Genomic DNA, 144,179 nt, shown 5'->3' with positions numbered 1-144,179 from the left:
AGTCTCAGGAGCCATACGCCAACACCAAAGACTTGTGGGTCAGTGGCAGAGACAAACTGTGGCAGGACTGAACTGAAGGATTAGACTATTGCAGTAGCTTTAAAACTCTAGGATCATCAGGGAGATTTGATTGTTAGGGCCACCCCCCCTCCCCGACTGCCCAGAAACACACCCCACATACAGGGCAGGCAACACCAACTACACACGCAAGCTTGGGACACCAATTGGGCCCCACAAGACTCACTCCCCCACTCACCAAAAAGGCTAAGCAGGGGAGATCTGGCTTGTGGAGAACAGGTGGCTCGTGGACGCCACCTGCTGGTTAGTTAGAGAAAGTGTACTCCACGAAGCTGTAGATCTGATAAATTAGAGATAAGGACTTCAACTGGTCTACAAACCCTAAAAGAACCCTATCAAGGTCAGCAAATGCCACGAGGCCAAAAACAACAGAAAATTATAAAGCATATGAAAAAACCAGACGATATGGATAACCCAAGCCCAAGCACCCAAATCAAAAGACCAGAAGAGACACACCTAGAGCAGCTACTCAAAGAACTAAAGATGAACAATGAGACCCTAGTACGGGATATGAAGGAAATCAAGAAGACCCTAGAAGAGCATAAAGAAGACATTGCAAGACTAAATAAAAAAATGGATGATCTTATGGAAATTAAAGAAACTGTTGACAAAATTAAAAAGATTCTGGACACTCATAGTACAAGACTAGAGGAAGTTGAACAACGAATCAGTGACCTGGAAGATGACAGAATGGAAAATGAAAACATAAAAGAAAGAATGGGGAAAAAAATTGAAAAACTCGAAATGGACCTCAGGGATATGATAGATAATATGAAACGTCCGAATATAAGACTCATTGGTGTCCCAGAAGGGGAAGAAAAGGGTAAAGGTCTAGGAAGAGTATTCAAAGAAATTGTTGGGGAAAACTTCCCAAATCTTCTAAACAACATAAATACACAAATCATAAATGCTCAGCGAACTCCAAATAGAATAAATCCAAAAAAACCCACTCCGAGACATATACTGATCACAATGTCAAACATAGAAGAGAAGGAGCAAGTTCTGAAAGCAGCAAGAGAAAAGCAATTCACCACATACAAAGGAAACAGCATAAGACTAAGTAGTGACTACTCAGCAGCCACCATGGAGGCGAGAAGGCAGTGGCACGATATATTTAAAATTCTGAGTGAGAGGAATTTCCAGCCAAGAATACTTTATCCAGCAAAGCTCTCCTTCAAATTTGAGGGAGAGCTTAAATTTTTCACAGACAAAGAAATGCTGAGAGAATTTGCTAACAAGAGACCTGCCCTACTGGAGATACTAAAGGGAGCCCTACAGACAGAGAAACAAAGACAGGACAGAGAGACTTGGAGAAAGGTTCAGTACTAAAGAGATTCGGTATGGGTACAATAAAGGATATTAATAGAGAGAGGGAAAAATATGGCAAACATAATCCAAAGGATAAGATGGCCGATTCAAGAAATGCCTTCACGGTTTTAACGTTGAATGTAAATGGATTAAACTCCCCAATTAAAAGATATAGATTCGCAGAATGGATCAAAAAAAATGAACCATCAATATGTTGCATACAAGAGACTCATCTTAGACACAGGGACACAAAGAAACTGAAAGTGAAAGGATGGAAAAAAATATTTCATGCAAGCTACAGCCAAAAGAAAGCAGGTGTAGCAATATTAATCTCAGATAAAATAGACTTCAAATGCAGGGATGTTTTGAGAGACAAAGAAGGCCACTACATACTAATAAAAGGGGCAATTCAGCAAGAAGAAATAACAATCGTAAATGTCTATGCACCCAATCAAGGTGCCACAAAATACATGAGAGAAACATTGGCAAAACTAAAGGAAGCAATTGATGTTTCCACAATAATTGTGGGAGACTTCAACACATCACTCTCTCCTATAGATAGATCAACCAGACAGAAGACCAATAAGGAAATTGAAAACCTAAACAATCTGATAAATGAATTAGATTTAACAGACATCTACAGGACATTACATCCCAAATCACCAGGATACACATACTTTTCTAGTGCTCACGGAACTTTCTCCAGAATAGATCATATGCTGGGACATAAAACAAGCCTCAATAAATTTAAAAAGATTGAAATTATTCAAAGCACATTCTCTGACCACAATGGAATACAATTAGAAGTCAATAACCATCAGAGACTTAGAAAATTCACAAATACCTGGAGGTTAAACAACACACTCCTAAACAATCAGTGGGTTAAAGAAGAAATAGCAAGAGAAATTGCTAAATATATAGAGACGAATGAAAATGAGAACACAACATACCAAAACCTATGGGATGCAGCAAAAGCAGTGCTAAGGGGGAAATTTATAGCACTAAACGCATATATTAAAAAGGAAGAAAGAGCCAAAATCAAAGAACTAATGGATCAACTGAAGAAGCTAGAAAATGAACAGCAAACCAATCCTAAACCAAGTACAAGAAAAGAAATAACAAGGATTAAAGCAGAAATAAATGACATAGAGAACAAAAAAACAATAGAAAGGATAAATATCACCAAAAGTTGGTTCTTTGAGAAGATCAACAAGATTGACAAGCCCCTAGCTAGACTGACAAAATCAAAAAGAGAGAAGACCTATATAAACAAAATAATGAATGAAAAAGGTGACATAACTGCAGATCCTGAAGAAATTAAAAAAATTATAAGAGGATATTATGAACAACTGTATGGCAACAAACTGGATAATGTAGAAGAAATGGACAATTTCCTGGAAACATATGAACAACCTAGACTGACCAGAGAAGAAATAGAAGACCTCAACCAACCCATCACAAGCAAAGAGATCCAATCAGTCATCAAAAATCTTCCCACAAATAAATGCCCAGGGCCAGATGGCTTCACAGGGGAATTCTACCAAACTTTCCAGAAAGAACTGACACCAATCTTACTCAAACTCTTTCAAAACATTGAAAAAAATGGAACACTACCTAACTCATTTTATGAAGCTAACATCAATCTAATACCAAAACCAGGCAAAGATGCTACAAAAAAGGAAAACTACCGGCCAATCTCCCTAATGAATATAGATGCAAAAATCCTCAACAAAATACTTGCAAATCGAATCCAAAGACACATTAAAAAAATCATACACCATGACCAAGTGGGGTTCATTCCAGGCATGCAAGGATGGTTCAACATAAGAAAAACAATCAATGTATTACAACACATTAAAAACTCGAAAGGGAAAAATCAATTGATCATCTCAATAGATGCTGAAAAAGCATTTGACAAAATCCAACATCCGTTTTTGATAAAAACACTTCAAAAGGTAGGAATTGAAAGAAACTTCCTCAACATGATAAAGAGCATATATGAAAAACCCACAGCCAGCATAGTACTCAATGGTGAGAGACTGAAAGCCTTCCCTCTAAGATCAGGAACAAGACAAGGATGCCCGCTGTCACCACTGTTATTCAACATTGTGCTGGAAGTGCTAGCCAGGGCAATCCGGCAAGACAAAGAAATAAAAGGCATCCAAATTGGAAAAGAAGAAGTAAAACTGTCATTGTTTGCAGATGATATGATCTTATATCTAGAAAACCCTGAGAAATCAACGATACACCTACTAGAGCTAATAAACAAATTTAGCAAAGTAGCGGGATACAAGATTAATGCACATAAGTCAGTAATGTTTCTATATGCTAGAAATGAACAAACTGAAGAGACACTCAAGAAAAAGATACCATTTTCAATAGCAACTAAAAAAATCAAGTACCTAGGAATAAACTTAACCAAAGATGTAAAAGACCTATACAAAGAAAACTACATAACTCTACTAAAAGAAATAGAAGGGGACCTTAAAAGATGGAAAAATATTCCATGTTCATGGATAGGAAGGCTAAATGTCATTAAGATGTCAATTCTACCCAAACTCATCTACAGATTCAATGCAATCCCAATCAAAATTCCAACAACCTACTTTGCAGACTTGGAAAAGCTAGTTATCAAATTTATTTGGAAAGGGAAGATGCCTCGAATTGCTAAAGACACTCTAAAAAAGAAAAACGAAGTGGGAGGACTTACACTCCCTGACTTTGAAGCTTATTATAAAGCCACAGTTGCCAAAACAGCATGGTACTGGCACAAAGATAGACATATAGATCAATGGAATCGAATTGAGAATTCAGAGATAGACCCTCAGATCTATGGCCGACTGATCTTTGATAAGGCCCCCAAAGTCACCGAACTGAGCCATAATGGTCTTTTCAACAAATGGGGCTGGGAGAGTTGGATATCCATATCCAAAAGAATGAAAGAGGACCCCTACCTCACCCCCTACACAAAAATTAACTCAAAATGGACCAAAGATCTCAATATAAAAGAAAGTACCATTAAACTCCTAGAAGATAATGTAGGAAAACATCTTCAAGACCTTGTATTAGGAGGCCACTTCCTAGACTTTACACCCAAAGCACAAGCAACAAAAGAGAAAATAGATAAATGGGAACTCCTCAAGCTTAGAAGTTTCTGCACCTCAAAGGAATTTCTCAAAAAGGTAAAGAGGCAGCCAACTCAATGGGAAAAAATTTTTGGAAACCATGTATCTGACAAAAGACTGATATCTTGCATATACAAAGAAATCCTACAACTCAATGACAATAGTACAGACAGCCCAATTATAAAATGGGCAAAAGATATGAAAAGACAGTTCTCTGAAGAGGAAATACAAATGGCCAAGAAACACATGAAAAAATGTTCAGCTTCACTAGCTATTAGAGAGATGCAAATTAAGACCACAATGAGATACCATCTAACACCGGTTAGAATGGCTGCCATTAAACAAACAGGAAACTACAAATGCTGGAGGGGATGTGGAGAAATTGGAACTCTTATTCATTGTTGGTGGGACTGTATAATGGTTCAGCCACTCTGGAAGTCAGTCTGGCAGTTCCTTAGAAAACTAGAGATAGAGCTACCATTCGATCCAGCGATTGCACTTCTCGGGATATACCCGGAAGATCGGAAAGCAGTGACACGAACAGATATCTGCACGCCAATGTTCATAGCAGCATTATTCACAATTGCCAAGAGATGGAAACAACCCAAATGTCCATCAACAGATGAGTGGATAAATAAAATGTGGTATATACACACGATGGAATACTACGCGGCAGTAAGAAGGAACGATCTGGTGAAACATATGACAACATGGATGAACCTTGAAGACATAATGCTGAGCGAAATAAGCCAGGCACAAAAAGAGAAATATTATATGCTACCACTAATGTGAACTTTGAAAAATGTAAAACAAATGGTTTATAATGTAGAATGTAGGGGAACTAGCAGTAGAGAGCAATTAAGGAAGGGGGAACAATAATCCAAGAAGAACAGATAAGCTATTTAACGTTCTGGGGATGCCCAGAAATGACTATGGTCTGTTAATTTCTGATGGATGTAGTAGGAACAAGTTCACTGAAATGTTGCTATAGTATGTAACTTTCTTGGGGTAAAGTAGGAACATGTTGGAAGTTAAGCAGTTATCTTAGGTTAGTTGTCTTTTCTTACTCCCTTGCTATGGTCTCTTTGAAATGTTCTTTTATTTTTTGTTTGTTTTCTTTTTAACTTTTTTTTTAATAAAGTTGATTTTAAAAAATATGGTAAATTTAAAAAAAAAAAAAAAAAAATAAAAAAGACAAACAAGGAAAAAAAAAAAAAAAAAAACAAAACGATGTAGTGCCCCCTTGAGGAGCCTGTGGAGAATGCAGGGGTATTCGCCTACCCCACCTCCATGGTTGCTAACATGACCACAGACATAGGGGACTGGTGGTTTGATGGGTTGAGCCCTCTACCATAAGTTTTACCCTTGGGAAGACGGTTGCTGCAAAGGAGAGGCTAGGCCTCCCTGTATTTGTGCCTAAGAGTCTCCTCCTGAATGCCTCTTTGTTGCTCAGATGTGGCCCTCTCTCTCTGGCTAAGCCAACTTGAAAGGTGAAATCACTGCCCTCCCCCCTACGTGGGATCAGACACCCAGGGAAGTGAATCTCCCTGGCAACGTGGAATATGACTCCCGGGGAGGAATGTAGACCCGGCATCGTGGGATGGAGAACATCTTCTTGACCAAAAGGGGGATGTGAAAGGAAATGAAATAAGCTTCAGTGGCAGAGAGATTCCAAAACGAGCCGAGAGATCACTCTGGTGGGCACTCTTACGCACACTTTAGACAACCTTTTTTAGGTTCTAAAGAATTGGGGTAGCTGGTGGTGGATACCTGAAACTATTAAACTACAACCCAGAACCCATGAATCTCGAAGACAGTTGTATAAAAATGTAGCTTATGAGGGGTGACAGTGGGATTGGGAATGCCATAAGGACCAAACTCCACTTTGTCTAGTTTATGGATCGATGTGTAGAAAAGTAGGGGAAGCAAACAAACAGACAAAGGTACCTAGGGTTCTTTTTTACTTCAATTGCTCTTTTTCACTCTAATTATTATTCTTGTTATTTTTGTGTGTGTGCTAATGAAGGTGTCAGGGATTGATTTAGGTGATGAATGTACAACTATGTAATGGTACTGTAAACAATCGAAAGTACAATTTGTTTTGTATGACTGCGTGGTATGTGAATATATCTCAATAAAATGATGATTAAAAAAAAAAAAAAAAAAAAAAAAGAAAAAAAAAAAAAATATGAGTATACATATAAACTATGTAAGTCCCTGATAAGAAGTTTACAATACAAATTTGCCTTGGTGATAGTAGTTATTTACATTCTGAAAGGGGAAGGAGGTCATTTCTAAGAGACAAACTTTCATTAGTTTGAGTATTTGCTTCACAAAACTACATTTTTTATTGCATATTCACCCTATTCTCTTTTCACTAGGAAGGAAAAAGGTCTCTGTAAGTGGAACCAAAAAACCAAATCATTTCTTACACTTCTTAGAAGAAGATAAATCAGACGGAGTCAATGTCAGGTCAAATAAGCAAGGCGAGGAAGGAAAACCATGTATGATTCTTTAGCATCATGATTTAAATCAATGGATGGCTCAGCTTTATGAGAAAGAAATCTAGCTCAAAGTGGACACCTTTTAAACAAACGGACCCCAGCAGCAATCCACCACAGGGCTAGCTCTTCCATTATGAAGCCCGGCAGGCTAGTCCATTGCCATGCTCTCATCAGTTCAAACCCCTGTGCGGAACTCCCCAGGGAGAGCACAGGCACCCCAGCTTTCCACCCACTGAAAAGAGATCCACTTGGCTTTGCAGAAGGAAACTGATTTAGAGGGAACCTGATGTCTGTTGTCTTTTCTGTGCTAATTGCTTTTAGATGCAGTATCAGAGGTCCCAGAGAAGTCCAGAAGTCTCCTACTTCTTGCTCATTAACTTATGGTCACTTGCAGGAAAAGAAATGGACTCAGATGGGTTCAAGTCAGTGCTCCAGGCTTTTCCTGAAGCACTGGAGCTCTAGACTAGGAGCCAGGAAACTGGGGCTCTCATCCTGGCTCTGCCTTAACCAGATGGGTGTTCCTGGTGAGTTCCTTCACTTCTGGAGCCTCGGGCTCCTATCCCTCAGACGGTCCTGCTAGCGACAAAAACAATTTATGAGAAAACATTTCAGGGTGACTTTAGGGTGCCTCCTGGCCATTTATTCATACGTAAGTGCCTTAATCCCTTCTGATTTGCCTCTGTGCCTAGTTTGCCTGGTGAGCAAAGCCACCGTGCTAACTTGTTCCAGTGCCAAAATTAGCTTTAAAATGACCTACTGTATTAACGTGGTGTTTTGCAGTGTTGAAAACAGTTTCAGACACCCCATTTCATTTAACCCACCCAACACCTTTCTGAGATAGGCAGAGCAAGTATTATTTTCTTATTTTAGGGATGTGGTAACTGAAGCTCAAACTCCAGCAGGATTTCCCTCCTTTTGACTCCTCTCAACTGCCCAACTCTTCTTTCTGCTTCCCTGGGGTTCACAGGTCAGTTTTTCAGATCCTTCTCAATTCTCTATGTCTTCTGGATTAGAGCCTAGAAGCTTTGGTCCGTCTTTTCACCCCACCCTCAAAGGCAAATCCTTTCTCCTGCTCCTTTTAATCCTAGCTTTACTGTAAATCTTTCTCTAGCTGGGAGAAACAGGGAAGTACCAGCCCTTCCCTAAGCTTATATTACCTGCTTCTTTATGCTAGGAATTATGCCCATTCCCATCCTTTCCCCTCCCTTTTACTCTCCATCACTATAAAAAGCAGTTTCATCTATTAACATAATTTGAAAGCATTTCATTGATTGATTCATTTGTTTATTCAACAAATATTTCTTTAGTTCCTGCTTTTTTCAGGACACTAGTCAGATATTCAATAGTAGAAGTAGTAGTCACATACGTGAGGAGCTTACAGTCAGCGAGGGCAGTTATTTGAATTTTTAAGTGGTATGTCTGTTTTATGATTGTCCTTGTGTTCATCTACGTTTGTATTTTCAGTCCTGGATTGTAAACTACATGAAGATGGGGCCTTGCATTTTGAGGTCACCTCTATTTGGTACATGTGTAGAAAGACTTTAAAAAGGCGTTTTGATTACCTCATTGATTTCTGCTATATCCAGACTCAGGACTGGTAGAAACATGTAAACAAACCAGTTGTATTTCAAAAGAAAGAGCTGAAGAAATGATGGCAAAACAAAACAAAACAAAACAAAAAAAAAACCAGGGTAATTTAAATTATTGAACTGTATATGTCTTTTAGTCTTCATTTATAAGACTACAGAGATTCTCCTACACACACTGCTGGGTTAATGGAAATTTCCTCCTAAGAATCAACTACATTTATAAATGCTCATTTGTGCATCTGCTACATGGGCCTGTAGTGGAGTGTAAGTTCAAGACCTTCTTAATTCATTAGTTGGTAACTTATTGATTCTGCAAGCTACAGACACTGTGCCTTGTCAGCATTTTCATAAAGCATTCCTTGGGGTAGTGTTCACTGTAAAATATTGTGCTTATTAAGAGATTTTGGGCCTCTGATTAACTTTCACAGCAAAAGCTGTGTTAAGTAAATTAGGTACCAAATAAATCTGAAATGAATGCAGAAAGTCATCAACTTAATTAAGACCCTGACAGCTCACATAACAAGATGTGACGCCATGGTAATTAAGAGAAATAATCACCTTTGCTGCTGAGAGGACAGGTCTGACACCCAGTGAAGTAATTCCCAAGGCTTCTGTTTTCTAAACGGCAAATCATGCTGTTTTGTCGTACTCTGCAAGGGAAAAAGGGGCAGGGCCTCCTTTTCTGGGTTCCAATATTCACCACACACTCTACGGAGAGAGCTGTGTTTGGAGAATAATCTTGTTTGAGGCAGAAGGAGACATTTGAAGAATCACACAAGGTATCTTATAACTCTAGGGCTAGCAGACATTTTGTACTGGCCTCAGTGGCATTCTCTACTCCTTTCTCCCTGCTATCTTCTGATGACGAGACAAGAAAACTAAAAAAACTCACCTTGTTAGACTCTTTCCAGATAAAGGAGTCCTGGTCATGTGGCCCATTCTGGCCAAGGAGATGTGAGTGAGGTGGGGAGGTCATCGGGTATGGCTTCTGGGAAAGCTTTTGTAAAGGGACAGGTGCAACTGGCATGCCCATTCTGCCTTTTGCCCCCTTGCCCTCCTCCTTCCTCTGCTCAGAATGGGACCAGGATGCCTTCCTGAAGGTGCAGCGGCCATTTTGAAGCATGGCAGACCAGGAAGCCAGAAGAATCCTGAGTTGTCTTTCCTGGCTGCTTTCTCACTTGAGAGAAGGACCCCTTTCTGTTTCAGCCATTTTTTCAGCAGGGTTTTATTGTTTGTAGAAAAATACAAGTATAACTTTAGTATTTTCCAGCTCAGAGGATTATTCCTCAGCTGTTCCACTGGGCTTTAACAGAAGTAAAACAACAAAAATTTTGTATCCTTCTGGGTAACAACTTACATTGGTGATTTTCAGACTATGACATGAATTTCTCTAGAAAATGCTCAGGGTCAGTCCATTGAATACAGACCCAACATAAGCACTGTTTTCATTGGGCCCTTCAACCTCCCAATCTGGTGACAATTATCTTCTTCAGACACAACTTTCCATCAATTCCAGTGTGCTAATTTGAGAAGCAGGATTATATCTTCCTTGCTGACTCCTTGGAGGGATGTATTTGTTAGATATCTTGGGGGCTAGCATCTAAACCTCTCCTGCTGCAAGCAATGCATCTAAATGTCAAAAAGAAAAGGGGATTTCCTGGCTGTATCACTTTCAATGATCATATTTCTTTGCTCCTTTCATATAATCTCAGAAAACGAAGCAATGATAACAATGATAAATTCAGACCTAAAGAGAAGGAACAAGGGATATGAGAGGGTGATGAACCTTAGCTCCTAGAGAATATGATCTCCCGGATCATCGTCTGTTTTCCATGCCACTCCATGCCTTGCGTGTTCAAGTAAGAGGACAAAAATATACCTTCTACACTGGTCTACAGTGAAATGAATTCTAATACCTCTGCTTGCTTCCTCCTTGTATTATGTTTCTCCACAAAGAAAATATAGTTGTTTTGAGAGTCTTTCTTTCTCCCTGCCATGGGCCTACTTGAATACATTTCAAGAGATATTTTTGCACTTAATTACCGAGCACACTGGGGATTTGGTTTTATTCCTTCTTGAGATATGATTCATTTCATTCCCTCAACAAGTATTTGTTGAACACTATATTAGTTATCTGTTGGTGCACAACAAATTATCTCAAAATTTAGTGGTCTAAAAAATATATAAGCATTTGTTATTTCACATGGTATCTGTGGGTCAGGAATTCAGGAGCAATTTAACTTGGTGATTCTGATTGCAAGCAAAATATCAGCCAGGGCTGCAGTCATCTGAAGGCTTGACTGAGGCTGGAGGATCCACTTACAAGACAGGTCACTCACATGGCTATTGGTGGGAGACCTTGGTTCTTCACAAGCTGTTAGTAGAAGGCCTAATTGGTCAGTGCTACTTCTTCCCAGAATGATTCCCAATGGCTTTTGGTTCTGCCCTCTGAGTTCTTGGCTTCACCTTCTGAGTCACCTTTCCTTTTCCATAAAAGGTAGCTCGTGTTCAGCTGCATAGTTTTCTCAGCTTTTGCCCTAAGTGTAGAAGTTTGAAGGGTAGGAAGGCCTCTTTCACTTTGGTACTATCTCTTCCCCTTTTAATAGAAGCTGCCTATGTTTTTGACAATACAATTCTCTTAAAAACTTTATGGCTCTTCTGTGAACCCTTATTGGGGTTCACTCCATTAGATGAAACCCACATCTACAAATTGCTTTAAGATAAGCCCTTTGCTACCTTAAGCTTTTCTGAGACTTCTGAGGGAAAACACAATTAAAATTTTTAGGAGCCCTATTGTTTGACTGAATGGTTGTCCCAGGCACAACTCTGGGTCATTCTAAGATCTTAACAAAGGATTTTACAGTAATTTCTTTGGTCTTATCTTTAGACCACATTTTTTTAAGAGTGCCATGGATTCGATCTTTGCTCAGAAGCTGTTTCTTAATTTTAGTATCATCTGCCATCTGAAGAAGTGCATAACTTTAAATTTAACACCTCTCAGTTCCTTTTTATTTACCACTTCTTCCCTTAGCCTATTTCTCTCCTCTTATATTCTACTCTAAGCTGCAAAAAGAAACCAGGAGTCACCTTCAACACTTTGACAGGAAATATCTTTCGGTAGATCATCCAGTTCATCAGGCATGTTTTCTACTTCCTACCAATTTTCCTCTTATTTTCATTAAAATTTTTCTCCCTTCCTTGTAAGCCCTCACCCGCAGCATGCTCAAAGGCTATGAGGCTTCTACTATTAGACCTCCAAGGCTTTTCAGGATTTCACTAACACTTTCCTTCTAACTTCTTCCAAGTTGCAAAGCCACTCCTATATTTTAGCTTTTTATTATAGCAGCACCATTGCACTTTCACCTACCAAGTCTGAATTAGTTACTTATTGTTGTATAACAAATTACTAAAAACTTACCATCCTAAAATAAAAAATAATTATTATCTCACACAGTTTTTGTGGTTCAGGAATTTGACAATGGCTTACTGGGAGGTTCTGGCTCAGGTTCTCTCATAATGTTGCAATCGAGACGTCAACTAGGGCTTCCAGTATGGCACACACATATGGCTGTAGGCAGAAGTCCTCAATCGTAGAGCTTCTTGAATGATCCTATGATAAAGCAGCAGGCTTCTCCTAGAATGAGTGATCTAAGAGAGAGCGAGAGGAAGCCTCAATGTTTTTTATGACCTAGCCTCAGAAGTCACAAACTGTCATTTCTGCAATATCCTGTTGGTTGGCCTAGGTCAGACCCATTCCATATGGGAGGGGATCACACAAGGGCTTGAAGACCAGGAGGCAAGAATCTGAGAGGCTGCCTACCACAAGCCCTTACCATGGGCAAGATTCTATGAAGGGCCCACCTGGGGTGGAGAAGACAAGGTCCCTTCCCTCAAGGACTTTATACTCTAACTTGGATGATTAGACAAATATACAAATAATGTGATAAATATAATAGAGTTGTATAACCAAATTGCTATGGGACTGTAAGGAGGAAGCACTCGCTTGATGCATTTTTGTATTTATTTCTTCTAGGTTGTACGGTCACAGGGCTCACCTCAGGGCTTTTCCAAAGTAGATGGTTAGTAAATATTTCCTGTGTGAACAGAAACCTGCAGCAAGGTAAAACAAAACAAAACAAAACAAACAAACAAAAACAACAACAAAAACAAGCTAAAAACTCAGAATTGGTCGTAAGATTTAATGTTTGAACTTAAATTATTTTAATTCTTGAGAAAAGTGATTTCAGAAGACTGTTGGAATAAAATTGCAATTGCAAGCTGTTTAGGAGGTAGCAAATATAGATTACCTTTTCAGTAAGTTTGGCAGTAAAAGGAAGAGTAGATTAGGAGTTTAGCTTGACAGGAATATATATATATTTATTATAATTATTTTTAAGAGAGAGTTGAGCATTTTTTCTAAGCAAGGGAGGAATCTGAGGGGAAGCAAAAAAAATAAAACTGAAGATGAGAATGCTGATAATCAATGGAGTAATGCCCCAAGAGGGATTCACAAGCACAAATAGAAGACTAGCCTTTGAAAAAATGAGGATTGGTTCTTCCTTTAAAAAAGGATTGAAGATATAGAGATGTTTTAGAGTGAAGAAAAGGGAAGTTTTGTCAGGTTTTGTTGAATGGCCTTGATTTTTTTTTGTATTGAATTCAGGGGCAAGACTAAGGGGATCAAGATGGGAATGGGAGCCTGAAGCCAGGGAATGTGGAATAACTATTGGACAGAATTTGAGAGTGAGTGACCTAAATAAATACTGCTGCATTCTAGTGAGGCGCCAACTGAGGTTATGTCATCTGGGTTTGTAGGAGACCTGGGGCACAGTGGCATGATGTCCTCTAGCATCGCTCAGCAGACTGTGAGCAGGACAGGGGTGGATGGAAAATACCAGCTGCTGACACAAATGACCATACCCGGAATCTTGGGAGACCTGCTTCAACTTGATTTCTACCCTGATTGTTCCAGTTACATGATCTAATATTTTTTCTTTGAAAACTATTACGAACCTTGAGCTGAGAAGACAAGAAATGGCATAACCTATCACTTAAATGTGTGGTCTGTAGTGGGGGAAATATGGAAAGAGTTTTAAATATTTTTAACAATTCCTAGTATAAGCAATATAAAATTTATTTTAAAATTTAGTCACTGATTAACACTGCTTCATCAAGTAAATGATGTCAATGACCTTCTTTATAATTCAGCCCAAGTAGGGGAAATAAACACTTCATTTTCATACTCTTCTGTAAGAACTACATAAAGCCAGCTGCATTTTATGGAAGATATTCTTAAAAGTATAGGAAATAGTCCTGGACTAGAGTTTAGAAGATCTGGGCTCAATCCCAGTACTGTGTACTTGACCCTGGGCAAGAGGAAACTGGATTGGGTGTTCTCTAATCCCTTCCAGCTCAAACATTCCATGGGTCTAATGGCTTCCAGTGCAATGAATCACCTGGATTTTCCTCCGTGAGTCCCACACAAGTTGGACACTAGGGGTCACATTCAGATAACCACTCACAAACACATCTGTCTGAGCCTGGTAAACATGCCCGATTTCCTTCAATAGGGGGCCCTCAGTCACTAGATGATGATTGGCCTAGTTTCTCACTAAAAAAAAGTCCTTAAATAGGTTCATGTTGTTTCCCTTTATGGTTGGCTGAGGATTCTGGAGTGAAGTGGGAAACACTGGTTTTTCTGACTCAGAGCTTGCCCTTTGGGTTAATGCTATTTTCTTTCTTTTACTCAAGAACCCAAATTAGGCCAATCTTTTACTCTTCTACTCAGGCTAGATAACTTCTGCCTAAAGCTTTCAAATTTTCCTCCACCAATTCAGCTTTGGGCTGGGTGAGTGGTGCCCCGCAACACACCATAAAAAATATTAGGGTTGTGTTCATGGAAAACCGTTTTTTGATAGATCCTCTTTGAATCCTAATAGTTCTTCCCCAACCTGTTTTCATGGCATTTTTTGATTTCAGGAGAAGTCAGCTAAAAAGATGGGGTTCCTCTCCAATTTCTTGGCCAGAAATTGATATCTTTCTTTACCATTATTCAATTTGAACATTCCTCTGTCTAGTTGAAGTCCCATTTGCCCTTTCTTAACGCTCAATTTTCAAGGAAGTTGGAAATTTAAATTATCAGTCGTCATGGGAAAGGATAGTCTTATGTCATTTCCATGCTTAATAGTAATATTCCTTTGCATCTCTATTGCTTTACAGTTTTCAAAGTGTTTTTGTACATATTATTTCCTTTGAGTCTCACTCTTGGTGTTCCTTACCACTCTGTATTTTTTTTGCTAAAATATAAAACCCAAGAGGGAAACAGGAAGGACAATACAGCAGAGAAGGCAATCAGCCTAGAGAAGTGGGTGAAACACAAGTCTTGGCAACCTGGACTGCAGTGCTCACTCTGTTTCTTACCAGCTGTGTGTCTTTGGGTGAGCCGTGCCCACTCTCTGAGCCTGGTTGCCCTCATCTGAAAATTGTGGACACAAATGCCCACTCTGCCTATGGTCAGTGGTCTATTGGGAAGATGGTCATTTCTCACTTTTGGGGGGCTCTTAAATCCTTCCTAGCTGCTGCTTTCTTACCACTGAGGGATTCTTTTTTTTAACAAAAATATATGTGTGTGTGTATATTTTTTTTTCATTTTTAGACTTTCTATTGGTTACTTTTCAAATCTGCCCACTCTTTCCTTTAAAATGCCCCATGTTGCCTAATGAGTTCTATTCCTTTTCTCATCTTGATGAACGTTTTAACATATTTATCTTAAAACCACTTTCAGATTGATCCAGTATTTGTAGTTCTTTGGGTAAAATTTCTCCTGTTTCTTCATTAGTTGATTATTTCTGAACAAAACTTGCATTTATTTATTTGTTTTAAGCTCATCTGCATGTAAGCAAACTTGATATTAGGCTTGCCCACCCCTGTGGGTCACAAAATCCCAATTCTCACTCATCACCAAGGGGTCCCTCTTCATTTCTGGCCTTGAGAGCTTTCCCTGTTGATTTTGAACTTAACAAATAAGGTTAAAATATGTATCTAATGTTTCTGTGTGTTTGGGGGTGGGGGCTGCTCCCTTTACATGGGTTCAGGTTCCCGTCCTGGACAGAGTTCCTCCTTTGCGCTCTCTGCATATCACCTTCCATGCTGGGCTTGGGGTACTTTGAGGGTCCCTTCCTGGCCTGGCTGGTATGGAGGGGACCATGGGGTGTGGGATCCTGTGTTTCATCTGAGAAGACCCAGCCATGGGTGGCTTGACTGCAAGGTAAACTTGGACACCCTTTTCTATAACCCCCCAGGCAGAAATCCTCAATGTTCTTAATAAATAAGCACACTTCATTTGGGGGATTTTAAGAACCCTGGGTGGGTATTATATTAGAAGGAGGTAATAGAGTTAATTAATGAATGAATAAAGGCAAACAGGCTCTGATAAGGGGTAGTTTTTCTCTATATCAGAAATTTCTGAATTTCAGTGTTCATAAAAATCACCTAAGGAATTTGTTTGTTAAAATGCAGATTCCAAGACCGTACCTGCAGGACTTCTTATATGCTAGGTCTGTGGTGGGGCCTAGGAACCTGCACAGCTTGATGAGCCCTCCATGTGACTCTAATATAGGTTGTCGGTGGCACACACATTGAGAAACAACTGCCCTGTGGGACTGCAAATCTCTTTGGAATGAGAAGAGAGAAAACATCCCAAGGTAATTAACACAGAACCAAATACTAGGAAGACATTTACCAGGTGTCTGCACCTGGTACACTTCAGCTGTGGGACTTCGTTGCAGCGACAGGAGGTGGGAAGGTTCAGGATAAAGTTAAAAGAACAGAAAACTGATGTTCACGAGTGTCTCATGTCTTCAGGGTTGGCAGCAGCAGAACACCAAACACTCGGAGAAGAGTCGGGCCAACTTAAATATTCTTTCCTGCCTGTACTTGAGGCAAGAACTATGAGAAGAGAAAGGAAGGAGGAAAAAGATACTTAGAAAGCTTCATAATTATAGAAGATGAGCTGGACTAACTGAAGAGTAGGTTAAAATGTTATCACCTTGACAGAAAAAGTCCATAAAGGGATAAGGATGAAGCTATTGGTGGAGGTGGGGACCTGGAGGCAACCTGGGCATCCATTCCTGGAAGAGGGAGAGGTGGAATGCCGTGTGTGGGTGTTTGGAGTGCTCTACAGTCATTGAAAGAAAAGATTAGATGGGAAAAGGGACTTTACAAAATACAGTACTTACTGAAAAAAGTAGGAAACAGATGAGATGTGTAACAACACTACTTATGTAAATTTTAAACAAATGCACCCAAAATAATACACATTTTGCAAGAACATAGTCAAATAAAAAGATACGCATTAAGTTCACTAAAGTGATTGCCTTTTGGTTGACTTGCAGGGACCTTGATGACAGAGATCATGAATTGGGTTGAAAACAACAGCAGCAACTTGTGTGATTGGGGGAGGAGTCTCCTGTACTACCACCCGGCTCTGGAAGGAGCCTTGGAGAGGAGAAGACAGGATCTTGAGGCACACCTTCCTCCAGGCCTTCCTTGGGAGGGAGAAATCACAGAGGATGAGCATGGTAACATTCTTGGTGGATGCCTGAGCATCACAGACTTGGGAATCCCCACCTCCATGAAATAGCGCCTGCCTTGTTTGGGAGAATTCTCCTCTGGCCAACAGAATGTGGAACAAATGAGAGAACAAGGTGGAGATCGGTTGGGGGTGGGGGTGGGGGTAGTTAGCAACCCAAGGAGCAAACTATGGGAGTTGCCCCAGAAGGGGCAGGCGGGGCAGTAGAAACGGCTCAGTGGGGCTATGAACGCAGAGGGGTCTGTTGGCTCCTGAGAAGCAGGAGAAAGAGGAGCAGGCTGGGGACTGACAGGAGACAGAGTCCTGAACTTGACTTAGTGGTGACTGAGAGGGGTGCCCTGCTGGGTAGGCTGTGTCAGAGCCTTCCTGAGTTCTGGACTGAGACCTCTGGAATCTGTGAATTAGTGGGAAAAGGCAAAGCACTTTTGAAAGAGAATTCAAGAGGAGTTAAATTAAAGAAGATAGATACTAAAGAGAAAAGGAGACTCTGACTGAAGACCAGTAGAGAATGGAAGTGCTAACATGACAAAGTTCTAAATGTGACAGAGAGAGAAGCTTTCAGATTTATAAAAGAAAGGAAGCAGTTTGCACAGGTAGTAGATGTTCTCTTGAGAAATGTGACTCTTTCAAAGAGAACCCATATCCTCTTAATGGGAGAGAATTTCTCCCATTGAGTTGAAGGTCATAATTGGTAGATTTGGGGGAACTGGAATGGTTTGCTACGAGTTCTGAAGAAGCCAAACCCAAGGAATGTAGTAATTATTTTCTCTGTTTCCCATTTCTCTAGTCAGAAATAGGCTCAAACTTTGGAAAAGCTTTTGTCTGTGGCTTTTTGGGAGCTGGTGGCTGTGGGGGAATTGGTGAACAGATGGTAAGCAGTAAGGACCCCATTACATTCCAGAATGGTATGAAGTTAGTGTTGATGAATTTATTAGTAAATGTCCTGAGAACCCCTGACAGCATTTGGGAATGTGGAGCCTTTGAGAGACAAGAAGTGAAAGCTGTTTTCAGTGCTGGATTTGGGGGGTGTAACCTGATTCTATGGGTGAAAAATTAGTGCTTCGATTTAGGGAACTATGTAAGTTTGAGGCAAGACTTCTAAGCTGCTGCTGCTGGAGAAGGATCCCACAGTTTGATGGAATAAGCACCCACCTCTCCCCAGCCTAGGAAAAATCAGAATGAGAAAGTAGGGAAAATGTTTTTGGTATGTGTCTCAGAGCTTTATTTTTCTGTTTTAACTCGAGAGGTTTTCTCAGACTAATTCGTTATTGTGGGGGAACTGTTGTGTGCATTGTGTGCATTGTAGGTTGTTTAGCAGCATCTTGGACTTATTCCCACTAGATGCCAGTTGCAGCCCTCCTCCTCCCAGTTATGACCATCAAAAAGTGTTTCCAGACATTGCCAAATGTCCCTGAGGAGGGACTCCCCTGTTGAGATTCTCTGATCAATGAGAACAAGGGATTGTCAGCTTTATCTAATTGGATTAATTAATCAATAAAGATTTACAGGTGCTGAGAGCTTACCATGTAGCAGGCCCTGAGGCACAAAACAAGTTTAAATCCTTGCTTGAAAGTGCACAGCCTAGCAGGGGGATAGATACAGGAACAAACATCGTGATTCTAATACAGTGTCACATAGGTGGAGTGCCTGGAGACAGACCAAGGAAAACCTCAGAGGGGATAGCACTTGGCTGGAATTCACCTGGGTGGGGAGTGGGGTGTGGGGAGTGGGGACATTCCAGAGCCAAATGTTTAAGGTTGAGGAGGTGAGAGAGAGCAGGCTGTGTTCTGGAAATCCCAAATCACCAGCCTTCAGTCGATGCTGATTTGAAAGGGATGCTTTCCTTTGAGAATCCCCAGTTTTGTGGTCACCATTATAATACAGAATTCTCCTCATGAAATTCAGTAAAGTTTTAACCAAAATTTCTGAGCTATCTCTTCATAGCCTTAGTGATTCTATAAATTATGGAACTAAAGTGTAGAGTCTGTGTGGGGAGGTGGTTCAGGGCTCTGGAATCAGACACTCATGAGTTCAAATTCTCTGTCTTTTACTAGTTATGTGACTTTGGTAGTAACTTTAATGCTGTGCCTTTGTGTTCTCAGATGTGAAGTGGGGATAATAGTTCCTACAAAACAGGATTGTGGTGATGACTAAGAGGGATACCTGTGAAGTTCTTAGCACAGCTCCTGGCACAGAGTAAGAGCTCAGTAAGATCCTTGACTTTTCCCTCTCTACTGAACCAATTCCATCACCATATAAATATGCTGTTATGTACCTGATTTTTAAAAAATTGGATGACCCCACCACCCAGCTGCTCTCCTTCCCTTTATAGCAAAACTCTTGGAAATAATTGTCTATAGACTCATTACCAATCCCTTGAGGCCCCTTCAATCAAGCTATTGTTCCCATCACATCACCAAAATGGCTAGTCAAGGTTACCAGTCTTCCAGCTTTAATACTCCTTCGAATATATGCTAAAACTACTAAATTTATATCTCCCATGTAAGCCCCTCCTCTAAACTCCCAATTCATATATCTAACTGCCTAGTCAGCATCTTTACTTGAATGTTGAGCATCCCAAACTTAGGCCCAAAAGAGAACTCCTGATTTTCCCTCCTTCTTTCCCTAAACTGCTTCCCCTTGCAGCCTTCCTCATTTTAGTTGATGGCTACTCCATTCTTCCAGCTGCTCAGGCCAAGCACTTTGGAGTCATCCAGGACTCCTCACACTCTCTCACATCCCACATCCAACCTATTAGCAGATTTCCACCAGCTCAACCTTCAAAATATATCCCAAATGACCACTTCTCATCACCTCCACTGCTTACCAATCTGGTCCAAGCCACTGTTGTTGCTCATCTAGATTATCCTAACTGTCTCCTTATTGGTCTCCATGATTCCATCCTAGTCTCTCTACAACCATTCTTCTCCTTAAATGAAAACCAGCCATGTCACTCCTGTGATCAAAAATAGTCCAATGGCCTCCCATGTCTACCAGAGTAAAACTTGAAGTATTACAATGGTCTACAAGGCACTATGTCATCTGTCCATTCTTTTTCTCCTTCTTCTGTTCTCCCTTTCAAGCTAGTGCATGTTAAAGAGTGTTGTTGTAAGGTTAAAATGGGCAGTGCTATGGACATATGTGGACAATACGAAGGAAGGAAACAAATTATTTGTCAACAGCCTAAGAGGAATCAGAACTGAGAACTGGCACATTGAGGACCAAAGCTACTCTTTCTGTTCCTCAGGGCTTCATGGTCATCTGTGCTCTGTTTCTCTCCCTCTGTGTGTTCTGTCTTCTTCCCCTGCCCCTCTCTGCTTACTTATCTTGCACATGGCCTCCACATGGCTGACTCATTCCCCAAGTCATTCAGTCTTTCAACAAATATTTAATGAGTGCCTAATTTATGTCAGGCACTGACCTAGGCCCTGGGGATAAAGCAGTGAAGAAATAAAAAATTATTGCTTTGCTATGGTGGTCAGAGGGGGGAGGTATAAAATAAAAAGATGAATATGCACACTATATATTATTTCAAATAGAGGGCTTGCAGAAAAATAAAGCAGGGAAAGGGAATAGAGAATATTAGAAGGATGCAATATTGATCAGCAAGATAAGGGAAGGGTTCACTGAGATGATGGTCTATGAGAAAACCCCGTGGAAAGGAAGGAAACAAGTAAGGAGAATGGGGAGACTGGAAGAGAAGATGGAGTGAGGTCAGCTTGCTGAGGGGTGGGGAGCAGATTATGATGGGCCTGCAGCTCATAAAGGTTTTGGTTTTTACTTTGAGATGGGGAATTATTGGAGGATTTTGAGCAGAGGAATCATGATCTGACTGACAATTTAACAGGTTCTGGCTGCCGTGTTGAGACAGACTGTAGGGAGGCCAGGATGGAAGGAGGGAGTCCATTTAAGAGGGAGGTCCAGTAATCCAGGAGAGCAATAAGAATGGCTTGAACCAGGGTGGGGGCAGTGGGAAAGCCTCCAACCAGTTGGGTGTGAGCTGGAATGGATTGTTTGTAAAGGGTTTGTGGAATAGAAACGGCAGCAACCGAAACATGACCAAAGCATTATTAAAGTCCACTTTTAATAGCTCTACAGGAGGTTGCCACACCGTCTGTGAGCAGGGTTACTTTGATCACCAAAGACTCATTCCATCTCCTTGCGGTTTTAGAGAGAGCACTTGTTCTAAATGTGAAATCTAAATTTTAATGAAATTTGTTCATTAAATTATTTAATTAGAAAGGAGTCTTTGCATATTTCACAGGCCTTTATCTCTGTTCTGAAATTAGTTGATTTACTCCTTCTGGGAGACCTGTGGCTGTCCTGTTGATATTAAATAAATCGCAGTGCCCTGATGGGGTGCTGGGGAAAGCGTGTGCTGCAAAATATTAACCTCTCACAGACTTCACCCTTTATCTAGTTGATGCAAAGGGCCCTGAGATAATTTTTAAAACTTTTTTTCCATTTTTTCTTAATAAGATAAATGAAATGAATTGACATGTGGGAAAACGTATTAAGATAGTTTGAGGATTATTATAAGTGGCAAAGTAAGATAACTCCAGGAATCTCACTTTGGGCCATTCATTCATTCACATAACTCAAAGTGCTTCTTTCCTTTGGGCAGGAACAGGTGGAAGGTCAGGGGTGGAGGGATGCTTTCCCTGATACCCAGTGTCTTTGTGGCTCTTAAATGGTGAGAGTGAAGCTGCTATTGCTCAGGGCCTAGAAAGAATCAAAGGGACCCAGCCAAGTCCCAGACTCCAGATGTCCCTGAAGCCTGCACCTGATTCATACAGTGCCCCCCACCAAATGCCTCTGAGCCTAAGAGTTTTGAAGAAGTGGGCAGAGAGCCTGAACAAGGGCCTAGGATCCATGTCAGCTCTAGCTTCATCACTGGAAATAGGCCAGTGATGAGCCACACACAGGGAGAAAAGTCCCGCCCTTCTTCTCCACGCTGTCCACAATCCCACTCGGGGTCAAGGGCCAGAAAGTTGCCTCCATGTCGCTGCTTCTCAGACATATGAATATTAACACTTGGTGCCTGTTCCAGTTTGCTAATGCTGCCAGAATGCAAAACACCAGAGATGGATTGGCTTTTATAAAAAGGGGTTTATTTGGTTACACAGTTACAGTCTTAAGGCATAGAATGTCCAAGGTAATGCAGCAACAATTGGGTACCTTCACTGAAGGATGGCCAATGGTGTCTGGAAAACTTCTGTTAGCTGGGAAGGCATGTGGCTGGCGTCTGCTCCAAAGTTCTGGTTTCAAAATGGCTTTCTCCCAGGACGTTCCTTTCTAGGCTGCAGTTTCTCAAAAACGTCACTCTTAGTTGCACTTGGGGTATTTGTCCTCTCTTAGCTTCTCTGAAGCAAGAGTCTGCTTCCAATGGCCATCTGCAAAATGTCTCTTATCTGCAGAATGTATTATATCCCCCCAAATGCCATTATCTTTGATGTAATCTTATGTAGGCAGACGTATCAATGTTGATTAGATTGTAATTCTTTGAGTGTTTCCATGGAGATGTGACACACCCAATTGTAGGTGATAACTCTGGATAATTTCCATGGAGGTGTGGTCCCACCCATTCATAATGGGCCTTGATTAGTTTACTGGAGCACTGTATAACCTCAGACAGAAGGAGCGAGCTTGCTACAGCCGAGAGGGACACTTTGAATAACGCACAGGAGCTGAGAGAGGAGCTGCAGCTAACATTTTGGAGATGGCCTTTGGAAGCATTCTTTTGCTCCTGAGAATCTAAGAGAGGACAAACGCCCCAAAAGCAACCAAGAGTGACATTTTGGAGAGAAGCTGCAGCCTAGAGAGGAACGTCCTGGGAGAAAGCCATTTTGAAACCAGAACTCTGGAGCAGATGCCAGCCATGTGCCTTCCCAGCTAACAGAGGTTTTCCAGATGCCATTGGCCATCCTCCAGTGAAGGTACCCTTTGTTGATGCCTTACCTTGGACACTTTATGGCCTTCAGACTATAACTGTGTAACCAAATAAACCCCTTTTTATAAAAGCCAATCCATTTCTGGTATTTTGCATTCTGGCAGCATTAGCAAATTGGAACAGTGCCTAAAAGGGCATGACAGATTTTCATTGGTTTTATCCTATTCTTTAATATAAACTAAGTTGAAAGAATATACATTCCTGAGGGAATCAATGAAGCCATACTCATTTTGAATGAAAAAGAATATGAATTGTAAAGTTATATAACTCTCTTGAGTTGACACTTCAGCAAAACACTATTGCTCACCCTGGGACTAAACAAAGGCCGTAATGATCAATAAGAAGGTTCGGGATGCCACGGAGCCCACAGTGGAAAGGCTGCCCTACACTTGCTCTGCCGTCTGTTTTGTGGCAGAGGGGCTGTGTGGGCCCTTCTCTGGTCTAGGCAAAGGGCGGATTGAGATACCAGATTCAGCCTCAATGACAGTGAAATGATGGTCAATAAAATGATGGTCATCTGAGCTGAAGGGAGTCTCAGACTGCAGAGATGTGTCCTACAAGAAGCAATGACAAACTCAAAGGACGAAGGTGACTGTGAAAGGAATATTGGAAACCACTGGGGCAATTTTTACCACAACTGGTGGTAGTCTCCTGGTTTGGGTGAGAAAGACAGAAAGTGGGAGGGAGAACTCCAAGCTGAGTTCAAGCAATGTGGCCCCAACCCCAGCTTCCTCTTTTGGGTTGAATAATCAGGCTGAGCCTAAGAGAAGGAAGAAAGAAGCTTAATTCTCTCCAAAGAGACCTGCAGCGGCTTAGGAGACAGTGGTTTGTGTGGCCGTAATAAGTACTCAGGATGCTCTGGAATTGGTTATAAGACTTGAAATCAAATTGGTCATGCATCTGTCACCCCAAGAGAGAGATTTTCCTTCCCTTGAGGACATGAGATAACTGTGCCTCTTATTCTGAAGGCTGTATCTTAAAAAGTTTCTGGTTTGTCTCATCTGGAAGGGGCTAGAATGTCTCTCTCCTACAGCAGCTGTGGTTCTTGGGGCTTGAAAGGGCATCCTGTCCACGAAAGGACTACGTTTGGACAAGTTCAGATCAAGCAGGCCTGAGATGAATACTAGAGCAATCTAGGGATGTTCCAAAGATTGAGGAGGCAAGAGTGAAATAAGAGTGAGCAGATGCTGGGACCGAGGCAACAAGATGAGGCTCCTGGCCAGGTCTGACATGACTAAGAGCTTGGCTAATTTTGTGGTGCTGTCTGGTTAGACACCAGGGACAAAACAAACACTGGGCTCTTATTCCTGGTGTCAGTGGCTCTTTTCTTTACTCTCACCTCAGGAAAGAGAGGCCAGTGGCATCTTTCTAAAAGTCTGAGAAGTCCTCTCACAATAGCCTGCACGAAAAGAACTCAGGTGGACATGCACTGCACATGCACACATGCAAACACATGCCTACATGCATACGCATGTACTTCTCAGAGGGGAAGAAAAGAGCTTTTATATTTTCAAGCCCTTGAGGAAGTTTACACTGAGCAGTCCCTCTGGGGGGTTGAGGGTGGACTGAGGGTGTATCTTGAAACAACAAGGCATTAGTGTTTGGGCCCACTGCAGAGCTCAGGGAATTCCTGGACACTGAGAAGACAGTGGAGAAGCAGATGAGGGGTTGCAGCATGAGACAGCAGGCAGGATTTCCACTTGATCTCCAGATCCAGCCTGCCTACCTTTCTTTAGGAATTCTTCCACATACCATTCCAGACTAACTCTCTGACTTCTAACTAGCACCCAGTTTCCTGAATTTAGAACTTTGTGAACTAGCCATGATCTCCAGAAAATAGTGTTTTCTACCCATCCCTTTGTCCAGACCATGAAAGATTCTGTTTTCTCATCTAGGTATTATGATCCAAGATCCCCTTTAAAGGGTAGCCATCCATCCTGTGAAATTAAACCTCTTTTAATAGCAGGCTTTTAAACAGAAGACAGATTCCGGGGTTGATACAAAGGATGGCCACAGTAAAGCCAAATCCTCACTGTTTAACATTTCCCGGAGTTCCCTGCCTCTTTTTGCTGCATACTACATACCTGTGTTCACATATCTTCCAGGGATATTCTATATTGTTAAATTATGGATTGTTTGTTTTTAGGAATAATGCAAATGTCTGAAAGATTCTCAAACAACTAGCTTCTACTTTCTCTGTGCTATTCATACATAAAAAGGGAAATTTGCTGATGCTGTTTTGAGTCCTCACCATAAGAGCTGTCATCTGAATTCATTGGCTGAGGTGGGAAACTAAATGTTAGTTTAGAATTCTGAGTTCCCATTGTTCATGTGTTATCATGTGCCATATTGTGAAATTAAACTCAAAAAGAAATCCCTACTCACTGGATTAGCCAGAAGATAATCTGTATCATTATAACACCTAGATATCACTTTTTAAGTCACTAATCTTGAAATATTTATTCCTGTGTTCATTTATTAAGTTTACACCTCTATTTCCAAAAGGATCTGAGGCAGCCTCTTGGAATACCAAAAAATATCTATCTCCATCTCTCAGATAAAACAGTAGCTCACAGTAGTACTGATAAGTCTTTGTTTTAAAAATATATAAATGATTTTATCAAAAGCTGCAAATCATGTATTTTTACATTATTTAAAATAATCATATAATTTTGTATATTATCACTTTCCTAAATAATGTAACCCTATGGGGACTTGAAATTTGCTGTTTTTGAACTTCACATTATCATGAACAAGTTGACTTTTTGGTTCAGCTCTTTCTTATAGCCAACCAGAAAAGCCACTTCTTCCCCTACTGTCTTGCACAAGCAGCAAGTGCCATATGGGTTCTCACTCACCAACCTCAAGTGCTGAGGAAATCTTATCAGTTCTCTTCTCTTCAGCCACCTGGCATAGATTTTACTTTACTTAAAATTCCATCCTTGCATATTCCATAGTCAGCTATCTTTCACATTACTTTTTTTCTTTTGGTAACTTCCTCAGACTTACTCTTAACCTACTATCTTTTTCTATGTGATTATTTCACTCTGAAGTTTTGTCACGGTGTTGCACTGCAGCTTCCAAGGGCATTTGAAATCTGTGTGCTAGTGACAATTACCACTCTGCTATAATGTTAGAGTAAAGGCAGTGTTGGGGATTGAATAATGTCCCCGACAAAAGGCATTCATTTCAGGTCCCAACCCCTGGTCTTGTGGGTGTGCACCCATTGTAAATAAAATCTCTTCAAGATGTTACTTCACTTAAATTGTGGCCCAGCTGAATCAGGGTGGGCTTTAATCTGAATTACTGGAGTCCTTTATAAGCAGAGTGAAAATTAGACGTAAAAAGAAACCAAAGAGGAGCAGCCAGATGCTGGAAGTCAACTGAACCCAGAAGAGAAAGGAGAAGATGCCACCATGTGCAGTGGCGTGTGATGGAAAAGCCAAGGAACCCCAAAGATCACCCGCAGCCAGCTGCAGAACAACACAATCTTCAGGGAGAAAGTATCACCTTTCTGATGCCTGAACTTTGGATTTCTCCTAGCCTCAAAACTGTGAGTCAATAAATTCCCATTGCATGGTATTTATTTTAGCAGCTAGGAAACTAAAGCAGGCAGTAACTGTAATAGATTCTATATGGCTTTTTTTTTTTTTTTTTTTTTTTTGGCTTTTCCCAAACTATGTTTCCTGGAATATAGTTAACATGTTATGAAAAAAGTTCCCATACGTAATATGGTTTCATGATACACATTAGCATTTTAAAGACTCCAAGAAGTCCTACAGTAGAGAAATGTGTTTAATTTGACTTAACTGTGCATTTCCCAAACTTATTTGTCACAGACTCCACCCCATCTGCCCCCCCCCCATTCACAGAAATATTGGGACATAAATATTCATGAATCTTATAGACTACTGGGATAGACAGTTTCCAAATGACACAGGTGAGGATATATTTACAAAGTGAGATAATTACTATTAAGGAAGAAGAGGTGGTTCTAAAAGAACATAACAAACCTGACTTAGGCTAGGAGGGTGAGGGATATTTTCCCAAGGATGTCACTGTTTTTCTGAGACCTGAATGGTGAGTAGGAGCTACTTACCTGCTGATGTGATTGGGATGGAGGTGAGGAAACTTCCTTGGGTCATGCAGTCCACCCCCTGTCTCAGTGGAATGGCTTCCAGGTGACTCAGATGACAGGTATAGGGAAAAGACATATGACTTATGGCTGTCCACTTGAGTCTCTTGGAGAGCGAAAAGGAAAGAACAGAGAAGCCACTGAAGTTTTCTGGGGAAGCAAAACATTCATAGGATCAGGAGACAGCTGGGATGTAGGAGGTGATAGCTGGAGGGTGTGAGGAGAGAGGTGCCAAAGATAACACCCATTTTTATAATAAGACTTGGTTATTTTTACAAATGACTATACAGATTGTTCAACTGTGATCTATGAAATATAGACTGTCACTCATCAGTAGTTGTGGGATACTCTGTAGTAGAAACCTCAATACTTTAGCCTATTTTCCCATTATACGCTTGTTAATTTAATGCTGGAATTATCCACCTTCATCCATGAATGGACTAAACTTAGTGTTTAAAGGATTAAGACCAGGTGTAGAAAGCATTCACAATTACAGATGCAATTAAGGGTTTATTTAAAGACCATTATGTTGATGCTTCTTTCTGATTTTTTTTTCTTTTTTTAGATTTTCAGGGAAGATGATCTGAATATTCTGCTCCTTCTGGCAGAACATCTAGTTTGAAAAATCTGGTATTCAACCTCTTCTAGGCTCTTGTAAATGCAATACAGTAAAGTAAGCCAGACTTTAGGGCATCATGAAACAGATGATGATGGTTTGTCAGGGGTGACATAGCTCTTGATGGTTGACCAGCATAGGTTTACCTTGGCAGGCCCCTCCTGACTTGGGAGGTCAGGTAGAAATCCAGGAATCTAGAGGGGAGTGAGAAAAACAGAGAGAGGAAAGAACTTAGACCTGAGGCTGCAAGTAGGATGGATTAGCATGAAAGGATAGGGTCTCCAATGACTGAAGCTAGAAGAGGGGCAAGAAACCATGAGCACCAGGAAGAGATTGTTTATTGCTTTCAAGCAGTGCCAAGCTTAGGGTAACTTGAGGTTTCAACATGCCTCAATGGTGCAGTCTTGGTGCCATGAGAATTCCTTTTGTAGTGAACACAGTACCACTTGATTGGCCTGAGGGTCCAGGGAGCAGAGTAGGAACAGGACAAAGGGTTCTGGTGCCAGGGGCAGTCCTTAGAAATGAACTCTTCTGGCCTCATTTTTTTTTTGGTAGCATAAGGGTAATTCATGAACAATGAAATCACAGTATGAGAAGTCCTCTCTATGGGGCCCACCTGGGGGTGATGTTATTTCACCACCAGTTTGTAGCTGAATGTCAGAGAAAACTCTCTGGGATATGACTGTCAATATGATGTGGTGTTCAGCGTATGGGTTCTCAAAGCAAACAGACCGTACTTCAAAACCTCACTTGGCCACTTAGTAACTGCTGTATCAGTCAGGTTCCATTTAGGAAAACAGAGCCATTCCACTTAATAGATGGAATTTATTTATTTAATTTCTATAGCTTTATTGAGATATAATTCACATGCCATACAATTTACCCATTTAAAAGGTTTTTAGTAATATTTACAGAGTTGCATGACCAATAGATAGGATTAATATTCTGGAGAAACAATCATAAATGTGTTGAAAGAGCTAGCTGAAAAGCCAAACAGGAGAGAGTGAGACCACCCAAAAGATTAACAAAAGTCAGAGTTTTCATCCCTGGCCATGGAAGGTCAAAGGGAAGACAGACAGGGCTGCCAGGTGGGAGCTGGGAAATGGAAGAAAGGCCTTCCACAGGATCTGGGACTTGGAGAAGATGTAGCCTTTCAGAGATGCTGCCCAAAGCAGGCAGGGAGAAATGTCCTGGCTTCTCCTTTTCTCCTGCTCTTTAATTTCCTATCAGTGCTTTCTCCGGGTAAACCAAAAGCCACATGGCAAAGGAGCCTGGAGAATGTAGTTTGTGGCAATCAGAAAAGCAGAGGAAGCCTGGCAAATGGACGTGAGAGCAACAAGAGTTGTTGTGAGGATTGAATAACCTAACTTATGTTTCAGTTATGTTTTCTTAATTGTAAACGCATAAAGTCTCAGTTAAAGAAACTCAAGTAATTGAGGGGAGAGTGGAGATAGTATAAAGATTTAGGTCAATTATCAAGGACTTATCAATTTATTCTTAGATACTCTTCTGGTTTGCTAATGCTGACATTATACAACATACCAGAAATAGATTAGCTTTTATATATGAAGTTTATTTGGTTACAAAGTTACAGTCTAAGGCCACGATAATGTCCAAATGAAGGTGTCAACACAAGTATCCTTCACCGAAGGAAGGCCTGTGGCATCGGGAAAACTTTTATTAGCTGGGAAGGCACGTGGCTGGCGTCTGCTGATCCCGGGTTGTGTTCCAGGTCCACTCTCAGCTCCTGTGCATTCTTCAAAGTGTCTCTTTTGGCTGCAGCTCCATGGTCCTTCTGTTTGTGAGCTCTTTTATAATACTCCAGTGAATTAATCAAGACCCATGCTGAATGGGTGGGGCCATATTTCCATGGAAACATTCAATCAAGGGGTCACACCCTAATCAAAGGTGTCACTCACAGTTGGGTGTGTCACATCTCCATGGAAACACTCAATCAAAAGGTTCCAACCTAATCAACACCAATACATTTGCTCCCACAAGATTACATCAAAGAACATGGCATTTAGGGGGACATAATACATCCAAACTGGCACAGGTACTTTGTCTAAAGTCAAGGAGTGTTTATCAGGTGGCTGCTTCTATCCCTTTCTGCCAGCTGGATGCAGATGGCAATGAAGGATCCTCAGTATGGAAACTGGTGGGGCCCTGAATTATCACTTGAAGAAGAGCCATCTGACAACAGGAATGACCACCTGCTGATGTATTAGTGAGAAATTACTTCTATTATGTTTGAGTCACTATATATTTTGAGGTCTATTCGTAACTGCAGTCTGACCTTTTAAAAACTTTTAAAAGCCAATAGAGTTAGGGATAATTTAACTGCAAGAGCAGACATCCACTCCAGTTTACTCAACTACATATTTACCAACTGCTGTTTTCAACACTGTTCTTGCATTCTACTCCTTTCTCTCCGGGTTCACTTTGCTCTTGCTGAATATTTTTGTTAAGATATATTTCAGCAAGTGTCTGCAGTGGTAAGTTCTCTGAATGTATTCATTTTTACCTCACCCTAGAATTGTGTTTAAATGGGTATAGACAGCTATTTTCCCTGAAGTTATTATTCCATTGCCCTTTAGCTTCAGCAGTAGAGCCTGCTAACTGTCACTGTTCTCCCCTTCTTCCTCTTTGGTAACAGTACTTACTCAGTTTTAACTGAGCACATGGCCTCCAGGCTAGAGAGGGCATTTTCCAGCTCCCTTGCAGCTAACGTTGGTCATGTGACTAAATTTGGTCCAGTGGAAATAATTGTTTTAAACTTCTGAGTCATGTCCTTAAATGTGCTTAATTCTGGACTCTCTTTTTTCTCCTGTGGCAGCCTTAGAAACCCAGTGTGGGTGATGAGAAAGCCACCCCAGACTGTTCACCCCTAAACAGTTACACAAGAAATAAATCTCTATCTTATTTAAATCACAGCCACTTTTTGTCTCTTTATTATGGAAGCATAGTCAGTACCCTAATATATGTTAGGGTATATTTAGATGTTTATAACAAGAAATCTCCTAATTGTTGATGATACTGCCTCTTTCTTAGGGTTAGTTTTTATCATGTGCTTTAGAATTTTAGTTTGCTTCCTGTGGTGGCTGGGAGTTATATACCCCAGAAAAACATGTTCTTAATCTTAATCCATTCCTTGGGGGTGACCCAATTGTAAATAGGTCCTTTGGATGAGGTCACTTCAGTTAAGGTGTGACCCAACTCAGGATGGGTCTTAATCCTATTACCGGAGGTCTTATAGAGAAAACCACACAGAGATGCTATGGGAGAAGCAAAGAATTTGGAAGTCAAGGGAACAAGAGAAAGGAGAAGATGCCACCATGTGCACTGCGATGTGACAGAAAAGCCAAAGAACCCCAAAGATTGCTGGCCAGCCAGAAGATACTTATTCCAGGAGAAAGCAAGCCTTTTAGCCTCTGAAATAGTGAATCAGTAAATTCCTATTATTAAGCCAACTCCTTGTATAGTATTTGTTTTAGCAGTCTGGAAACTAAAACAATCCCTTATTGGGGAGATTTTTTTTCTCTCTGCAATTGCCGTTATCTGTCCAGTGATTCTGCAGTTGCTTCCATTCTGCTTTTTAGATATTTAGTCCAGAACCAGTTTTTATATGGGTGGCTCCCAGTTCCAGCCCTGCAATAATATTCAAGATTTGCAGATCCTGTCATCAGGATTGCAGGAAGCTTAGCTATGATCCTAGTTTCGAGGCGTCTGCTTCTTCTCATCTTCCAAAACATGAAGCTTTACGTGAGTTGTGGCCCCAGATAGCTTTGCTTCAGACCCATTTCAGAAAGGAGGAAGCCCTGCTCCAGCCCATGGTTCCTTGTAGGGGGGCCCGGCTTCTGTCCTCACCTCCTCTGGGTACTTTGGTTCCCATAATCCCACAGGAGCTAGGACTCTGGGCCTGCTGCTTTATTCCCGCTTCCCTCTTTCTGTTTCTTTTCTGATCATAGTACAAAGAGATATTTATCTTGTTTTGAATATGGGCATGCTTTTTTGGTTTTCCTTTTTCTATCTTATTTATCACTACTTTGCCTTGAGAGCAAAAGAGCCCTCAAATTTTGAATTTACAACACTATCTTGACTGGAATTCACACCAATAATTTATAAAATTTGTGACTAATACAAAGCTGGAAGTTACCAAAATTAAGTTCTTATGAGAACTAGGTGACCAAGTAGAAAAAAGAGGAAAAAGTTGAAGAAAATCTAGCTCATAGATTTGAATGAACATGAAGATGATGATGGAGATGATGATTCCACTAATGGTACCTGGAAAATTAGAGTATTGTGGGGAATATAACTTAGACACAGACAGTTTTAGAGACTGAAGTGAAGGGGGGGACTCCATGTCTTAAAATCAGTTAACACTTCCCCGAAAACAACCACATAACCAACAATAACAATCAGATCAATAAACAACCCCATTATTGGAAAGTGGATAAGTCAGAGTGATGAAAAAGACATTTTTAGAGATTGAGATGAGGGTGAGACCTTTTTTTTTTCTCAAAATCAGCAAACCCTATTTGCTCCCCATCCCTATCCAAAAATAATCTCACACCAACCATAAAAAATTCAGGAATATGGATGTTTAATTCTTTTATTTGCTGTTGTGAAGGGGTTTTTTTTTCCCTTGATTTCCTCTTTGGATTGTTCATTGCTGGTGTGTAGAGACACTGCTGATTGTGTGTTGATCTTTTGTCCCACCACTTTGCTGAATTCATGTATTAGTTCCAGTAGCTTTGTTGTGGATTTTTCAGGATTTTCCATATGTATGTGATGGTTTGAAGCTGTATGTACCCCCAGAAAATTATGTTTTTAAATCTAACCCATTCCTGTGGGTATAAACTCATTGTAAATACAACATTTTGATAAGGCTACTTTAGTTAAGGTGTGACCCACCTCATTCAGGATGGGTCTTAATCCTATTACTGGAGTCCTTCATAAATGGAATAAATAAACACAGAGAGAAAGCCAATGAAGCAAGAAGCTGAAATCAACAAAACGTGGAAGAGGAGGGAGTGACCAGGAGATGTTGCTATGCGCCTTATCATGTGATAGAAGAGGCAAGGATTTCCTGGAGCAGGTCTTTGCGAAGAAAGCATCACCTTTATGATGCCTTGATTTGGGCATTTTCTCACCTCAAAACTGCGAGCTAGTAAATTCCCATTGTTTACACATACACACACACACACAAAACAGGAATAAGCTGGGAGTAGGCAATCTATGAAACCATGTGGAAAAAAATAAACTGTCCACAGGGTATACTTTTAAGTGAATAGAGTTTCTAGAGAGAAAAAGATCATTGCATAGGATTATTAAGTCTCAGTTTCTACAATAGAGGTAGATGGAAAGGAGGAAGAGGCAGAACTACCCACTCAGTTCTGTCCCAGCACTTCACGGTCTGTGTGGGCTCAGGGCAGTGCCTTGGACTGGCTGTTAATGAGTGTATGGTCTTTCCTCAACTCCCCATGACCTGTCAGGACTTATACTTATTGCTTCATTCACCAAAGCATTTATGGGAGCCCCTTTTCTCCCCTTTACTTCTGGGGCAGGGAATAGGGAAAAAAGAGGACTGAGAATGTTCTGGTATTGGCAGTCCTGGGGAGAGAAAAGCAAAGCTTTCTGGGTACCAGGATATACATTGTGGGACTTCCTCTAGCTGCAGCCTGTTTCCACTGCATGTCAGACTTCAGGCATGAACACAGATTGATTCAGGAGTGAAGGAACCGTCTTCAAGGATGGGACACTTCCCTGGTGGAAACATCCTGGCTGGACTTGCTGACTGGAGAAAGGAAGGCTCATTTAGTGCTGCCAGAAAAGAACATTCTTGGCTGACGTCTGTGTGAGCGTTCTTCGCTTCAAATCAGGCAGGATATCGACTAGCTGCTCCTGAATGATTGTACTGGGGCTGAAAACTGATCAGGCCTGGGTGAATCAGGAGCGGGCAAGTCAAGTGTGTTGAATTTAACATGGAGGAGTGGGGGGTGTTCCATCTGCAAGCTGAGAGACCTGGGATGCCACTTTAGTCCTGGCACTCCCACAGTGTGGACTGGACTTCTTTGTCCTCTTCAACAAAGGGAAGGATAGAACAAAATTATTTTCAAAGTCCCTCCAGCTCTAATAGTCATTCATATAGATGGGGTGGGAGTGGACGGGGGCACACAGGGCATAGAGACAATGGTTCAATTGGAAGCTGAAGGAACAATTTTAAGTTTAAATATCAAAAAGGCAAAAATGGTTAAAAAAAAAAAAAAGAAAGAAAGGACCCAATCTCTCTCCTCTCAGAAAGATCAGTAGATTTTGGATCTGATCTCATCAAAATTTTTTCTCTTTCTTCTGTCTCTCTTTCTTTCAAAAAAAATCAGACTGTACTTTATTTTACTCCTAATCTTTTCCAATGACTTCTGACTTTACTAGCCTCTGTGTAGCTACTGGTTTTCACATTTAAGGTGGAAAATCTTTATGTAGTGATCTTAAAAGTGTCAGTGTGAACCTCAGTAATGGCTGCATGTTAGGAAATCAGGAAAGTTGTGACCAGTGTTTTCGTTGCTTTACTGCTCTTTATTCAGATCAATCCTCTTGCCTTTTCTTCCAGATAGAAGAGCCAGAGGAAATGCCCTTTTAAATTCTGGTTTTAGATTCAAGATGTTACATTCATTCACTCTTTTTTTTTAAATTTAATATTGATTTTTAAATTTTTATATGCCATTATCTCTTGCAGAAAGCTACAATACACATATACAATTAGTGGTCCAATTCAGTTATCATTGGTATTTCATATAAAATGGTAAAATATGAATAACCAGAGCAGCAGATAATTCTGCTTACCATATTATGATTGAATTATTAGCTTTACATTTAAAAAAGGTTTCAACTCTCAAAAATTCTAACCTTGGTTGTCAAAAAGCAAAAGCTGAGTACCATGTATATACATGCAAAGCACACACACAGAGAAAACTACACATTCAATACCAGTCTCAAGAAATTCTTTAGATACAAGTGTACATTTAAAATAACATCACAGTTTCTATTACAAATGAATGAGAACACCAACACTTTTTTAAAAACTGTTATTCGTATCATGACCAATTAGCTCTTCTGAAAATAGAGAATCATGTTCTATACATAACCTTTTTTTTTTCCATGCATGTCTTTATTTTATTACTCATCTAAGCATATACTGGATAAAGCAGATGTCAGTCACAAGATTTTTTACAATCACAGGGTCATAAGATAAAAGCCTTATAGTTATACAATCATTATCAAAGATCAAGGCTACTGGGTTACAGTTCAACAATTTCAGGTATTTCCTTCTGGCTATTCTAATACACTGGAAACTAAAAAGAAATACCTATATAATGAGTCAGTAGTTGTAATTATATTTGTCAAATCCTAACTTCTCAGTTAGAACTCCTCCCTCTCATTTGATAATCCTCTCAAACTTCAGGATATCTGGGCAATGACCATCCTAACTTCCTCATGCTGAAAAAGGGTGTTGACATTATGGGGCAGAGGAATGAAACTGGTTGATGTTCTTGGAGAGGCTGGTACCTCTGGTTTCATGGCTTATCTGGCACAGGAACAATCTGGAGGCTGTAAGTTTCTGAAAAAAATAAACTTAATAAATAAAACATTTATAGAATCTTAGATAAAGCCCAGGGTGTTCTTTAGGGTTTTCAGGAATACTGATGGTTGGAGTTTGAAATACTGTGGCAATTTGCAATATCTGTTTGAAGTTTGAAGAAGACTAACCTCCAGAATGACCTTTCAACTCTATTTGAAATCTCTTAGCCACTGAAACGTTATTTTGTTTTGTTTCTTTCCCCCATTTTTGTCAAGAAGGCATTCTCAGCCCCATGATGCCAGGGCCAGCTCATCCCTGGGAGTTGTGTCCCACATTGTCAGGGAGAATTATGGCCCTGGGAGTCATGTCCCATGTAGGGGAGAGGGTAATGAATTTATTTGCAGAGTTTGGCTGAGAGAGACAGAGAAAGAGATTGAGAGAGAGAGGGAGAGAAACCACACCTGAGCAACAAAAGAGGTGGTCTGGGGGTTACTCTCAGGCATAATTATGAGTTCCATAAAGGCAAACCTGAAGATTGATGGCTTAGCGTATTAAATTGGGAGTCCCTAATGCTTGAGAGAATATCAGGAATTCCCCAGGTGGGGAAGTTTAATCTTTCCACATTTTTTCTCTAGTCCCCTAAGGGACTTTGCAAATACTTTTTTATTTTCTGCCACTATTACTCTGGAATGTATCAGTATAACAAGATCTCATTCCCTATTCTAGAATCCATGTAATTAGGTTGTTTATATACACTGACCAGAAAAGTTAAGTTAGATAGTCTGTGTTCTGGTTAGCTAATGCTGCCATTTTGCAAAACACCAGAAATGGATTGGCTTTTATAAAGGGGGTTTATTTGGTTACAAAGTTACAGTTTTAAGGCCATAAAGTGTCCAAGGTAAGGCATCAAGAATAGGGTACCTTCACTGGAGAAAGGCCGTTGACATCCAAAAAACCTGTTAGCTCAGAAGGCATGTGGCAGGTGTCTGCTTGCTCCCAGGTTGTGTTTCAAAATGGTGTTCTCCAAAATGTCAGTGTCAGCTTTCAACAGCTGCCTTCAAAATGTGTCCCTCAGCTGCAGCTCTGAGGTCCTTCTATTTGTGAGCTTTTATAAGACTTCAGTGAAGCAATCAAGGCCCATGTTGAATGGGTGGGGCCACACCTCCATGGAAACAATCCAATCAAAGGTATTACCCACAGTTTGGTGGGTCACATCTCCATGGAAACAACCTAATCCAAAAGGTTCCAATCTAATCAATACTAATACATCTGCCCCCACAATATTGCATTAAAGAACATGGCTTTTTCTAGGGGACATAATATATCCAAACCAGCACAGTGTGCTACAGAAAATTTAAATTTTGGACAAAATAAATATTCCTTCCTTTAGCCTCACATGGAAGTTGAAGTTTTAAAATACAGACAATATCATCCTTTACCCTGAATTCTGATTTGCCTTAGTCCTAAACAGATCAGCTTTGTTTGCATCTCTAATTGAAGTCTAATCTCTTTTTCAGCTTCTTTAACAGTTGCTGTATGGAGTAAGGCCGACTTTCAGAGCTGCAGATCTCTAATTCCGAGTCTCAGGTGTCACACAGATACCTGAAGTTCTAGGGACTGACCAGGGTATGCACAAAGAGCACATCATCTCAGAATTTATAAATAACAGTTAAAACTCAGGAATAGATGTGACTGCTGTAAGAGATTACGATCTCATTCACTGTTCAATTTTTGTTGAGAACTGGCACTGTATATATGCCAGTGATAAAGGAGGGAACAAGACTATTGTGATCCCTCCCTTCCTGGGAGTGTTGTGTGTGTTGTAGTCATGTGTGTGTGCTGTGGGTTTCTTCAGATTGGAAATAGGAAATCAGAAAAATAAGCTAAATATTATTGTGTTAAGAGCTATAAAGTAAACAAAGGGCTGAGATAGAGAAAACGGCAGGGTAAGCGTGAGTGTGGGAGGGGGTGGAGGTGGGAAGCCTTTTGAGATGTAGCCAGTGAAGGTTTCTTTGCAAAGGAGCCATTTAGTCCAAAACATGTGAAGGGCTAGTCTAAGAGTGGAGATGGGATTCCAGGCAGAGGAAAGTGCTGAGTCCTCAGGTCGGCATAAGCAGCTAGTGTGAGGAATTGATGGATTCCCCCGAGTGACTGGGGAGATGAAGGCTTGTCCTCTTCTCTACATGCTAGCATATATGGAGTTCTTATTTTAATCTGTAGGATTTAGTTTAGCTATAGAGGAAAATTTCCCGAGTTCAAATGTGTGACACACTGGCAATGGACCCTTCAGGTGAGTCTGGAACTGACCTTCTTCAGCCCAGGACCCAGCAGAAGTGGGTTCAGTGTGTTGTCTCTTTCAGAGGTGAAAACCAGCCAGTCTGATTTCTTCCTTCAAGCAGTGACAGTTTTTTGCAAAGTTTGGGGATACCAATACAACCCAGAGTAATTTGGGCAGAGAATAAATATGTATTTGCAAAACCCCCTTGAGGGACTGGGGAAAAATGTGGAAATATTAAACTTTCCCATCTGGGGAATTACTGATATTATCACAAGCATTGGGGACTACCAATTTAGAAGGCCAAGCCTTTGATCTTGGGGCTTGCCCTTATGAAGCTTGTTACTGCAAAGGAGAGGCTAAGCCTACTCATAATTGTGCCTAAGAGTGTCCCCCAGAGAACCTCTTTGTTGCTCAGATGTGGCCTCTCTCTCTCTAAGCCTTCTCAGCAGGTAAACTCACTACCCTCCCCCCTAAGTGGGACCTGACTCCCAGGGGTGTTAATTTCCCTGGCAACATGGGACATGACTCCTGGGATGAGCCTGGACCCTGCATCATGTGATTAAGAAAGTCTTCTGGATCAAAGAGGGTAAGAGCAATGAAACAAAATATAGTTTCAGTGGCTGAGAGATTTCAAATGGAGTCGAGAGGTCATTCTGGAGGTAACTCTTATACAGATATCCCTTTTCAGTTTTTAGTTTACTAGAATAGTTAGAAGGAAATATGTGAAACTGTTGAACTGCAATCCAGTATCCTTGATTCTTGAAGGCAAGTGTATAACTATATAGCTTATATGGTGTGACTGTTTAATTGTGAAAACCTTATGGCTCATACTCCCTTTATCCAGTGTATGGACAGATGAGTAAAATGGGGACAAAAATTAAATGAATAATAGGGGGGATGGAAGGATGGGCTGTTTTGGGTGTTCTTTTTTACTTTTATTTTTATTCTTATTTTTAGTTTTTTTTTAGAGTGATGAAAATGTTCAAAAATTGATGGTGGTGATGAATGCATAACTGTATGATGGTACTGTGAACAATTGATTGTACACTTTGGATGAATGTATTGTATATGAATATATCTCAATAAAATTGAATATAAAAATGAAAAAAAGTTTGGGGATAAAAAAAAACTTCATAAAAAAATTCCTTCCATCAATAGGAGACCAAAGAATGGGAAATGGATTCCAATAATAATAATAAACATTAATTGAACCCAATCTGTGCCATGCTCTAAGTGTTTTATATGTTTACTCTAAGGCTCATGTCATCCCTGTGAGGTAGAAATGATTGTTATCCCAATTTTACAGATAAAGATGGTGAGGCACGAAGAAGTCCATGTGCTTGCCCAACGGCCCACAGCTATGGGGGTTCAGAACCCCTGTTCTAACTGTCAGGCAACACTGCTTGGAGGGTCAGTTTACATAAGGACTTCAGATAGCACACCCTGGAGAGGAGGAGGTGGAGTTTCTCTCTCTTTCTGGAGTTCTTTAAGAGGATTGTCAATTTTCCATCAAGAATGAGATTTCTAGACCCCATTATATCCACTAAATCAGAATCTCTGGGGGTGGGACTCAGGAATTTGCATTTTAAAATTGCTACTCAGTTGATACTGAATGCTGTTCCACTAATGTTTGAGAAGCACAGATGAAGGCATTCCCAATATGGAGGCAAGAGACAGGACACTGAAGTCCTTCAATAATGATGATGATGATTGTGATTATGATGACTATGACGATGATGATGATGATGATAACAGAGATAATAACAGTATTTCTGCAGTGCCTTCTCGTCTCTGGGCCAGACATTGTATCAGGTGCTTCCATGTGTGCTTATATTTAATATTGATAACTCTACAAGGAACATATGATTTTACATTTACAAATAAGGGAATCTAAATTCAGTGAGTAACTTACCTAAAGTCTTGCAGACAGTAAGTTGTAGAATGATGGTTCAAACTTAATCTGCCTGTTTGTGTTGCACAACATCATACCTGGTATCTATAATTCTGTGGGGTTGTTTTTAGAATACAGGGGAGCCAGATCAACCTCAAATATCCTTTCTTATCTCATCTTGAAATATAGCCAGATGACCAAATGAAATCTTTCTCGGTATGAAATCTTTGGCAAGTTGTTTAGCCTCTCATTTTCTTAATTGTAGAATGGGGAAAAATGGTGTCTATTTTGTTGTAAGCATTAAATGAGATAATCCATGTAAAGCCTTTAAAAAGTACCTGGCATTTAGTAAGCCCTCAATAAATGTAGCTGCTATTACTATTATCATAAATGAACTGCTCAACTCTTCCTCAAATGGGTTTGTACAATTCTTCCATGATGAGAATTTCTGATGGCAAATATTGATTGCTGGCTTCCTCTTTGCCCTCTGAACAGATAAACCAACAAAGATCAGCCTGCTTCTTAAAAAGCAAAAGCAAGGTGTCCTTGGATGTTGTCTTTGACCATCCCTCAGTGTTGAAAATTCTTTCTCCCAACTGATCTCCAGCAAGATATCCTGGTCATCAGCTGAGTTCTACTTGTGTCTATCTGCAAACTCACCTTCCCATTTGTATTACCTTCCCCTTGTCAGGTAAACAAACTTACACTTTTCCCTGATCACTGATCATTGACATCCTCTCCATTCATCCAATAAATATTTATTAAGGACCTACTATGTGCCAGACACTCACTATTCCAGGCACTGTAGGTGTAGCAGTGAATAAAACAAAGATCCCTGCCGTAACGGAGTTTAAATTCTAGTGGGAGGTGGGGGAGGCAGACAAGAAACAAACAAATAAGTCAAGTATAAAATATATTAGGTGGTGATAAGTTCTATAGAAAGGGAATAAGGAATGCAGGGGATGATGGGGTACAATTTTAAATAACATTGTCAGGGAAGCCCTCACTGAGAAGGGAATATTTCAGCTAAGCCTTGATGGCGGTCATAGAGTCAGTCATGTGGATTTCTGGGGGAAGAACATTCCAGGTAGAATTTCAGCAAGTAAAAAGTCCCTGAGGCAGGTATGTTTGAGTGGCTGCTGCAGACTGAGTGACGAATATGATAATAGGTGATGTATTGGACAGGTAATGATGGGTTAGGACCATGAAGGGCTTTGTAGGCCACTGTAAAAATATTTGGCTTTTATTCTGGGATGGACGCCATTGGAGGGCTTCAAGCTGAGAAATGTTCTGCTATGATTGATGTCTTTATAAGAACACTCTAGCTCCTCCAATAAGAATGGACTCTGGATGGACAAGGATAGAGGTAGAGCAACAATTATATGACTATTGCAATAATATAGGGTAATTTGAAGGGAAAAGAAAAATTTTATTACAGGATATTGGACAACTCAACAAATATTTGAGAGGTCTGAAGGCCAGGTCCATCACAGTGCAGAACTGGTCTGGTGTTGAGCCCATGACTCCCAGCGTTGGGGCCCAGATGTTGCAGCCTGTATCCCCCAAACATCACTGATGCTGGACTCATCTGCTGGAACTACTGCATCTCCTGAGAAATAGGCGCCATCACTTGCCACTTCTGATAGCTTAGCTTCTGATTCTAAGACTGGTGGTATCTGTGACTGGTGGAGCCTAGGTCAGGTAGCCATACCCATGCCCAAATTATAAGGGTGGCAGGCAAAGTGAGTTTGTGACATTCTTAGCTTCTGTAGGGGTAAGAGGATTCTGCCACATAATGTGGGTGATTCCCAACCATAGGACAGGGATTCAGATGCCAACTGACTAAAACAGCATGACAAATGTCCACCACTGGTGGGGACTTTCTGTTCCTTAGTCCCTGCATTTCTGTCTGGCAGTGCACCAAATAGCAATTGGGGGGACAGCCTCCTCATGGTTTTTCAACAATGGCAACAGCAGCAAAACAACATTACTTGTTCTTATCATCATCCTCACCACCACCTCACAATATTGGCAATTCATGCTCATAATGTGAGTCATGTTGAGATACTTCCACATTTTTCCATTGTTCCATAGCATTTTACTGATTCCATCATTGAAGCCTATTGGTTCCCTCCTTCTCCTGCTTTCTTAACAGTATAATCAACAATTCAGAATAGTGAATAGATGGGGAAATGGAAAGATGTGCAAAGCCAGGAAGGAGTAATAAACATCCCGGTATTCTCACAGTGGACAATATTTTTTTTTTACCTCAGTCACTTGGTCATCAGATGACTCATGTTATTGAATGAATCAAATATTTGAAAAAACAAACAAACAAACAGAATTTAGAATCTGCCATTCCTCAAATTATCTCAGACCAGACAACCAGGCATTGTATCACATTCCTTGAAAACACCACCTCCCCATTTTCCATTTAAATTCAATATTAATAGGTAGACAACGATCTAGGAGGAATTCATATGGCTTTCAAATCCAGAAGGTGAAACAGCCCCCAAAGACTAATTCTTAGCCCCTACTTGGGAAATTGTTCATTCAAAAATTAATATTTGTAGATGTTTATTAGAGATTGAGAATATATTATCCTCTTCCACTCTTATTTGATATACTTTAAATTTTCACTCCTTGCTTAAAGCTTTCTATGTTACATGTAAAACCTTGATAAAATAACCTGGGGAGCTGATAAAAATGCCTACACCTGGGCTCACTCAGGACCAATTAAACCAGAATCTGCAAGGCCCATCCCCCATCCCCTTGACTCTAATGTGCAGACAGGGCTGAGAACCATAGATCTAGGTCTTGGCGGTATTTGGGAATTAAATCAAAGAACAGCCAGGTGGTGGCTCAGCTGGAAACATGAACTTAACTCAAACAAGAAATGAAAATTTATCAGGCAGCCTAAACATAGCATTGACTTTAAAACCTGGAGGGACAAGGTACCAACTTGCTGCTGTGAGAGTGTGGAGTTGTGAGATTGCCATGGAAAGCAGGTGCCTCATGCCAAAGTAACACCATTCTATTCTCGAGAGAGAGGTTAAAAGTTGAATTTCACCCTAGGGTAGAATTAGCTTTAAAAACAGGCTGATGACTATGTCCCAAATCGATCAAACAAGTTGGAGCAAAATGGTTTGGAGAGAATGGGTCTTCCCAGGATCAGAGAGACCTGCAGGACTGACAACTGAGGTGGCTATTAGGTTGGGTGGGTCTTGGATTTGGAAGGCAGTGGTGCAATGAAGGTGGGGTCCCGAGAAGTCCAGCTCTCAGAAGCAGTAATGGCAGAAGCCCCAGTGGAAGCATTGTAGGCCTAGGACTAGTGGTGCCAATTGTGCCAGCTGCTGCTGCAGGAAGACATTTAGGGAGCATCTATCTAGTGGTATAATTTGGGAAGGCTTCCTGATTTCATTGCCTCCAAGCCTGATTGTGATTGTGGTCATCCAGCATCCCTTAATAAAATTGCTATCATGCTCTAACCAACAGGAATAAGTTCTATATTTGCAACTCTGAATGATACATGCACATTGTTATTTAATATTCATTCAACTCAGTGGCAGAGAAGATATGATTCCCATTTAACAGAAAAGGAATTGAAAGTCAGAGAAGTTAAGAAACCTGTCCAAGGCTATTCAGTCAAAAAGGGGCAAAACCGGAATCAAATTCACAGGTGAGTGACTCCAAAGCCCATGCTCTTTCCTCTGAACAGCTCCTGGCCAGGGGTCACATCTGCTGTGTAGTGGTTGTTTGACTATCTTTGGCTTTGCATCCTTCTCCTTCATGGTTCAGACTGGGGAAATGACCTGGGGCTCAAGTGGCCTAAAATTTGCTGATAGTTTGCTAAAGCTGCCGAAATGCAAAATACCAGAAAAGGATTGTCTTTTACAACGGGGGTTTATTAGTGCACAAATTTAGTCCTAAGGCCATGAAAATGTCTACATTAAGGCATCAAGAGGTAGATACATTCTCTGAGGAAAAGGCCAATGGTATCTGAAACACCTCTGTCACCTGGGAAGGCACGTGGCTGGCCTCTGTGGGTCCTTTGCTTCCAGGTTGCATTGCTTCAGCTTCTGGTTCCAGTGGCTTTCTTCTGAAGCATCTGTGGGTTCTCAGCTTCTCTGGGGCAAACTCTGGGCTTCTCTTAGCTTAGCATCTCCAAACGTCGGGGTTTGTTTCAGTTCTGATTTCAGCCGCTGTCTCCAAAATATCTCTGGGCATTTTCTCTCTAAGCATCTCTGAGCTCTCTGCAAAATGTCTCTGCCTTTTATTCTCTCATGAAGGATGCCAGTAAACTAATTTAAGACCCACCTTGAATGGGTGTGGTCATATCTGCATGGAAATAATCTAATCAAAAGGATTCAGCCTCAATAGCATGGGTCACATCTCCATGGAAACAACCTAATCAAAATGTCCCACCCACAATAAGTCTACACCCACAAGACTGGGTCAAAAGAACATGACTCTTCTAGGGTACATAATAGATTCAAACCAGCACATTTGCCAACCAATGTCTGCCTTTTATTAGAAATTAAAGTAATTCCCAAGAATGTGGGCACAGACTGGAAGCTTCTATGGTTTTGTGTTTTTGCACTTCAAAACTTCCTAGCAAATATTATTTCTGAAAAATTTCCTCTTTTTCAGGGTTGAACTTACAAGAGAAGGGATTTTTCCTACACCTCAGTCAGTATGCAGAATGCTCACACGTGTGGGGCCCAGGGAACCATTTTAGAAGAACTGGGGCAGGGAGTATGTGTTCAGGGGTGAAGGAACCCGGGTCACTGTTGTCCCTTCTTTCTGCCAGCTGCTATCCACCTAGGACCCCGAGAAATAATGCATTTAGGCTGAAAAATCACTGTTGCCAAGGCAGCTCTTTCCAGTAAACCAACTCTGGTTTTCATTGGAAACTATTTAAAAGCTGGAAAGGACCTTAAAAATCTTATTTTGTCAAAGAGAAAACTGACCTAGAAAGGATTTTCCTGAGCTCACACATTTAGTAGCCAGGCCGGATTACTGCTTTGGATTTAACACAATAGAAACTACAAAGGGACTTTATAATGGGCGTGGAGGGAGGGGGCGAGGAAAAAAAAAGAGCAAAAGGGTCTTTTATGTGTTATACAATTTTACCGGAGAGACATTTAACGTACTGATAGATGAGAGATGGTGTGAATCGTAGAAGGGCGGCAGGGATTCCGGCGGGGTGGGAATCACTGAGAGTCAAAGCATTCCTAAAAGGCTTCTGGCGAAGTGGAGGGGCTGGAGTAGTCCCCATGCGAACGAATCTGAGAGCGTGGCCGCCGCGTGACGGCGAGCAAATGAGCAGAGAGAGCAAGTGGGGCTCCCCTCTCGCCCGGCCTGCAGAAGAGGAGGAGCCCCACTCCCCCACCCAGCCCTGCTCAGGAACCCTGGGTCCTGGAGCAAAACTTGGAAAGGCCGCGAAGATGGCTCTCGGGGTGGCCCCCTCTCGGCGAGGGAAAGCATGCCCACGTGGAGAGGCGCAGAGCTCGCAGGGAGGCCGGGAGGCGGCGGCCGCGCTGCAGGCCCTGCCGCCGCCGCTCTGCTTTCTTCTCGCCCGGGCGCCGTGGTGTTGGTTCCCGGTGTCCTCTCCACCCATTTCCTTTGCCTCCCGCTGCTGCTTTTAGTAGCGACAATACCGTGGAAGACCCCGCACACGCACTTCTTTTCGAGCCTACGAATGGGGCGGGGACATGGAGAGAACTGGCTTCTGCGGCTGCGGCTGCGGCGCTCCCCTCCTTCGCCCTCTCCCCTCCTTCGCCCTCGCCCTCCTCCTCCCGCCCCCTCGCTCTCCTCTCCCTCCCTCCCTCCCCGCTGGCCGCCTCCTCTCCCCTCACCCCTGCCCCGCGCCGTCGCTGGCGGAAGGAGGCCCAAGGATGGCGGCCCTGCTCCGTCCCTGCCTGCCTCGGCTCTCGCAGTCGTGCCTCTTGAGAACAGGATCTTGCAGCTGAAGGTGACGCTTTCAAATCCCAGTTTCATTATGTATTTGTGTTTCCTATCTACCAGATCCCACTAATTGTTATCGCGCTGCAGGGGGAAAAAGATGCATTCAGTCCTTCTTCAGTGTATTTATTCACAGTAGCCATGATGTCCAAAGAACAGGCACACAATACAAAACCTAGGAATAGGGCTGTACAAAGTAGATGAAGCAGGAAAAGATAGGCAGGAAACACAAAGCCTATATTCCAGAAAATGAAAGGAGCATTGCCCTTAAGCAACAGCTTTGATGTCCCCTTCAGGGGAAAAGGACTGGAACCGCCTCTCACCCCCTCCCGGCTTTCTGATTTGCTTGAAAAATAGAGTCGGAGTTAATTATCCAGGTTTTGATTGGTTTTGCCTTTTGGAACCCTGGCTAAGGGCTGCAAGGCCCTTCCAGGATTAACGTAAATCTTTTTCTTCTCAAGTTTTCACCCATTCATCCAACAAACATTTACTGAGTGCCTAATATGTGCCAGGTGTTGTTCTCATGAACAAAACAAACACTTTTGCCTTGCATTCTAATGGGGGAAAGAGAAAATAAAAGAATGAACAATAGATAAGTGAATTACATGTTAGAAGGTGATTAAAAATAATATAGCAAAGTAAGGGGGATCAGAGAGTGGTACATTCCAATTTTAAAATAGTGTGGCCTGGTAGCCCCCAGGAGGACTGCCCCAGTGGAAACCTGCCAGGCAGAAATTGGGAAATTGGGGTCCTCCATGGATTTAGCCCCTTCTTTAGGTTCACAGATTTGCATAGATCCGGAGACCTTTGAAGAGGCTGGCTGTCTTTTACTGCTAGAATTGGATGGGAGGTGGAGCATCAATTATTCATCTTTTAATAGAGCACTAGAGCTTTGACTTCCCCTGTGTCCATTCCTACCCTCAGGAGAGCTGTGAAAATGGTTTTCATTTTTAAAAACAGAAAAGAAGCTTGGAGAGGAAAAAGACCATAAAACACAAGGAACTCTGTGCTCTGGACAGATATAAATGTAGTGAGGCAAGATCCTCAGAAAGCATTAGTGGGAGATGGGTTGGCTTTAGGATGGGAAACATCTATAGATGGAGTGAAGTCAAGGGACATTGTTTTAATAATCCTAAATTAGGTTCTTCAGTTGGGTTGAAACAACAATAACGTAAATAACAACAGTAATGAAAAGAGTAAGCACTTGTTGAGTGCCTGCTGTGTAGCAGCCATTGTGCTAAGTCTTTTACAAGGTAACCCCTTCATCTCTGGCTTTCTTTCAACTAAAAGACCATGTAAGCTCCATGAGAACAGAGACCTGGTTTTATTCGCTGCTGTGCCTGAAACAATGCCTGGCACATAGATGGTGTGGATGAATAAATGAATGAGTGAGTGAATGATGCATCCTGGAGAAGAGGCTCAAGGTGCCCCTGCTCTGGGCCTCACAATGAGATGCTGAGGAGATTTCAGGCCCTTCATGTTCAGCAGATTGCAGCACACCTAATACACACCTCCTTGTCATCACCGTTGACTGCCCTGAGTATGACTTCAGACACTATTAGGCTGGCAGGTTTCTTTTCTTTACTGAGTTTACCACCCTCCTCTCCCCATGGTGGACGGTTGGGTAGAGGAGGAAAAAAGGGGTAGCGGGGGAAAGAAAACCTTTCCTTGCCATTCATCCATTATCTCATTTAATTGTCATAAAAACCCATTTTACAGAAGAGGAAACAGAAATTTAGAGAGGTGAAGTAGTTGCCAAGGCCTTAATCGCAAGTTAATGCTGAGAAGCCTCAGACTTCAGAGCTGCGCTCTGACTGACTCCACTAGCCGGCAGGACAACAAATCCAAGACCACTAAGCTTTGCTGTTGTCCAGTTGACTCCACTGCCAGGGGCAAGGCAATGTTTAGGGCAGGTGCCTTGCTGTTTAAGGGGATATTTAAAAGCATGCCAGATCTTTCAACAATGAATTCAAAGCAAGGAACCACATTATATTATTTCTCGAGACTCCCAGGGAACTGGGTTGAGTTCACTTGGCTCAAGGCTTGAAGAGTATCGGGCCACGAAGATAATTTGGGCACAGGGTATGTTATCACTGTTTGGCTTGCTTAGCTCCTTTGAGGTTGTCAAGGAAGACGTTTTTTTTTTTTAGTGCCTGTTTATATACTCAGTGCTATGTAAGTCGCTAAGAGTGGAGAGGGACAGGAAGGATTAAAATTGCAGCAGAAGCTCTCCTCTCCAGGGTGATTGGTACTATTGGTCTGTGGGCTAATAAAAAAGGCTGCTATTGAGGAGAATAATAAAAATGATACATACCTAAAATGTTTTATTTTAATTTAAAATATATATACATGTAAATTCTTTGTCAATCTTTTGGTGTAAGGCTAACATCTTTTCTTTGATTCTGGATCAGATGACTGGAGTTCTGCCTTGTCTTTCTAGAAGAACTCACACCCATAGTGAATCAGCTACAATTTCCAGTTTTGGTTTTTTTCAAGCTAATCAACAACTTAAAGATCATTTTCAAATAAAAATCAGCGTTATTTCTAGGTTTTTAGGATATTGCCCCCTAGTCTTTTAGAGTTTTCTTTCTCACACCTAATTTGATAGTGAGCTTTCTTTAAAAAAGTGATTCAACTTTATGAATCTCTTCAAAGCATTCAAATTAGTTTTCATAAAAACATTTCTCTTTTTTTGTGTTTATATGTGTTCTAGTTTGCTAATGCTGTCATCGTGCAAAATACCAGAAATGGATTGACTTTTATAAAGAGGATTTATTAGGTTACAAATTTATAGTTCTCAGACCATTAAAGTATCCAAACTAAGGCATCAACAAGAGGATACCTTCACTGGAGAAAGGCCAGTGTTGTCCAGAACACCTCTGCAGCTGGGAAGGCATGTGGCTGGCATCTGTTGGTCTTTTGCTGAGGGTTCTGGTTTCAAAATGGCTTTCTCCAAAATGTCTCTGCACTTTTGTCTCTCTTAGCTGCTTCTTTCTCTCAGCCTCTGTGCATCCGTGCTTGGACTTCTGTCTCTCTTAGCATCTCCCTCTCAGCTCCAGTGCATCTTTGCTTGTTCTCCCATTGCGTTTCTCTCTCAGCATTTGGGGGTCCTCTCTTAGCTTCTCCAGAGCAAACTCTGGGCTTCATCTCTTAGCTTAGCATCTCCAAACATCCTCTGTCTGCATCTCCAAGTATCTCCAAGCATCAGCATCTGTGTCCACTCTTGAGCTCTCTTAAGAACTCCAGTAAACTAATCAAGACCCAACCAGAATGGGCGGGGTCCACACCTCCATGAAAATAATTTAATCAAAGATCTCATCCACAGTTGGGTGAGTCCCATCTCCATGGAAACACTCAATCAAAAGGTTCCACCCAATAAGATTGGATTAAAAGATCATGGCTCTTCTAGGGTCCATAACAGTTTCAAACTGGCACAGTATGTTTTGAGTTTACCTATTAACTACTTAAATTACATAATAATGATAAAAGTACCACTGGCATAAACAGATAAGGGAACAAATATGACTTGTCCTTGGTAAGCTCTCAGCTCAGCTGGTAGGGGAGGAAGTAGATAGAGGAATTTCTCTGTGCCATGTGCATCAGGCAGTAAGTTTTATGGAGTGAATGGAGAGCATAAGTAAATTTGGAGAGTCAGCTAAGTGGAGGTTGATTAAGAGAGCTTTCTATTACATAAGTAAGTTACATTGTCACCATCCAAACCCTCCAGAGCTCACAACCTATTGGGAATATGTCCTAGAGGTACGTGCTACCATGTGCCTTGTCTACAGCCTATAGAGGCCTACTGCCCTAAATCATTATTCATAACCAGAGGTCTTGCCCATCCCCCCCAGACCACTTGAGGTGGACAGTGGACACTTGGCCCACAGATAGCTGCCCATGCCTTGTAGACTTTCTGAAAAAGAGAAGCCAACTCATTTAGATTTCTCTAGCAAAGAATTTTCACTTTGGGACAAAGAAACTCAACAAATTGTTGGCAGGCCCTTGAGTGAAAGAGTATGAAGTCAAGCTTGGGCAGCTATTGTGGGGCCACTGAGATTTTGAATTAATGGAAATATAGATGGAACAGGCTAGAAGGAGAGAAAAGAGCAGTCACACACAGAATTAGGGAAGTCATAAGACAGCAAGTAGAAATGAGTAGCGGCTGGTCCCCAAGCCTCCTTGGTTTCTTCCTTCTGAATCTTATTTGTTGTTTAGTATTTCCTGAATTCCTCTGAGACCTCTCTATATTCTTACAGTTAACAACCTTTTAAACTTGAGTTAGTTTGAGTATGTTTCTGCTCCTTGCAATCAAAGGAGCCCCAACTAGATTAGGAGACAAGGTAAAAATAAGCAAGGGCTAAATAGTATGTTACTGCCTGCTAAGAACTGGCAAGACTTCAGAGGAGAGAGAGATCAGTTGCAACCTTGATTTTATGCCCTTCTATTCCTCTAACTTTTGAAGATGGGTTCACCCATCCTCCTTCCTATTGATCCCACTCTAATTTTTATTCCAGACCACTATCTAGGTCTCTGCCCTGTCCCTAGTGCCCGCTGATTTTGGTGTCCTGGAACTGAGATTTGCCTTTCCTCTCTCTTTAGTACTTCCTAGACAGTTCCTACTGCTGCAGCTGTTCCTGTGGACAGTCCTAGCTACTAGCTGAGTCCCCGCCTGATGCTGACTGTCCTCCTTCCTATAGTCCCTCTTATTTCCTACTCTTTCCTCTCCTTGTTATTCCAACCATTATTATCCCAGGAATTTCACCAGGCAAGGTAGGACTTGAGTAGATTTGGAAGGAGTAAGTAGATTTGGCTTGACAGAAGATGAAGAGAAAGGCACCCCCATTAGGAAAATTGCTAATGGTTTATATCAGCTTAGTTCTCATTGGTTTTTAGATTGTAGTCATGTTTTTAGTAAGAATATGATATATTACTGTGGAGGTGAAGAGCCATCCATTTACTAGTTTGCCTAGGAACCAATGAATATGTTTGTTTAGTTATTACGTGAGAATCTTTAAAGTCAGTACTCAGACTTGGTGTCAAAACTGCATCCCATGAAAGGCCCAAGAGAGGCATGGCCTCATGTTTCCTGTTGTTGTGAGAAGTGGGTTAAATGGCTTAAGGAGCATCCATAGAACGCTCTTAACCATTCAAGTTGAAAAAGGTAGCTATATTCCATAGAGTATTGACTGAATGAAACATTACAATAGTCCCTTTAATCCCCCCACGTTAAAGAAAAACTATTACAAACCCTCTGTATCATCTGAGAGAGAATATCTAGTAACCCCTCAGTTACCTGGTATTCAAAATAAGTGAACATTTTAGATGATCGAAAGTAATCCTTTAAGAGGCAAAATCTTCATTAAAAATGATGTCAGATTTCCCTGCTTTTATTAAACGGAGCACATTGAACTGAGTCTAACCATTTCTAGATGATTCAGGGACTCACTAGACATGTTTCATAATGCCAGCTTACCACAACTTCTCCCAATGGGCAGACTAGGGCAGCCACATTTGGAATCATGTGCCTCTCCCGGACTGAGTTACAGTTGATTGGCTCAGAATGGTCACATTCATAAAGGTAGCCGGCCTGCAATTTGGACAGTGACCTTTGATCTGTAGTCTGACTTAAAAAGTTGAATTGGATAAATATGATGCTCTTCAATTTAAGTCAATAATGGAAAGAATTAGAGATTTTTAATGGGAGGCAAAATAAAACATCTGTGACATAAAAGTTGGGGCTGAAGAACCCATGATGGTCTGTAAGTCAGCGAAGTTATGAACAAGCAGTAACTGTGATGAAGCAGATAAAGAGAGCTGATTGAGGGAAGACAAAGAAAGCTCTATGCAGAGAGAAGCAGAGTCACGGGGGAGCCTGTGACCGCTACAAAGAGAAGGTGTGCCTTCTCTAGGGCCTTCTAGGGCCAGGTGTGCCTACACTGAATGTCTCCAGCCTGTTCTGCTCTTTGGGTAGTTGTAACTTTTACTTTGTTGTCTTCTCCATTACCCTAGGTCTCTTCTTTTCACGTTTGAGACATCTATTTCTAGGCTTCTCTTTTCTCTGTCTTCTCTTTTTGCCACTGGCTTCTTTCTTCTCATTACTTTCTTTTCTTTTTTTTGCTCCATCTTCTGTTTTTCCCCCCTTCTCCTGGGCCTCTGGGTTTTGACACTCTTGCTGGCTGGCTTTTATAGCTTTCAGAGGTCGTGCTCTCCTTGGTGTGTGCTGTTGTGTGGTGAAAGAACCAGTTGCTTGGTGTCTTCTGTAACCTTCAAGGTTTGGATCTTCCTAGAACCGTTGCTTTCTTCCAGAGGCCTGTGGGAGTATTTTCAGGTTTGCAGCTATTCGGGAAAATGAGGAGTACCAGATGTCAGAGAGATAGCAATTGGCTCCTAATGCATTATGTTATTTTTATTTACTTATATATTTTTTGGCAGCAAAACCTTGCCTTTCAAGTCCCTTGCTAATTTTAAAATTAGTTTGCATGCCATGAGCTCAAACCAGTTGAGCTGGAGGATGAGGGTAGGAGGGGCGGGGAGGTAGGCAAATGAGCCAAGATGTTTGTTGTGCTAAATTTCAGGAAAAAGTCAACCCAAATTAAAAATTTTGACCTCAGGCAATGAACAAAATAGATATTGTTAGATAATTAAGAATGGATGATAGAGCTGATTCTAATACTATCTAGAAAACCCAGAGCACAGTATAAACAAGCAAAATAGAACAGTCACTCAAAGGGAGAATTTTAGACTTTTCAAATGCCAGGTAAGCAAACATCTTAGTCAGGCAATCAATTACTATCCATTTTCTTGAGACAAATTGGAAAACCTAGCCTCTGTCTAGTTTCTGAATCCCCATAAAGAGGTCTCTTACATCTCACACAAAGATGGAACTCAGTGCCATAGCTTGGCCTAAAAGCAAGAGAAGATAAACTGACCCAACATTTTAAAAACACTGATCACTTTCTCCTCCATGTAATTTTAAAAAGAAAGCATGGAGCAAATTGATTCAGAGCAGCTTCCTATCCACACCCCCCGCCCCCTTCCCTTACTTTAGAAAAGAAGAGGAATATGCACCTTACCCATCCTGGATCTTCCTGTGGAGCGTTATTCCCTGGGGTGGGTAAGCCTTCTGGGCACCTGTCAAAGGCGCACTTCAGGATTGCATCCTTCTGAGGGGATGCACGCGGAAGCAAAGCAAAGAAAGCTTTGGGAGGAAATACTGAAGGCGTGGCTTTCTTTGTTTCATTCAGGTGAAAAACTCTGCCAGGATTCATGCCTCTATCCGGCATCTAGCCAGCTATGTAGCTTAGAATTAGAATTTAGAATATGTTTGCCAAGGTATGTATGTATATGAACATGTTTATTTGAAATGATAAAATATAATAGAAAGTCATGTCTCAATGACAGTGTCTGATTTTGCTGATTAATTTGACAACAAGGACAATTTTTCCCACTTGTGTAATTGGGAGGACATTTTCTGTAAATTGCGTGAGCTAAACATGCGGTTCCAAGGTTTTTGAAAAAATATTTCAAGTAGTAAACTGCTTGAAATGTCGCTATTTGCATTTACTTAAACCAACGATAAAAATTTTAGATGCCAGCTTAAAAATGTGTGAAGGGGTAGAGAGTTTTCCAAATTTTTTTTTTTACCCTGGGGGTACTAGAGCACAAAATGTTTGAGTACTGTTGCTATAAGACATTATTAGAGGAGCTATGGTATTTTGCTTAGAGGAAATGAAGAGAGGTGGAGATTGTGGATGGGGGTGTTCTCAAACAGTTTGATTCAATTAAACACTTGCTTTGTGTAGGGCACTAGATGAGGTGCTGCGGGCACATAGACATGAGTAAAATGCTGACAAATTTACATGCAGTTGAAGGACTTCATAAAGAGGGTAGAGGAAAAGTCTGGGTAGATTTAGAGGGTAAAATTACGGTTAATGGGTGGAAACGATAGGGAGATAGCTTCTGATTAACCTAAAGAAAAACATTCTAAAATTAGAGTTTCTCAGCAGTAAAATTGGCTGACTTGACTTCCAGCTTCCAGGAATGGCAGAATAGCATGTGTATAAAGCCCAGACAACATTCTAAAGAAAACAATTGTTTGAAGGTGCTGGAGTGCATCCAACAATGAGCTGAAAATGGAGGGAACTTGATGTTTGGAACAAGGGACTTGATGCTAGGAATAGTCCCACGGGGTGGGATCCACATTTTTATAGTTTTTCCCAGAGGGGAGGCCCCAGTCCACCCTCTGGGCTATAGGTAGAGCTTTCTGAGGTGTTGAAAATGTTCAGTATCTTGTTGTGTAGTGGTTACACAGGTGTATGCATGTGTCAGAACTCATATTATCACGTAAAATTTGTGTATTTTATTTTACATAAATTAAACCTCAATAAAAAATATGTCAATGAAGAATGACTCAGAGTAGCAGGAACTAGAATCTTCAGTTGCTACAAGAAGTGAAAAGAATTGTGATTTTCAGCTTGTTTCCAGGCTCCTCAGATAACTCTGCCAGTAACTGTAAAAAAATTGCCATGTCCTCCAACCAGATTAATTTCTATATAAAAAAAATCTATGCCATACATTATTTGGGGAGGAAGTAGATGCCTTAATGAAATAAAGACAGTATCACACATCTGAAATTGTTGTGAATCTGGGAATGAACCAGATTCATTGAAAGAGGCTTAGAACAAGGACTGGGCATCAAACCTTTAAAATGTGGTCTGGTATATATAAAATGTGGCCCCAAACCAGACCAATTCAAATGTCCACCTTCAGTAAAATGATCTTGCAAATGTGTAGATTTAAGCATCAGAATATGTTATAACAACACGAAAGTAAGAATGAACAAACTACAGCTACCCACTACAACATGCATGAATCTCACAAGCCTAATGTTGAAAATAAAACATGAAAGACATAAAAGTGAATAAACCGTATGATTCCATTTTTTATACACATTCAAAAATGGGCAAAACTAAAATCATCATGGTGGGAAGATAGGGTCATGGTTTTGCCTGAGGAGGCGGTGGCTGAAAAGGGGCTTAAGCGGCTTCTGGGGGCTGATGATGTTGCGTGTCTGGATCTGGATGATGGACATGGCTGTGGTCACTTTGTGGAAATTTTTGGTAGAGCTGAATTTTATGATTTGTGCTTTTTAATGTATGTGTGTTACACTTCAATAAAATGTACAAAAATGAAAAGGAAAACAACACAAAACAGTGGTCTGGTGATATATTATCCTGGTCTGCTGGTCTGGATGATTGGAAGCCGATGTCAGGCTAATGCTGCCTCTGAAGTGGGAAGCCATTTTGAATGGAATTCAGAATTTTGTGGTGCATGGTGGGAGTTCTGCTGCCACTGCTTCTACCCCAGCAATTACAAACCATGCGTCTTCCCTCCCTCTCCCCACCCCATCACAAAGGTTTTTAGATCCCTGGCTCTATTCAAAGTTGAAATAGCACAAAATTTCTAACTTTCCTGCAGGGTTGGAGGCAAGGGCACGATTCTACACAATTTCTACACAATCTCTACCCATGCTTTTCCTCAGTGTCTGCAGTACAAATATCCATTCCCTTCGCTTTCAGTCAGGATCCAGATAAACATGGGCTAGCTGGAGAGTAAGCTTGCCAGGTTGGGGGATCTAATTAGAAATCTCTCTTGTAAAATCTGATGGAAGGGACTTGGGAATTCCCGCTTCTGGACGCCCCGATGGATGATCTCTCAGGTATTAGAGGATTGTTTTTCATGTGATTGGCAGTGCAGGGAATGAGAGAAAAGCCTTTCCTATGCTCTCACAGGCAGGGCTAGAGGAATGAAATAGCTTGGCTCATGGCAGGTTGAGAACTCCCTGGCTTGCTCTGTGGATGTCGCCAGACCCCGAGGGGATGCGGCTCCATTAAATCAAAGCTGTGCGGGGTGGGCTGAGACAAGTCCCCATCAAGGCTGTCTCTGGGCAGGTCAGCTGGGTCGGAGAAAACAAGAGGCCTCAACGTGACAGTCCCCACATGCTGCAGACTTAAAAGGGAAATCCTTTGGATTCTGACGGGACTCCTGGGGCTCAGCCCTGGCCTTGCCCTGAGGCTGCAAAGAGGAATAAAAATATGAAAAAGGCTGTAGGTAGCCGTGATGGATTCTTCAGATGATCAAAGACATTTTCATTCCTGCAAGGATTTTGCAGCCAGAGCTTGTTTGTTCCTCAAATCCCCTCGTTTTTTTCCATGGATTGGCACACAGAAACGCTGTCCATGCACTCCCAATTTCTCCTCACTCACCTGACCTCACCCCCACTTATTTCCACTTTTTATTCTAAATTTCTGGAGTGCTTTTACCCTCACAATCGCTCAAAGGTTTCCCCTAATATTACTGACCCTTAAAAAGAGTCAGTTCTACTGTTTCCCCACTATATTCTCTCATGGTCTTCCCTTGCTTTCTTACATTTTAATTTTAATATTCTTTCTCATTCCTACAAAGGCAGGCTCCAGAGGAAGGGCACGGAGAGCAAAGAGCACTAGACTGGAATCAGAAGAAGTATGAACATTTTGTTGTTTGCCACTGACGTGTGTGATCGTGGGCAACTGATAGAGGCTCTGCCTCTGGGTGTCAGTTTTCTTTAGATGGGTGAGTCACCCACTCTCTAAATCCAGTGCCATGTGTTGTGCTGGTATTTGTGCCATGGTGAATGCAGAGACTAAGCCTCTATCTTGGCTTTTACAAACCTCCTGAACAACAGTATATCTGTGTCTTCTCTGAAACACACACACACACACACACACACACACACACACACATTCACATCCAAGTATGTGTGAGTATAGATTGATACAAAGAGAGTTTATGAGTGGATGAGAGACCCATGCCAAACAATAACAGAGAGTAACTGTAAGTTGGTTCCATGGTGAATGCAAAGTGTAAGGTGCTATCTTGACTCTCAGAAAGTCCACAAGTCTGGTGAATAACAGTATCTCCAGGTTTCCTCGACTATCTATGTATACCACCTATAGGAATTTGCTAAATGTGTAAGAGAAATGTTAAATAAAGGCATGATCTTAAAGACTACAGTACCCCAAGACGAGCCATACCTAGAAACTAAATCAGAATTTTCTTATCTTGACGCTAACAGCTCCTTCTTGCCAGGGGTAACTTCTGATCTCATCTTATTTTTCAAAATTTTGTTAAATAAAGGCATTAACTCAAGGCTGATTTTTATTTTGCGGCCACAATGTTTACATAATTACTGGATCCTCTTATTGGTGGAAAATGCCCTGTTGTTCCTATCTCAAGGCAGGCAAAGGACATGGCGGCCAGATCCAGACAGTTGGAATAAGGCAAAGCAAAACAGAGATTTGCAGAGCTGGGTCTGGTAGAGCTGTAATTAGAATTACAGTGGGGCTAAGGAAGAGCATGGGATTAAATCTGAATTTTTGAAGGAAACGCTTAACCCTCTTCCTTCCTGGTCCTTTCTACTAGCTCTGCTCAAAGGGACAGTCTTCTTCTGCTTAACCAAATACAAATTCTTCCCGTATTTGCACCAGAGACCCTGATATGATGTGACTATGTTTTGATTAACCCTAAACATCAAGGATTAATTAGAGTAAATATTTCTTGCTTTCAGAACAATTCACATGGAGGTAGAATTTTGTTTGGGAGTAGGGACAGAATGTGAATTGAGAATATCTGTGTGAATACTAAAAACCCAACTGAAAAAAAATCTCATGTTTATTCTGGACTCAAGACTGTAATATGAGCTAAGTGTTAACTTTCTGTAAAAATATGAAATCTGTTGCTCTCTATTAGGAAAGAGAAGAAAATAAATATATCTTAGTTCCTACTATGTGCTAGGCACTTTATGTTTATTTGTTCCTAATCATCAACCTCTGAGGAGATGTTTCATTCCCCTTTTAAACATGAGGAAAATTGAGGATATGTAGCAGCTATAGAAAAAGAGCCAGAATTGTAACACACACTCTAAAGCCACTATACCATGTGGCTTTACCAAGACCACATCTCCACCATCATTTCTTTTACTAAATTTAATTTAGTTTAATTTGTTTTGTTCCTGGTTCTGTGCTAGTGGTGTGGCTGGTCTGAAAGAATAAGATGACCCCTCTCTTTGAAGAGCTTACTGATTAGAGAGACGTTAGATCCACGTACATGAAACAATTAGAGCATATTTTGTATATAACCAACATGAGGAAGATGTTGAGTTCAAGAGTAAGTAAATTTCGACTTAGTGCAAATAGATAGATGTCAGGTGAGATCTATAGGGGAATCCTTGCTAGAACAGCTGGAGATGTTTTCATGGAAGAGGTGGCACTAGGCTCTGAATTATGAAAGTAAGAAAGGAACTGTGGACTGGCTGGGTTTTGGTGAGAAATCCAACCTTTTGACCCCAATGCCCTGATTTCCATTTTATTTGGTGTCTTACTCTGTCTGTGCTGCTATAACAAATACCACACAGTGGGTGGCTTAAGCAACAGCGATTTGTCTCATGGTTCTGGAGGCTTGAAGTCCAATGTAAAGGTATAGTCAGAGCTTGCTTTCTCCCAGAGTCTGGGAGTAGTGTTCTGGCAATCCAACCGTCACGTGGCAGTCTCTCTTTCTGCTTTCTCCTGCTTCTGGTTTCTACTTTTGTGGCCAATTTCCATTGCTTATAAGGATTTCAGCCATATGGATTAAGGCTCACCCTGATTCTGTTTAGCCTCATCTAAATCAGATCTCTGAAGATCCTATTCACAAATGAGTTCATACCTTAACTAATAATTACATCTTCAAAGATCCTATTTATAAATGGACTCATAGCCACAGGACTGGGAGTTAGGAGTTGAACACGTCTTGTGGGGAACATGATTCAGTCTCCAAAACTTAGTAATGAAGAGATTTAAAACTTTTGATTGAACTTGATAAGAAGATACTATTTAAAATTTCTTCTTTCTTATTGTTATTTTCCATATCCTTTTTAAATGTGCCCTTTCCTATAAAAGGTATTTCTTCTATTTTTATGTTCATGGAAAACTAAGCAAAGAGGGGCTACCCTACAGAAACCCTGCTCCCTCCTGTTTTTGGAATTGCTTGTTTTATCACTCTAAGTCTCAGCTCCATTTTCCTTCTTAAGTGTTCATTTGGAAATTGTGCCAGCATTGATAAAAGGCATTGCTTTTGAACCTAGAAAATCTTTCTTAGGTAGATTTGTTTTTATACAAATGCCACCTATATTCAGCGTTATGTGGAATATAAGCTTTTAATGATAGCCCTGGGAACTGGAAGGAATTGGGGGCTTATCTGCTTTTAGTTGTATGCCATTTACTAAGCCATTTTCTCTCAGCACCAAACCTGCCCTTTTATACTCTGCTTTATGGTGCAGTGGCTGGGACTCTGCCATCCCCATTTCTGCATTGTCAGCTGGCTCTATATTAACCCTGCCTATAGGGGGCACTAGAGGAAGGCTGGAAAGCAGAAGAGGAAGAAGGGACATGCTCCTTCCTGTTTGTCTTCTTGGTGGTGTTTCTTTCCTGTTTGCTTCCTGTTCCTGTGAACATCACTTTAGCATCACTACTTCTCCTTGGCAGCAGCAGTTCCTTCCCCTAGCCAGAGCTGAATCCAGTTTGCAATTTTCCAACACTAAGACAAATAGATTGCCTTTTCTCTTGAGTATGAGTCACATGTTTCTTTGTGTGACTAGGGAACATGGCCATTCTGATACCTTGATTTGATACTTCTAGCCTCCATATCTGTGAGAGAATAAAATTCTTTTGTTTTAAGCCACCCGGTTTGTAGTACTTTGTTACAGTAGCCCTAGGAAACTAATGTAATCATCAATAAAAAATTAGAGCATACATCCCTAAAGTATCTATTTTTTCTGTTAGTCTGTTTACTAATTATACACACAATCAACCATATTAGTTTGTTATAAAACGTACAAAAAGTTTTTTAGCAAAATGGAAAAAATATGTAATAACTGTTAATAACAATGATTCCCTTCTATCATTAGCTGATATTAGTAGTTTTTTTAATGGTAGAGGATAAATCCATATTTCAAAACAGCCTCTGTGGTAGATTGAATTTAGGTACTCCCTCAGAAGACATTCATATATCTTAATCTGCATTCTTGTGTGTGTGAACCCATTCTAAATAGGATCTTTTGAAGATGTTATTTTTATTTGAGGTGTGGGTCTTAATCCATATTACTGGAAGCTCAGAGAAAGCCACAAGAGGAGCCCAGAGCTGAAACTCAGTGGAAACCAGAAGAGCAGATACAAGGAATGATGGAGAGGCAAGCCAGTGAACCCCAAGGACTGTGTGAGGCCAGCACCAGAATGTTACAGACTTGGGGGAGAAAGCATTTCCTTGCCAAAGCCTTGACTTGGACTTCTAGCCTCAAAAACTGTAAGCCAATAAACCCTATTGTTAAGCCAACCCACTGTATGGTATTTGCCATAGCAATCTGGCAAACTAAGCAAGTTTTTGGTACTGAGAGTAGGGTGCTGCTATGACAAATACCTAAAAATGTGGAAGCAGCTTTGAAATTGGGTAATGGGTAGAAGCTGAAAGAATTGTGAGGTGCTTGATAGAAAACACCTAGACTGCTTTGAAGAGACTGTTGGTAGAGATGTAGACATTAAAGGCATTTCTGGTGAGGGTTCAGAAATAAGTGAGTACTGTAGAGAAAGTTTCTATTTTCTTAGAAAATACGTAATTTGCCATGAGCCTAATATTGGTAGTAATATGGATGTTAAAGGTACTTCTGGTGAGGCCTTAGAAAGAAATAATGAAGGTGTTATTGGAAACTGATGGAAAGGCAATCCTAGTTATAAAGTAGCAGAGATTTTGGAATGAAATTATGTTCTGATGTCAGATGGAAGGCTAAACTTGTAAGTGATAAACTTGGATATTTACCTGAGATTTCCAAGCTAAGTGTGGAAGGAGCAACCTAATTTCTCCTTGCTGCTTATAGTAAAATGGGAAAGAAAAGAGATAAACTAAGGATGGAACTATTAAGCACAAAGGAAAAAGCAATTTGGAAATTTCTCAGCCTATCCAAATAGCGTGCTCTGAGACTAGGGTCAGAAGCAGCTCTTTTGGGGCCCTCTCTGAGCTCCTGGAAGGTGAATTCCCAGAGAATGGGGCTCCATGTGACGATTTAGTTGAACCACTCTTTGCTAAGAAGATTAGGCTATGACTCATGGATCTAATCAGCCATCTCAGAGGAAGTCAGATTTGGAAATGCAGTTATCCAAGAAGGATCTATGGAAGATCCTTTTGTCTGATGGTTTGGACCCCCTTGAGCCAAATGGAAAGCCAACTAGGATTTTGAGAATTTCACATGAACAGAAGCACTGACAGCCTGGACTGAAAAGGACAGAAACAGATAAAATGAAAGAAAAATAGTATCAAGGGCAAAACCATGGAAGCAGAGGTCTGGACCAAAGAGATCTCCTTGGCTCAGGAGAGAGAGACCTCCACCCAAGCCTTGCATAGCGTGAAATTTCTGCCCCAGTGCTTGGACGGGGCAGGCCCGCTGCTTGATGTTGGGGAGAGTGTAGCCATCACCCCAATTCTTGGAGAGGGTAGGGTCTTCACCCCAGTTTTTGGGCAGAGCATGTCCGCCATTCCAGCTCTCTTTGAGGGTGGAGCCTACTCCATAGCATTTAGGGAGAACATGGCCACTGCCCGACCACTTGGAAAGGGTGAGCTGCTGCTCCAGTATTGATCCATAGATTACTCACAGACCTTGAAATCTAATGGAGTTGGCCCTGCTGGTTTTGGACTTGCTTGAGACCCATGACCCCTGTTTTCCTCCCAATTTCTGCCTTCTGGAATGGGAATATCTATCATATGCCTGTTTCACTATTAATTTTGGAAGCAGATAACATGTTTTCTAGATTTCACAGACAGGAATTTTGCCCTGGTATGGGCCATACACATAACTGATTTTGATGACACTTCTTGATAATGTTCAGTGTTTTTGACAAGCTTTTTTGCACATCTGATTAGATTATCATTGTTTTTTGTTTGTAATATGGTTGAAGTAATAGGAGAAATATCAGCTTTGCTATATTCTTCTTTGCTTTGAGTTTGCATGATTAATTTTCTCTTCAATTTGTAATTTTTTTTTGGCAAGCATCTTTTTTTAAAATTCAATTTTATTGAAATATATTCACATAGCATACAATCATCCAAAGTATACAATCAGTTATTCACAGTACCATCATATAGTTGTGCATTCATCACCTCAATCTATTTTTTGAACATTTTCCTTGTACCAGAAAAAGTGAAAATAAGAATAAAAAATAAAAGTAAAAAAGAACACCCAAATCCCCCCACCACCCTATTTTTCATTTAGTTTTTTGTCCCCATTTTTCTACTCATCTATCCATACACTGGATAAAGGGAGTGTGATCCACAAGGCTTTCACAATCACACTATCATCTCTTGTAAGCTACATTGCTATACAATTGTCTTCAAGAGTCAAGGCTACTGGGTTGCAGTTTGATAGTTTCAGGTATTTACTTCTAGCTATTCCAGTGCATTAAAATGTAAAAAAGGGTTGTCTATATAGTGCATAAGAATGCCCACTAGAGTGACCTGTTGACTCCATTTGGAATCTCTCAGCTGCTGAAACTTTATTCGTTTCATTTCACAACCCCCTTTTTGGTCAAGAAGATGTTCTCAATCCCACGATGTTGGGTCCAGATTTGTCCCTGGGAGTCATATTTCACATTGCCAGGGAGATTTACACCCCTGGGAGTCAGATCCTGCAAAGAGGGGAGGGCAGTGAGTTCATCTGCAGAATTGGCTTAGCTAGAGAGAGAGGGCCACATCGAGCAACAAAGAGGTACTCAGGGGGAGACTCTTAGGCACAATTATAAGCAGGTTTAGCCTCTCCTTTGCAGTAATGAGCTTCATAAGGGCAAGTCCCATGATAGAGGGCTCGGCACATCAAACTGCCAGTCCTCAGTGTTTGTGAGAACATCAGCAACAATCCAGGTAGGGAAGCCCAACACTTCTGCATTTTCCCCAGCTCCTCAGGGGGGGGCCCTGCATATATATTTTTATTCTCTGTCCAAATTACTTTGGGATGTGTCGATATTTCACAGTAACCTATGCAAACCTACCAGGTCTCACTTCCTATTAAAAGTTCCATGTAATTATGGTATTTGAATAAACTGTGCAAGTTAAATTGTTTAGGAAATATAGATCTTGGCAAGGATCTTTTTAAGCCAATTTTCCAAATTGTTAATTTGCAATGTATAAGCTGTATTATGTCATGATACTCTGTAAGTCAGTGAAGGAATGAAGTGGTCAACTGCTCCACAGTGTGGAATTCCCACTTTTCCCTCAGGATAACTCAAGTTCTGTTTGTGACATGTTGCCATCTTACATATGGACACAGTGGGAGTGCCGATGTTATTGGGTATCCTCAATATTGGTAAATCTAAATTTCTTCTGGGGGAGGATGGATATAAATAGCTCAGAAAGTTCTGCATGCCCTTTAGAAACCAATGAGTTGGACTGTTGGGTTTTTTCTTGCTAACTCAAGTGAAACTCACTTGCTAACGCAATGTTTGAGATTCGAGCATCATTATGAACCATCATTTAAAGGGGTATTTATGCTACTTTTAACCCCCACCCCCACCCCATCACCTCAGATATTTTGCTCAACAGAGGCTTAAGAGAATTCAATTTTATCTCAGCAGAGGGCGTCCTCTCCTTCTATGAATATGAGACTATTTTAAGATCTGATGTATATCAATGGAGGTCACTGAGAGCAGTCTCTAAGTCTACAAGGACTGAATGAAGCTTACACATTATCCAATCCAGTATCCTCAATTCTTTGGTAAACTGAAGTCTGAGAATTGCTGAGAACTCTATGACTATTTGATGACTAAACCAGGACTAGAACTAAGATATTTTACTCTCAGCCTAGTACCCTCTTTAATATTCCCCTTATTCCTCTAATGTGCATTTATTAAGCAATGGTGTTAAGATTAGTCCATTTACATTTAATGTAATTATTGATCTATTTGGGGCTTAATCTGTCATTTTATTTCATGATTTTGATATCTCCTACTTCCATGATTCTTTTTTGCTTATTTCCTGACTTCTTTTGGATTGACTAAGATTTTTTCATCATCATTTTTCCCCTTTACTATTTTGGAATATTTACACTAATTTTCTGTTCTAGTGGTTAGAATAAAAATTATACTTTGTGTTGTTAATTTATCAAAGTCTAATGTAAATACCTATTTTATCCTTGTCCTGTGTAATTCAGAAACATTAGAATACTTTAATGCCATTTACCCACATCACAATTCATTTGCTATTGTTGCCACAATTTAAAATATTATATAATTTTAAAATCCCATATGATATTTTTATTTTTATTTATTTTTTGCTCTTCATTTCTTCCTGCATCTCAATCTCAGACTTTCTATCTGGATCATTTCACTTCTTCCTGAAGTACATCTTTCAGAATTGCCAAAACTCTTTTTTTTTTTTTTTGGTTTCTTAAACATCTTTATTTATCTCTATTATTGATGTATATTTTTGCTGGGAATAAAATTCCAAGTGTGCAATTATTTTTATTCAGCCTGTTGACAATATCATTTCACTGTCTTCTGACTTCTGTTATTGATTTATTGATTTTAAAAAGTCAACTGTCAATTTAACTTCACTTCTTTGAAGAAGGTAATATGTCCTTTACTCTGTGACTGCTTTTCATATATAGACAGTGTTTGGGTTCCTGTATATGTCTGGGAGTTCTTTCTTTAAATTTATGCTGTGTAGAATCTATTGGGATTCTTTAATCTGTAGATTGATATCTTTCATTTTTCCAGATATTCTAAACTATTATATCTTAAAATAATGTCTTTAACTCATTCTTTCTCCCTTCTCCTTCAAACATAGAGAGGTTGTTTTATAGCTTGTGACTAATAATTCTAACAAACCTTATCTCTGTGTTCATGGGCCTATTTGTGTTGCCAGTTTTTCTGCTGGTTCTTGCTCAGTGTGTTTGGTTTCCATGTGTGCCTGGTGATTTTTGCTAGTTTATTGGACATGGTATTTTAAAATTATTTGTAAGAATAATTTGAGGCTTAGTATGATAGTATCTTCTTTCAAAGAGGATTTGCATTTGTCTCTGCCAGACATCAGAGATGCTACTAGTCTGGGGCAATTTCAAATCAAGTTCCAGACTTTGAGGTTCACTGGACTGCCCAGATGATGTAAAGCCAGATAGTAATTCCATGTAGGGACTGCTTTACTCATGGATCACCTTACCTGAGGCTGCAGCTCCTTGGGATCCCAGCTTAAAGTGGGGGTGGTTTATTAGAATCCCTTCCTCTGTCAGGTTGTGGACCTGGCCTTTGCTCTTGGTCCCAGGAGTTTGTCAGAAGTACAGCTCAGTTTTGCAGCTGTTTTTTCATGATTGGCAAATGCCCTTCGGACAAAATCAGAGTTGGCTGTTGGGTTCTTTTCTTCAGGACATTGGCTTTGTAATTCCTTATTACCTTGTTAAGCACTTTGATGCTTGTAAGAAGATTTTTTTTGAAAAATATATTTGGTCTAGTTTCTTAGGTTTCCTTAGTGGGAAATTTGTTCCAAATTTCCTAGTCATTCATCAGTGGGAATAGAAGTTACAGTTTATGTATTCATCAGCGGAAAGACAAATTTTAATAGTTTTTATTTCTACTGTATCGTGTTATAAAATAATCACTATAAGCACTTTATATATGCCAAGGATGTAATATATGCTAAAAATAAAATTATTATGTAGTACTCATCAAGCCTTTTCAAAGGACCCAATCTGAAATGAAATAATTTACATGGCAATTTTAAGTCATGACTACTTCTGGCTGTTGGGATTCAGTAGGATAAACTTGTACACCACCAACTCATGAAAATATAATGGAAGATCCAATGATCCATATAACATATATGGTATCACTTACTTTTCCTTCTGACTGAAAGTCTCTGCCCACCCCTCATGTATTTCAGATTTTTCTCAAATCTTAACTATTTAAGAGGCCTTCCCTAACCATCCTGTTTAAAATGTTCAACTCTCCTTCACCAACATGCTTTTCTTTTCTCTATCATCCCCTGCTACCTTATATTCTCTATATTTTGTATATTGGCTCTGTTTATCACTGTCTTTCAATTCCTCAGTTTCCCTATATATGAAATAGGAATAAGAAAATTATCCCACCCTTCTTCATATGGATGTTTCACATATGAGTGTGGTGTAACATGTGTTACATTTGAATAAGACTGTTACCATTATTATTACACCATAATATTTTTATAATAGTGTAATCGGTTACAAGAAATGGCTACAAATTCTTCCTGTACTCATATGCACGTACCTTTGCAATATAACTTTGCCTCTCCTCACATTGAAAGGTGGAGTCTGTTCTCCATTTCCTTAAATCTAGTCTGACTTCATGACCTGCTTTGAGCAGTAGAATGTGGTAAAAGTGACACTGTGTATGTTTCAAGCATAGGCCTTGTAGATTCCACTCTTACCCTCTTGGAACTCTGAGATATCCATATAGAGAAGCCTGCGGTAGCCTCTTTGAAGATGTAAAACAACATTATATATATATATATATTTACATACATATATATATATATATATATATATATATAGAGAGAGAGAGAGAGAGAGAGAGAGAGAGAGAGAGAGAAGTGTCAACCAACTGCCTGCAGAAACTGCAAGTGAGTGGGAACATCTTAGCTCATATAGCCCCAGCCGAGCCCCAGATGGCTGCAATCACATGTATAACTCAAGCAAGACCAGCAGAAGAACTGCCCGGATGATCCCAGCCCAAATTGCCAACCTACAGAACCATGGACAATTAAAACAGTTATGTTTTAAGCCACAAAATTTTGGGGTGGAGTAGAAAACTGAGGCCAAAACTATTTGCTGAAGAGAACTGGCAATATCTTAGAAAACATTTTAATAGTTATTTATTCAAGAACCAAAAGAATAGGAGTTCTACTTTCTATCATGGCCTAATAAGCTCATATCAGACCAAATCTCCTGCAGGTAATAACTAAAAACTTTGGACAAAATATGAAAAAAAAAACAAAAAACAACAACAACAAAAAACCCACCAGTTACTTGGAGGTACTAGAATGTAAATGAAAGAAGGCAGATACCAGAGCAGAGTCTACACTTGAAGAAAGAAATGCTGTGAGGTGAATTTTATGTTTTTTATGGCTTTTATCTTGAGGGGAGGTTGCACCCATTGTCACATAGGGCGACTAAAACTCATGTAGAAACCAGAGGTCAGAGTTCAGGGCCATCACAACTTCTTGAAAGTGAAGGAGAGATCACACAAAGAAGTCAGAGAGAGGGAGACCAAATCCAGCCTTTTGACTCTCTAAATCTCTTTCTAAACCTGGAATCTCATATGTGTGGGCAGACTTCAAGATCCCAGCTAAGGCTAAAAGAGCTGAACTTGGTTTTAAGATTCTGCTTACCTCAGGGCAGACAGAGTCTGCAGTTTGAATTCAGCCTAGTTAACTGCTTGCCTAGAAAAAAATTCTTCAGAAGAGCATAACAGAATACAGATTCTCCACAATGTATCATTCATAATGGCCAGGAGACAATCCAAAATTACTCTACCTAAGAAGAAATGGAAAAATATGACTCAGTCTCAAGAGAAAAGACAGTTAATGGAGACCAAACTGGAGATGATCCAGATGATAGAGGTAGCAGAAAAGATTTAAAAATGGATTTTATAAGTATGGTCAAGGGCATGAAGGAAACATGTTCTTGATAAATGAAAAGATTGGAAACTTCAGTAAAAAGAAAAAAAAATAGAACCTATAGAAAGAAGAATCAAATGGAAATTCTAGAACTGAAAATTGCAATATCTAAAATCAGAATTCACTGGATGGGCTTATGTGTAAAATGTAGATGAGAAAAATTACTGAACTTAAAAATATTTCAATGGAAATTACCTAATGTGAAGAAAAGATAGATTTTTTAAATGAGCAGAATCTCAGGGACCGGTGGGATAGTATCAAAAAGTCTGACAGGTATAATTGGAGTCACTGAAGGAGAAGAGAAGAAGAAATGAGGCAGAAAAATATTTGAAAAAGGAATAGATGAAAATTTCCATAATTTGGAGAAAGACATAAATTTACACATTCAGTAAGGAGAACTAATTCCAAGTTGAAATAATTTAAACACATATTTATGTGAAGGCACATCAGAGTCTACTGCTGAAAACAAAAGTTAAGGAGAAAAATATTGCAAGAACTCAAAGGATCTTGAGGTACAAGTGTTATGCACCAAGTGGAGTACTGCAGCCAGAGTTTAGTGAATTGTTTTTGGAGAAAATTTGGGGAAATTGTTTTGGTAGAGGTGAAGTTGCTGCTTTTCATGACATAGGAAAATCCTGTATGTGAGAAGCTCATCCACACTGAACATGAGGTAAGATGGGAGTTGGTAGATGGAGAGAAGAATAGCAATGCTTTATTCCCATTTTGGTTGGAGAAGGGCTTCTGGAGGAGAGAGGATGCTGTGAGCATTCAGAAACACTGAAAGATTTCGATGCAACGATCTAAAATAATTATGTGAAGGAGAGAAGTGAAAACCTCACAGAAATTTGAGAATGACCTGAACAGAAAGTCTAGTGCTTCTTAGAGGCAGGGGAATTTTTGAAGTGGAATTAGAGGAAAGAAATTTGGGGGAAATGGGGGAGGCCCAGAGGATTTCAATTATTTAACATCATCTGTTTCCTCAGCACTATTTCCCTCCTTTTCCCCACAATTTAGTATACCACTTCTCCGAGTGGGTAGGCTTCATGAATAAATGCTTTGAAAAGTAAGAAGGCAGATTCTTCTCCTTCCCTTTCATAAATAAATCACAGAGTTCTGGAGTTAGCTTGCAAAAAGAATGGATTTTCCTACGCCGAATAGTAGCCCTATTTTGGCAAATACGGCCTCTTAGTTCATGGAGGATGATTTTAAGGAAAACAGATAAACTAACAAAACCCCCAAATATAAACCCAACATTTTCTGCCCTTTCTAATTATATTTTCCATATAATATATGACCAGAAATAAGGTAATATAGGCCTCTTTACCTCTTTTCTCCCCCTTCGTTGCCCACCCACCTTTAAACCCCTCCCTGTAGTTGCGCTTCAGGGGCATTATACCCATGGGAAGGGAGGAGTAGGTATCATCCAAGAAATAGCTGAAGGCTGGTTGTCCGATGTCTAGGCAAAGAGCCTGGTGTCGGTGCCAAAGCTGAACACCAAATGGGGAAAGGAACAACTCAAGCTGCCTCATGTCAAGTCTTCCAGGCCCGTCTGCAGCTCTTCCTGAAACCAGAAGCCTTTTCCTGTGTTTGAACTCACCACCAATGGCTGTCCTACCAAAGGTAAACAGCAGCAGTATAAGCAAACTACTCTTTTTCCAAAAGAAATCTTTTAACTTTTCTTTTGGAAGAGGGAGGAGGGGTTTGTTTGAGGACTGGGTGGAGGAGGAGAGGGAGGGGGTAGAACAGAGGAAACACAAGTGACCTCAGAGCCCTGCCTTGCTGTGTTTCTTTCTTTCTTTTCTTTCTTTTTTTTTTTTTCCTTTCACCTCACTCATTATTTTTGGCTGGTCCTTTGTGCAGGCCGCCTTCTATTCACTGACAGCTCCTTTGAACACCAGTGCTAGCAGGTCATCTGCCAAGCTGTGTGCCTCTGGTCACATCGCTCCGAACCTCCGGTTCGTCAGCTTCAAAGAGCCTCACACATGGTGACTTGTCTCCTTGGGGTGGGCGTTAAGAGAAGGGGAAGCCTGGGACAGATTTGTGAGACCTCTGATATTAAGGCTGGAAGCTTTCATCTCATTTTGCAGAAGAAGAAATCAGGACCAAAGAAGAGCAACAAAGCCAACTGCCAGGGCCTTGTAGCCAGGAAGTGGAAAGACAGGGGGCAGAGGCAGATCTGCTGATATGTTTTCTGTAAGTGTTCTTTCCATTCCTTGGATTTAAAACTGTGTTTCTCAGGGAGTCTTAGGCTGCCTCAGAGATGCTTTGGCAATGATGACAATTTTGAGGGTGAGATGGGGAAAGGAAAGAAGCAAAGGGAATTCCCAGTGGATGGAGCACCACCCTCCTCCTCTGAAGGAGCGTCTCCCCTTTGGTTTCATTCATTCTTTCTTTCATTCATTCAAAAACAAATGTTTATTATACAACTTGCATGTGCCAGGTAACTGTAGAAGATGCTAGAGATACAGCAATGAATCATTAAAGTCCAGGTTCCCCACAAAACTTGCATTCTGTTGCCTGTGTTAGATTCCAAGTAAGATTTGGATAGGTGGTAGTGGTGATGACAGGGTTCTGTTAATTTATTTCTTTTAAAGAAAATATCATCTTTCCGACATATAACTTTCAAGTCATTAACTGGTACTGAGTCAGCACCTACAATTTTAAGTGTGTACTTCGTCACTACATAAAGCAAATTAGCTGCTGATTTATTGACCCCTCACAATTTAAAATGTATCAGGAAAAAAACACCTTAAAAGAGAACTGGCCCCAGACAGCATCAACCAATCAACCATCACTCACTGAAAAATGTAAGGAAAAAAAAGTCCTACAAACTATTATATTCATTCCAGGAGTCACTATTAAATTCTCCCCTCTGATATTCCAAATGTGGCAAAATGATTGAAAAATGTTGAATACTTTAAAGTAGATCCCCTTGATTGGTGGTGGGGTAGAAGTGGGCACAGTAGTTAGCAGCTTGTTTGAATTTCAGAAATAAACTCTCAGAGCTACCTAAGTATCTCCATCTGGATACTGGTTTGAAAGGTTAAGGCCCAAAGTTGCAAATTACCAGCACCTCCCAATGCTGGGTGAATTCATTACCTTTTCTGGCATAGAAGATTACTCCAAAACGTAATGGCTTTTAAAAAAATAAACATTTATTATCTTACAGTTTTTTTGGATCCAGAGAAACTGTAAGATAATAAATAGTGGTTTGGGCTTAATGTCTCTCATAAGGTTGCATTCAGGGTGCTGGCAGGGGCTGCTGTCATCTCCAGGCTTGACTGGGCTGGATGGTTCATTTCCAAGATGGCACACCCACAGGGCTGTTAGTAGGAGGACTTTTCCATACATGACTTGAGTTTCCTCATGACACAGCAGCTGATTTCCACTAAAGCAAAGATATTTGAGAAAGAGTGAACAAGGAGGAAGTCTCATTGTGTTTTATGACTTAGTCTCCCCAGTCACTCACTGCCACTTCTGCCTATCCTATTTGTTATAAACAAATCACTAAATCCAGCCCACACTCAAAAAAAGGGAAATTAGACTCTAGTTCTTGAAGAAAGGAATATCAAAAAATTTGTGGACATATTTTCAAACCATCACACTAAGGTTCCCTTTACCTATACAATTTATTTTGTCTCTGGGAGAATTAAAAAACAAATCACAAACATAATATCATTTCATCTGTGAATACTTCACTATATATATATATATATATATATATATATATATATATATATACACCACCATATCATTATCATATCCAACAAAATTATTAATCATTCCTTAATAAAACCAGTCGGTTTCAAATTCTAAAATTTTAAAATCAGGAGATTCCATATAAAAATTCAGACTTGTATCTTATTTTTTAAAAGTTATAAGATTGGGACATAGGCTCTTCATTTCACCATACTCCCCACCACTCCCTATTGCTTTACACATGGGTTGCTTACCTGTTTGGTTCACTTGGTATTTGAGTTTACCACTGGACTAGCTCCAATGAGGCTTCAAGGTGTGGCAATGGAGTCAAAGAAGGGAGAAGCATGTCTCTTGGTAAGAGTTGGATCCCAGCAGATTGGGAAGTGGGACAGCCTTTGTATGTTCTTAAAGCATAGTCTTCACCTATGCAGGGATGCAGAGATGATGGGTAATTGTGGAGATCTGGGAATTAGTCATTATGGTTTCAGAAGATTTCCTGTGGCAGAACTTGGCTCCAAGGGAATACAGCCGCGAGGAAAACCACCGTTTTAAAGGGACCATGAGTCACCTATGGGCCAATGATCAGTCTGTTTTCCCTCAGACTGTGTAAGTCCTGGGTTCTAGGACAACCTAAGGAAGGGTGTGAGATACATGAAAAATAGTGATATTGAACTGTTAGTACACTTAATCAAGTCATGGACTTTATTAATATTTAATTTATCATATAGAAATAAAGTTTTTTTGTCCCTTATGTGCCACAGAGACATAACATCCTAGGGTCCTTGGAGAGAGCTTGTAAGTAAATGAAAAAGCCTTTACAATCACTCTTGAGGAATTCTTTAAAAAGTTAAGCTCTACTGAATTATGAAAGTAAATACTGGAGGAGAGTGCCTACTCACCTCTGCCCTGATAATAAAGCCATAGTGGGTTTTTTGTACAACTGCTGCCATTCCCCAACTTAAAAATCCTTATTTGTTTACACCATATATTTGGAGCTCAGAATGCATTTTCCAATAGAAACCACATGCTACTGGGTGACTCAGTCTACTGGCCAGACCTTAAGACCCATAATGTGTTGTAAACTAAATTATAACAGTATTAATTTACAACATGTAACAGAGCTTCCTTAGAAAATTTTAGCCTGAGTTCTAACATGGAATGCCTAGTGTACATTTTTCCCAGTCCAAGTAATTAAAACACTGAGTTCTACTCCATCCCTCAAACTCACAACTCCTGGACCAGCTGAGGATGATGCTAACTTTTTGGTCACAGCACTGGGTGTGTGCTAAAGGAAAGGGAACTCTCTGTTGTGTGGGTGTTGAGAAATTTAGGGATAGGGATACACCTTGGGACAGTGACCACAAGGGAAGTAGACTGGGGATGGAAGCAAAGGCAGGTTCTAAGCTGGTTGGGGCTTTGGAGATTGGGGTCATGGATGGGGCCATACTAGAATGTGTGACTGTTCAAAAGTATGGATTGTTCATAAGTCAGCTATTTGTATGCCAGTAGTTATTCTCCAACAGACTCTATTCCATATATAAGTGGAGCTCTCAAACTTTGTCATCCCATGATCTCTCTAGGCATGAATTTGTCCACCTGTGTCTTTTGATAGTTCTTACTGCACATCAGTTTCAGACTAGACTCTACAACTGCTCAGCTGCTTCCACTCTTGCCCCTCCATAGTCCCCTCTTTACACAGTGACCTAAGAGTCTTCCTAAAATGCAAATCTGATCATATCACTCTCCTATATAAACTCTTTTAATAGTTTCCCATCCATCTTAGGATCAATTTCAGAATCTGAACTCAGACCTACCAGGCTTGCCCTTCCCTGAGCTGCCCCTCCCCATCTTTGCATGGCTCATGCCCATTCATTCTTCTCAAATCTCAGCTGAAATTCTATTTTCTCAGGAAGACCTTTCCTGACCTTCCTGTCCAGATTTGGTACCCTACTATTTGGTCTGCTAACTCCCAGACTTCCTCTTCGGAGCACTGACTGCACTGTAATTGTTTAGGTACTCAGGTATGATTTGTTTAACTTGTCCCTCCTCCACCAGGCAGTAAAATCCGGAAACATATCACCCATGCCTAGCATGGGGCACATGCTCATTAAGTGGTTGCTGAATAAGCTCTGTTTCATATAATTTGCTTTTTATATTATGAAACATGTTGTTCCCCAATTTTAGGTACCATCCATTGAGTTTTACTATGTGACAGGCAGTGTCTTATTTAGAGGGCAAGGCAAGTTGGCTTAGTGGTTAAAAACTAGGGTGCTGTATTGGTCAGTGTTCTCCAGGGAAACAGAAGTAACAGGAGGAAGGTTTCAACAAGTACCCCAGGAGAAGCTGGCTGGCTGAAGTAGAGATAGAAATTCTTCTTTCTGACTGCTGAAATTATCAGTTCTCCCTTTAAGACCTCCAGATGATTAAATGAGACTTTTCTCATTGCTGAGGGCAAACTCCTTTGTTGGTTGTAGATGTAATCAGCTATATATGCAGTCAACTGATTGATGATTTAAATCCACAAAATGCCTTCACAGTAACCGGAAGGCCAGTGCTTGCTTGACCAAGCAACTGGACACGATAACCAAGCTAAACTGACATGTGAACTTAGCCATCACAGGCTTGGTGCCAGAATTCTCTGATTTTGAATACTTGTTAGTTGTGATATTGGGAAAGTAGAATAACTTCTCCAGGCCTCAGTTTCCTCATCTATTAAAGGGGAGGACAGTGATAGTACCTACTTCATAGGACTATTCTCAGAATTAAATAAGCCATTACATGTGAAATATTTAGAACACTGCTTGGCACATGCTAGATATGTGAAAAATATTAACTATTCTTCTTTACTCCAAATACAATACATGATAGATGTTATGTTCCGCACTTATCAAAGGAGGAGACTGTGTGCATACAGCAGACTTTCTATAACTTGTTTAAATGAATCCTTCACATCTGTTTATGCTTAAAAAAAAAAAAAAAAAAAAAAAAAAAAGGAAGAAAGAAATGAATATTCTCCATACTCAAGAGTTGGGATTTGAAGGAAATTGGGTCTTGGCGAAATGAAGGGAATACATCAAAGGAACAAAGGAGGTTGCCAGGCAGTTTCAGGCTTCAGACTTGGCCGTGCCTTCTGCACCTTAACATAACGAAGCAGCACGTCCCAGAGGAGGGAGGAGCAACGCACTTTCCGCAGAGTCTGTGAGGGAGATGGGGAACCACGGTGGTGCGGTGGTGCGTGACCCAGAGCCCCAGGAACCCGCGTCTCCAGGTCGCTGCGGGAAATGAGAACAGGCTTTCCAAGGCACCGCCATTCCTCAAACCAAATTTATCTGAATTTAACAACAACAACAAAAAACTATGCCATGCGTCCCACGTGGGAAGAAGTAGATGCCAAAGGAAATCAAACAAAAAGGTTGTGAATCACGGAAGCGGGCAGTCTTCCTGGGAAGGGGTTCAGTCTGTCATCAGGCTTTTAAAAACGAACCTGACATGTACAGGAATATTCCTAACAGCCCGTTCATCATGGCCCCAAACTGGAAATGACCGAGATGTCCATCTTCAGTAGAACAATGATAAATTGTGTTAAATTCGCCGAATGAGCGTGAATGAACTACAACTACGTTCAACAGTGGGGATGCATCTCACAAATATAAGGCAAAGAAATGAGAAACAAAAAAAGCACAGACTGATGCCGTTTTAAAATATAAGCTCAAAGCAGATAAGACACATCTGTGGTGTTAGATGTCAGATTAGTGTCACCCCTGTGGGGTGGGTGGGTGGTTCTTACGTTCTGTTTCTTGATCTGAGTGCTGGTTACTCAGATGTGTGCACTTTGTGGACACTCATTGACCTGAACGGATGATCCTAGGGCTCTGGATAATTGGAAGCTGGAGAATTACAAATAAGGATGCCTCTGGGGTGGGAAGCCATTTTGAGTAGAGCTTGTATTTCTGTGGTGTTAATCCTCAGTGCTGGGGTCCCTGCTTTGGCCTCACTGAATTTCACATCTTGGTTTCCCCTTGCTCCCCTGTCCAGTGGCAGGGGTTTGCAGACCTTTGTGCCTACTCAAATCATCTCTATAATATGCCACACCATTTGGAACTTACCTGAGGGGAGAGCAGCAAGGGCTTATTCCGTTTCTACCCATGCTTTCTCTCTGTTGTCTGTAGTAAAAATATCCATTCCCTTCACTTTCAGTCAGGATCCAGATAAACATGGGCTAGCTGGAGAGTAAGCTTGCCAGCTTGTGTGACCTAATTAGAAATCTCTTCTGTGAAAGCTTATGGGAGGGACTTAGAAATTCCCACTTCTGGACGCCCCGTTGGATGATTTCTCAGGTATTAGAGGATTGTTTTTCATGTGATTGGCAGTGCAGGGAATGAGAGAAAAGCCTTTCCTATGCATCGCACAGGCAGGGCTAGAGGAATGAAATAGCTTGGCTTGCAGCAGGTTGAGAACCCCCTGGCGTGCTCTGTGGATGTCGCCAGACCCCGAGGGGATGCGGCTCCATTAAATCAAAGCTGTGCGGGGTGGGCTGAGACAAGTCCCCATCAAGGCTGTCTCTGGGCAGGTCAGCTGGGTCGGAGAAAACAAGAGGCCTCAACGTGACAGTCCCCACATGCTGCAGACTTAAAAGGGAAATCCTTTGGATTCTGACGGGACTCCTGGGGCTCAGTCCTGGCCTTGCCCTGAGGCTGCAAAGAGGAATAAAAATATGAAAAAGGCTGTAGGTAGCTGTGATGGATTTTTCAGATGATCAGAGACATTTTCATTCCTGCAAGGATTTTGCAGCCAGAGCTTGTTTGTTCCTCAAATCCCCTCGTTTTTTCCATGGATTGGCACACAGAAACCCAGCCCATGCACTCCGTATTTCTCTTCACTCACCTGACCTCACCCCCACTTATTTCCACTTTTTATTCTAAATTTCTGGAGCGCTTTTGAGCCTCACAACTGTTCAAAGATTTCCCCCAATATTACTGACTCTTAAAAAGAGTCAGTTCTACTGTTTCCCCACTATATTCTCTCATGGTCTTCCCTTGCTTTCTTACATTTTAATTTTAATATTCTTTCTCATTTCTACAAAGGCAGGCTCCAGAGGAAGGGCACAGAGAGCAAAGAGCACTAGACTGAAATCAGAAGATGCATGAACATTTTGTTGTTTGCCACTGATGTGTGTGACCTTGGGCAACCGATAGAGGCTCTGCCTCTGGGTGTCAGTTTTCTGTAGACGGGTGAGTCACCCACTCTCTAAATCCAGTGCCTTGTGTTGTGCTGGTATTGGTGCCATGGCGAATGCAAAGAATAAGACCCGATCTTGGCTCTTACAAACCTATGGAACAACAATATCTTTATGTCCTGTCTGATAGACATACATGCGTACTAGATAGATAGATAGACAGATGGTTAATTAATGGAGGAAGACAACTGTTGGCCTCAAGGAATTATCTTATAAACCATATGACCCAATCACAACCTTACGTAGAGACTGAATCAGAATCATTCTTTCCCTGAACTCACTTTCATAGCTCTTTGCAATCAGGTGTAATGCTCTACCCCATTTTTTCACAATTTGGTGAAATAAAGGAAGTAGCTTAAGTCTGGTTTTTCTTTTGCTGCCACAAAGGTCCACATAACTGCTGGTTCCTGTTTATGGTGAAAACTGTCTTAACCAGATGAATGAAATACACAAGACACACAAAACAAATCAGAGAATTTTAAACCACGCTTATTCCTAAGTGCAGCTGACTCTAAACAGAGCTCACACCTGCATGCTGAGCTCCCAAGTGCTCGAACTTGGTGAAGGATATGCCCTCCCTCCAACTCTCCTTCCCCCCTTTTCACTGCTCCTTCTACTCAGCCTCCCATCCCTTTTCAAAAACTGTGGCTGATTTATCTAAGATCTAAGATCTATGCTTCTTCAGTGTATTTTGAAAACAAATTAGAAATCACCTGCCGGTTTTTCCAGAGGTGACTAAATCCAAGGAGCTTTAGGAATGCAAAGGATAGGACAGTATAAACAGCATTTCTGAGATAGCTATGTCTGACTGAAATGTGGTGAGTCTTCTTTCTTTCTTTCTTTCTCTTTTTTTTTTTTTTTTTTTTTTGTCTTTTGCACCAGCCAAGATGGAAGCTGAATTTGGTTCATTGCATAAAGCTCGATGACCAATGTATACATCTTTGATGCTAGAAGAACTCTAAGAATCTAAAGTCAGGCTGAGGAATTGCAGCAATGCAATTCCTGGATTCCGGTGTTTCAGAGGGCCTAGGAAAAGCCTGAAGTCCTGGCTGCCCAGTCTTACAGGCTGCAGGTTGCCTCAGTTAGCATAACAGACCAAACCTTCCCTTGCTCAGAGCTGAGATGACACGATTTGTTCCCTTTTGGCCATGTTAGTTCTGCAAACCAGAGACCAGTGGCTGCAAACTCAGGAGATCCTGCCCTTCTGGAATGCCATTTGTTTGGACAGGATAGGCCACTAAGGCATTTTCATCTCTTTAAAGCTCCCAGAGCAAAGAGCATACTTGAGGAATTCCTTTTTTTCTTTTTCTTTTTTTTTTTTTTTTTTTTTTTTGCTCCTTCCAACATTTTGTTTAAGAGAAAATGAGATGTCTATCTTCTGTTTCCTTATTTTTTTTCAGGAAAGCAAAGGGTTGTTGACTTCCTCCCTCTCCCCTCCCTTCCTTCCTTCTTCCCGAAGGTACTCATCTGAGAAAAAGAGAACGAAGTATTGTTCCTGTTCTCTTTCTTAAGTCATTTGAAACACTGTCCCTGTGCGTTTTTAAGTTCCCTGCAATCTGTACACAAGAGAAAGAGGGAGAGAGAGAGGGAGACAGAGAGAGCAAGGGATCAGGTAAAGCAGTTGGGGCTGCTGCAGCCATTCAGACCTCAGGAGCTGGTAAGTTACCCATGCAATTGCTTCTGCTTCCATTTCAATATCCCTGGGATGGATACTGCTGTGGGCAACTTCAACAGAAAATGTCTTACTGGGTATAGTCCTTAATCAAGCGGTATGACTGATGGATGGCCCAGAATTTAAGCTTATACTTTTTTTTTTTTTTTTTTTTTTAAGAGAATACGGATGCTTTCCAGAGCTGAATCTGGCAGAATAGTCTGGAAATAGAATTGCATTGGGGAGAAGGAGGACACTGTGTTAAAACTGAATTTTGGCACAGATAACACGGTTGGGTTAACCAGGAGGCACCGAAGTGTGTGATGTGTCTCGCTTTGAGAACTCACCTCTCAGTGCTGTGTCCTGGGAACCTTACGTATCAGGGTGTCTGCTAAGGATTGTTGTTTGCTCTGGGCTTTTGCTACATGTTGTCTGAATTTAGGTGCCATTCTCTTGCTCTTTTCTTTACATTCAGCACCCCCCCCTAAAAAGGAATGTTTAATTCGTGACTGTTATTCTGCATCACTGAAGTAGGAGGGAAAAAAAAGAAGGGATTGTCACTTTGAATTATACGTGCATGGGGGGTTACATGTTTAAGTTCCACACCTGGGAACTTATTTATTATTCACTGACAATGTAAGATGTCATCTGCCACACAAAAGAAGGCAAAGATTTTGAGGCATATCGCTTTAGTTTTGGAAAACAGCATGTGGCCAGAATAGGATTAAGATTGATCGCTCATGTCAGGAAGAGTGAAAAACTAAGCTATAGACTCAGTTGAAAAACATTCACCCAGTGCCTGGTTTTCTAAACACCAAATAGAACACAGCAAGCTAGTCAAGCTTACACTCACAACTAGTTTTTTGAAAGTCTAACTTGCTTCAATTAAATTCATCAGGAATGATTTTGTTACCAAGAACTCATCAGGGCAAGCCATGGAGGAGCTAAGATCGTGTCATCAAAAATAGGTCAGCCAGGTCCTTCTGAAAGGCTGTGTGTATTTACTAATTTTAATAAGTTATTTCGTAGAGGCATCAGATGGGTGAAAGGCAAAGGCTACAGATCCTTTTTTTAATATTCATTTCTATGAAATTTACTGGTTGAAGTCACCTGGGATGTGAAGAATGTGATAAATATAGCCAGTCTCTCATTAATAAATTAAGTCAGCCAGATTATGCCTTAACCACAATCAAGTAATTAATCTTTATTCTAAACTGAGCCATCATCTTAATAGGATGAGAAACTCTGATAGACCTGGATAGTTATGTGGGTTTTGTGCCATTAGTTAGACTTCTTTTTCCAAGCGACTTTGCTTAAGAGCACCGTAAAATGAGCAGCGTAAAAAAGTCGTGACCAGCATTTGCCTGCTTGAGGGTGCAAAATTATTCTGATAACAATTGAAAATGGTTTCCAGTCCCACTCCACCCACCCTAGACACTCTTTTTCATAGATATTTGGGTCAAAGGTAGCCGGGATTGATTGACTTGGGCATTTTGTATCTTCTATCAGCAGTAGAATCACAATTGGGCTGCTATCTTGACCTGCTTCTTTCAGTTTCATTTCTCCTTGATAATGTATTTAATTTTGTGCCAAATTAAAACAACAATACAGAATGTCCTCAAGTTTTGGTTATTGAATAAAACCATCAGATGCAGCATAATATCAAGAAAGACAAAAGATGACAGCAGAGTCACATTGGCTAAGGATGAGCAAGAGTTAGACAAAAGGTAGATATGGCAACCGTTTGGAAAACGGCCGCACTTCTACATGCATCTTCACTGTGGCCCGAGATTAAGGAGCTCGGGATAGATTATTTATTTTCTTTAAAAGTAAAAAGTATACAATCAATATTTCCATTGAAGTTGTTACGTCATTGCCTTGAGACTATTTGTTGGATTCTGGAAAAATAATATTTCAGCCTCCCAAAGAAAGAAACCATTGGCTAGCTTAGTCTATTCGATATCTCTCAAGCTGTCTTTGCTGAACTCCAAGGAGTGAGCTGGCATTTGTGGAAACTTCCAGTGGGTGATTCTTCTTTGGGGTCATCAGAGGTTCTTTTGTGATATCATTAGGGGAACTCCGGCTTGGAATTGTCAAGAATTTGACATACACATTAATTAATTTCTGCCCAAAGTGTACAAACAATGAAATTACCAATTAATCACATGAATTTTAAATCATGTTAGGATATGCTTCTTATAAGTTTGTGTGCTGGCATGTAAAGGAAATTAGAACAAATAGAGCATCAAAACATAGGCTTTGTTGTTAGACAAATTTGGGTTTGAATTCCAGCTTGGTCACTTATTGGCTGCGGGCCTTAGGTCAGGTGCTCAATCTCAGAAAAGCCTCAGTTTCTCCAGATATAAATTTGCATCAACATAGTAGAACTATTGTGAGGATTAAATATGATTATTTATGTAAAGCAGTTGGCACAATGCTAGGCTGGTAGCAGGAGTCAATAGATGTCAGTTGTAATTTCTTAACAGAGTCGTATAATAGCACTTCAGAGTACTATATTTTTTGAATGTAGACAACAGAATGTCTCCTATAATTTTTTGACTCTCCTTGATCAATACTGTGCCAAGGCTCTATCAGAACAAAAATTACTATTCAGCTTTAGAGTTAGGTACGCATTCAGTGAAGATATTCTGAATCCCAAATGCTTGTAAAATAAGGGCAGATAGAGTTTAACATATTGATGTTCACCTCTGCTAATGGCAGAAATGCCAGATTCAGGCTGATCAAAATGCCGGCTGTGTCCAGTAGAGCTCAATGCAGGGGAAAGATGGCCTAGGGATAAAAATTTTCAACTTAGATACATGTACAAAGAGATTGCAATTACATTTTAGATGTTTCATTCTCCCCTTTCACCCACTTCCCTAAACTCTCAAGCTCCGTGTCTTTGGTGACCTTTTCCCTGGCCGCGGAGGGCTGTAGACGTTTTTTGGAGGCCATCGTGGCTGTTCTATGACTCAGCTAGAGAGAAAAAGAATTGAAGCAACGCCCTCCTCTCCCCCAACATCATCCCCACCCAGGGCTGAGCACACTCAGAGATCCCTCTCTCCTTGAGCATTTTAGCAGTGATAAACAGAACCCCATCACCACCACACTGTGTGTGTGTGGCGGAGGGGAGGGGGGCGGTGTGGTTGGTCCAACTTCTGTTTTTCTCTTACTCGAGACTTTAAAACCTACATGCTGGTTAGTTTGTCAAGTTATAATGATACTTTAGCTTAGATCCTAGCTAAACTTCCCTCTACTTTCCAAAAGCAAAACACACAACAGTAACAACTTAAAAATTCAACAACAACCAAAATTTCTGGGGCTGTTTTGTTAGAATAAGAGGCTCTGACAAATAACCGAAACTTGTTTGGACACTTGACCTAAGGAGAGCATATTGGTGATGACTTGTTCTACACTAAAGTGCAAAAAGTGCCTTCCCTTCTGACTTAGTGCAGTACAAATAAGACCAGATGGGGAGTCAGAATGCTTCGGTTCTGGTCCAACCTCAGCCACTCCCTATGTGTGTGACTTGTCAGGTTTCTTTGCTTTCTTGGGCCTCTATTTTCTTGTCTGTAAAATGATGGGGTTGGAGGAAATTTATTCTCTAGGTGGTCTGTACTTGTGAGTGTGCATCAGAATTCACCTGGGGGGCTTGTTTACACTCTTCGCTCCTGCCCACTGCACTAGATGATCCAGGAGGTTTTGATGCTAACATTCTCTGACTCTCTGAAATGGATCGTTAGTGTCTTACTCCATCTTCTTCAGGATTGCATTGGCATTAAATATAAATGCACAGCCTAAGAATCATGCTTTTAAATGGAATACCTATTCAGCATTGGATGTTCTCTTTAGAAATTAGTTCTGAATGTATCGATTGTTATTCCAGATGCTATTAGTATTATGGACTAAGGAATGTGCTAGCCAGTCAAGCAATCTGATGAGATGATCAGTGTTCTGAAACCGTATATAAACTATAAAAATATTGGTTGCTTTGATCTGTACATATTGTAATTCTGTCTTTTAATATCTGTGTTTTTCTTGGTTAAAGAAAAATGCATACTCACCATAAGGTACATAAATGCATTTCTATATTACTGGTATCTTATAGTGAGCATGCATTCTCACATGATATTAAAATTTTCTATTCACTTATTTTAAATACCTGTAGATTTGATTTCAGAGTTTTCTTTTTACAATGTGTGCTGTGCTGAGCCTGTTTTAGACATTAAATCCTTGTCCCTAAGATAATGGGGACATGAAAAGACAAATGATTGTCAATGTTATTTAAAAAAAAAAACAGTACTTTCATATCATGTTAAATATACTTTTATAAGAAAAATGCAAAGCTTATAGAAAAAGTTTTTCTGATTTTCCTGTTTTTGTTTATACTTAAATCACTCAATTTTTTTCTTATTTGTTTATATGGCTAATGAAATAAAGCAGCAATTGACACAGGTCTCCATCTGACTGAAACACAGGGACAACAGATGTTTTAATATGCACTCTCAGAAACAGCTAGCTAAATGATTGCTGTTCTTTTTTTGACTATCGAAGTACGAAATACATTAAAAAAAAATGTTATTTAGATAAAAGAACAAGAACATTTTGTTACCATAAATTATATGTTATATATAAGCTCACTAGAAAGTAAGCACCATGAGGACAGTGACTTTGCTTTGTTCTCTGCTGTATGCCCAGGGTCTAGAATAACACCCAGCATATAATAGGTTCACAGTATTTGTTGAGTAGATTAATTAATGAATAAGTTGGCTTGAGAGTGAAATTTGCTATCCTTATATGATGCCAAATAAAGTAGCATAAACATAGAGGAGTGTGTCAAACTTTTGGGTGGTTTCTACAATGCCAATCTGCCAGTTTGACCGACTTTTTTCCCTACCTGAATCGCCTGAAATGATGGGCTCGTTCCACTGCTATGTGCATGGGGCTGCTGTATGTCTATTAAAATGCCATCTTGGCAAGGACCCTCACCCATTTGCTCATGGAATATAAGCATTTATCAGATACCCAGAAAAGACTGTCGTTGCCTTTTATTTTCATTTGTTTTCTGGGTAGATGATGGGTTAGCAAATCGTTTTTGGCGAGAGAGTGAGTGGTCATTTGTTTCCTTGACTAAAAGAGCTGTGATCCAGATGCCACTTTGTAGGAAATGCTCCAAGCCCTCTGGTTTTGTGTAGGCAGTGCTATAAACTCAAGCAAAAGGGATGCCACTTGGGCTGAGTTTACACAAACACTATGGGGTGAGTTCAGGGAGGGAAACATGATATCCTTGTTGAGCGTAATACCCTTTCCTTTATTTAATTGGGTGACAGAAACAGCCAAAATGAACAAATACTGGATTGAGGACATTTTGCATTTATTTGGCAGATTTCAGGAGGTAAATATAAATGCTTAATAACAAGCTGGAATTTTGGATGGTGTTTATTAAGTTTAACATTGGGGTCCAAGGTTCTGTTATTTGTGGTAGAAACTGAAAATCCCTCTCTATTCATATTGAAAACACTGTCAGTGTCAAGTGCCAGGGACACATAAAAGCAATTCTGATCCAGTCTCCTATTTTCCTTCCATATGTTAAGGCCCCAGTTTCACGTCATTTTATGATGGCCATTTATACTATGGGAGAATGTTATAACAACAGCACTATCACCACCAACAATTTTTATGGAGTCGTTACTAGGTTTGGGGTCTGCTAAGAACGTATATACATTATTTTACTTAACCCTTCCATTCTAAGGACTAAGTGTTCTATTCTCCCCATTTTAGATATTAGAAAAGGCAATTACCTTGTTTAACAGATAGAGAGAATAAGTGAAATGCTTAAGGTCATTAAATTTATGTTGCTTGTTTCCAGGTTTCTCATTAAAGAGGAAGTAACATCTGTAGCACATATGGATATTTATTTATTTAATTAAGTATCTCTTAAGATAGCGCTTCTCAAAGTGTGGTCCCAAGACCTGGGAGCTTGTTAGAAATGCAGAATCTCAGGTCCCCAGACCTACTGAATCAGAATCAGTATTTTAACAAGATCCCAACCAATTCAGGTGCACATTCAACTTTGAGCTCCATCGCCTTCTGATTTGGACCTCTTGTACAGATTGATCTCTGTATGCAGGTCCCTATTCCAAGGAGTTACAAAGCCATCTTAACTTTGACCTTGTCCAAGACATCATTCCCTATTAGATAGTAGTATTATTGATAAGTCTTGGTTCTGTTCAGCTCTGAGCAAATTAGACACAATTTTTGTAGGTCTACCCAACAAGTTAACTCAATTTCAAGGGATCCTCCCATCTCGGAGAGGAAAGGTTTCGGCATTGTTTTCAAAGTGTGTTTGCAGCACCAATCATCAGAATCACCTGGGGCAGATTCCTAGGTCTCCTCAACAGACAGTCTGAGTCTGGGGTGAGGCCCAAGTTTCTACCTATTACCTAGGCTATTGGTTTAGGGTAAGGAAGTCCCCCAGGGTATTTGGGGGTCTTTGCCCCCAAAAGTTATGTAGCTCTTTCAACAGTTTGGAAAGAGATTTGAAATGCTAGGGGGAGCATCACAGAGCACTGCCAGGAAGAACAGGTAGTCCACCTGGCTTTTTCCTTTGAATGCTCAAGAATAGGGGCAAGAAACGGGCCTCTTGCCTTGCAAAAGAGGGAAGGGGCCCCCAGTTCTCCAGCATCATAGCCGAGGGGGATTTGCCAGCACATACACCTCACCCTTCCCAACCAGAAAGCTCTGCGGAAAGAATCCTTGGAGTTTCCTTTGCACTGGGGACTCACCGTTCTCTCTTGGAACAGAAATCAAGAGGGGACTATTGTTGGAGGGGGTGGAGAAAGGAAACATGGCCGGAAGAGAGTGAGGGAGAGGACTGGAATAGCCTCTGGTTTGCTTCAGCCTGGGTAAAACCTGGCCTCTGCCTGGAGGGAGATGGTGGGTTCTCCTTCATTTAGACCCCCTGATCTTCCTCCTTGGGAACTGCAGGGAGACGGAAGAACTTCACGTTTTCAGTGCTGTTTATTGAACACCTCCTACAATATGCCACCACTGATTCTTTTCATTTCAGGTGGCTTTCCTCCCCACAGCCCAGTGGAAACCCGTCTCTCCCCATGCCCTCCCCCAGAGAACTTTTTCAGTTAAAAAACAAAAAAAGACAAAGAGTGGTCTTCCAGCCTTTTCCTTTAAAAAAAAAAAAAGAGTATGTATTTAGCACTTTTAAGGTGCTAGGGAGCATCACACTAAAATGTATCAAGATGGGGTCCCAGAACTACTAGAACTTGAGTTCTTAGTGTGGCAGGAGGAACATGCAAAAAAGTTCTATAAGGTTCCTATTAGTATATTCAGAATCCCACTTTCTATCTGGTTTTCTTGAAGAGCTGGGCAAGGGGGAATATTCTGGGCATTGGCTGTCTCGACACTCAGGAGATATCCAGTAATGTCCCCTCTGACATGGTTTGTAGCTGCCCGGCATCCCCAGCACGTTTGCCAGGCAATCGCCTGTCCCCTGGCTCTGACAGCTGCAAGAACACACGTCCCCAGGTGGAGAGTTCTTATATCCTGGCTGATGCTTAAGCCCCAGGTCTGAACGGGGATGTTGGAGAAGAAGCAAAGAGCTCAGTTTTTGCAAAAGAAGGTGCAGACCAATAACACATCATTTTAAAGAAGGCAGCTCCATTTGGTATGTCTTCACAACCTCTACATGTACTGTTTGGCATGCCTTACATTCCTTTGTGCTCCTTCTAGGCCTAGCAGGAGAAGAATTTCAGTGTCACGTGTTTAATGCTACAGTTCAGGAGGACATTAAAAAGTGAACAAATTCCATCCCAGAAGGATTTGGGCATAAAGTATCAAATTTCTTTGCTCTTCAATCAATATGGGAATTTTGGGAGTTGGGGATTGATTTACTTAATGACATACTTTCCTATGTAAATACCATGTGTGCCATGCACACCAGTATCTAAACAAACATATAGCTGCTCAAAACCATTGCCTCTTATAGAAGGAAACAAATGGATTAGCTCTAAATGGTTTACTTGGCTCAAAAATGTAGTGTCTGATTCTGAGTCCCCTGTGCCTTCAAGCAGATTTACTTTCTTAGTACATTTTTTTTAGAGATATTAAAAAAGTTTGAATTTTGCTAAACCTAAGTTATTGGGGGAGGTAAGACAGCATTTAGGTGTTATTGCAAGCAATTCATAAAGTGCTCTATTTATTCATTGTGTGCCATTTTGAGAATATAAGTAATTCAGGCGGGAAGACTAGATGTGGAGTCAGAGAATAGAGGTTTGATAGTGGATACTGACACACAAATAGATAGCAGGTTGGTGTACTCAAATGCAGAGAGGAATTTAGTATATGATAAAATAGCATTGCATATCAGGGGAGGAAAGTTGGATTTTGCAATTAATGATGTTGGGCCAACTGGGTAGCTATTTGGGAAAAAATAAACTTGTATCCTCACTTCATTTATTACATTAAAATAAATTCCAAACAGACCAAAGATTTTAAATGTTAAATATAAAAATGCAAAAATACTAGGGAAAGACAGGGAATTAAAAAAAATTAAAATCTCAGAACAGGGAAGGCCTTTCTAAGTTTCACAGAAACCCAGAAGGCTTAAATTTTCTGATAAATTTCATTACGATACAATAAAAAGATTCTGCAGGACCAAACTCAATAAACAAGGTCAAAAGACAAAAAACTGGGGAAGGCAATTGCAATGTATATCACAAAGAGCTTAATATGATCAAAAACATGGGCAAATAACATGAAACAGACATTTCACAGAAAATGACATATGGTTGGCTCTTAAACATGTAAAAAGTTGAAGATACTCATCCTCATTCATAATTAGAAAATGCAATTTAAAGCTAAGATGTCATTATTTTACATTTGAGCAGCAAAGATGAAAACATTTAATAGGATACTCATTTCAGGGGATCTGGAGAATGTTCTCATACATTGCCGGTATAACTGTAAATTAGTAAAACTTCTATAGAGATTAATTTTTCAGTATCTATCAAAATGTAAAATTGATTTATTTTAGAATTTATTCTACAAATATAAATATACTTAGAACAGACAAAGAGACACAACTACAATGTAATATATTTGCTGCAGCATTATTTGGAACAGAAAAGAAATGATTGAAAATAGCACAATCAATAAAAGACTGATTAAATTATGTATAGTACATCCATACAATGGAATATTATGCAGCCCTAAAAAATGAGGGAACAAAAAAGAATCCAAAAATAGAACTGTTCATATAAGCTCAATTGGATTTTAACAAAATGCTAAGATAATGCAATAAGGGAAAGGATAGTCTTTTCAAGTACTGGTACTAGAACAACTGGATATCTATATGCAAAAGACAGAGAACAAAAAAAGGAACTCAGACCTTTTCTTCACTTCATATGCATAAACTAACTTGGAGTAGGTCAAAGATCTAAATATAAGAGGTAGAATATAAAATTTTTAGAAGGAAACATAGGAGAAAATCTTTGTAATCGTTGATCAGGCATAATTGATAAACTGGACTTCATTAAAATTTAGCTCTTCAAAGGGACACTATTATAAAAAATTGAAAATATGAGTTATAAACTAGGAGAAGTTATTTCCAAAACATACATCTGATAAAAGACTTGTTTGCAAAATATAGAAAGAACACTTACAGCTCAATAATGAGAAGACAACTCATTTAAAGAAGGGGTAAGAAGACAACTCATTTAAAGAAGGGGTAAAAGATTTGAATTGGCACTTAACCAAAGAGGATATACAAATGGCAAATGAGCACATGAAAACATACAAAATACCATTAGATTAGGAAAAGGCGAATTAAAACTATGTTGAGATACCACTACACCCCCACTAGGATGTCTAAATGACTGAAAATATCAAGTGTGGGTGAGAATGTGGAGAAACTGGAGTTCTTATACGTTGCTGATGGGAATGTCTAAGGGTACTGCTACTTCAGAAAACAGTTTGGCAATTTCTTAAATATTTAAATATATGCTTACAATATAGTCCAGCAATTTGATTTCTGGGTAACTACCAAGAAAAATGAAGTAATATGTCCACACAGTGACTTGTACACAAATGTTCACAGCAGAATTATTCATAATGGTCCCAAACTGTAAACAATCCAAAGGTCCATTAATTGGTGAGTGGCTAAACAAAATGTGGTATATCCATGTAATGGAGTACCACTCATCAATAAAAAGGAACTACTGATACATCTAACATTGTGAATGACTCTCAAAAGCATCATGTTAAATTAAAGAAGCCAGACACAAAAGACTACATATTGAATGATTTCTTTATATGAAATTTCTAGAAGCAGTAAGAAAGCAGGTTAGCTATTGCTGGGGCTAGGGATGAGAGCAGGAATTAACTGCAAATAAGCATTATGGAACTTTTGGGGATGATGGTAGTATTCCAGAATTGGTTGTTGGTGATGTTGCACAACTGTCTACATTTATTTTCTAAAACTCATCACACTGTACTCTTAAAAATGTGTGAATTTCATAATTTGTAAATGATACTTCAATAAGTCTGTTTTAAGAAGTTGGGAAAAAAAAAAAAAGAGGCAGTTCTATATGTTTTGATATTGAAACAGTCACCAACCCATATAGTTAAGTAAACCAAGTGAGGCACTGCCTGTGTGAAGAATGCTATTGTTTCTATTTTAAAAAGTGTATTTTTTGATACACATAGAATATCTCTAGAAGGATATATAGAACCTCTGATAGAAGTTGCCTCTGGGCAGGGAATTAGGATGGCTAAGGGATGAACTGTAAGGGAAAAGTTTTCACTATATATCCATTTGTACTGAGTCGAATGATAATGAGTGCAGAGAGTTTTGAATCTTACATCAGCCTCATGAACTCAGGACTTGTACACAAATGTTTCCTTCCCTGTAAACTGAAGGTAGATCTCTAAGAACCCTTCTGACTGTAAGTTGGGTGCTCTGAGACTTTCTTTAAGGATGATTATCATGCATCTGTCTGCATTCCTCTTGTCCTTTCCCTGCCAGTGTGTCACCAAAAGCCACATATAAAGCCACATGTAAAGCCTGGTCTCACTCATTACCTCTCAATTTATTGGGTCCCCATCTTCTTGGCAACATGTAAAATATGGGTGTCAACCAGGGTGGGATGAGGAGCCCGGAGAGCCAGGGAGAAAAGGGTCAAGGCAGCCAAGTGGAGCAGTTACGACCCATGTCCTAGGGGCAGCTGCTTGAGATCAAATCCTAATCCTGCTCTTGCCAGCAGCATGGCCGCGGGTGGTTCGCCTCTCTAGTTTTTTTATCTGGATGACAGCCTCTTAGGGTTTGTGCAGGCATTCACAGTGATAATTCAAGAAAAGTGCTTAGCACAATGCCTACCTTACAGTAATATTCAGTAAATGTTATTTTTCTTTTAATTATTCATCTGGGCTCCCCCTGTTGATGGGACCTGGAGCTTTCCTGGGGGTGGATGGTAGAGGCGATCTGAATTATCAAGCTGCACGCTCATTCACACCATGCGCCAGGAGACCTGGGAGGGGTAGAATGGTTTGTTTTTCGATCCAACTACCCGCAGGAAAAGGCAGGAGTAAATTCTGCTGCTCCCAAGCCAGTATCACTGAAGGGAACTTCTTTCCCCAGGATTCCATCCCCTGGGGTCAATTATATCCTAAAAACAGGCTGAATGCAGAGTGTAAAATTGTGAAATTGTGTCATTATGCAGGGGAGTTGAGCTAGTTAAATTAAATGTAGAGAGTTTCAATTTGCATGATAAGTGTGCTTTATATTACACTTGGATCAAAATACCATTAAATATGAATATTAGGACTATTGTACAATCTCCTTTCTGTGGTAGTTGCTCAATATATATAAGTTGCAACTTCAAACCAAACCAAACCAAAAATCTTTCATCGCCATAATGTAGACAGTACCCTCGTTTCCCAACTTGAGTGTTAGCGCAGCATGGTAAGGGATGTGTCTAAACCCAGACAATTCTGTGGGTTCTTGTAACTAAAGTCTCTAAGTGGTAGATAGCAGCCTCTCCAAAAAGAAAAAAAAAAGATCTCTGACAGCTTTTAAGTGTGTATAAGGTGACAATGAAACCCTTTTGCATAATCTTTTTGCTCTATGCATTATCCACTCACCTTCTACAACTAGCTCCTAGAAAGTTCAGTTTAGTTCAGTGGTTTGCCCTGCTTACTAATCCTTTCATGTGTGTCTGTTCTCCCTAATTACGTTAGAACTGTATTTGTCAGGGACTGTGTTTTAAACTATTTTAACTATTTTTGTATTTTTGCAAAACCCTCCAAATTCTTGCTGATCTCGTATTGATTCTCACCTAAATCCCTTTTATTATCCCCCAAACTGAGGCTCAGAAAGGATAAGAAATTGAGCTGAAGTCACACAGCTCTATGGGTCTTCGGGGGTCTGTGGAGTTATTGCAGAAACATTATTTAGATGTCAAGTGTTTAATGTTTGTAGACCATCTAAATAATGTTTTAGAAGCATATATACCTCTGTTTTTCAAATCTGGTTATATTACAGCAATTCATAAAATATGACAATTTAAGGATGTTACTGAATTCACAGTGGCTCTTGGTTATTTTGCATTTTTTTCTAACTTGTTGGGGCTTTGAAAAATGGGTTTATTTTTTAGTTACAAAGGGATCCTCATACTGAAAAGTCTAGGAACCACTCAGCAGACCAAAGCTGGGGTTCACTAATCAATTGCAGGGAGTGTTTTGAATAACTTACATCCTCTGGTGGCAACAAGCTTTTCAATTCTTAAATAACTACCTATAATAAGTTTGTATACTTGATAGAAGTCTTGAAAGTGTCTGAAATATTCATCATTTTTGTTTAAATTCTTCCTTCATCTAAGAAATATTTCCAACAAAACTCCCAGTTCCTTCCTTTATTATCTGTGTGATCTTGAGCTATTTGCCTAACCTATCTGTGTCAGTGGGGAAAAGAGTAGAACCTACCACATAGGATGCTGTGACAGTCACTTGAGTTAATGCATGTGATGTCTTTAGCATACTCTTGTCACATACTAAACATTTGGCACATCTCATTGTGATTGTTAGGCACCACTTGCCACTGTTTTGGTAGGGGCTCTTGTAGACATTTTTGTAATGGGTTAATAAATCAATTAAAATATGGAATAGGAATAAAGGAAAATTTTAGATATATAATTCTTCATCTTCATTTCCTTTGTCACAGCCTGCAGTCAAAAGTAGCCAGCCAGGATATCTGCTTTTATGCAGATGCAATGTTTGGGTGTCTTCGCTTCAAGGTGGAGAGATGATGATGCTTCTATATCATCTGGTCAGCAGATTTGACAAGTCTACCAGCATGATGTGTTAGATGCATCAAGATATGCATTCAAGGAATCAGGCAGAAGGAGTTTAGGCTTGCAGCTGATGTGAATTACAGGCTTTATTCCTCATTAAAGTCCGTAAGAGGAACCAAGACTGTTAGATGGTTGAAAAAGGAGGAGAGAAGCAATGCCATCTTGCCACAAAACAAAATGCTGAGGACCACAGTTATAAGAGGGTCAAAGGAAGTTAGAATGACCTTTCATAGCAGGCTTAGAATGACCTTTCATAGCTTAAAATTTGGCTTCCAGATCATCCCATGGATTGTTATTTAGCTTTATTGCCTAAACAGTCTTCCAGCCCGAGAGAACAAGTCTGTATGTGTGTGTGTTTTAGTGTTTGCAGAGTAAGGGGTTGAAAATAGGAGAAAAGAGCCTGTTGCTAGACTGTGAAAGATGAGGCTACCCTGAGTTTCTGTGCTGGCTGACCCCCACCACTACCACCCCCCCCGCCTTTTTTTTTTTAAGCAAAGGTCTCCAGGCAAGTGAGCCGGTGAACAGATAATCAGCTTTTCAGAATCGACTGCTTTTTCCAAAACCAGGCAGTATTAATCATAGCAGCTTCCTCTCCTTGGCTGTCCTATGTTAGCTGGACTCTGTGCTGGTGCTATAGACACCAAAGTGAATAAGATCCAGTGTGAGCCTTCTAGAAGTTTCCAATAAATTAATGTTTATACTGAATGAAGATGAATATACTTCCCTGCCTCTATCCAATGACCTTGTTTCTGTCCACTGGAATTATGCAAAATAAATCCAGTCCTTCCAAGTATCAGCTATTTTAAGTACTGTATTTAAACATAAACTACCAAGTCCCCAGACCCTCAGTACACCTCTGTCTTAACATGCCACGTCACTTCAGCCATCTCAATAAGGTATGATTTTATGTCTCCTCACCAGCAGGTCCCGCTTCTGTGCATATCCTCTAATTTGTCCCTATCCTTAATGTATTATCCAGAATACTCCAATTCCCCATGCTGATGAGTTTGGCCAGTGCAGAATAGAGCTGGGCTCTCTGAAGCAACTGCTGGGATACTCCCTCAAAAGGCCCAGATGAAGGGGCCTGGATTAAAAAAAACAAGGAACTGGGAACAAAAATTATTGATTTGTCTTATTTTCTGGATCTGCAGGCTAGCCTTGTCTTAGTCTTCCTCCTTGCTCTGTACAATCATGAGAATAATATCTTTGTGCCAGTGTTAGGAAAACTAAGTACTGGTATAGTTACTAGTTACTGAGTGCCTTATTTTTTGGACCAGGTACTTTATATTTCATATTTTATGAAAGCTCACAATAACCCTGCAAGGTGGGTATTACTAATCCCATTTTCCTTATGAGGAAACTGAGGCTCAGAGATTAAGTAACTTACTTCAGTTGGAAAGTAGAAGACCTAGAATGCAAACCCTGGGCTGTCTGACTCCCAAGTTTATATCCTCTGTGTTATAAAATACCTGAATATACTTAGTGCTTTGCCAGTGATACCAGGTGCCCAATAAATGTTAGTTTCTCTTTTCTTGTTGTTCTTCCCCCAAATAATCACATGCAAGCTGAAAATGAGGAAGAGAGTGCAGAGTTGCCAGAAGTATGTGCCACACCCCCAAGATGGTCATGCAACAGGAATTCAGACACGATGTGCCTTAAGTCATCTCAGCTGCTTCTTTGGGGCTATGGCTCAGCTCTATAGAGTCCCTGTTGACATCTACTATGATAACTAGTCTATCAAGGGAAGTCTGAGGGTTCTTTTTAATCAACACCATCCCTTATAGCTTCCTCCTCTTTCTTCAAATAATTCCATGCACTTCCCAAGTCATCCAACTAAATTCAGTGTCTGTTGAGAGCCCCATGACACCTCTGACCTGCTCCTGCCTCCTTTGGACCTCCAAGTACACGGGTTGGGCAAGGTATAGACAGCAAGTGCCATCACAAGGAGAGGAAAGGGGGGTGGGGATCAGGCCGGCTGCTCTGTGGCTCCTCTCCCCCCCTGGGTTCCTTTAAGCCTGTCTGAGAACTCTTACCTATCCCAACACCTTCAGCGACTCTCCTGTTCAAGTTCAGCAGTTCTCAATTGGGGGCAGCCCAGTCTCCCAGGGAGGCATTTGGAAATGGGGAGGGTGCTTTTTGGTTCTCACAATGACTAGGGGCCCTATTTCCATCTAGTGAGTACAGGGACAAGGATTTTAAAGTTCTGCAATGCACACAGTGGTCTGGCCTGACAAAAACAAAGAATGAAGCCCCACAAAATATCAGTAGTGTCCACTCCCCTTGAGAAGGACCACTGTCCCTCCATGCGGAGCACAGTACCTCTCCCTTCGCAGATGCTTCCTGCATATCTTTTGAATGAAAGTTCTCCTTTGTTGGATTTTCTATGTTTCTGCATGGCTCCTCTCCCATTGGAGGTTTGGAAAGAGGGCTGCCCTGCTTGCCTCTACTTTCTGGAACCAACTTCGTTGAAGGAGGCCTTACTCGGCTCTATCTTCTGTGTATTCCAGTCCTCTTTCCTTCCTCTCTTCCCCAATTTTTCAACAATTTAGAAACCCACAAATCTAGTGAATGTCTTCAATTATGATTGAGCCTTTGAATAAAGCTCAGAAACGTGACTTTCTAGAGTAATTTTATCTGGAAACATTTTTCCTCCAGAGTGAATTTAAATGCTCTAAAAAGTTTGTAGGTGATTAAGCCTAAGTGATTTCACCAAAGCAGGAGTGGTGACCCTGTCAGCTTCCCCTCTCAGCCCCACAAAGCTACAGCCCAGCACCGGGTGGAGGCAGAGAGAGACCTCTTGAGGAAAAAGCTAAAGTGTGGGGTCTGAGCATCTTTGTGATTCTGGCCAAAATTTCAGGAAAGCTGATACCAAGGATTCCAGCATCCTCCAGGATGGATTTACTACCTGTTAGAGAAGAGTCAGAATCATAGCCCCCATGCATGAGGAGCCTGGGACCTGGACCCAGCTCAGTGTCAGCTTCATGGTGCCGCAGTGGGCAGCACTCTCTGTGGTTGGAATTTTCAGAGTTCACTGGTTTTACTTTCTGGCTGATTCCCTCGAGAAGACCCTTAGCTCCTTTCCCTTTTGTAAATTTCAGAAAGATTTTCTTCCCATCATGGGAATTCCCAACTCTGTTTCACTAAGGGGCTCTCCCATTTTCTTAAAGAATATTAGGGAATACTTTTTAAAGTCTTAAAAAAAAAGTTCATTTTCATTCTTCTCAAATTGAAAACAGTTCTCTGAAGGGTAGCATAGCTCAGGCCTGGAAAGGAAGGGCTAGAAAGGATGATGAAACAGAGAAACTTGGTAGTGGAAGAAAGAACTAGCAGTTATTGAGCACTTGATTTGTGCCATGCACATTACCTATTAAACATCTCATGTTAATATTTTTCCAAATCCATGAAGAAGTATATTAGTCAGGATAGAGTAGCGTAGGCTTGTTATCCAATAACAAACAGCCTCCAAAACTCCAAGGCTTGGGGGAAAAAAAAGAAAGATAATAAGGATTTTTATCTTAATCCCATTACATGGCCATTGCATGGATCAGCTGTGGCTTTAACCCATATCATCATTAAGTACCAGGCTGACAGACAGTTCTCATCTGCAGTATTTTGGATTGCTATGGCAGATGGAAAGAAAATTATATAGAATTGTGCAGTAGTTCTTAAAGATTCTACAAGGAAATGATGCATATCGTTTCTGCTCAGATTTTATTGGCCAAAGCAAGTCACATGACCGTATCGACTTCCAAAGGTCATAGGGAAATACAAGTCTCCCACATGCCCAGAAAAAGAACTAGAAATATTATTATCCTTGTGTTATAGCTGATGGAACTGAGGCTTATTGAAGTCAGTAAGTGGTAGAACTGGTATTAAAAGCCAGATTTTATGACTCCATCTCCTGAGTTCTTGGCACTTCTGTTGTGGGTACATTATGCAAACATGTTACATACATGATGTTATATCTTCTCTCCAAATGCCATCCTTGGCTAAAGTGTCCTTGGGACTTAAGGGGATATGCACAAGCACCTGGAGGTGGACAGGCTAAAATCAAACCAAAATTATTGTGACTCAGACATTTTTCAATTTTGCCTATATTTATTCTCTTGAAAGAGCTTTAACATATTCAGCATGAAGTCATCATACAACAGAAGTTTTAACTTTGTACACATGCCAGATTTTTCTTTTTAATCACTTTTTCAAGTGCCATAGTTTTTCTTGTTTATTGCTTTTATTTACTGAATAATGAATGAAAGACTACATCATGCCTGTAGTTTGTAAGGCTGCTGTCTGGTAGATGTTGAAAGATCCAGGGGAAAGGATAACCGAAATTCTCATCACTTTCTGCCAAGATAGTCTCCAGAAAAAAAAAATCCTTACTGAAAGGAATAATAAAATAACCGGAGTCATTCCACCAGCCCTTAAAAATCAATCCCAATATTTCATTTCCCTTGAGCCCAGAAGAAGTGCCATGCTGTCAATTCTTCTCAAATTTTTCTATTCCAAGTACCCCTAGTGGGAAAGAGAAATCTGGAGATGAAATCCTAAGTGGTCTGCCACAGGGTTGGATATCAGACTTGAACTTGAGCTTTCCTCAACCATTAACTGACAATATGTATATCATCTGAAACTGGGTCCCTGAGGGAGAGGGATAAGAGTTACTTATCCCTCAGGTTGGGGGTGTGCTGGAGACCCCCTGGCAACTAGAGTACCCAAAAACCTGTAGAAGATATAGGCGAGAAAGAGAAGGAGCAGAAGGGAGAGTGGAGAAGAGGGAGAGGGGGAAGGCGAAATGGTATCACGAGGTGGGAGAGCCAGCATGGCCAACGAAGAACTCCAAGTATGGCTACAAAAAGCACAGAAAGAGCTGGAAACTAAGTTACTATTAGCTCAGTTGTTAAAGAACCACTGTTTTTATTTGTTATAGTTTACTTATCCATTAAAAAAGACAAAGCTAGTTGTAGCCTGAGACAAATTGTTTAATCTTGCTTGTATCCTAGGCATAAGCATGAATTCAAGTGCTGCTCAGCCTAACAGAAAAAAGTTTGCAAAAGTCTTTGAAGGCAGAGAGTGCAACTAAAGTATTATTATTAAACAAAACACCTCTGTAGGAAGGGAACTCTCATTAATACTATATGTGCCTTAGCTAGTAGTCAATACGTGGTAGAAATGGTTGTCAGAGTTTCATTACAGAAGGGACCCAGTTATTGATCACTTGACACAGAAAAAAAAAAAAAAAAAAAAAAGAACAAAGGGACAATCCCAGGCAGTAACAAATGACAAACACCATAAAGACATTGGCTGGACTCAGAGAGAGAGATCCCTGAACTAAAGAAGGCATCATTTACTGGAATGAAAAAATATAGGGCCAGGAAATTGCTCAGAGGCCTCCCGTCTTTTCCTGTGCACATGGAGATGCACTGTATTGGCTACTGTTTTGGATCAGAATCTCAGTTTTAGAAATAGCCTGAATTGCGTCCTTGGAAGGAAAGGGGGTTGTGTGAAGTAGTTGTGTGTGGTGGGAGTGGTAGTGCGGGAGCGGGGGAGGATACTGGGAGGAGCCATTTAGGCGCTATGGAATGAAGTACTCACTGGAATCTGACTGCTTCCTCACACCTTAACAGACAGTTATCAGAATTGAGCTGGGGAACCGTGTGGCTGATCTTGGCTTAGGGACCCTTCAAGTGTCCTGAACTAGATCGAGGTGGAGCCAAGTCTGCCCCACTGGCAATACAAGCCAATTCTGCATGTTCAAGCTGAATGTCTGGTTTCAAGCCCGCCTGTTTTTCAGGTGCCTGGTCTTTCATTCAACAAATATTTCTTGGGCAACAACCTCATGCCAGATGCTGTTTTATACAGTAGGGATATATCATGGAGCTTGCATTCTTGTAGAGAGAAATGGATGATGAATAATATAAATAAGTAAATTATATAGTATTTTGATGATATGGAAAAAATTAAAAAAGAGAAGAATAGAGAGTGCTGGGTGGGGGGTGGTCAGGATTTACAATCGTAAATAGGACTGAAAATGTGATATTGAACAAAAACCTGAAGGCAGTGGTGGAGAGAGCCATGTAGATGTATGGGGGAAGAGCTGTCCGGGCAGAAAGAGCAACAGGTGCAAAGGCCCTGAGGTGGGAGCCAGCTGGTGTGTAAGAAACAACCAGAGGTCAGTGGGGCTGGAGCAGATTCATCGAGGTAGGGTGCGGTAGGGTACAAGGTCAGAGGGATAGGAGGAGACTGTCTCATGCAGAGCCTTGTCGGCCGTTTATGTGGACTTGGGAAAGCTGCTGGAGGATTTTGAGCAGAGAAGTGGCAAGCTCTGACTTACATTTTAATAGGATCAGTCTGACTGTTGTGTTCAGGAGACTAAAGATGGGGAAAGCAAAATAAGATTTAGGAGACTATTATAATGATCCATGAAGGAGGTTGTAGTGGCTTGGACCAGGGTAGGGGAAGTGGAAGAGGTGAGAAGTGGTTGGATTCTGGATAGACACTGAAAATAGAGTCTACACAGTTTGCTAATCCATATACTAGGGTACTCAGGTGATCTGTCCAAGAGTTCATTAGTGAACACTGAGGGAATGGTGATAAGGGGTGTTCTTTCTCCACTTAAGAGGTTAAAAAAGGAAGAAGAGACATAGCTAAAGCTGGCAAGATTCTTGTTGGTACAACCAATTTGTCTTTCTTTCTTTGATCTTTCCTGATATCAAGGGCCTACTATGTGTCAGGCACTGGGCTGGGATACGTCAGTGAATGTGAACTAACAGGATCTTTCCCCTCCTGGACCAGATAGCCTATAGGGGGAGTCAGGCATTAAGTGAATAGTCACACAAATAAATGTCCAATGACTATTCTGATACGCATTATGAGTGTCAAAATTGGCACATTTGCCTTGGTCAGGAGGTCCTGAGGAAGGGATGCTTGAGTTGGGATCTGAATAAATATGTGTTAACCATGCAAAGGGAGGGTGAGTGTGGGGATAGTGTTCCAGGCAATGGGGATGGCATGTGCAAAGGTTCTGAAGGATGGGAGAGCATCGCATGTTTGAGGAACTGAGAAGACCAAAATGAGTCAAGTGCACAGAGCTTGGGGAACATGGGCAAGACACAGTTGGAGAAATGGATGGCAGTCAGACTGTAAAGTCTTATAGGTCATATATGGATTTTGAACTTTATCCTAAGATCAATGGGAAGCTGCTGGAGACCTTCAAGAGGGGGAATGACATGGGGCATATTTGCCTGTTGAGAACATCCACATGGCTGCTGCATGGAGAGTGGATTACAGGAATGGAATGTGAGTAATGTGGGGGACACCAATGGGCAATTGAAGCAGTTCAGGTGAGATGGTGGCTGCTTGGACCAGGGAGTTTTGTTGTGGATCATGATGAGGATAAATGCAGAGGTTTTAGATATATTTAGAAAGTAGAACTTGGTTTTGGATTGGTCAGGAAGGTTGATGGAGAGGGACAGTTCAAGTTTAATTTCTATTGTTTTTAAAATATAATTGGACAACCGAATATGACTCTCCTACTTCTAGAATTCACCTATTTACATTAGACCAAGCTACAGGGAAATTTATAAAATGCATTTTTCTACAAATCTTTAAAAAATAAGATTTACTGTAAGATGGTTTAGTGTCCAGCCTTACCTAGACAAGGGGTGGGACAGACGACCTCATCCAGCCCTCTTCAGCCCCAGGGCCTGGTTGTATAATGAATTAATGGACCCCTGAATCTAAAATATAATCTTTAAGCCACTGCTATCCATAATATAATATAATGCAAGATATACACAAATGTAATTTTATATATTTTAGAAGCCATATAAAACATAATATAATGCAAGACACACACAAATGTAATTTTATGTATTTAAGAAGCCATATAAAATATAAAAAGAAACAGGCAAATTAATTTGAATAATCTATTTTATTTAACCCAATAAATTCTACATGTATTCAATTGAATAATTATCGAGATATTTTATTCTCTTCTTTTGCCCTAAGTCCTTGACATCAGTGTCCATTTTACATGCGCAGTATATCTCAATTCAGGCTAGCAACATTTCATGTGCTCAGAAGTCACATGTGGCCAGTGACTACTGATTTGGACAGTACAGCTCTCAACCATCAAAACAGATACATGGGCCATAATTCCATGCACAAAGCACTGGAAATATATGTCCTTCTATAGTAATTAAGAAAATAAGTAATACCTTAAATAGAGCCTCTTCAATTTTAAAATTGAATATTTGGTCATTACTGATTGAATAACGATTAAGGAAACATTATTGATATTTTAAGTATAATATAGTATTGTGGCTATGTTTTAAGAAACAGTCCTTATGCTTAACAGATATATCCTGAAATATTTACAGATGAAATAATATGATGTACATTTACTTCAAACCAATCCTTACAGTAAGGTAGTAGAATGGGTGGGGTAGAGATGAAACAAGATTGGCTCTGAACTGAGATTGGCGTGTAATATGATTCATTACATTGCAATCTCTATTTTTATGTAGTTTGAATTTTTCCATAATATAAAGTATATTTTTAAGGTGGATTTTCATACTTTCTTGCTTCCTGCTACTGATAGAATTTTCAAGCATTCCCCTTACATACTGTGTATTCTTCACGGTACAGATGAAAAACTCTGCTTGAGTGTCAGGAACATGTGATTGATATTTAATACTGAAACCTTGGACACAATCCGCCCCTGCAGGATCCCCATCTAAAAATTCCCATCATCCTTTAGTTAATTCCCATCATCTAAAGTTAATTAATTGACATTGCCCTCTCATCCTTCCCTTGGAACAAGTTGAGGAATCAATATTTGCAAGAGAAAGTCTGGGTCCCTTTGATCCAAGGAGAGCCTCAGATGTCCCCAGAGTCACACAAGTGCACAGGGAGCATGACAATGGTTCATTGATTTAGACAAAGCACTTTGTTTTTTTTTTTTTTTTTTTTTTAACTTTTTTTATCATCATTTTATTGAGATATATTCACATACCACGCAGTCATACAAAACAAATTGTACTTTCGATTGTTTACAGTACCATTACATAGTTGTACATTCATCACCTAAATCAATCCCTGACACCTTCATTAGCACACACACAAAAATAACAAGAATAATAATTAGAGTGAAAAAGAGCAATTGAAGTAAAAAAGAACACTGGGTACCTTTGTCTGTTTGTTTCCTTCCCCTACTTTTCTACACATCCATCCATAAACTAGACAAAGTGGAGTTTGGTCCTTATGGCATTCCCAATCCCATTGTCACCCCTCATAAGCTACATTTTTATACAACTGTCTTCGAGATTCATGGGTTCTGGGTTGTAGTTTGATAGTTTCAGGTATCCACCACCAGCTACCCCAATTCTTTAGAACCTAAAAAGGATTGTCTAAAGTGTGCGTAAGAGTGCCCACCAGAGTGACCTCTCGGCTCCTTTTGGAATCTCTCTGCCACTGAAGCTTATTTCATTTCCTTTCACATCCCCCTTTTGGTCAAGAAGATGTTCTCCGTCCCACGATGCCGGGTCTACATTCCTCCCCGGGAGTCATATTCCATGTTGCCAGGGAGATTCACTCCCCTGGGTGTCTGATCCCACGTAGGGGGGAGGGCAGTGATTTCACCTTTCAAGTTGGCTTAGCCAGAGAGAGAGGGCCACATCTGAGCAACAAAGAGGCATTCAGGAGGAGACTCTTAGGCACAAATATAGGGAGGCCTAGCCTCTCCTTTGCAGCAACCTAGACAAAGCACTTTGGAAACACGTAATTCAATTCTCTGGCACACTGGTAGAAAGGAGTGCAGGTGTTTGGCCCACAGGCATCAAGAATGTTACTTCTTCATATTATAGAGGCTATATGCTATGAAGTTAGGTAGGTGCAGAGGAAGGAACTCAAAGAGAATGTGACCTCAAAAGCCAGAAGGCCCAGCATCTGGACCCACAAAGGGGGATGTGTGAATAGATGTCACTTGTCATCCCAGGTTGTCTGGGCATTGTCTAAATTTCTGGCATGTTGCCCTCTAAATTCAGTGAGAGATTTCTACCCCCTCCTGTCCACTGCTCCCTCAAATGTCATGATGGTGTTGAGGAGGCTGCACTCAACTCAAAGTTGTTGCCCCGGGCATTGTGAGGAGTTGAAGTGCAAATTGAGAAGACAGGACAATCCTGCAGGGGCTGATGCCTTCAGGCATCCTTGCCTGACACACGCTGCTCTGTTGGCCTTCAATGAATGTTTGATCTTTCACCAAGAATTAAAGAGTAGGCACTCGTTTTAACTCCCAAAGGTAGAGTATTTGTTAATGACTTTTTAAAACATTGTCTACAAAGAGAGTGAACAGGGCTTAGTCTGAGAATGTTTTCCTTTTGCATTTTCATCAGCTAAAGGAGTATTGAGTTTGGGGCACCAACATACGGCATAAATGCTAATTTTAAGGAAAATTTGGCACATTCAATGTGCTAAATTGTGCTACTTTCTACACATGTGATACTTGGCTACAGTGATAGTAATACAGTGCCAAATTTTCTTAAATGTCAGGCATTTTAAGAAGTGATTTCTGAGAATTCAAAGTTATACAAAAAAATAAATGGGAATGCTACTGGGATGTTACCAAATAAAAGAAACTTGACCCCTGGGGAAGACAAGGCAACAGCCAACCAGGAGGCTATGGAAAAGCACTGGGTGAATGTCAAACATCAGCAGAGTGCTCTTTTAACTCCTAAGCCAAATATCAAAATTCCACAGCACATTAACCAGACTATAGTCTGCAGCACCAAGGGAATGTCCAAATCTTTGGGGTGGAAGAAACCTTGATGGTTTTCTTTGAGGACTCCCCTGTCTGTTGGTAGACTCACTTACGCTGTCAGTTGGACAGGTAAGGATTATTCCAGAGAAAAAGATTCCCCATCCATCTCAGCAAATTCCAGCATTTAGTAATTCTTTTGGTCAGAACAATCTGGTACAGAAATATGTTGAGCCTGGAGCCCTACACTTGTTCTTGCTATATTTCCCTTGACTACTTCAGTTCATCATGTTCACCCCACATTTTTGTCTGACTGTCTCCATTGCTCATTATCATCCACACACCCTTGAGGTATCCTTTGCTTGGCCATCATCTACATCATGGATAAAATTTTGAGATTACTTGGCCTCTGTATATGAGTCTGAGTCCAGAATTTTAACTAGTTGCATGCCCCTGTAACAGAGGGAAAGATCTAACTGTTTGATAAGACAGCGAAAGGGAAGGAGGAAATTGGGAACAATACAAAGCTTTACAAGAACTTTGGGAACAACACAAAACTTTACAAGGTGATGCAATCTCAGAATGAACTGAGATTCCAGAAACTTGCGTTCTAGAACTTTAAAATCCTTGTATCCTCCTTGTAGCTCTGTTAGATGGAAACATAAATAAAACCTGAACTAGATGATATCCGAAACCCTTCTCCATGCTCTAAACATTCTACAATTGATTCTCTTCATCTTAGGGTCCTTGTGAGGGCCAAATGTGATAATGGGTATGAAATTGTTTTGAAAAAGTTATCTCAGTGTAACTTGCCACAAAATCATAAAAAAAATTCTCTCAGTAAAAGTGGGAATTTTTTTTTAAATTTTTATTACACTGTGGGATCAAGTTTAGATGCTTGATTAAGTAATGTCAGGAGGAAAAATGAAAGGAGCCATAGAAGGTAAAAGGTACATTTAGCGAAATGAATAATTTAAGTATAAATTAGGTTGACCTTTCTGGAAAACAATTTAGCCATATGTATTAAGACTTGAAAATTCATATCCTTTGACTCAGTATTTCTATTTCAAGAGAATCTAATCTAAGGAAATCAGAGACTCAAACAAAGGTTTTATGTACAAGATTGTCTACCTCTGTATTATTTGTATATTACATAGAAATATATGGTAAATGATGATGTTGTAAAAGAAAACACATTTATGCTTAGTAAGAGACTTAAAGGAAATAATCCAAAATATTAACACAGTTACTCTTGGTGGTGAGCTTATTACTTTAATTCTCTTCTTCAAACCTTTCAGTAATTAAATTTTACAATGAGGGGGGATGAATATCTATTATTTAAAGGTCATTAAAAATGCCATGTGTAATTGTTCCTTTCATCTAATTCTAATGCCAACTCACATTGTTTTTATATACACCTTGATCTAATGGCTAGGTTATCTCAACTGGTTTTATGACTTTCTTCTTGTTTTTCCTGCAAACCGAGATGCTGAGTTGTTTTTATATCAAGCCTGTCATTTGCCAGTGGCCCTCATGGCACCCAGAGGCTGAGCTACCAGTCGGTTTTAGGATGCCCATATAAGGTGCACATCCTCACATGACGTTCACAAGATGTGAATTGGCTCAGGACTCATTTCTTCTGGGATAGCATATACCAAGGGACATTCTTAAAGTGTGGCTTGCTTGGTTGTCCCTAAGAAGTTCTAAGACAGGAGCATTCACTGTGCACACTGAATTTCCCATTCGTTCCTACAGAGTATCTGTTTATTCTGAAAACCCAAAGGTTTTAATACTGAAAGGCAATTCTGTAAACTCTGGATTGAATTTACTCATATTTTATTATCAAATGGATCCAAATGATTTACCTCTTACCAGGTGAGATCCTCAGTAGAAGGGTGTTTTGTTATTTTATTTACTACATTATTTACTCATTCACATTAATTCCATCTTAAGTTAACCTCACTTTTTCTTCTATCAGCACAAATGAGGATGAAAACTTGAAATGACCATTTACCAAATGCCCCATTAAATGATGCTGACAAATGCACCCTCTTTTATAAGAAAGTCTGGAAATGTTAATGATCTCAGAGAATCAACCTGTTTCTGGTAACTGAGAGAGAGGGAGGGAGGGAGGGAGACGGGGGGGTGGGGGTGGCGAGAGAGAGAATCAACTAAAATCAAGTCATTACCAACCATTCAAAGTCAAAAAACTCGAAGGAAGAGAAACTAAATTATGGGAAAGCACTTCAAAGAACTCTTTTGCAAAGTCTTCCAGGGGAACTATTCTTTACCCAGAATCGTCTAGATTCCGTCTTGTAGAATCTAATCTAAGAAAAAAGCTCTCAGATTAGGCCCCTTCGTACTTTAATTAGCTTTCCTTCACCATCTCATCAATTTGCTACACTATTCTTATCCAATTTAGATTCAGTAATTTCTGCATACTTTTACACTGATTTGGAAAATATCTTTCACACTTTTGTTTTAGTATCTACTCATGAATTGTCATCTGCATTAGGATGATTTAGTTTCATGAATGGATTTTTCTTTTGGGTGATTTTGCCTTAGATGAGTTTCAGGCCTTGTATACCTCATTCCAGATATTGTTGCAAATCAATTTTGCAGTTCATGGGACGGCTCCATCTTCTTCCCCTAAATATATCTATTTCTTCCTCCCTTTTCCCAAACTCTTAGAGCTGAAATTTGGTTATATTTGCATATGTTTTCATAAATTTTACATCTGAAATTAGTCCAATCCTTGTCTGCAGTTCTCTAAACTGCTTCAGGCAGGTGCGTATTTGTATACAGAGGGATGACACAAACATGCACACACACACACAGCATGCATATGACAACTATGACCATCTCTTCTTTGTCTAAACATTCTCATTACTGATGATTTCATGAAAATTGGGTGCCTGCTGTTACTTGAAACTAGTCCCCAAATTTTTTATTCATCACTTGTATAGTTTTTGTGAATTATCTTTCAACATTTGCCAATTTTATCCTACAAGTAGTCATTTTCTTGATTGATTTTAAGAAGCTATTAAATATTAGGGAGCACAAATTCTTTCTCTCATGTTGCAAATAATTTTCCAGTTTGCCATTTCCTTTTTAATTTTATGTGATTTTTGAGATACAGGAAAATTTTTTCTTATGTAATCAAGCTGTCCATCTTTTCTAGTTTCTAACTTTTAGCAAAAAGGGTTTAAAAGGTCACAGATGTAAGGCAAAGACACACTAAAGCCCTTTCCACCCAGGAGTTGGAGCTGGGAATTTGAACTAAGTGGGGTACAAGGTCCCCTGCCGTGTCAGTGAAACAATTGGTCAGGACTTGGGTCTGAGAGAAGGGGTTGGATTCACACTCATCCCAAGATGAAGAGCCCATTTCGAAACTAGAGGAATAGAAGTAAAAGGAAGGCTCTGTATAGAGTGATGGTGATGAAACTTAGGATGTGTTTTTGAGTCATGTATGTGACCAGAAATTAGATGACTATTCTGTAACCTTTTCCAAGTTCCTGAGATTTGGCCTGGTTTCAGGGGATTTTGGGCAATCTGAATTATTCAGTGGCTAGGGTTCCCTGGGTGTGGGGCAGCCCTTTTGGGTGAACAGCAGAGTGGTGAGGAGGTGGAAGGGACTGCATCACTGCCACAATGGCCAGTTCCCTGACAGTTGCAACCACTGTGCATTTGCAGAGTGTTTCCATACTTTGCAAAGATCTTTTACATATTCTACCTTGTTTGATTTTATAGCAACCATGTAAAGTAAGTAGGGTACCCCAATGATTCTTATTCTCTCTCTCTTTTTTTTTTTTTTTTTTGGAGTAGAAATAAACAGAATCTTAAAATTAGCTGACTGCCAAACTCATGTAGTGATTGATTTATGAGTCAAGACTGGGATCCCAGGCTCCTCGGCTATGGCGAAGTGCACAGTCTCCTGCAGAGGGGCAGGGCAGTGTAGCAGGTGATGTGCAGGGGAAGGAATCAGGCATATCTGCAGTGAGATACCAGCATCACCACTTACTTGCTCTCTGGTCTCAGGCAAAGTAACTTCCCCTCTGACCTTCTAATTCTCATCTAGAAAATGGGAATGATGGTACCCATCTTTTGCAGGGCTGATGTGGGGATTCCATTTCCTTCAATTATGATATCTCTTTGGTGTTGGGTGTTTTATAAGCCAGCTTGATACTCATGTGGAAGGAGTGGAATATGAAGACACTGAGGAAATGGGAGCGAGTGAAGGGCCTCTGTACAGGCGCAGAGCAGAGGCCACACGAAGGCCAGTCCCCTTCCCCTGTGCCAGCTTACAGACCCCTGAGAGCAAAGATGCGCTTGGAGGCTTCCACTGCGGGGTCCTCATGAGGTTTAATAATCCCACTCATCCAAATGCCCTTTGCCATCATAACATTTAGAGTGTTGCTGGCACTGAGGAATAGGACTCATTAAAAAACAAACAAACAAACAAAAAAAACAAACAAAAAAAAAATGCAAAACCCTCAGTTATTTAACCAGTAGGCCACTGTAAAATTGGGCTTGATGAGTGTTTGTCATAGCTCATATGTAGATGTAAAAGAACCTGGAAAAGGGTTATGGAAATTAAAAGATTCCAGCAAGAGGCTTCAAGAGAGAGAGATTAGTCATGGCTAAGAACAGGAATCAGCAAACTACAGCAACCAGACCAAATCCAGCTTGCCGCCTCTTTTTGTAAATAAAGTTTTATTGGAACACAGCCGCTCCCATTGGCTGCTTTCATTACAGCAGCAAAATTGAGTAGTTGCAGCAGAGACTGTATGCTGCACACAGCTAAAAATATTTCTCTCTGGCCCTTTATAGTAAAAGTTTGCCAACCCCTGGCAAAGAGATGCTACTTCCAGACCATGTGATCTTAGATGAGTCACTTAAATGCACTATGCCTCAAATTTCTTATCTGTAAATAGGTTATAACAATAGCAGTGATTAAATGAGATAATTCGTATAAAAGCCTTGCATATGGTAAGTCCTCTATTATTAACTATCATTATTATTGCTACTATTATTGATTTATAGAAAATGTCTTTGGGTAAAACACCCACCCTGACCCAAGAACAAAAACTTATTTGTTCAATCCCAGTTTTAAAGGTCCATCCTCGAGGATATCAATACCAGCTAAAATAGTCACCTTTTTCTGATCACGGTTTTCTTAGAATCAGCCATTTCAGTGGCATTAGCTCAGCTTCCAGGATATTAAAAGCATACTGTATCTTTCCTCCACACTTAATGTAGACATTTAGATCAACGCAATTGAATATTTTCCAATAGACTGCGTATCCTATTTGGGAGAGGGGGAATTGAATGAGGCATTTTGTTGGAATTAAATGTCAAGAGTACCAGCTGCTTTTTTCTAAAAATATGAGCTACATATTCTAAAAAGGTGTGAACCATCAATCAAAGCACAAGGGAAGATTTTTGCATTTACTTGTTTGTTGTTAAGAAACAATTTTTTAAAAAAGAAAACCAATTTTTTGACAAATGGCATGGAAAACCATTAAGGCAACTGACAAAGCAGCAGCTCTACTTTGCCTCCTAAATATGGTGGGAAATGCTTCTCAATGCAAAGAAGAAGTCTTGCCCTAGAACCCAATCAGCCATGAAGGTGATTTCCAAGAGAGAAGTGAAAAAACAAAAATCCCACAGCCCAACCTTTCAAAAGTATCATAGTCATGCAGAGAAAAGACATTCTTCTGCCCTCTTCCTCATTGTCAGTCTTTGCAGGTTAGTAGAGCCATCCCTCTGGGTGGCTGGGCAAGGCCTTGGGCTGGGGGGATGGCCAAGGAGGAGTAAAGGTGCGGGGAGGGTTCTCCAGCCCAAGATTCATATGAACACAAATGGTGGGCTTGTGACCCCACCACAACCAGGATACAGCAGGACCTGCTCAGGATCCTTCCCTTTGTGGATCTGACATTAACCGGGACTAAAACACCAAATAAAGGAGTCATTGCAATTCCCAGACTAAGGATCATTATTCAATAGAGCAGATTTCTAATTCCACCTGATCCCCAAAATGGCCATTGCCATATGGACTGTTCTTCATCAAGTCAACCTTGACCTAGAGAAGAATCTTCTCTTTAACATCATGTGGCATCACTGGTAGCCTGGGTGGGTGGTGGAAGGGGAGGGATGACTGAGGGTCACAGGGCTTCTTCCATCGGAATCCCTCCTCCACCTCCCTGTGACCCCCTCCACTTCCCTCTCTGTATGGGGTCTGTCACTGACATTTACCCAGGCTGACAACACCTCCCTAAACTCAACCTTGGTTACACATGAAAATCACCTGCAGAGCTCTTAAAACGGACCCATGTCGGCCTCCACGCCCAAAGATCCTAATGTAATTGAAGTCTGGGGAAGAGCCTAGGCATTGCATTTTTTTTCGAGGGGGGCAGTTTAAAACCTCCCCAGGTGAGTCTCATGTGCTGACCTTATGTGCCAGGCACTCTCCTAAGTGGTTACAGCAGTGAACACATGGTCTCATGGAGTTTACACTCTAGTGGGGCAAGACAGATAACAAGCAATTGGATAGCCAAGATATTTTCTGATCTTACTACGGAAAATAAAAGTTGGGGCTGTAAAAGAGAGGATTGGGGGCTGGGAGAGTTCACAGCCTTAAATAGAATGATCAGGGCCTCACGGTCTTGGGGTCAAATTCTGCTCCTTTGTTTGTGGTAGACTCTGTTAGAGCTCAGGGCTAGGGACAGGCTAAATGTCTGCTCCTTGCTCAGGCCAGTTAGTGTCTCTCTGTTTCCTGAGCACAAGTTCTACAGACTGATGGAGACCCTGATGGTACAGGTCAGCCCAGCCCAGACCCACCATGTCACGGGAAGCCACCTAAAAGGGCAGCCTTGCCCTCAGTGCTTTAGTTCCAGATGCCCCTGCCCTCTTCCCCTTTGACCTATTAAATAAAATACCAAATACGGCCAATCCTGAACAATCCCGTGGTTTTAAATTTTTGTTCCCCTGTGCCTCCTTCATTAATGAAGACTTCCCTGACCGCCCCACTCTGAAGTGATCTCCTACCGCCAGCATCATTTATCGAACACAATTTGTTGACTTGTAATAATGATAACACTAAAAGCAGGTTGAATTAACCTTATTACGTGCAGGCGCTCTGCAAGATTCATGCATTACCTCATTTAACCCCAGGGCTGCCCCCGAGGTAGGTATTATTAGTCTTGTTTCATAAATAGGAAACCATGACTCTGAAGGATTAAGGGAATGTGACCTTTTGATGTCTTGCTAGGTTCCCAACTAGATGGCAAGTTCACTTGTCTTACATAGGAGACTCCTTCTCCCCACACCTCATGGGCCTTGCTTGTTGTGGCAAGAAATACATCACAGGGTTCAGACTGTGATGACAGTATAATGGTCACCCCTGAGCCCCTGAGGCCTGCACTGAGGAATGCACTGAGGCAGGAGGCTTCAGGGTCGCTGCTCATAAACCTTATGTCAGAGCAAAAGATGACAGCTATGTCCTTTCTCCTCATGACTTCCAGATGGAGTCCTCACCGAGCAATATGGAGACTCCTCAACATATGTCCAAGGGGCCCCCAGCATGGCACACAGGCATTTATAACCTGGTTCTATGGGTGTTTGGCCCAAATTCTGTCGCCTGGAGAGAAAAATCCAAGAGAAACAATTATTTTCCTTTTTATTATTATTGTTATTTTGCCAATTGTTTTTTTTTTTTTAAATAGAGATTAAAACACCAAATAAAGAAGTCATTGCAATTCCTAGACTAGGGATTGTTATTCAACAAGGCAGACTTCAAATTCCAAGTGAGTGGACTCTGTTTTAAAAAGCAGATACAGCAATGCATAGTAACAGTCAAGCAACAACTATGTATTGAGTACTTACTTGGTGCAATGAGAGATAAAAGAGTATGAATCGCAGGTCACTGTGAGCTTATGCTTTGGTTGGGAAAACAAAACCTAGCCGTGAAATAACCAGAGTGCGGTACAGGGAAACTGTATTTCAACCAGGGGTCACTGGGGGTGATGTCATAGGATTTCAAAGAAGGGAGAGAGAATTGGACATAAGAGTAAGAGAAAAGGCATCTAGGAAGTAGACAAACTTAAGTTCAATCTGGAAGAAAGGAATGGTTCAACGGAAAGAATCCTGAATGGTGGACCAGTCTGAACAAAGACAAAAAGGTAGGAATTAGGTTGTCCCATGTAGAGAGTAGTGAAAGCCTGGTCTGACCTGGGTTGAGAGGATTTTAGAGAGAAGGGGAGTAGAGTTGGACCTGATTACAAAATCCTTGAACATCAGGTGGAGGAGTTTACATTTGATCTGCTGCATGTTTCAGTTAGGGATTGTGTTTAGCTGCAAGCCACAGAACTCTGCTTAATGAACAAAGGATTCACTTTCTCAAGTAATAAAAAGACCAACACCAAGTGTGTATAGACGTTCTGCACTGACACTTTCCATCTTCCTCTCTACCATACTTAGTGGGAGGCATTGCTGTTAAGCTTGTTGCTTCATGGTTCCAATATGACTGCCAACTCCAGTCTCACATCCACTTTCCAGGCAGAAAGAAGAAAAATAGGAAAGGAGAAAGGGGTGGTTTTTGCACTAGGAAAGTAAAAGCTTTCACAGAAATCCCTCGCAGTCTTCTGTGTGTATCTCGCTGGCCAGAACTGCGTCACAAGGTGCCCCTAACTGAAAGAATGTCTGGGAAGGCTAGTGTTTTTGCTGGGCACATTGTCACCCCAAGCAGAATAAAGATTCTGTGTTTTTAAGGAAGAAAGGGGAAATGGACACTGGAGCAGACATTAACAATCTCTACACCAGTCTGTACACATCACTGTTGTAGGTTCCAGAGAGTTGTTTTAGAAAAAGTGATGACTTTCTGGAAGACGGTTTTGTAGTTAGTATGCAAGGGTTTTGGAAGAAATGAGAAGAATGATCAGGGAGGGTGGATAGAAACTATTGTAAATAAACCATGGGTGAAGTGATGGGCACTTGGACCAGGGTCCTAGATATGGGGGTGGAAAGTAGAGAAGCTAATAATGGTCATTGCCAAGGAACAATGGATGAGATTTTGTGATGGCCGCCTAGCAATGTATGGCAAAGGGGGAGGGTATTGTCAAACCAACTTACTAGTCCTTTGTTGTTGTCAGCATCGTCGTTGTTGTTTTGGTCTATTCATGAAGTTAACTTTTGGGGTGGAGGGGAGAGAACTTACGAGAAAGGAGAAACTTAATAAAGAAAAAATCACAGAATCAAAGAGAGATTAAGGCCATAATAAATCTTGAAATATTAATACATTTTATAATATAAAGCACCTAAGGCATAGAAAAAGGGATAAGTTAGGTTCCAAGTTAGGGGATTCTGGTACAACTGAGCTTGCTTTCTGGTCATGTGAACATTGCTTTCCAAGGACATTCTCTAAAACAGCACATAGAGGGCCATTAGAGTAACCTCTAAAATATAGCCGTGCTTAAAAAGCAAAATGACCTATATCTGAAAGGAACTTATTGTCCTTTGGATAACTAATTCTAAACATAAAAATGTGTTCCACCAATTTGTTATGAGAGCAGAAGAAAGGCAAGAATAAAAAGGAAGGAGGTTCATGGAATTTGGGGGGTGGTTTTATCTACTAGTTTTATCTACTAATAAAAGAACAGAATAAAATTCTCTGAAGAATAGAAAATTTTTGCACTTTGAAAGTTCATCACTTAAAGATGTTATTAAGTACCAGTCCTTGCAGTGAACATGTGGAAAGGTTTAGTAAATGGTCCCTGACTTTAAGGACATAACAGTGTTGTGGGAGAAGCAGACTATTGCAATACCCAGTGAGGAAGCCACATCAAACGTGTGGGCACAGGCTGTGGGAGCTGAGCAGAGGGAGGGACTGATTGTGCCTGAGGGTTGGGACAGGCTTTGTGCTTGGACATTTTATGGTTCTACAGTGGCATAAATGGGATAAAACGCTTACTTTAGTCTGCAAGGAACTCTTAAGCAACTTGCTACCTTAGGGTCCTGGGGATGGACCTGATCTTGCCAAAACCCTAGTGGCTCATCCTCTGTATCCCAGCGCTGGAGAAGCCAAAGAGAAACCCAGGATGGTTAGAATGGGGAAACGGAATTAGTCACATTTGCAGTGTGTGATTCTGTAATTACCCTGAATCTTCACACAAGGCTTATTTTCATCTGAACTTCCAAAGTCAAATGTAGTTGTTTTAATTTTATTTTAAAATACAAACCTGGGCTTTCTGAATGCACGTCAAAGGTCAGCTCTACTTTGCAACTCATGCAAGTCTGCCTCTGTTCTACAGAAGATACTGTTAGTGAAGGTTGGAGCGGTGGTTGGGGGGCAGGGAGGTTTTTCTTGTTTCCCTCACAACCACAGATATTTCTTCACCCTTTCATATTATTCTAACTGAAGTTTTAAAGATAGGGAAAAAAAAAGGAGAATATCTTGAAAGGGAATAGTTTCTGTTAGTCAAAAAAATATATATAGTTCTGCTTCTTGTCCTCTCAGTTTTAGTAAATCTACCTACCAGTTTGAGATTCCTCTAATGCAGCTCTTATAACATTTTGCTCTACACCCATTTATCAGTTTCTTCCTCCAGATGGTAAGTTCCTTGAAGCTAGTGTCTGGCTTATTAAACATCATCTTCCTGGTATCCAGCATGGGGCAGGCACAGAGGAGGCACCTGAAGCAGTTTGCTGAATGAATACTCTGGGGAGGCTCCTTGCAGGCTGAGCCTTTGGTTTTGCTCATACTCATTTCCCCGGGGATATAAGTCCAGGTCAAGCCACATGCCCAAAATATAAACTAAGAGAAGTCTCTCAGGGGCATCAACAGACTTTGGGCAGAGTGGTCAGAAATATCTAGGTATCAGAGGAAATGTTTCAAGGGAATTCTTCAGGGCTCAAAGGGAAGGGGACCCCAAGTCTAATTTCACCTGAATGTTTCCTGTTTGAAAGCCAATATGAAGCTTTGTTTTTTTAATGTAAGTGTTTGAATAGCTAAGCCATTCACAGTGTAACAAAGTATAAATCAAAAAGATATACAATCTAAAGTCTTCTTTATATCCAGAGAACTGCACAATGGCAGAGGCACCGCTTGCAGACTGTGATGGGACTGGTACCTCCTGAAGTTGGGTAACTGGGCTGCTGTACTCTCATCCTCTTCCCCAGCCCTGCAGACCTCCTCCCCAGAGGCAACCAGTATCACCAGATCCTTGTATTTCCTTCCCAAGATAGCCTGTGTGTTCATGAGCAGATCGGTGTATGTATATTTTCCAAAAATGTTTTTAATGAACAGAATTGATAGCAAAAATCAATATGAAGCAGGTGAATGAAAAGACCCTGAACCAAAGAGTATAAGGCTGGCAGGGAGAGGGTGGGGAAACAGAATGAAAAGTGATCACTCATCAGAAGGCAGAACTAAAGCAGGAATTCCATCCACATAAAAATAAAAGAAAGGATGGGATCACATATCCACCTGCCTATTAGGATGGGCATTTCCACTTAACTAATGGGCATGTGCATGGAGAGCCATGGGGGAGTCTGCAGTTGTTACGTGAGGGAAATTGTAATCACCTGTCTTGCCCTGTAGAACATGCTGGAACCTGAGCATGTCCCTTGTCTACTTTGTGGTGACATGCTCCCTCAGAGGCTCAGTGGCATTTGAACCCTGCATTTTGTGCATTTCCAGAGCCCTCCCACATTCATTCATATCAGGTCAATGAAACAAGACATTCCATCTTTCAAGTCAAAGGAATATGGCACACACTGGCCAAGGATCCTGAGTCAGGATGAAGCAGGGTCCATGCCTTCAAAGACGCTCTAACCCAGACACTACTAAACCACCTTGCTCACTGGAGATGTTCTGGGCAGCTTATTTATTTGAGGTTGGCTTGGGGTGGACTGGGATAGGCCAGCTATTCCTTCCATCAGGTGACACCAAAATTCTCCTTGAGATCAGGGAGCAAAAGATAGAACATGGTATTTGTCAAATAAATTCCTAATTATTGGATTCCAGCAGTATATAAAGCACCAGGCAATTTCTGACTTTATAACCAGATTAGGTTACAAATATGATACCCTCCCACACAGAAAGTCAACCAGGAGCATAAGACAATGTCAATGAGTGGAACATCAAATTAATGTGACAAAATTCAGAGAAGAGAGGAATTCACTTTGGAAGATTGCCTTTCTGCATCTCCATAAAGTCTCTCCTGGGTGAGTTTTTCTCCACTTCCTACCCTTCAGAATCTTGGGTAGCTAACTGATATATCCAATGAGAGGTATCAAAGAAAGAAGGCAGCTGGCTACTCAGATAGATTTCGTGGGATAGCAATGCCTGGTGGGGCCACCACTACTCAGGATTTGGTCTGCAGGTTTGGAGATTCATAACCTAACTCCATTTTGTAAGAGTACTTAGCTAATCAGGCTTAGGGGAAATGATTCACAAGACTGATCTATGGACCTGAATGTGAATACCGATCTGTTGATTTACAAGGGGTATATGGGTATATTTTCTAATGATCATAATGCTTTTATCTACTGATGGTAGACTGCATTTCAAAGAACATTGGCGCAATTATACAAGATTGTTTTCTGAGCATGCAGTCAGGGCCAAGGAGTTAGAAGTCCTTGAAAGATAACTTAATGCATCATCCCTGCCCTGTAATATTCCTGCTGAAATAGAGTACACACACACACACAAAAACGGTATCTGCCATATTTAGCCTCCCTTTTGGAGAAAGCAGGAATTAATATCAACAAATTCTTATAATCTTTAATAAACTCTTTTTATATCATCTGCATATTATTAGACATGTTCCACAAATTTGAATTGATTAGATTAAGAGGATTGAGTCTGATCACTTTGTCTGTTGTTGGATATTTCCCAAATATCCTGTTGCTCTTTTTATAATAAGATGTAGAATAGCATTTTTCATGTGCTCCTTTTATATTTTTAAACTTATTTTTAATTTACAGACAGTGAAATTTTCTCTTTGAGTTCTATGAGTTTTGACACACTTGCATAGCCACCATCACAATCAAGATGGATCATATTTCCCTCACTTCCCCCAAAATATTCCTCATACTACCCCCGGAGTTACACTTTTAAAATAGGTTCCTTCCACAGATGGCTACCTTCATCTGTTATGTGTCAATTCTTACTACTTATGCTTACAGAGGGTCATATTTTCTAGCTCTATCTACCAATTCGGAGACCCATCAGAATGAATATGCTGTCATTCCCAGAGGAGCAAAATGAAGCTTTCTAACGTGTATGTGTGTATTTGCATATCTAGGAGTGGGTATATCAAGTTTACTTGATCTATGAATCAAAAACAATCAACATTTATCAAAGGTCATTTTCTCCAAAGGAAGTTGGAGAAAAATTCTAACATTCTAGTTAGAGCTCCATCCACAAGAAAGATATTAGCTCTGAGAGCTGGGGAGGAGAACTGCTAAGTCACAGCTCCGATTCATTTCCTTCCTTTAAATGGGTCACAAGGACAGAGATAACCCCAACACCCTCACAGCTGTTCCAGCACTCAAGTAACTATATTCAGTCTTGCTTTCCAGAAACTAGACCTAGGTATGAAGTGCTTCAAAGAAAAACTTAACTTTTCTGAATTAAACTTGCATCCATTTTAACTTATGCAAGTTAGTAGTTGAATTTATTATTTTAAAAATAGAGAAAAATGGTGTATTCTCACACTCATTATGAACCATTTAAAAATGCAAGACTACACTTGACTTTATGTTATGTCCTAATGGCACTTAGGAATTAAAAAATAATAATAAATTATGTGAGTTCGACGGACTATTTCCCATGTGAACAGTTCTCATCACCAGTTAATATTTTCTGACTACCTAGAGGACTCAGCCCATGCTATGAACAGACAGATTACTTTTATAATGAATGGGAGGAATTTGGGTTTATAAATTAAATGGGGGGCAGAAATACATTCTGAAAGGACCCTGATATATGGGGTCTGGCTATAACCAGGCATCTGGTCACCCCTTCTTGGCTCTACCATTGACCCAGGGAGTGACAAGGCACTGTTGAGAACATATGTTGAGAACATATTGACCTATCTGTCAGATGCATTGAGTTCCTTCTATTCCTGCTGACCTTAGGAATGCAAGAATAAGTTATTACTTGCCAAATACCTTCAGATGAAGAACTCAGCAGTTCAACTACATATACATTAAGACACTTTTGTTGAATCACTAGAACATTTAATTCTAAGACTCAGAGTTTCTAGCTGTTAACACAAATTCGGAAAGAACCAGGTGATCCAATAAAATCCTGTGACGAGAGGAACCTTATAACAAGATTGTTTTTACAAACAGAGAGAAGATAACAGTCAGTCTGTATTTATCCTACCCTGCCTGCCTGTTATCCCTTCCCAACTCTCCACCCTTTTGCCTCTCTTACCATTGCTTATTCTCATACTTTTCTTCCACTATTTTCTCCTCCCTGCTCCTATCTCTAGGAGCAGAGCACCAGGGCAGGCCATGTAAGTAAATTGCCACTCTCGCAAATTAAAAAGGAAGCCAATAGTAAAATGTAACGTTTTCCACTGAAACACTGGAAAGCTTCAAGGAATAAAGAATATGTTTTCTCTTTTTCATGTGAGACTGAATATTCTTTCATGAATTTCAAGATGAACAGAAATCAGTGTTGTGGAGAAGAGATAAATAGATTTGCCCCTGGAGTGCTGACTCACTGTGGCTCTTCTAATAGCATTTACTGGAATGACCTTCAATTCAAATGAGAACCACAAAATACCAGTAATTTTATCTGGGGAATATTTATATTTTGGTGCAGTAGGTGAATTCCCAATAAAAGGGCAGTAATAGAAGCATTTTTTTTTTTCCACACTAAATTTTAATGGTTTCATCTTGGTTAGAGACCTCGCATTTCTAATTGGCCTTAGGGTTCAAAGAGAAATTTTTTGTTTTTGTTTTTGAAATCAATTCCTTCCACATTTCCTCATAACTAACTCCCTTGGCTAATACCTGTTAAGGAAAATGCCCTGCAGTCCAAAATTCCTTTAATACAGATCAACCCAACATTTTCTCCCTCAAATTATTAACTTCCTAGTTTATAGCCTATTGAGTCTGGTGATTGAGTATACATTGTAGAAAGCTAAGGACCTTAGAACGTTCTCTGACCATAGCATTGAAGATTCATGATTTTTCTAAAGCCTCTTCACCGTCATTGGTACAGTTAGCAGCAGTTAGTAGCAGTTAGTAGACTGCTACTAACTTCTCAAAAATTTCCTTCTGGTGGAAGAATGAAGGGTGATCACCCACTCTTAGATTACATTTCACCTTCTCAATCCAGAGGTCTCTCTTTCTACCCTCTGGACTTTTCAGGTGTCTGTTTGCTGACTGGTTTGCATAACCTTATGGCACTTTGAAGATGGCTTGCTAGCCTTAGTGTAATTAGGATTTAAAGATTCACCATAATCTGAAGGTTATTTTAGGGAAAGGCACCCTCAGAAACTCAGGAGGGTAAACACAGTGTGTGTATTGAGTTCATTCTACAATAACTGCCTGGAGAATTTTTTAGTGTGCTGCTGATCTGATTAGGGATGTCCCCCAAAGTCACCAAGTAGCCCACAGTCTAAATAATGTAAGATTAAAGGATTAATTTCAAAGTTCAATATGGAGACTTTTTAAAACAAGAACCATTCATTCATTCTCGGATCCCCACAGCATTTAATTGAGCATCTACTTTGTGCTAAGCGCCATGTTGGGCACTGGAGATACAGCAGTGAAAAAAAGCAAACCCAGTCCCTGCTCTCACTGTCTAGCAGGAAAGCAAAGAGCCAGTTTGTCAGTGTTGCTCCAGCACTGTTCCAGGGTCTGTGACTTAGGGTCCAACAGACAAGTCTTCCTGTTTCTAGGAAGGTAACCTGTGTTATCAGAACAGGGACAGTTCTTTACCTTCCCATAGAGTGGCTGAAATATCTCATGAGACCACCTACCCAAGTTCCACTCACCTAAGTCTTCTATTATTAATACAGGCTGGCAGACAGCTCAGTTACAGGGAAGAGAACCATAGAGAAAGAATGGGAAGGGAATATTCTTAAACCAGAAGGTTTGTCTCCACCCTGAAAGAACCAACCTTTCCTGGCCTTACCCATCAACCCCTTTGAGTTTGGTTCACATTCACTGCTGTGATATGACCAATTCAGGGTAAATGGATAAAGTCTTCATTTTGAACTTGCAAAGCAGAGGCCCAGGTGCCAGTAAGGGTGACCAAGAGCTTCAGCTTGAAAATGCCAGCCAGCCTCAATCCACTGATCCAAACATGAGTCCTTCACTGCTGTCCATTCTTTCTTACCCCTCAATGGCACCACACTTGCTTAGGTTTAATACACTTGCACACACATACTCTATTTGAAGTCTCCAAAAACCCTATGGGGATATCCCAACCCCCCCATTTAGTGGATGAGAAAATTAAACCTCAAAATGAACTTGCTCAATTTCCCACAGCTGCTAACACAAAGTCAGAACTCAAACCCAGATTCTCGAGTTCCAAGCCAATGCTCTTTCCACTATCCCATAGGCTGTCTACATTTTAAATTTCAGTTCTTCTTTCATTTTGCATATTTTTTCAAAACATCCTGGCAAGGAACTGTCTCACAACCTGCCTATTTTCTTCAGGGGCTCTGGAAGAGCCACAGTTGACTGACTCAGGCCTGCCCCTGGAGACTGCTTTGCCCAGTCTCGGAGCTCTCCTTCAAATCAGATCACTGCCCCCAAACCCCTCCTGCACGGGACTCCTGTAGCTCTTAAGGATGCCTGCGGATCTATTTTTAGAAATAGAGGAGGAGAGATGGGAGCATGTGGGTAGTGCACACTGAGGTTTTCTAGGAGTCTATAAATATTTTTGCTGAGGCCACCCAGACTTTTAACTTGTCTGGGATCAAAATAAATTGTCTCCCAAGGAAAGGCATCCTTTCCCAGAGCTTCCCTTTAACAACCCCCCCCCATCCCCAATATTTCTTTTTAACCTCCTGGAGCTTCTCTTTATCACCCTGTACTCAAAGACAAGGATATTAATAACCAACAGCAGCCGTGGATGATTTATGTCCCAAGAAAGCCAAGGGGAAAGCAGATCTGGTTCTCCTTGACTTCTGTAGGGATGGGCAGTGCTCCTTAAAATCTTTATGTGGAGGAGGAGTCCAGTTTTAAAAGTCCAGAAGAATCTCCATGGATGAACCCCAATGTTTTCTCAAACCTCCTGGTTTACTGGTTTTTTTTTCCCCCAGAGCAGGCAGTTTACCATTTCAGGGGTGGGAGAATTATCACATATACAAGTCACAAATTGGGGGGAATTAATTAATTATGAAATTAAAGTGGGGGAGAATTAAAATATACCTATGTGCAGTTTCTGTAGCTTTGTCATTTGGGGGACATAATTCTGTTGTTCATGTTAAATGCATATCATCTCTGTCCATCAATGCTGCTTTGCTTTGTTAGATCAATGGTGATAAAATAAAAATGCAAATACTGAAAATAAATATGCTTTTGAAGATAGCATTATATATTATATGTTAAAATGAATCAATATTTAAATTATATCACAACTAAGAACAAAAATATCAAAGATAATAACATACGCAATCCAAAGTACCTTCGGTTTCAAAATTAGTGATAACATTCCTTTCCAAGAAGGTGGCTTTCCAGAATAAGCTACAGCACATGGCATAAAGATACCAGACATCATTAGTCAATATATTTTCAAGCACCTTCTTCATAATAAAATACACAAGAAACTCAGTAAATTCTGCCCATGTTCTAATGTGCTTTTTTTTTCCACTAATTCTCATATCAAGCTCTCTAATGTGAATTAGAATCACTGTGTCCTTTAACCAGATCAGAATAAAACTGAGACTCACTTTGCATTTGGATGGGCTCCATTGTAATTCTGCCATAGGCACTTGTAGCCTGGAACAGTTTTCTCCAGTCTGAGCAGGATTTTTGCAAAAAGGAACTTATTTACAAAGGGGTTATACAACCAACTGTGGCCAAAATGTAATGTTAAAGAAAGGATCTGCCATTTTCTTTCCCTATTTCAAGAGGACACATTAAGCCTTGTCTGAAAGCCAATTATTTTTGCAGATGTAACAAATTCTTGAATCAGGGCCTCACCACTTCTGACTGTGTTAGTCAAGATATCAGGACCTACCGAATTGCAAGCAGAGATGAGGGAGTAAACGTGAAAATCCAGCTTCTGCTGACCCATCCATGCACCTGTCTTTTTCTCTGATAGCAGCAGCTCTGCTCCACTCATTTTGATACTCACCCCACACTCCTCCAGGTCACATAAGATTAGGTATTTCATTCTCCTACTACTCCGATCACTTCCTTCAAGTGGTCCTTGAGGTAGCAGGAGTAGAAAACCCAGCATTTCAGTAAGAATTTTGGGAGGAAGCAGAAGAAGGATGGAACACAGCCACGGACCTCCTGTTTGCTGGAAACATGAGTTCTCGCTCTTCATTACTAAGCCCCAACTCCATGGAAAGACAAGCCAGGGCTATCCCACTCACATAAGAACAAAGCAAATATTAATTGACATTAGTTCTTAGCTCTCTGACAATTGCATATAACAACTCTAAATAATGCTCAAATATTCACCTAATAAGCACATATATTTGTTCCCTCAATTGAATTGTCTGTGTACGGACTTGATAGTCAAATAGAGAGGCTCCCCCGCCTTTTTATTGTGGTGACATACACACATAACATAAAATTAGCCATTTTAACCATTTTAAAGTGTATAATTTAGTGGTGCTAATTTCATTTACAGTTTTGTGCTACCATCACCATCATCCATTATCAAAACTCTTTCATTACCCAAAACAGAAACTCTTCACCCATTACATGTTAACTCTCTATTCTTCCTACCAGCCCCTGGTAACCTCTAATATATTTTTTCTCTATATGAATTTGCTTACTCTAAATATTTCATGTATGTGGAATCACATGATATTTGTCCCTTTGGGTCTGGTTTATTTCACTCAACATGATGTCTTCAAGGTTCATCAATATTGTCACATATTTCAGGAGATCATTGCTTTTTTTTTTTTTTTTTTTCATTTTTATTGAGATTGTTCAGATACCATACAATTATCCAAAGATCCAAAGTGTACAATCACTTGCCCCTGGGTATCCTCATACAGCTGTGCATCCATCACACTTAATTTTTGTTCAATTTTTAGAAACTTTTCATTACTCCAGACAAGAAATAAAGTGAAAGATGAAAAAAGAAAAAAAGAAAAGGAAACTCTAATCCTCCCCTATCCCTAACCAACCCCCCTCAATTGTTAACTCGTAGTATTGGTATAGTACATTTGTTACTGTTTATGACAAAATGCTGAAATACTACTAACTGTAGTATATAGTTTGTAATAGGCATATAGTTCTTCCCTATATGCCCCTCTATTATTAACTTCTAATTGTATTGTCATACATTGTTCTGGTTCATGGAAGCGATTTCTAGTATTTGTACAGTTGATCATGGACATTGCCCACCATAGGATTCAGTTTTATACATTCCCATCTTTTGACCTCCAGCTTTCCTTCTGGTGACATATATGATTTCCACCTCATTCACACACCATTCGGCGCTGTTAGTTATTCTCACATCTTGCTACCAACACCCCTGTTCATTTCCAAACATTTAAGTTCATCCTAATAGATCATTGCTTTTTATGGCTGAATAATATTTCACTTTGTGACTATACACATTTTGTTTATCCATTAATCTGTTGATGGACACTTGATTTATTTCCATAGAAAGGGCCATTTTTGCTTTAATTGTGCTGCAGTTCTCAAACTAAGAACACACATGAAGCTGTTGACCTCTGGCCCCTGAGGTCTTTCCCCTGCCGTGCCCAGCTTGTAGCCATCCCCAGTGACGGGAGCCGTGAATTAGTCCAGGCCTCCATCCCTGCCCTGTCTCCAGCAGCCTTGGGCTGAATGTTACATTGACTTCATGGAAGCCTCCAATGAGCAAAGGGGACCACTCCTATTCAAACTCAGAGGATTTAGGTGGAGTCAGTCACTTGGTTCCTATCACCAGTGTCTATGTGAGGAAGATAAAAAAAAAAAAAATGGCAAGGAGACTTGTGAAAGGAAACAGTCCCTGGTTTAGAATCTGACCCTACACTCTCTCCCACACATGCCCGATGTAGTCACCAGGACACAGTCACTAACTCAGCAAGGGCAGATGAAAGGTCAGACACTGAAGAAATCACCCAAAGGCTGCACTTTACTAATACCTGCATGAAGGGAGAGAACAAGATGCAGCTTTAGAAACTCACAACCTGGGAATTTTTCTCCTGAAGTTGCTTTGGGTTAAGGATTAGAATGCATAAATCATCAGGGTAACTTTATAATTGGGTTGCCCAACATGCTTTCCTTAACCATGTTGAGCTCTTCTGCTCAATATACCTCAACAGCCCACCTTACTCAGAAAGTATTAGATGTGAGTTAGGCATTCAAGTTTCTTCTTCTACATGGACTTGACTATCCCTATCTCCAGGAGCAGTGGCCTGAGTAAAGGATTGGCCATGGAAATCAGTTCCATTATGGAAGATTTGCCCATAAGAGACATGTTTAAATCACCGTTAGGAGATGCAATGATGTCTCAGGTTGAAAAACCACAGCAGAACGTGTCGCAGCTCTCTTTCCTCCACTCGGTAGCTGTGTGACTTGAGCATGTCACTCCATCACTTTGGGCTGTGGTGTCCTCATCTTAAGTGGGGACAATGACCAGATGAGTTCTCAGGTTTCTTGCCAATGAAATCCACCCCCATCTCCCACCCTCCAGCCATAATGCTATGGCTGCAGGTTTATATGGGAAACCAATTTGATTCAGCCCACTGGTCCTACTCCAGGAGGCCAGTGCTTTTCCACATTGGAAACTGGGTTTGTAGAAGTGATATTTTGAAAAGCCCTAGGATAAATGTCCTAAATAAGTATTACTCTTCATAAGTTAGTACTCAGCCCATCTAGAAAACCCTGAAGGGAAAGGAAATTTTTAAACACTTTTTTTTTTTCCTTTTTTAAAGGAAACTTGCCAAGCATGCAGAAGGAAATGAAGATGATCAAAGATGAGGATGTGCGTTTCAGTCTGGGCATGGAGAGGGCTCCCTCTTTTCCCCACTGCCTGCAGCCGGTGGCTTCCCAGGGGAAAACTCCCCAAAGATATTCCTTCCCAGAAGCTCTCCGGGGGCCCTTTTCCCAATTTCGGTATGAACCTCCTTCAGGAGACCTAGACGGATTTCCTGGAGTCTTTGAAGGAGGAGGCTCTCGGAAACGGAAGAGCATGCCTACAAAGATGCCCTGTCACCACCCCGCGCAAGAAGCCGCGCTTGCCCTCCGCCCCGAAGAGAGCAAGAACCCCGGCCCTCCGAACCTCCCTGTACTCTTCCCGCAGCCCCCGCGCCCCAAGTACGACTCCCAGATGATCGACCTGTGCAATGTGGGTTTCCAGTTCTACCGCACCCTGGAACACTTAGGGGCCAAACCCATCAAGCAGGAGCTCGTGAAGCCCAGTGCCCTATGGCCTCAGCCAGCAGCCCCTCCATTCCTGCCCACCCCCTACCCCTACTACCCCAAAGTCCACCCCGGCCTCATGTTCCCCTTCTTCATGCCCCCCTCCTCCCCATTCCCCTTCAGCCGGCACACCTTCCTGCCTAAGCAGCCCCCGGAGCCGCTGCTGCCCCAGAAAGCTGAGCCCCAGGAGAGTCAGGAGACGCAGCAGAAGGTGGAGAGGGTGGACGTGAACGTCCAGATCGATGACAGCTACTACGTGGACGTGGGCGGGTCTCAGAAGCGCTGGCAGTGCCCGACCTGCGACAAGTCCTACACCTCCAAGTACAACCTGGTCACCCACATCCTGGGCCACAGCGGGATCAAGCCCCACGCGTGCACCCGCTGCGGGAAGCTCTTCAAGCAGCTCAGCCACCTGCACACCCACATGCTGACCCACCAGGGCACGCGGCCCCACAAGTGCCAGGTGTGCCACAAGGCCTTCACCCAGACCAGCCACCTGAAGCGCCACATGATGCAGCACAGCGAGGTGAAGCCGCACAACTGCCGCGTGTGCGGCCGGGGCTTCGCCTACCCCAGCGAACTCAAGGCTCACGAGGCCAAGCACGCCAGCGGGCGGGAGAACATCTGCGTGGAGTGTGGCCTCGACTTCTCCACCCTGGCCCAGCTGAAGAGGCACCTCACCACGCACCGGGGCCCCATCCAGTACAACTGCTCTGAGTGTGACAAGACCTTCCAGTACCCGAGCCAGCTGCAGAACCACATGATGAAGCACAAGGACATCCGGCCCTACATCTGCTCTGAGTGCGGCATGGAGTTTGTGCAGCCCCACCACCTCAAGCAGCACTCCCTCACCCACAAGGTAAGGGGGGACCCCACCCCCACCCCCCAGTCACACGCACGTACACCAGGGCAGGGGCTGGCTGGACCTTGGGGAAAACGAAAGAGCACCGGGGACCAGGAACAGGAGACCTGAGCTGCTCTCCCCACCTCTGACACCGAGGAGCGTGTGTCCCTGCGTAAGAGGCTCACCTGTAAGAGGAGGAGAATGATGCGGTCATCTCTGAAGTCCTGTCCCCTTCTAGCTTCTTAGAGTCTGAGGTTAGCCTGTGATCTGTGGCCTAGAAATAAATAGTGCAGACATTTTGGCACCAAGGGAACAGCTGGTTATTGTGTTTTTGCTTCCCAGCCCCTTAGAATGCCTAGACTTCTTTTCTGGAAACTTCATCCAGGGCACTAGCATGCGGGAAATTTCCCTGCCAGGAGAACGTGTGTCATCAGACTCAGTGTAGCCAAGACTGGCTCTGTGCCTGAGATACACCACTCAGAGCCTTCTTCTAGGGAATTCTCTTTGTCTTTTGCTGCTGAGGCACTGGCTAGTTTTTGGTTTGTTTTCTCTCTCGGCTGTGAGACCTTTATGTGCTTCATGAGCAGGTGGCTCCGAGGGGAGCAGAGACCTGGCCTGAACCCAAGTAGGTCCTGTGCTTTTTCCAAGTTGGGTGCAGTGCCCTGTGGTTTGTATTGTAGGAGGCATAAGAAAGCGTCCTCCTCTGTTCGGTTTGGTTTGATCTTCCCTCAGCTCAGCTCCTCGAGGAGAGATACAGGCCCAAGGGTCTAAGTTCCACCTGGGTTAGAGCCAAAGCCCTGGAGGCTTTCAGGCTGAACCAAAACAAGGCCCTCATGGTGTCCTGGAAATCCCACCCCAGCTAAGTTGTTTTGGGGCTGCGTTGAGCTTCCAAGAGGGCAGTTCTGCTCCACTGGACTCTGTCCTCAAAACTTGACCTCAAGTGGTTTTCTTGGCAAGAGAGACTTCTAGCAAGCGAGAGTTTCTAAAGCATTCTTTAATTCTGAAAGGTCAGCGGAGGACATTGCCCAGCCAAGATAACATTTCTGCTCTGCTATAGTGGGTTTCATTTGTTAGGTTAAGACAAAACACAGGGCATTTTCTGGCTCTGTGGCAGAGATGAAATGTGTGGCTGCCTTGTGGGCTCCGCACAAACGGCTCCTGCCCTATATTTACAAAAAGCACCTGCAGATACCATCCGGAGGGGAGTCACTCTGCCAAGTCCAGGAGCTGTCAACAAAGAGCATAGACTGACATTCAGCCACACAGAGGACTATTAGCTTATTAGCTCCTGCATATGCTGAAAAGGAATCAAAGGTACATTTTAGAACATATGAAAATTCTGTGAGACAGTAGAAAATGAAGTAAAAACTGGGAGAAACAGCCTGGTATCCAAAATAAGCCTCATTTGAGTTAGGCAACAAAATACATTTTAATTAGAGGGGTTAGCAAGTAATGAAAGATAGTATTTATTGAATACTTGCTATATGCCTGGCACTTTACATCACATTTAATCCTCTCCAACACCTCTGAGTGAGAGTTACAATTATTACCTCTGACTTGCAGAGGAGGACACTAAGGTCCTTATGATAAAGACCTTCCCCTTTTTCACCGTTTCCTCCCCCTCGTCCCTGACAACCCTCATAGGCTCCCTCTCTGTGATTTGACTGATCTTGCCAGAGACACAGCAGTCTCTTTTATTCTCCAAAAGTTGGGTCCAGGCTTGCATTCACTTGAGTTCCTGGCCAGCCACACGTGAAGTTTTTACTTTGGACACTGAATTCTGTTTAGAGCATTCCCAAAACAGTGATAAACAGATACTTCTTTGTGCTCCCAAGACACTAGATCCTGGCCAACTCCAGGGAAAATCATGAGAAGAAAGATGCGGAAGTAAACCCTGACACCCATAAAGAAAATATTTTCCACTCATTTCATTATTTTAAACTCACATTTTGACTATGCGATACATTTTAAAAGTTCATCTTTTTAGGAGGGCATTAAAATTTAATTTTAAAAGGGGATTGATTTCTAGATCTCTTCACTAGCATAAATCCATACTCATCTACAGCCATTTAGACGAGCGTGTTGGAGCTGGAAGGAACTCCAGTGTTCTCACCACTTCATCTTGAGATGAAGAAACCAACACCTGGAAAGTCTACAGGATTTATCTAAGGGTGCTCTGTAGCAGCAAATACCTGGACAGAGCCTGAACCCACCCTTTAACATCATGGGGCGCGCCCTGAGGAGTGGTGCTTTCTTACCATGCCCCAACTTAAAGTAAAGGAAAGGTCGATTCAGAGAGACAGAGCTGCTCTTGGAACCCCTTTATCTACTTAGGCCCCTACAGATGCTAGGCTTTTATAATGCATAGTTGTTAGCCAAGTGTCCTGTCCTAATCTAGTAAGGGCCTTCATTTTAATGCCAGGGATCTCTTAAGTTTTCCTCCCCGGAAGTCACTCTGGGTCAAGACGGCTTGCAAAGGCCTTTTCAGGGAAGCACTGGTAAAGTAGTCAGGGTTAGCTAATGTTCTACTTGAGCTTTGAATCCACGGAAATGCTCTCAACAGAGGGCATCTTTACTTAAATACTCAAGCACTTCTCTGCAGGCAACAAGGAAACCAGGAAACCTCCTTCTGTCCTGTTTTCCAATTCAGAGAGCATCCCCTGCCAAACTGCTCTAGAGGACAGACGCCAGCTTGGGGGGAGGCTCCACAGCTGAGTCACACCGAGACCACTGCAGCAGAACCCAGTGGGAGCCCAGGGACCAATTGCAAGTGATTATCAAGTTGTAATTTATTGGAGTGTGGATATGAGTTGTTCTTCTGGGATTTTCAAGTTCATTAATGAAAACTCAAGAGACATTGATTTTCATATGGGAAACGATAACATCAGTTTAAAACGTTTTGTTTTTTCATTACCATGAAAGCTGGATGATAGACTCATCCTGCATATCCTTCCACAGTGTTCCTACCAAAATCATGTTAATCCCGGAGAACTCTCCCTATGGAACTAACCCCAGCGGCAACAAAAACAACAAAGCAATAGCTTTCTTTTTCCTCTACTGGTCTACTTTATGATTTTCAGGAGAAAAAAAAAGAATTATGTAAATCAACTCTTTAAGAAAATAGTAATTGAACAAGGCTAAAGTCACACCATTTTGAACTCAATGTCTGTCACCCAGCTCTTTGTGGATTTATTTGGCCGTGTGAGAAACTGAGGATCCTAATCCTGATGACTGCATTTTAGCCATAACCACCACTTTTCTGAATCTCGCCTCTCCCCAGGGTGTGAAGGAGCACAAGTGTGGGATTTGCGGGCGGGAGTTCACCCTGCTGGCCAACATGAAGAGACACGTGCTGATCCACACCAACATCCGTGCCTACCAGTGTCACCTGTGCTACAAGAGCTTTGTGCAGAAGCAGACCCTCAAGGCACATATGATCGTCCACTCTGACGTGAAGCCTTTTAAATGCAAGGTGAGCAGCGTGCCCTGCAGGAGTGTGGAGAGGGGAGACTTGCAGGGCTCAGTGAGAAAGGGTCCCAGGAATCTTTCCACTCCCTTTCATCAGGGCCACCACTGAGGCCCAGCCAGAGTAGGTCCGTGGCCAGCCCCAGGTGCCACCTGCCACTCTGCCCCTCTTTCCACCACACCTATGCTCACACCAGCCTGTGGCTGGTCCCCCAGAAGCCTGCCCTGCTTACCTCACTTTGATATCAGTGACCAGGGTATGTGGGCTAGAGAGAGAAAGAGAAGCTACTGCTTTTGGGGTGGAGCAGGCAGGGGGAAAGTCGGAGAGGTGGGAGGCCTATTTGGGGCATGAGGTTGCCAATGGATAAAGGTGATGTGCAGAACTCCTGTTCTAGAGAGAAGTCAGGTAGCCCTCATCCCTTTACAAGTCAGCAAGTAGATGTAGAAAGGAGTTACAGAAGCTTCTACAGAAGCTTCTAGCTTCCTTCCCCCTCCTTCCCTCCTCCCTTCCTGACCCTTGGGCAGAGCAGTGTAATTGGAAGGAAGGCCCCCAGAGAGGATGAAAGGGATTCCGAGGCTAGCCCCTCAACTCAGAAATGCTTGTTTGGGCTGAGAAATAATTGTGTGTGACCATTTGAAGTATTTTTAAAATTTATCCCTTAGTACCATGCAGCATAGGGATTGAGCATCTTTGTTAGGATGTATGTGTCAGACTCACTTGTCTGGGTTTTTATTTCATCGGATGAGATCATGTATGAGCTGGAGATTTGTAAAGCCCAAGGCACCGACTGGTATTACTCAGAAATGCTCGGGCTTCCCAAGGCTGTGGCTTCCCCTACACTGTTTCCCTTCTTCGCTTCTAAAATTAGAAGGAATGTTGCTCAAGATTGGATAGTTTAATTCAAGGAATGTCCAGGCAGATGTCATCCTGGACATGAAGAGATGGCTGAGGAGGAAGAAGAGGGAAATGACCAAATCCAGATATTGTTAGAACCCTTCTGTTTGAGATGGAAATTTTCCTTTTCTCTGTTACTGAGTGTCTGATGGGGTCCAAATGATATTCTCCGTTGATCCATATTTCTAAAGTGGGGTCTGCAGCTACCAGGGGCTGTTCCAGATATCATCCCTCTGCAGCTGGTCCTTCCCCCAACTTAAAGGAACCCCCTGTGAAGCTGACTTCTTTCCTGTGCTGGCTGCTCCTGGGGCAGGGTGAGAGGGGTCAGGAACCAGAGCTTCCCTAGATCCATGTGGGCATTCTCCGGAGGTGGGGGAGGAAGAATTCTCTCTTCAGACCTTTTCCTGCCAATGACTTGTGCTTCCCCTCCTTGCCTTCAAGTTCCCAGTGGTTTGAGAGTCAACTTATGTTCATCTAGAGTCATCGAGCTGAGGGCAGAGAAGACTGCAGGCAGGGCTGTATAATTTGCAGGGCCCAGTGCAAAATGAAAATGCAAGGCCCGTCATTCATACATTATTGGGAATTTCAAGATGGTGACAGCAGAGCATTTCAAACCAAGCGCGGGACCCTTCCGAGTATGGGGCCCTGTGTAACCACACAGGTCAGACCCTCATGAAGCTGGCCTTGGCTCTGAGAGCCAATGAGCTCTATAGACCACCTCCTCTCTCTCCTTTGATTTCCTTACCACACCCCTCAGCTCCTCGCATTTAACAGAGCTATTCCTCCTGCCAGGGGTTTACTGCCTCCTGCAATGGAAGTGCAAACAAGGTCTTTTATCATTTTTCATTCTTTATGTTTGATTGTTACTCTTGGCCTTCCAGTATGAATTGTATTTTTTAATCTTATCAACTGTCAATGGAGTACAGAAAGCTGTTAAAATATGCAGGAGCCCTTGACACAGGTTACAGTCCTCCAAAAATCCACAGAACCCTATCCTCCTCTCCCTACAGAGTGTCACCCTGCTTGGTGGGCTTCCCGTACCATCAGCCTTTTTCATTTCAACACACTTTCGGTGTATGTCTGGGTTTAGAGATTCTGTAGTGAGGCTCCTTATGCCTTTAAACTATCTCCAAATCCCCCTGTGGGGTGGGCCATCTCCAGATGGTGTCCTGTGGGTGTTTCTTCCCATCCCATGTACTGGATTCTTGGAAATCTGGCCCTGGGTAGAGATTATTGGGAGGGGAGGGGTAGGGAGAGAAGAGAGGGCCATTTGCTGGTTGCTGTACAGTCTGTAACCATTTGAGATAAATGGCTGGCTGGTGGCCTAGCGCTGTTGAAAACATCTAAACCTCATATCACTAAACCCCGGCTTTATCGTGGAACCAGGGAAGACTAATTCCCTTTAAATGATTGACATGTTGGAAAAAAGAGGTAGGCGTTGCTCCAGCCACACTTGAAGTGTGGCTCTGTCTCCTTTGTCCACAAACTTGCTGAAAGGAAGATTCTTATAGTAACAGATACCAATTTCTTAGGATCCTCTCCATTGAAAATTCCTCCTAATATACCTGCCTCCTCCTGTTGCAGCATGCATTGGTTCTCTCCAGCCCTGTGCTCAGTGGAAACAGCTGTCTATAGCAAGCAGCGTTCACTCACGGTGGGATTAGGCACTAACAATAGGATGGAAAATTAGAGGAGGGGAAAGGTTTCAATTTTATGTTGTTGTGGTTTTTTTTCTTATAAAAAATTACTGCTCCTCTGGGCTTTTTCACTATTGGCTCAGTTTTTGGACTTCTTGCTTCTTGGAGCCAACTGGAGTTGTTCCAGAGACCTGAGCCTGAAGGCTTAAGCCATGTTTCAGAAATATGCTTCCCAGATTCTGCGTAAGCACGCAGAGGTTGATTTGGAGACTATCCTTGTAGCGGCCTCACTTCATAATAGCAAAGAACCAGCTGCCGTCTTTGGGAAACCTGTCCAGGAAAAGCAGCCATCCAGAATTTCCGGGACAAATTCTCCTTTGAGATGGGTGAAGCGGGAGCTGCCTAAGTTATGAATCACCAGGTCATCTGCAGCCTTGTTTGATGCAGAGGACTGAAGGTCTGAGGGCAGGGTTCTGAGGAGGGATGAGAGCTCCCTGTCCTGCCACCAAGTTGGCTCCAATGTCCCCTCAAGGAGAAAACAGGTTGGGGGTTTTAGAAGCCCTGGTGCATGGGGTCGGGGTTTTTAGGCTGGTGCAGAGGGGGTTAAGGCAGTGACCAGATAGCAGCCTTTTGGCAGCAAACCCCTCCTCAGCAGAAGGAAGGATATAGCTGCATGAACTGCCTGGTTAACAATGCCTCACATGTCCCCAGGGACCCGCCTGCAAATAGATTTCATCTTGCTTTCTCTTGTACTTTTCAAAGCTTCCTGTTTTCTCACGGTCCTTTTGGACAGTTTACAGTCTCTCTCTCCCTCCCTCCCTCTCTCTCCCTTTGAGGAAAGGAACACCCTTCTTATTAAAAAAAAAAGAGAGAGAAGAATGTAAGGGAAGGGCAGTTTCGCAGAGGCCATTCTCCCGGGCTGCAGGCTGCAGCTCTTTGACCTTTTCTCTGAGAATAGGAAAACACAGGCTTCCTGGTGCATCTTAGTCTGAAGCTCGGATCAGGCAGGCTGGAGTGAGGTAGGGGGCCTATTCTCGGCTTTGTTGGCCTCTGGCCCCAGCCGAGCGGCCACACGCTGGCCATCATGCTGCTTCTGCTCACAGCAGACTCCTCTGTGGCTGCTGGCTGTCAGCGTTGTCGCTGGGAAGTTGCCTGAGGCACCTCCAGGCCCTGGATCTGGGAGGGAAAAGAGGCATCAGGAGGCCAGATTTGCAGCTTCAGAGTTGATGAGGGGACAAAGAGCCCTGGAAAGAACAGGACATCTGCTAGCTGTTTGGAGGGGAGACTGAGGATTGGGGAGAAAATTGTGGACTCCCCTGAAGCCTGCAATCTAGGATGAATCTTCTGTTTCTGTCCACATTTCTCAGACCTGGGTCAGGCACAATTACTTGCCTTTATGCCACAAGAAACCTGGCAGATATTTATTCCACGGATTCCTCACTTGGCCCTTCTTTTAATGTTTCCCCCAAATACTTCGGTTTCAAAGGATAGCATCTGTGACTTCAAAGATCCTTCTATTTCTGGAATGTCAAAGATCTTACTAGGTAAATGATAATGATAGGAATGAGAGCTAATGTTTATTGAGCCCTTACTATTTGCCAAGCTCTTTACGTGAATTATCCCATTAGATCCTCACAACAACCCTGATAGGTAACTACGATTATTATCAGCTTTTTACAGAAGAAAAAATGGAGGGTTAGCAAGTTCTCTGTCCATCTGGGTTGTCACCTTCAACTCTCTGTGCTGCCATCGCAGAGCGTCATGATCTGTGCAACCCATTTTTAAACAAACAGTTCAAAACATTCGTTCTAAATTTTTATTACATTTTGATGTCCACTTTCCTCTTAAAAAGAGAATATAGGTGGAGAAGCTGGGAGTTAATATCAGAGGCAGACTAATGCTGCTCATTAGCGCAAGAAAAGGTCCAAACAGGGGTAGACTGAAGGAGATGTCCAGGTGCAAGATGAAGTCAGGGTCCTCCCACTTGGGCAGCTTCCTGTACCAATGCCCACCTCTATTTTAATATCTCCTCAGACCGTTGCAGCAGGAAAAGATTCAGCAAGTCCTGATTTGGGTGAGCCTCTTAGCTTCGCATCTCATGCCAAAGGGGAGTCTTGACCTAGAAAGCTGTTTTTCCCAGGAGAAGAAATTAGAGTTGTGGTTTGAGCCTCCACCATTCTTCTCCTTCCCAGTCTGATTCCCCTCCCCTACTTCAACGATTCTGCTTGGAGCTCACCTCTCAATCCACACCCAAAAGCTCCGTCATGAATTGACCACATAACTAATGTTCCCATCCTCTTTTCCCCCCTCTTCACTAACAGACTGAGTGGTCTCTCTCTGAATTTCACAGACATAAAATGTCTCCATACACTTGTGTGTTGTCATGTGAATGCAACCCCGTAAGAAAGACGAAGAGGCCAGGTGTTCTAGAGAAGGACCGAAGGGCTTTGTGGAAGGGTTGGAGTCTGAGGAGAAGTAGTTAAGGCTACCTACTCCCGAGATGTGAATGGTGCCCAAGTACCTCAGGTCCTGAGTTAACTGGCTCTTCCCTTCCACCACTGAGGACTTTAATTTGCAAAATAAGTGTGTATAGGTTTAGTGCAGAAAGGAGGAGAGGTGGTGATGGCTGCTTTGTGGAATTTTTGCATGGGGAGGTGATTTATTTTTTATTGTTTGTTTTATCCATTTAACCAAATACCTAAGTATTCATTGCATGTAATTATCTGTGTAGCCCTGCGCTAGATACTGACATTGGCTACAAAGGAAAGGAAGGAAGCTTTCATTGGAGACAACCTGGAACACCTTTTAGAGTTGACAGCTCTCTGCTCAGAGCCCTGAGAAAGCTCTCCACAGGCTGGCATAGTAGGATTCCATAAACTAAAAGGCTAATGCTGGTATATAAAAATTAAATTTTATCAACAGCACAAAAACCAGTCTCCTTTACCAGCTATACATCAGATAATCATAGCTGACCACCATGAGGGCAGGGAAAATATTTTAATGTCCTGGTGTCCCCATGTGCCTCTAAAATGTTTCAGAAAGTTCAGTACCAGCATAGCTCATTAGTGTAGAAGAGCACACACACTAGCCTATGACAAAAGATCAAAAAAGGGAATGCGTCAAGGCTGAGGAAGAATCTGGAAAGCAGTCAGTGCACTTCCTATGAGTAGAGTGTGGCAGTGGTACCCAGGGGCAGGTGAAGTGCATGAACTGTACTGACCCCAAAGTCCCAGAAGCTGTGGCAGCAATAAGCAATTGATCCTGACCACAAAAGTGACAGTTACCTTGCCTGTAGTTTAAGATTGATTGAAGTGTCTGGAAATATTCAATGAAGGGATTTTATCCTGTGTCAAAACAAGAATAAGAACGCTCTACACATTCTTCACAGTTAGGCTAAAAATCCATCTCCCGTATATTATCCCTTCAGACCACTCCAGCTGTGTGCATTGGCCCCTCAGTTTGCCCATCTGTGAAATGGGATGATGAGAGCACAGGTGTCACTGAGCTGATGTGAGAAAGAAATGAGCTGTTCCATTGCAGACTCAGTATGTTGCCTTCCATATTGTAAATGCTCCATAAACATTAACTCAGTAATCATATCCTTGTAGCTAAAATGAAGCACACACTAATTGCTTTTCAGATCAGCTTTTCTCCTCAGATCAGCTTCTCCTTTCAGAAGAAGCTTGAAACACATCACCATTTTTACCTCGATTAAAAAATCCCCAGATACGGGAACAAAATTCTTGTATCCCTCCCTCCCTGTTGCTGGGCTGGGCAGAATCCATCCCTGCCCTGACATTTTCGTTAGAAGCAGTTTAGAAAAATCCAAGACCCAAAACCAAGCAGGGGCGTGTGGGCAGGCCGAGTCCCAGGGCCCGGATGCGGGTTCCCCTTGGCGGGGTCCCCGCCGGCTGGTAACCTGTGTTCTCCGCACTGTCTCCACAGCTGTGCGGGAAGGAGTTCAACCGCATGCACAACCTCATGGGCCACATGCACCTGCACTCCGACAGCAAACCCTTCAAGTGCCTCTACTGCCCGAGCAAATTCACCCTGAAGGGGAACCTGACGCGCCACATGAAGGTCAAGCACGGAGTCATGGAACGGGGCCTCCATTCCCACGGTAATCGCGCCGCCAGCAAGCCGCCGAGGCTGCGGAGTCCGGGGGAGGGGGGCTGCATGTCTCTGATAGAGCATTATCTTGGGGTTACCCTACTTGTCAAAAAGCGACCCTAATTTTTAAGACCAAAGCAGAGAAGCAAGCGCAGACTTGTAATATAACTATACAACAGGATGCTAAGAGCTGAAGATGGCAAGTAAAAAACATGAACTACAGAGTACGTTGGAATATAATAATGACGACTACAGGTACCACTACTGGTTTCTTTTTTTCTGGACTCTGCATCAGCTGCCTTGTCTTCTTTAATCTTTCACAGCGACTTCAGGCTGTTGGAAATTCTATTATCCCTATTTTACAGATGGGTTCACCAAGCTTCAAGAGATGTTGCCCAAAATTGCTCATACTGAAAAGTGGCAGTCAGGATGTGAGCATAGACCTTTCTGATGCTAAAGCCTTTGCTGTATTCACTTCATCATCTGGCTATTAAAGGGCCTGTGATTTTTTCATTCTGAAAAACACAGTCTGCAAGCTCTCTATCAGCAGGAGTGTGTTTATATCAGGCTAGGTCTCCTCTGCCTGTTTATGACTAGATCTGCCCAAGGACAATTTTTCCTGCTCGGGTAGGGCTGATTGGCAGGAGCTTATGTCCTAACTGAATAAGCCCCTGAGTCCCAACTGAACTAATGAGAAGTGCTCTACTCCTTTATCCTCTCCGTCCCAGTGCCCTTGGCAGTGAGGAGTTTATATTCAAGATCTACCAAATTCAGCAGGGTATCTCTTTAGTCACCTAATCAACCAATCCTTCAAAAAAACAGGCAGTAGATGCACCTTGCTCCAAGGTTGTGAGCTTCATGCCGTGGCATATAAGAGTAGAATGAGGCCCCCTTTGTTACTAGGACAAGTCTGTGTAGTGAAAGAGACTACAGTTATACATAGAATTTACAAAATAATAATAACTGGCTATTATTCATTGACCACTACTATGTGCCAGCACAAGGCAAGACACTTGAGAAACATTATTGTTCATCCCTAAAAGCTCATGTAATAGGCTGTGTTATTGTCTTTTTACAATAAAAGGAGAGCAAGGGCCAGAGGTGTTATATAAATTGTTCAAGGTCAAACAGCAAGTCTGGAGACAGAACTGGGATTCTAATTCAAGAATTCCTGAATCTGAGCCAGTGTTCATTACACTGGGTAAAAACATGGGGTGATTTGTTTGTTTGCTGCTACATCAATCCCCTCATAAAAGAGATGAGAAAATAGATGCACATATTCACGAACAAGATCCACACAAGCACATAATACCATGAAACAAAATGATTGTAGCTTTCAGATATTCCATGACACACACTGAGTTGGGTGTTTCCTGGGTGACAGAGAACCATGGCCATCCCAAAACAAGGGATGGAGCTTGTGCAAAAGACCTGAAAAAAAAAAAAAATCTGGTTAAGAAACAAAACCCACTTTTTTTTTTCTGAGATCTTTTTCTCCTGGATTATTCTTTAAATCTCTAGTTGCCTGTGCCACTTCCCAAACTAGGCCTGGATTTTTCCAGAAGAAGTGACATTTGCAAGCTTATCCCGGTCACCATGATTTACCTAACAGTGATGTTCAAGCCTCACAAGGCACGTAAACAGCTCTGGCATTCTTCTGGAAAAAACAAAGAACATCACAACCTATCAGTGGATTGCTTTGAAAAAAACTTAACAGACTTTCAACACCTTTAATGTTTTCATCTGCAAAGGGTGTTAGCATTTTTTCACTCTAGTCTTCGAAAGGGCTCAGAATTAATGATCGAGATTAAAAAGCACCCCCACCCTGTGGGGTGATAAAGATAAAGACATAGGCAGCTTCATTTTTTGACAATACCATAAAGTAGGCAGAGTTGCACATAGGGCCCCCTACCCTTCGTTTTTGCACTCCCACCCCAGAAGCCTGGTTCTCCTGCAGTGCAGTAGGGTGTGGCCACACCTCTGGACCCCTTCTTTCTTAGGTTTTCTCTTCTGTAGTCCCAATCTGTTCGGGCCGTGTCCCTGGGGTCTAACTTTTGGCTCACCTTGGGTCACAGCCTTAAGGATTGGATCGGATGAACAGCTACCATGCATCTGCTTGGGAGCTAGAAGGTCCATCTAGATAGGGCCCTCTAAACCAAGACTAGGAGTGAGAGCCTCTGGCATCACCATGCCTGGCAGCAGGGGTGCTTGTGGTCGGACACAGCAGTTTTGTGTGTGTGTGTCTTGTTTACTTTGAGTACAAGGGGCCATGGTAGACCCCTAAATGAATCACTTTGTTTTTTTATAAGATGAAAATACTTTTATTATTGTTTTATTTTTTCTTACAGCAAAATATATGCTCAGTGTAAAAAACAAAATAATAAACACATTAGGAATGCAAAGAAAACTGTAAAAAGTCACCTTAGATTTAATCATTTTTGAGACTTTGGCATGCATCCTTCCAGACTTTTTTGATAGAGAGAGAGAGATGGTAGATGGATGGATAGATCTAAATAGATGGGTGATAGAGTGATAATACTGAATCTGCATTTTAAATATATATGTTTTTCACTTAAAATATATAGCAATACATTTTATAGTCTTTAGTAATATCTACATCGCCTACCCATAGTTCAACTTATGGATGTGACCTCTAAGTTAAGTACATAAATTGTTTTCCCCTTTTTTGCTATAATAAAAATGGGCTGATGAGCATGCTTACACATCCATCTTGTGCAGCTGTCTATTTTCACAGTTCAAATTCTCAGAAGTGTAATTGCTAAGTCAAAGGTAGGCATATTTTTAAAACTTTTGGTGCATGTTGCCAAATTCACCTTGAGATTGCAGTGATTTAGGCACCATCTACAAAAATGCTCAGATCCCCCCACTCTTACTGTGAGTTACCCTTTTTTAAAACGGAAAATCACAACCCACTAACCGACCCCGGGTGCCACCCGATGCCCGGTTTTCACTGCTTTTCCTCGGAGCTCATGACTCCCTTTGCTCGCGCAGGTTTTGGAAGGGGAAGAATTGCCTTGGCTCAGACGGCAGATGTCCTGAGGAGTCTGGAGCAGGAGGAGCCCTTCGACCTTTCGCAGAAGCCGCGGGCGAAGGGGCCGGCGTTTCAGTCCGACGGGGACAGCGCCAGGGGCAGCTCCTGCCCGGACGAGGAGGAGGAGGACGACAGCTGCCAGGCGGCGCCCTGCAGCCCCGGCCTCGCCCCCCGGAATGAGCCGCTCCGCGCCCCCCGAGATCTGTCCAGAAATCCCAAGCCAGCCGCAAAGGCTCTTGAGGAACCCTGCGAGGGGGAGAAGGAGGAAGCGCTGAAAGAAGAACTGGAAGAGAAGAGCCAAGGCAGTGTTGGCCAGGAGAGAGATTTCAGCCCCAGAGATGAGTGTCTAAGCCTCCGAGCTTTGCAGAGCACCCGGCGGGGCCCCTCTTTCTCTGATTACTTATACTTCCAGCATAGAGACGCGAGTTTAAAAGAATTATTGGAGAGGAAAATGGAAAAACAAGCTGTGCTTTTAGGTGTCTAAATGCACCATTTTAAAATTACGTTTGGAAAATGAGAACCAGGCAGTTCAAATACAGCTTTCTGCATGAACTGTAATTTGCTGGGGACTGGTGCTTGATGCAGATCTTTACAAATGGCTCACAGTAAATGAGCACGGACTGTCCAAAGTAATGTAGATGCCTCTCAGGACCTTCAATACTTTTAACACTGATGCAGGGTCTTCTTCAGTGTTATTTTATTCATCTGTTATCATTCCAGTATGGTAAACTGTACATGCTCATCGGGATATCTACTTGTAAGCTGACTCTGAGGTGCTTTTAGGAAGTCTAATTTTCTTTGACTAATATGCAATACATGGTCAATTTCTCCCTAGTGGCAAAAATATGGTGCTTGACATTACTTTATCAATAACTATTTAGTGACAGTTAGTTGTTGAATTCATGATAGTTATATTTTTTTCCTGATAGATGAACATATTAATAGTTGTGTATATAAAAATAGCCTCGATTAAAAAATCACTAATACCAGAAATGACAGCAGGAGGGTGATTTATTGAAAGAGAATGATCTTGGGTAATTGCTGCAAGAGAATATGGATAATTTCAACCAAGGAAGAACCAGCAATGTCTAATTTCTGGCTGGTATCTGTCTTGTTTTGCTTCACACCTTCATCAGATGGGGCCTTGGGAACATATGTTCAGAGGACCAGAAAGTGCTCTGGAGTTCTGTTGCTTCAGACTAGCCCCTGATATCACAAGCAGAGCCCCTCCTGGAGACCACTGCTGCCTTGCACTGAAGCCCCATACCCCATAAAGTAGCTGCAGGAAGAGGGGGTCCTCGAGTGAGCAGTGGATTTCAAGGCTACAGCTGAAAGGGAAATCCTCCCTGAAATCTAATCTCTGACTTATTTTGGGTATTCAAATAATCACCAGCCAAAAACTAATAAGCGAGACCCTGGGCTATATTCTCAATCATGGCTGCATATTAGAATAATCTGGGGAGCTTTTTAAAAAAATACCGATGCCCAGAATTACCCCCAGACAGTCTGATTTAATTGGTCTAGAGTGGAGCCCCAGCATTAGTAGTTTCTAAATGGGCCCCAGTGAGTCTTCTGTGTGGCCAGGGAAGACTGGTTGGGCTAAAGCTCCACTGGCCCATTTTGGTGGCCTCCAGGACCCCCTCCCAGGGACTCCATAAAAATTCCTATTCCTGGCTTCAGACTCATTAAGGGAGAGAACAGGAGACCTCACAATCATATTGCCAACCTAGGACACACACACACACACTTTCTGTAGACACACACTTTTTGTACTAGAAGATGATGCCTGTGATGTTTGTGGTCACTTCTATTTTAAAAACACAAGGCTGGCCTATAGTGACTATTTCTTCCCAGATCCTTGAACTGTAATTACAGGGGATAACAAGGACTTGAATGGGTCTGTTGGGCCAAGCAGGTAGGCTTTCCTTAGGCACTGTGCCAGGTAAAGCAATACAGGCACAGCTTTGTATACCGATGACTAACCGGAAGCAGTAGCCCTTCTGGTACTGTGTCTCTCCATTTATGTAAAAACTGCCTCTTGGTTGGCAGTTTCAACTCTTACCTGTAGAGCTAGGTACTGTTTATTATTTTGCTTCCCCTTCTTTCAGAATTCACAGTACGTGTCTTTAGAAGACCTGGTCCATCTCTGACAGCTGGATCCTGGCTTCTTCTGTTGGCCAAGGTGTTTCCCCACCAGCCTCATCCAGCCCCCATCATTCAACCACGTGCATTGTCAATCCCTGATGCATTTCTTCTGCCACCTTGCAAAAAAGCTCCTGTCCTTCAGCATCACCCATGAGCACCACTGCTTGGCTTTCCACTGCCACCCACATCCTGAGATCAGAGCACCTGCGAAGGGGATGGGGAAGAGAATACTGAGACTCTCACTGTTACAAGCACAGCTCTTGGCCGAAAAACTGTTCCAAGTCTTCAGAGGGGCAGCTTGCCTTCCATTAATTATTAATATAGCTCCTCAGCACCTCTGCTGAGACCACCCAGTAGGCTGGTCTGTGAGGCCTCTAGATCTTAGAGTCCTGTTATAAATTCATTATTCAGCAGCTGTGTGTTGAGGACCTACTCAGGCCATGCCTGATCATAGCGCTGCAGACTTCCAGCTTGTTCTGGGCATGTCTGGCTGGAACAGGAACCAGGAAATCTAGAGTAACAGGCTCCAAGTCCCTTCCAACCGAAACATATCATGTGGGAATGTTTGAGGAACTAGTTAATGTTGAGATGGACAGAGTATGGTCTGGAATGGTGGTTTTTAGACTGTGTTTTGAGGAGCCAGGGTTCCCCTCAGGTCCCTCCAAAGCTGCTAGGGGAGAAGGAGAAACTCTTAGCCCCCATGCCCTCTTCACTTGGAGCGGCTCACATTTCATCTGTTTTATATGTTAAGAGTTTCAAGTAAAATTTCATTTGGAGGGAGAAAAAAAGGGGTAGGGTAAATAATAATTTTTCATAGAGTGTATTCCAAGGTCTGTTTTCAGATCGTGACTCTGGGTGTGAGAGGCTCAATTAGGTGTTAGTTGATGTTGAAGATAGCACTGATCTTCTGAGAAACAAGGCTGCAACTTCGGTTTTGTATGTTTGGGGGTGACCGACATCCTGCTTTGCCTGGGACAATCCTGGTTTACACCTGTTGTCCCAGAATAATTACTAATGTCACCTTAACTCTCAAAAATATCACAGTTTGGATGATACGTTATGTGGACATTACGTGCTTGGGTGCAGCGCTAAGGCACGGATTGACCAGCTGTGCCTAATGGACTGATTAACCAGAATACAAACTTGCAGGAGAGCCCATCAGGGCCATCCTCAGAGAAGTGAGGGGTGAAGCTGTCAAAGGTGACCAGCACTTCAAGGACCAGGACAGCTTCACATTCATCACGCTGTGACACCCTGAAAATACATCGCTACCAAATGCTTTCCAGGCTTTTGAACACTGTCACTTTGAACCAACTCACTGACCAACCAAGCAGCATATTTTTCTTTTATCCTTTTTATTCAAGCCTATAATTAACCCTCTTGTTGCCTTTCAGTTCCTCTGTCATTCTGTCTTTTACAAAATTGACTCACCAGTGGCCTCAAGACTGAAGCTGACCTTTCATAAACCCTCAAGGGTAACTGGTGTATTTGTATATGAGTAGGTGCAGGAGAAAGCTCACTGTGCATACTGTATTTATTAAGCCCTAAAGGAATTTAGTAAAATATTAACATTGTGTTTTGAATTATGATCTTTGTCTGCTTTGCTGGAACAAAATGTAACAGAGCTAATGTTTAAAATCCTTTGCATATTTGGACAACATTATACCAAATGTTGATTTTGTACAGAATTCTGGCTTGCTATTTAAAAACTGAAACTCCAAGTGTGTAGCAACCCAAGTTGTGAATATTGCTTGCTGCTTTGGTGAAAAAGCAGTTTACCTGAAAATAGCCTGTAGCCTATATTTTGTTAATTTAAGCAAATAAAGACATGTTGAAAAAGCTGACTTAATTATTTGCAAATACCTGGGATTTTACGAGGAAGGTGTCATACTAACATCTCAGTCCTGCCCTCCTGTCCTCTGCCAGGATGATTCCCAGTGGTTGAGTCTTCAGCCCCAGGAGCTTGAGGGTCTGGAGGATGTTGGCTTCTCCTCCCTCAAGGCTTCAGAAAGAATGAATGAACTTAAGCCCATCTGCAGGCAGGCGACATCTTCCTCATCCTCTTTTGTCCTCAGAAAAAAATCGTTCTGGAAGGTACAACATGGGGTCGGTGAGTATGTGTGATATGACCAGTGGATCTTCTGGTCATAAGCCCACCTCTGCACCTCATTTACTGTAAAGTGAATCCTATGATTTGATGGGATGTTATGTGTGATTCAGTGCTGGTAGCTCAAAACCAGCATAATGATGCTGGCTGACACTCTACAGACAGGAAAAGCAAAACAGAATATGTGTCAATTCCTGTGAGAATGAATGGCTGACTCTTCCAGGAAGAAAGGAGCTCGATATAATTATTTCCCCACCAAGTGGTTGCTTGTTCTCTATTGAGGAGTTGTGCCATATCAGAAGCTCAGCATGAGTCTCTATTGCTGCAACGCTGGATATTTACCAGTGTTAGTAGCTAGATCAGCCTTGTTAAGTGCAGTTTGTGCTGTTGGGCCTATGCGCAGCCTGCATCTCTGCCACACGACCACTTAGTTCATGTGCTCATTGAACCGGTGCTGGGGTGGTGGGTGAGAGAGGCAGGCTAAAGTCAATAGATAATTTCATCTTCTGGGTTTTTAATCTCCTCCATGGTGGATGCATATGTATTAACATGTGATATAAGGATGTTCTCACTTCTGCTTACTCCCAGATGTCTATTCACATACCTTTAATAGGAAAGACCAAGTAGCCATAATGGTCAGGATTGCCTCTCTGAGGAAAGGACTTTTAAGTTGAGACTGGAGGGATAGAAAAAGTCATCCATGGGGTGGGGTGGAGGGGGGAACAAGGGAAAGAATATTCCAGGCAAAGGGAAAAAGATGACACATGCAAATGTCCTGTGGTATAAGGGAGCATGACCAAGGGGAGAAGACAGTGTGGCAGAACAGAGCAGGAGAGGGAAGGAGTGGTACAAGGTGAGGGTGAAATGGAAAGTGTGGGGAATGCATTGGAAGGAAGCCAGAATGACACTAGGAGACCATGTAGAAGCAGTTGTAATAGTCCATGAGAGATAATGTTGGCCTGGACTAAAGAGGTAGCAGCAAAAAATTAGTAATGGATTGTACAAAATCTGCTTTGGAGGGCCAATTGACTTGTTCTACTCAAGATTAATTTTAATAAGATAGATGCAAATTTTTAAAGTACAAATAAAATACCATTTTATATGAAGTCCATTTCCTCACACAATGACAGAAAGGATGAATTAGATTTTTATGGCTACCATAAAACATATCCTCTTTGGTAGGTTGACAAGAGACCATATTTACCAAGTAATGATTGTAGAATTATGTCCCTCTGGTTTCTCTCAGTTTCATCCTGGGTTACAATTGGTGGAAAGTATATAGTTAAGACTGAAAAAGATGATGAAGCTTCTCAGACAGGAAGAAATGGAAAAGTGACAAAAGTGAAGACAAATAACCAGAGAGTTCAAAAATCAGAAACACCAGTGGAAAGAGGCTGCAATTCTAAGATCATAAAGTAAAGCTGTAGAGTTCTTTCCATCTCCTTGGCCACTGAAGACACATCTCTGACCTTTCTGGTAAAATAATACACATTCATGATAATGAACTTGCATGGTCAAAGAATAGTGTCATGTTTACCATATTTACTAACTAAATGCTCACCAAATATATTTCCATTTTAAAATCTTCAGTTCTCGAAGGGTGACTGACAGTCCTTTTTCTTTTTAAAAAGGTTTATCCAGTGTACACCTTATTTTGCAATAAGGCAGAATAAATGAGATGTTGTCATATTTTAAGTCCCAAAGTCAACTGACTGATGACAAAACTGATTGATAGCACCTTGTGAAGAAACAAAAAACAACAAAAACAGTGGAAGAAATTTGTCCCTGTCCTTAAGGTACACCCAGTTCTTAGCTGGCATACAGAGTCCGGCAGGAACATGACTAATGATTTTTCAAATCTCTTTTCCTTAATTCTCCAAAGCCTTCAAGCTAAAAAACCCTCTTTCCTATGAAAACCCAGGTGTGAACACAGCCTGCTTCCCTGAAGCACTGTAATATTTTTTCCTTTTTTTTTTTTTTGTTTCACTACAGAGCTGAGCCAAGAGTAACTTTTACTCCCATTACAAACCCGTTCTGCAAGTGGAGGAAGACATGCCCATTTGATAGCTGGGGAGTAACCATATGGGGTCCCTGGGGGCCCAGTATCAGTGGCGCTCACTATTTCCTCTTCCCTGGATGCAACAATATATTAAGAGAAAAAAAGAGAAGGTTGGCTCTTTTCATGATTTTCCTTGTTAATTTTTGTTGAAAATGGAACTGTGTTCTCTTGATCCTTCAAACAAATGGAGGGGAAGTGGAAGCCAAAAAGTTTCTCT

At 41.3% G+C, this 144,179-nt stretch overlaps 1 protein-coding gene across 4 annotated transcripts; it reads left to right on the top strand.

Moving 5' to 3' along the window:
• The first annotated feature begins 45,496 nt into the window (after positions 1–45,496).
• On the top strand, positions 45,497–141,640 carry ZNF366 (zinc finger protein 366). 4 transcript variants are annotated; one of them, XM_037801893.1, is made up of 5 exons: positions 45,497–45,617; positions 123,162–124,507; positions 127,773–127,964; positions 134,435–134,609; positions 137,612–141,640. In XM_037801893.1, the coding sequence occupies exons 2-5, from the start codon at positions 123,176–123,178 to the stop codon at positions 138,133–138,135; spliced, it is 2,223 nt and encodes a 740-aa protein (XP_037657821.1). In that variant the 5' UTR covers positions 45,497–45,617; positions 123,162–123,175; the 3' UTR covers positions 138,136–141,640. The 4 variants fall into 4 exon arrangements, with proteins under 4 accessions (XP_037657821.1, XP_037657824.1, XP_037657822.1 ...); XM_037801894.1 differs by lacking the exon at positions 45,497–45,617 and adding an exon at positions 77,841–77,958; XM_037801895.1 differs by lacking the exon at positions 45,497–45,617 and adding an exon at positions 114,199–114,288.
• Positions 141,641–144,179: the final 2,539 nt, after the last annotated feature.

Source organism: Choloepus didactylus, chromosome 13, assembly GCF_015220235.1.
Source record: "Choloepus didactylus isolate mChoDid1 chromosome 13, mChoDid1.pri, whole genome shotgun sequence".
NCBI lineage: Eukaryota > Metazoa > Chordata > Mammalia > Pilosa > Megalonychidae > Choloepus > Choloepus didactylus.
Note: the sequence above shows the minus strand (reverse complement) of the source record. Positions and strands in the feature narration are given on the sequence as shown.

What these genes read in the sequence shown, in the direction of transcription:
- ZNF366 (XM_037801893.1), top strand. Translation starts at nt 123,176, where the DNA reads ATGCAGAAGGAAATGAAGATGATCAAAGATGAGGATGTGCGTTTCAGT. An exon ending in TGAAGCCTTTTAAATGCAAG is followed by an intron (nt 127,965 to 134,434) that starts GTGAGCAGCGTG and finishes CTGTCTCCACAG; the next exon opens with CTGTGCGGGAAGGAGTTCAA. An exon ending in ACGGGGCCTCCATTCCCACG is followed by an intron (nt 134,610 to 137,611) that starts GTAATCGCGCCG and finishes TTGCTCGCGCAG; the next exon opens with GTTTTGGAAGGGGAAGAATT.